The following is a 144,179-nucleotide window of genomic DNA, read 5'->3' on the forward strand; positions in this document are numbered from 1 at the left end:
CCCTTCCCTTTTTGGCTGTCACCAACATCTACAGGAATGAGAATCAAGTCGCAATGGACAAAATGCTATCACCACTTATCAAATTGGCTTAGTTGGGAGGACAAAATAAATTTTTATTTAGCTTTTTGCTAAAGTGAGCAGTCTCACTTATGCCATGTCTCCTTGTAGAAATTCATCTTAATTTATGTGAACTAAACTAGGAAGGAGACAAGGATCCTTCTAGGTGGTAAATGTAAAGAATGACCCTTCTGACTTCAGTAAAATAAAGAACAATTATTTTCCAAGGACAAGTACATGAACAGTGTGTAGTATATAATTAACAACTCTCACCCTGATGATTTCTATAGACTTCCTACATGTAGGAAGTCAAATTAGTTCTAAATTCCCCACTCTTCATTGATGCCTTCCTAGCGCCGTAAGGATTTCTCCACTACAACTTTATTGGTATTTGGGGCTTCACTGTTGGCAGCTGTCCTGGGCATTGAAATCATTAGCAGCGGGTCTGGTCTCCACCCACTTGAGGTCAGTTGTGCCTTCTGTCCACTCAACTCCATTTCTATTTTGGAAAATAAAAATGTCTCCAGATACTGCCTGTGTTGTCTAGAGAGCAGAACCTTCTTAGTTGAGAATCAGCAGCCTAAGCAGTGACTAGTAATTAATGTAATTTGAAATAACAAAAAAATATCTTGGGGGGAGGGCACGAAATTACCTTGTAATTCATGGTTGTACTTCCTATTACTGACTTGGTAAAGAAAAATGCTTCCATTAACAGGACATGAGGTAATTTTCTCAGGTTAATTTTGTATTGTATTAACCATTAATATAGCAGAGGTGGAACTTTAATTCCAATCACCAATATTTTTGAGTCAGAATTAAGATAAAACTTTAAAAATACTAGAATTTTCCAGAGACACCCTAATATTCTGTTGGCCACTTTCCTAAGTGATTTTATAGAACCCACTCTAGTTAAATCATGGATAATGACTAAAAGAATGATAAAAATCTTAATAGAAATCCAATACTTACATAATATTATATACATATCAAAAGTGAGGATTTAATCACTGACTATTAGGTACAGAGAGGCTTAGAAAGATGACAAAGTTTAATCTCTTGTCACAGATGATTCAACTATGTAGAAAGCAAGATATATTACATAAAATGATAAAGATACATAAAGTTCAGTTTTTATTTTTATAAGATTAAACAATATGCTTCGTACCCAGGGAGGAACAGAGAAAGGAGGTGAAGAAGAAAAAGGACTCCTTATAGAACTGCTGAATTATATATCACTCTTATTATTTCTACAACCAAAGTAAATTTGGTATTTATTTACAACACATAAATATTACCTTACATTATTACAAAACATCAAAAAGGGTTTTGACCAGGAGCTTGTGCTTGTTGTTTTAAAGAATCTCTAGATTCTTTAAAAGTACAATAACAGATTCTGAAATGAAAAGTATCATCACATAAAATCTGAAACTAGTTCAATTCTCTAAAGACACATGCCAGAGAGTCAACCAGCTAACTGTGTTATGCCTATACAACACTAAGAACACATCATTGACTTATATGAGCAAATAATATATTTAGGAGGAAAGATAAAGTAGATAAAGTTCAAGGTGAGCTACCTAGGTGTCCTAGAAACCGAGTCCAATTAGAAGGGTATATTTGTTATCATTTCTAGAGTCTCAGAGATAGTATAAATTTAGGAAAAGTGGCTTTTATCTGAAATTTTATTGAAAGAAATCAGCATCCTAGATTGATGACTTAGCAGAGATACAAATGAAAAAATCATGTTTTTCCACAGTTAGACACCAAATACACAAAAATGGGAAGAGACTTTTTGGGATAATGCATACTAATCCCATGTTTAAAGAGAGAGTACTTTTGAATTGCTCATTTTTAATTAATCAAGTGAATTCTTGTGGTTGAACTTACCTAGACTGGATCTTAGAGTACAATATGCGTGCACCCATGAACATGCACGTGTGCGCATACACACACACACACATACACACAGAGGCTACATGTTCTTTTTGCCCCTAGGAGATTGAAATTTGATTTCCAAGTTAGTGGACAGTTTGGCAATTGAAATCAAACTGCTCTGCTTCTCAAAACACTAGGCATGAGGGTCGTTTCTTCTGATTGGTTATCCCTGGAGAGAAGTAAAGAGCAGAGGGAGAAAACACTGTGGCCAAATGCACCTGAGCTGGCTGCTGGATCAATGGTCAATGTCAGCAGGGCTCTATTTAATGAAGCTGATACAAGCGTCACCGCCTTGCAGACAACAGTGGGTAGCGCTGGTGCCAAGGCAGACCAAGCAGAATCTATTGGAAGACAAAATAATTGCTTCATTTTGTGGTACAAAGATATAAATCTGATTTTTGTGTACATAAGAGCTAGCTTTAAATCCTTAACTGGAAGAGAGCCTCACACAGAACATGATAAAAAGTAAAACATGATAGAAAGAGAAAGTGCGGGGCAGTCTGGTTCACAGAACTCCAGGAGAACTGCTAAGAGGGCTTTATAGTCAAGCCACTCTCGGGCTCTGCAGGCAAACACCCACCCAAAAGCATGCTGTCTCTGACACAGAAAAAATAGTTGTTTTCATTTGTGCTTTTCCATGATAAAGTGTTTTGACAAATCAATAGAAGCAGGGAAAAAACCTACTGATGTGATTTACACCTAATTTATCTCATTATTGCCTCATGATTATGGGGGAGCCTCAGCAGGGCACCCTTCCCAAATGCTATATCTGGTATACACCTGAGAGTTAAAAGGAAAATGGAAGTGACAGAACTAATTCAGAATATCTATGAGATGTTTACATTTTTTTTAATTTCCTTGAACTGCCTTTGTGCTGGCAAGTAGAATTATGAGGCAGTGATGTCCTTTAAAAACCTATTTTTAAATGTTACTAAGATTAAAATTCAGCCATAAGTTCTCTGAAGTATTAGCACAATGCAGCCTAAAATTAAAGAATTTAGATGATAGCTATAGCATTCATGCACATTTTCAGAATTCTCCAGCAGAATCCACCTTAGAGTTGATAAAAATATATTATGCTTGTTTTTAATAAATAGGATAAATTGATCCCTCACTAGATCATTGACATATCAATAAAACAGACCTGAGTAGCTTCGAAGCAACCCTGCTGCAGTAAGTAGAATAGTGGAGACTCCCACTTGTTTCATAATCTAGTGAAATGGATTGTGAATTCAAGTTGAAGGTCATCCAAACTGTAGTCATAACTTACTCCAGTATTTTAGAGGCACTCTCCTTTGAAATGAACCACTTTCCCTGTACTTTTACCAACATCTCAATATTCTTTCTAAAATAACCCCCCCTTTTTTTAAAAAAAAGATTTATTTATTTATTTATTTATACAAGCACTGGGTACAGTCAGAAGCACAGGAGGGTGAGAGAGTTCACCAGAGCCAGAGCAGGAAACAGAACAGGCAGACTGACGAAATACACTGCTGAGGGGAGAAGCGGACGCGGCAGGAGAGGTCTGTCGCGCCATGTGGGACCCTCGCTGTCAGCTAGGGATCGAACCAGTGTTGCAGAGGCTGCGGGCAGCTTTGCAGCCCAGCGCTCAACCGCTGTGCCACCAGGGGAGGCCCTAAAATCCCCCTTTTCCTAATACTTTTCCTCCACTGATTTTCCACACAAACATTTAAGTATTTAATGGACAGATCATTTCCTCTTGCCTCTTTGTGGCTGTGTGATCTAAGGCAAGTCAGTATTTTGATTGCAATTTGCCTAATTTTGTTAAAAATGAGGAAAATATTAATGACTACTTGATGAAGTATTCACAAAAATGCATATAAGGAATGTATCTTAAGTAACATGCTTGGCACCCAAATTAAATGTAAGTACACTGCCTTCTTCTATCTCTTTGATCACTATTAACAGAAATCTTTCCAGGATGCTAACAAGCGCCTTATCTATCAGACTCCCTTCTCCATCCCTGCTGTCTGGCTTGTAGTTCAAGCCACCACTTCTCCAAGTCATTCATTAATCAAATTCGGTACCTAACATACCTGTTGGGCAGGCGTTTCTCACCTTTGTTTTTATTGAGCAAACCAGTGAGAAAGGGACAATAAAGAGTAAAACAAATGTCTTAACTCATCTTATTCTACTTCTTTTTTTTTTTTTTAAAGATTTATTTATTTATGCATACAAGAGCTGGGGTACAGGCCAGAGATGCAGGGGTGGGGTGGGGAGGTGAGAGGATTCACCAGAGATAGTGGGGAACAGAACAGGCAGACTGACTGAAACACACTGCTGAGGGGAGCAGCGGGAGAGACAGGAGAGGTATGCTGTGCCATGTGAGTTGCTCTCTGGCCCTCCAGCCTGCAGAGGCTGTGGATTGCTTCATAGCATGGTGCTTAACCCCTTGCGCCACCAGGGTGGCCCTATATTCTACTTCTTTAATCCAGCTCTAGTTTCTCTTAGTTGATTCCTCTGTTGTCAACATGCGTACAAGAGTTGGAGAGAATTTAAAATAAAATGTGACTTTCAATGAATTTGGGAAAACCCTTCATCCTGTCTGGCCCTCAGTTTTCTTAACTGCTAATTGGGAACACTTTTATTTATCTTGTTGGAATAATGAAATTTACATATGCGTGTGTATTCATATATTTATTAATCAGTTCATGTGTGCAGACTCTAAAATGAGTAAGTATCTCCAGATAACTCAATTTGCTCCATTTTCATTCAAAATGCATTGGGAAACAGTCAATAGCATCCAACACAGATCTTGGAATGCGACAAAGATTGTCCTTTTTCATGATAACGGAGCTATTCAAACATACATTTCAGATTGCTGACGATATATTAGTATAAGATAAAGAAATGTCAAAAAATGACATAGCCACTTGAACAATGTGGCATTAGGGACACCCACCCCCACACACCTGAAGATCCCTTGTACCCACGGGGTGGGTTTCAAGGCAACATGGATACCAAGACCCATGGATGCTCAAATCCCTTTATAAGTGGTCCAACATTTTCTTATGGCTAAAATATACTATCACTTTACAATCACATACACATATCTACACATGCACACACACAGACTAATGATTCTTTAATATTACAGGTTACAAAGTTAGCTATTTTCCACCACAATCTGGTATGATCCTAGTATGTAAGGTAGATCCATTACTCTTATCAACAGCCTGGCAGATTTACCCCATTAAATTTACTCAGCTGTAGAAGAGATGAACTCTTGCCCTAGGTGATATGGTTGGGACTTGAGGTAACTATGCCAAGTGAAATGAGCCAGAAAGACAAAGACAAATATCAGATGATTTTACTCACATGTAGAATATAAAGAAACAGAACAAGCAAATGAACAAAACAAAAACTGACAACAAAATGGTTGTTACCAGAGGGGAGGGGTAACAGATGGGGGAAAAAGGTAGATGATGTCAATTTGATAGCAGTGAATGATAGTGGCTGTAAAATGGTAGATCATTTATCAAGGTGTGAAGCTGTCTCAAGAAACTTACATGGTATTTTAAACAAATGATACGTTAGTATAAAAAATATATATTTTCAGGCACAGCAGCACTCCTTATTATGTGAAAAGAACATTCAAACTATCTGCATGAGAAGCATATTATAGTGATAGGAGTGGAATGTCAGCTAAATTTTAGACTCACGGTTCAAAGCAGGATGATGACTATTCCCTTATTTTTTTTTTACCTTTTAGGTTTTTTTTAATTCAAAGACAGAAATTTATGTACAAAGAGGAACATGTGAAAATGTTCTTTCTTTAATATATATTTTAAAAACTACTACTTAGTATCTGCCCAAGCTCTGTTATCATCCTCCACTGCTTAAATTCTCAGGCTTCTCCAAAATGAAATAGTTATAGAAATGAGTAAAAATTGTTACTGTAGGTTAAATGGTTAATGAAATGAACAATGATAGGTATTAGGAGAAAAAGATCACAGATACATAAAAATTTTATTGTATTCGTTTTTTAATTTTATGTTTTATTTATATTAGGATATTATACAATTTTCAAAGCTAGTAACAGAATCTTTTAGTATGTGTATTTGAAGCATAACAAAATAAAAGTATTTCACAAAAAAAGTCCATATTACAGTACTATTGAAATATAAGGCATGGGATAATTACGTAATTGTGGGTTATAAACATAATACATTAATTTTAAAGAAAAACATTTAATATGAATAACATTTTGGTTAAAATAAATATCATGTAAATGTTAACAGCAACACCTGAAGTATATGGATACAAGAAAGGTGTTTTGTGACAGATACTATGGAGAATGGCAAAGCATTCATGAAATATCTTTCTAAATTTACAATCATTGCACATTGTTGAGCACTTTATTTATATTGGGGTACCCTTCATTCACCATTCCTAAACCTCAGCATACAAAGTTACCCCTCAGTATCCCCTGGGTAACCTGTACCAATGGTTAAATAAGGTTTAGAATCAGATGTACCTTTCATTTTACTGATTCTCCATTCAATTAAAATGTTTTACTTAATCAACACAAAATTTATTTATAAACAGAAGTATAAAGAGAACATTTTGTAGGTGATTATAAAAATTAAAACTTTAATCATCTTCATAATTCTTTGAAATGATCCCATTCTAAATTAAAATTTTTTACACAGTGGTTTCAGGAAAAATATAAACAATTAGATAAAAAAGATACAATATCAGAAACAAAAAGCTTCTACATGTAGAAAATAATGAGTTTCCCTGATCATTCAATTCTTCCCAGCTATTTCCTTTAGCAGATATATTCACTAAAATAAAAGCTTAAATCTTTGCTTAAAAGTCATTGTTAGCAGGTAAGCTAATACAGTTTAGAGCTGTGTATTTTTAAATATTGCAAGAAAAAGACCGTTTCAATCACAGAACATTTCATCTCAATTACATTACATTAAAATGGACATGACACCAATGGTCAACTAAAAACAGTTTTACTACTAGAGATAATTCTCTGGGTGCTCAGTAAAAATGTTGTAAGTCATTAGCACCTGGGAAGAACAATTCATCCAGCCCTCACATATGATCAACCAGGTTTCATCTACCTATCCTAAGAGATAATCTTCCTTCAGATACCATAACTGATTGACAACATAACTGATTAAGTTCTGGGGAAAAAAATAGCTTGTATGTTTTTCCCTTTACATATTTTTTAAATGTATAAGTTATTTGAAAGTATTCAAATGATTGCAGGAAAAACACCTATATGAAAAAACAAAACCCAGCAGTTTTATCAGCTAAAGGTAGGTGTCCTCTGAACACGAGGTCTTCATGTCAGCAGGATTATGGATCCCGAGGTCATGTGGTAGCATGGCGCCCGCCACTCAGCCTTTTGGTTTCACAATGCTGTGAGGAATTAAGTGGTCACGACTAACAGGAAGTTGTTCAGGGAAAACACATCTCCACAACAGTATTTAGGAAACTCAGCCCATTTCCTTAAAGTAATTGAAGCATTATCATCTCTGTCATCTTCATTCATTAATACAGTACTTTGCTTAAAAGCTTCTCAATAGAAACATTAATCTCATAAAAATTCTGGCTGTGGAACAATGGATAGTTTTCATTTCTTTAAACATGTTCTACAATTACAACCTTGTCCAATGAATTGAAGCTGTATCAACATTCACAGATACGGGCGCAACATACATCCTTTCTTCCTCTCAAACAAGACAGAATACATCCATCCACACAGGGTAGGCCAATATTTTTAAGTTTAAAAAAATGTTTCAATCCAGGGAAAGTGTTGGTATACTAAAGATTTTTTAAAAGGTTTTATGCTCAGAAAACATTAATGAATAAAATGCACATACAATATAAATAAGTTGAAGAATATAAAAAAAATTCTGAAGGGGACCAATCAGAACTTCAATAAAATCTATGAATAAAACATATGCTTACACTACAGTGTACAATTATGAATATAGCATTTAAATTTATAAAGAAATTGAAGTATAGTACTGCAAGATTATTCAGAGAATATTTTTCAAATGTACAAACAATAGCAAAAACAAAAAAGCTTGGGCAATGTGCAAGTTTCAAAATTACTATCACACCAGCCAAACAAATCCTTAACCACTTTTTAAAGGGATTCATTTATACCATTTTAATGCAAAGAAACTATCAAAGATATTAAAATAAAATAAAGCAAAAAAACTCTTCAGTGTCTGACTCACATTTTGTCCCCAAATCTTTTCACATTTAAAAGTTGCATTTTGAATGTATAAGCAAAGAATTTTAAAATGTTTCTCAAATAGTATATGTCTACATTTATCTTAATTATATTTGAAAGCTACAATGCTAAGAACTAAAACACATACTTCAAACTGTTACAAATAAAGTCATCACAAAAGTTCACAATTGTGTTCATTTCAAATGTCCATAAATGACTAAAAAGCAAACAAGTCACATGTTCAGACACTTTCCCAGCTGGGGAGTCAGTCCTGCTGAGTGCCAGGCTGCACCTGCAATATTGGCACTGCAAGTCTATCTGAACACAAATTTATCAGCAGAAAACTCGTAGGCCTGAAAACCTATAGCCACTAAAAACCATTATGTTATACTTACTCTCCTAACATGTAATTTGATTATTCCAAAGTCATTTGGGGTTTTGCAAAAAGGTAACTTAAATTGGTACAAAATGAAGCTTATATGAAAACTGGTTAAGGATTCAAAGCACATTAGCTCTGAAATATTAATCTTAACACCCAGACAGAAACAGGGAGGTATGATTTGCACAAAAATACTTTAAGTTATTTTGGTTATATTCTTCATGATCTTCCACATGTTTAGCTGCTTGTGGTGCATGCATGCATCCTCTTCGCTACGTCATAAACATAGGTGATATCTGGTCGCTTCTCAGGGTCTGGGTTGATGCACATATTCACTAACTGTCGTAGCTGCAGAGAGAGAAAAATAACACGCTTAAGAAGACCATTTCAGTTCGTAATTAGGAGTGAAGAAATTCTAAATATCTACAAATTTACAAGAAAATGTACATTTACTGAGTAAATGTTCACTTGACTAGAAACAAACATGACTATTGCCAGTGATTTTATAGTTAGTTGAATGTTCTGAGAAGTATATTTATTGGTAAGTATTAATGTCAATCAAGAAGTATTTTCCACAATAAGAGGCTTTACATGGCCGTATTAATTTTCAGAGAAGATTAATCAGAAGACAGCTTTCTAAAAACAATAGTTTTTTTAAACTATAAAGCTCCAAATTAACTGTAGATATATACACACTTATTTGCTCTAAACTTACAATCTTGATTTAAATTCACAATCTTGATTTAAATTTCATAATTAGTTACATAATAAATTTATATGAGGCAATTAAGATAGAGGTTATCACATACATTCATCATTAGCCATTATATATAAATACATAAAAAGTTTTTAACTAGTTTATATTAGATTAGAATTGGGGTAGGGGAAGCAGTTCTGTAAACTAAAAATAAGGCAGCTAAGAGTACACAATGGAGAAAGAAAAGTCTCTTCAACAAATGGTACTGGGAAAAGTGGTCAGCCGTATGCAAAAGAATCAAACTAGATGACTATTTCACATAATGTACAAAATTAACTCAAAATGACTATAAAGACTTGGCTATAAGATCTGAAACCATAAAACAGGCAAAACACTCCACAACACTGGTTTCAGGGATGTCTCTGGGGACAAGGGAAAGGAAAGCAAACATAAACAACTGGGGCTACATCAAACTAAAAACAGCGAAAGAAGCTATCATTAAAAAAAGAAAGACAACTTACAGAATGGGAGGAAATATTTGTACATCAAACATTTGACAAGGGCCTGACATCCAAGATCTGCAAAGAACTCATATAACTCAACAAAGAAACAAATAATCCAATCAAAAGTGGCAGAAGAGCCCAGAAGTTCAAAGACATACAGATGACATCAGGCACATTAAAAAAAAAAAAAATGCTCAGCATCACTTATCAGGGAATTACAAATCAAAACCACAATGAGATACCACCTCACACCTGTGAGGATGGCCAACATAAAAGAGACCAGAAACAAAAAGTGGTGAGGTTGTGGAGAAAAAGAAATCCTTGTACACTGTTGGTAGGACTATGAACTGGTCCTACGACAAACAGTACGGAGGTTTCTCAAAATAGTAAAAATAGATCTACTATGTGATCTAGAATTCCATTCCTAGGTATTAGTGCAAAAACACTAATTCAAAGTGATACATGCACTTCTGTGTTCACTACAGCACTATTTACAAAAGCCAAGTTAAGGAAACAATGTAAATGTCAAACATGGATAAGTGGACTAAGATGATATGACATATATTCACAATGGAACACTACTCAGTTATAAAAAAGAAAAATGAACTTTTGACATTTGCAACAACAGTGATGGAACTGGAGGGTATTATGCTAAGAAAAATAAGTCAGAAGGAAAAAGACAAACACTGGATGATTTCACTCATATGTAGAATACAAAGAAACAAAACAAAGGAATTGACAAAGTGAAACCAGAACAAATCTTAGAACTGACTGTGGAACTGAGGCTACCAGAGCAGGAAGGGAGGGGAGCAAAAGGTAAAAAAGGAGGTTCAATGGAATCTGGTGGAGGATTATGGGTACCTTGATAGAGTGTGGGGTAGTAACATACATCTGAAGGAGTGTGGGTCTCTCTAACTCTCTACCTCTCAATGTTACCTCAATAAAAAATAATATAATAAAGAATAATAAATAGCAAGCAAGTTAAATTATAAGTAGTTTTTGAATCCTCAACTGTATGTTGCAATATTACTGTCTTCTTTGTACAGATGACAGAGTAGAGGTTACTTATTCACATTGCAGGGGGAAAGGTACATCCTAATGAGTTAAGAAAACAAACATCCTTCCATCTGATCCTAGAGCCATCCAGTAGAAGAATAGCCATTCGTAATTCTAACTGCCATAGGTCTGTGAAACTATGTGTAACACTATACATTATCTTTCACAGACCATAAGCCAAATCAAGAAGAAGAGTCAGCATTTTTTGCTTTGTAAGCATGTCATTAGGAATAATTCAGCTACTTTGAAAACTTGCATTAACTCCTTCTGGTCAGCATATTAACACTTATTTAAAAAAATTACTAGTATAATTTCATCAATTTCTATCATAAAAATAACCTTCATCTTGAGGAAATGAATGGTGATGAAATCTGTGGGCTGCATCTGTTAACTGTGCTATGGGGCAGGCTTATGTCACTGGGAAATGTCACGCTGAAGCAAGTGTGCAGGAGGCTCGCCAGACTAGGGAGGGTTGGGAGGAGACAGAACAGTTGAGCGCAGTGCAAACCTGGCTGGTGCACGGCACTTGGTCGAGATTAGTCAGTCACTGTCTCTGGAGATTTATTTCTCCATCTATTAAATAGGAAGGGTGGAACAGATGACCACTAAGGGCTCTTCTAACTCTAACTCCTAAAATTTTATGATTCAACCAGAGTGAAGTTTAATGATTCAACTTCACATTTGGAAATTCGACAATGTTGACAGTTGATGTTGCAGCTACTGAGGGTCTGAGCATTTTCATTCTTTGTAACAGAGCAGAGAAAAGCATTAAATATCCTTAAGGTGTACAGTAATACACAGGCATTTTAGAGTGGTGATCTAACAGAAATTTAAATAAGAAGTTGGCATTTTCTCCATTAAAATGAGGGGGAAAATACATCCAGTTATATATAATGCAGAAAATAACAGAAAAAGCATTTATAATAAAAGTCACATTTAAAAAGATAATGCATACTAAAAGGCAACTTCTTTAGAAATAGAAAAGGATAAAAGGAGCATAAAGGGGCTTCCTTGGTGGCCTATGGGTTAAGTCTCAGTGTTACCACCAGGACAATCCCTGAGTTTGATCCCTGGCCAGGGAGCTGACTCATATATAGCACAGCAGACCTCTCCTGTCTCACCCGTCGCATCCCTCAGCAGTGTATTTCATTAGATCCGCCTGTTCTGCTCTTCGTTCTGTCTCGGGTGAATCCCCTCACCCTTCTACCTCTGGCCTACACCCTAGTTCTTCTATGGAAAAATAAATAAAATCTTCAGGGAAAAAAAAAGGCAGCAGCAGAAAGGATGAAAGGAAAACTGTTGTCCAAAATGTCACAGTGCTTAACCAAAACACAAGCAGGTGCAAGAACAATTCTTTGAATAAAGCTGCCACATCCTTCAAGACAGCCTGAAATCTTTCTTTTCCTGCCTTCTAAGCACAGAATAGGGTGAGATTTGCAACTGAATATAGCAAATGGTGGGCCCTGGAGTTCTTCTAGGAGAAGAAACCAACCCAGATTAGAGATGAAATGATGCAGTTATCTAAAAAGGCAGTAGTTCTCTAGAGTGACAGATGAGAACCAGGAGTGATAAAAAAGGAGGAGATAAAAGAATAGGTAAGGAGTGAGGAGTGGGAGCAGCAGCGAGCACGAGAGCAAAACAGAAATTGCTCAGGAGACAGAGCCAGCACAATGCAGTTCCCTTTTCTCTCCTCATTCATGTCACTTAATCTCCATTAGAAATGTAGTTTATTTTGTCTTCAAGATTTTTCTTTTTGAGAGGAATTATTAATTTGTCACAATATAAAATGAGATATCAAATATGCAAACCTCACTGTATTTATGAATCAGGTTACGTTGATAACCAACTTATGTTGATACATTTTTTCTTAAGCTTTTTAAATAAACATTCAACCAAATAAGAAACCAAAACCCTATAAAATTAAAGTATGTTTCAGCATCAATTCAAGCATTTGCCATTCCAATATTTCCAGAGGATCTACTGTTTCTCAGAGAGAGTATGTTGGCATTTGGGGCACTAAGGATAAATTGAACCACCTGTCCACAAAGGAAGGCTTATTGTCTAGGATGAGAAGTGAAGGAAATGACTCATTTTCCTTCCTGACAACCTGACCCTTCTTCCCCTTCCTTGCCATTCATTCCTTCAATAGAACCTGATTATTTATTATGTACCAGCCACTTTATTAGGTGGAGGGATAAAGCAGTGAATGAAATATACAAGTCACCTGCCCTTACACAGCTTGCAATCTAGGGGGAAGACAGATTAACAAGGAAACAAATGTGAGACTAAGACACGCATATAAATAATTCAATTTATAAATGACAAAGTGATAGGTATCTCAAGAGATCTAGTGAGACAGAGGTAAAAAGACTCTGCCCAGAAGATGCAATGATTCTCCTCCTTTTCCTGCATTCATTTCACTCAGTTGTTCCTCCTCAATTATGGAGGTGACAATCCAAGGAATGCAGCTGTCACCTGGGTCACCGTGACATCCATGTGGATACTCTGTCCAATACAACATTTCTTGATTACCAGGCCTTAATACTTCCATACCATTTTAGTATCTGCTTCCCATAAGCATAGCCTATTCTTCAAAATGCTGCGCGTCACCTAAGAAAAGTCAGCATGAGCTGCTGTCCTGCCAGGTCTCTCACCCTTCCTCAGCCTATTTCCAGCCCCCTTCCTCCCAGTCAATCCTCTCCTTTTGAATGTGCCATTCACTTCCAATCTGTCTAGACCTCACAACACAGTTCTTTAGCCACTTTAACCACTTGGCAGCACCATTACTAATCAATCTTTTTTCTCTTCCCTAGACCTATCCTAAAAGTCAGGGACCGCTGGAGAAAATCCCAGACAACCCACAGTGTGGAGTCACCAGATTCAGGTTTCCAACTGCAGCTGGATCTCAGAGGCTGTTTTGCAACTCAAATGTTATGCCTGATGAGCCCCAGGCTGCACAATGGCTGCTGTGGGCACCCTCCTGCTAACTTCCTCCTATCCACACCCTAACCTCCAGCCTCACAGGAAAGCCAATCTGCTTATGCTTCCTCAGCCTCTTATCCCAACATTTTCAATCCCAGCTACATCTGATGCATCTTTGCTCTTCTATTGTCAAAGGAATTTTTTTCCTACTCTCAATTCTATCATTGGAATCTCTTCCAGAAAGTGAATACACATAATTGGATGTAAATGAATATTTAATGAGTGAATGAGTCTATCATTCCTCTTCTACATTTTCAATTCCTCTTCATTTGCTGATTCTTTGTCATCATCTATTAGTACAGTTAAGTATCTCTCAGATTAAAGAAAAAAAATGCATAGAACCACTGCTAACTACTTGTCCCCTCTAATTTATTTGCCTTACAGCCAAGTCTCTTGAAGTGAGAAAAACTATACTTAGACGATATCCAGTCCCTTGGCCTATTAAATTAAGTCCTCTAAAATCAATTTCTCATTTCTTCTACTCCCTACTAGTACTTCGAAGAAACTGCATTGGCAAAGGTCAGCAGTATATGCCAGCTGCTAAATCTAATAGCTCGACCCCACGCCTCTCACGTAGCTGGCGCTGTGTTTGCATTTTCTTTTTTTCTTTTTTTTAAGATTTATTTACACAAGAACTGGGGTACAGTCAAAAGCACAGGATGGTGAGAGGATTCACCTGAGGGTGAGGCAGGAGAGGTCGGCTTCGCCGTGTGGGTTGCTCCCTGGCTGCCTGGGGATTGAACCAGCACTGCAGAGGCTGCGGACAGCTTCACGCTGCCGCACTCAACCCACTGCACCACAGGGGAGGTCCTGTATTTGCTTTCTTGTTGAGAGTCTCCTCTGGCTCATGGCACCATTTTGGTTCTCCTCTAACTTGTCTGCCTTTTCTCTCCCAGTTTCCTTTGCAGGTTTATCTTTTGACAGCCCTCCTCATACTGGTATGCTCCCAAGTTCTTCCCTCTACTTCCCTCTTTACCTTTCCACTCTGCTTTCTAACCCTAAACAACTTCATTTATTTCCATGGCTTCAAAAGCTACCAACATGCTGAGCAACACAGGCACATGTCTTCAGCTCAGACCTCCCCATAGGCCCCAGTCACTTATTTCCAACTACCTTCTGAGCCTGTCTATCCACAAATACCTCATACCATAATGTTCAGAACTGAGGTCTTGCTAAATTTCCTCCCAAACAAGTTCTTACTATTTGGGGCAGAGCCTCCAATTTCTCAAGTCAAACTCTGCAATTTGTACACAATACCTTATCACAGTTTTACCTATGTGCCTAGCCATCACACCCAAGCTCCACTGTCTCCTGGCAGCTAATACATCTTCCATTTGTTTTTTTCTCACAGCAGTCTTCACTGTCACACTCCTGGAATAGTCTTGCCTACAGTTTTCTTCTGCTCTCCCTAGACCTGCATAAACAGCGAGCTGACCATACTTCAATATGAAGCATTTCAGTGGCCCCTCACTGTCCTCTGGAAAGTCAAATACACTTGGCATAGTGTCTCACAGGCTTCTAATATCCTGCTTCTATTTACTTTTCCAGTTTCATTTTTAGCCCCCAACCTCTCCTCCTTACAGCTACCCCATATTACAATCACAGCTCTTTGCTCACCAAACTGCCTCATGCCCCTTTTTGCTTATGTTGGTCCTCTACTTAAAATGCTTTCCCCCAAACCTCCAACTCTTTTGCCTAGCTGACGTCTACTCATTGTACCACACATTTTCTCTCTAAAGCTGTTTCTAATCACCCTATTGTCATGTGTTAAAATATTTTCATTTGGCTGCCATTGTACACTTCACTATTATTTATTAAGGCCCTATTAATACTTAACTATACTTTACCGAATGTCTGCGCTCTCTTAGAAAACTAAATTCATGTGAAGGATGGATAATGATGAATGGTCAGTGCTCACTGGCATGCAGAATGAATGAGAAAATCAATGCATAATTTTGGCTGAGGGATAAAGGGCAGGTTTTGTGGTTGTGGCCCCTGAGCTGAAGTCTGAAGCATGAACACAGCTCTAATATGGAAAGGGGTTGAGAGGATTCTAAGTAGAGGTAACATAAGGAACAAATATGCTTAGCTGAAGGAAGTGTGAGACCACAGCTAGTATTTCTGAATGAACAGGGATGAAATGATAAACTGAGGCCAAATTCAAAAGAAAGATATAAGGATTTACCTTTTATAGAGGCAACAGGAAATCCGTATTTAAGCAAGGAGTGACAGATCATTTGAACTGAGTTCAGTTTACAATTTCTTGACATAGTCAAAGATAGAGCATAAAGAGAGTGATACCAAAAGAATGCTCAATTAAGTTCCTCTAAGAACTCAGGTAAGGAACACTATTCTTCAGAAGTCCTTCCCAGGGTATATGAAAGGTGTTGCTGCCATTTAGCACCAGGAACAGAAGTAGGTGACACACAGGGAAGAGAGATGGTGAGAGGGCAAGAGGGGCAGTTTTGAAGGTATCATGTCAGAGAGGCTGACTAGAACCATGAGTTCCTGAATTTTAGGTTTAATATCTATACCTGAATTGTATATTAAAATGGATTCTGTGACTCTCCTCATATCTAGACTGTAAAGATAAAATGAGATCGCACAAATGAAAAGATATTAAGCTATACTGAATATAATTGTGAGCTATGTGTGAACTTAGGGCAGATACCAGTCTGGGTTTCAAAAATGCCATATTTACATGGGATTTGATATTTTACAAAATCTTTCATAGCCCTTTACATTTATTTTTAAAGCACTGCAATCCCCCACCAATTGGTGATTGGGTTTGAATTCCTCAGATGCCTCACATAGCTTAATGTGCAATGATTAGTCAGCATCACTACTGGTTTGAGGTTATCTGAGATGAGTTACTAGGGATTACAGGAAGTACTAGTTATAAGGTGGTCATCATAGTAGTGCAGACAGTAATATCTCAGGTACTTTTATTCTACTCAGAAGTTGGTCTGACTTCCATCCAGTGAACAAAATGAACAGCTTTGGTCAAGGGTGTCAACCTGATTTGCTATTTGTTTTCCCTTAAGCAAATGAGCAAAAGAGAATCCATTTCTTCAGGTCCTTGTCAAAGAGTATATTAATATTTGAATGAATATTAAAAAATTTGAATGTTCAACTGAATATTCCAAGATTTGAATGTTCAAAGAGTATTGAAAAGTATGTCACATAGCTTCTATAAAACGCTTTCTAAGAGAATTAAATTTAGGGAAGACCCTATAAGGGATAAAATTCATTTTTACAACTTTGGATAATTTAAGTTCTAACCTTTAATCAAATAAGATCCCCAGAAGGCTGTATCCTGGGAGCAAATTAATTTATCCCACTGCCAAAACACCTTTCCAAAGCCATGCTTTAATGTTATATATAATTTTTTTTAAACTTTTTTTTTTTTAAAGATTTATTTATTTATTTATTTATACAAGCACTGGGCACAGTCAGAAGCATGGGAGGGTGAGAGAATTCACCAGAGCCAGAGCGGGGAGCAGAGCAGGCAGAAGGACCGAAGTACACTGCTGAGGGGAGCAGCGGGCGGCAGGAGAGGTCTGCACGCCATATGGGACCCCCGCCCGGTGGCTGGGGAGCAGCCAGGGATTGAACTGGCGCTGCAGAGGCTACGGGCAGCTTCGCAACCCAGCCCTCAACCGCTGCACCACGGGGGAGGCCCTAGCCATGCTTTAGGTGTTTGCTATATAATTGCTGTGGAAGACACTATCTGGTACATTATTCACAGATACTTACATGGGATATTTCTACCACAATAGAAAACTCTGTCTTCTTTGTAGAACTAGGATATTTCCTCCTTAATAGCAGAAATAATTTGCTTACTGCTTCCCTTTTTGACCAAACAGAAAGGAAGCAATAACCAAATGACAAGCTCAACCACAGGCACTTGATTAGCCAACAGGATAGGCAGATTTACATTCCTTTCTATCCCCAGTTCTGAATTTGTACTTCTAGTTCTTTATTAATAACCTATAAGTCATATTTTTTATTGTAAATAATCTCAAATCCTTTCTGAAAAAATGAGGGGACTGTGAATACAAAAGGGGAGACTTTATAGGCCTGAATTCTTAATTTGATGTAGTCTTTCTTGATATACATGAGGTAATTACTGCTGTTTTAAATTTTAGTGACGAACTTATTGTAGTATACACATATTGATTTTCAGTGATGCATATCTTAAACATATGTTGTAATGTAATGTTACTTCAATTAAAAAAATACTTTGTGATGCCACAATAAAATAAAAAAGATAACCAAACAATTGAACTGTTAACCTAGTAAAGGAAAAAAGTATCAGTTTCAATAGTCTTTTGGCAAAATAAGGGGAAACACCACCACAACTAGTTTATTTTTATCTTACTGCTATATAAACAGTTTTATGCCTTTAACTTTAATAATTTGGTTTAAAAATCCAAATTTACATGCATCCAGTTGTCTCTTGTCACACCAGATAACAATTTACATTATATAAATAAGGCCACAGCTCATCCTTTCTTCTTCTTTTTTTTTTTAAAGATTTATTTATTTATTTATTTATCATTTATACAATTGTGCACTGGGTACAGTCAGAAGCGCAAGAGGGTGAGAGAATTCACCAGAGCCAGAGTGGGGAACAGAACAGGCAGAAGGACCGAAGTACACTGCTGAGGGGAGCAGCGGGCGGCAGGAGAGGTCTGCGTGCCATGTGGGACCCTCCTCCAGTGGCCGGGGAGCAGCCGGGGATCGAACCGGCGCTGCAGAGGCTGCGGGCAGCTTCGCAACCCAGCGCTCAACCGCTACGCCACCAGGGAGGCCCACATCCTTTCTTCTTTACATATAAAAGAACAGTATCATTTCACTTTTAAATGGAGTTATTTGTGTCTCTGTCATAATGAATGGGAGGGTAAAATAGTCACTTAGCTATCAGAAACTTGGACTTACATTAAGAGGCTGTAAAATGGGTTTAAAAGTCACTAATCAGAGGAAGAGAAAAACTGCCAGAGTCTCCAAATTTTCAGTTGTTAAATAACCACACATAATAGGCTGACTCACTTGTCACTGGAGAGGTGCGATTTTTGCAGGTAGTGAACAAATCAGAGGCTGTGTGTTACTTAGATTGAAATGCTCAAGGGAACTGATGTTTTTCAAAGTTTTCAGTGGACAATGAAATATGGGCCCTGAACAATTTTAGATCAAAAAATATCTCCTTGTTCTATGACACAACTGTGGGCTTCAACTAAGAGCTTCCAAGAGAAGAGCAAACCATTTCCTAAAGACTGATAGTCACTGAGTACCTACTATGAATCAGGCATCATGCTCTGCATTTTTACATGTTTTAACTTAATCTTCGTAACAACTCCAAGCAGTGGGGGTCACCATTCAAGACACATTTTACAGGGGAACAATATTCCTCAGAACAAAAGACAATAAATGCCACAGCCTGGATTTGACCCAAAGCATCTGTGCTTTGGAACCCAGGCTTCTAAACTTAGTTTGCTATACTGCCAAAGGAAAATTCTAACTTGGTCTGCAGGTTCCCTCACTGCCACCCTTGTACTGGTGGGTTGATCTTCCAGACAGTTTTCATGCTATCTGGTTTCTAAAATGAATGGCATCTGCCCTCCTATTTCATAGACCAACTCTAACCAAATCAAACAACCAACTGCAACCAATTCCAACAAATCAACCAACTCCAACAAATCAAAATCTCTTCTCTACGGCTCTGCAAAACTCACAATGGGGCTTAGTTTATTCATGAGACAGACATTTGAGTGATGACACAAAAATATTCAGCCTGGCATTATGACTACCGTGACTGTTCAATAGTATTTCCAATCTGACTCATTCATTAAAGTGACAGTCACTCCCTCCGAATAAATAAAGTGTACTCTTTTATTCTGTCCCACGAATTTTAATATGGGACAAATTCTTTATTCTTACATAGCAACTTGATGAATCATTAAAAAAACATCCCTCTAACTAATGGTGCTTTGGTGGTAGATGCAGAGTTGTAACACACGTTTTGAAAGGGTGTGCCCTACATCTCTTAATTACAGTGCTGTAAACCAATGCTACCTCATTTTAAAAAATGCCTCTAAGTTTTCTATCAGAAAGTCAAACATTAAATAATCAAAATGAAATAATTATCTTAGAGATATTCTTTAATACTAGTCTTACCATTTTTCAAAAGTTCCTGCAAATCTGTGAAAGAAAGAAGTTACTATGAAAATCCTTAACGTTTATCCAGTACTTTGCAATGAGTCTAACTACTATATTAACCAGCTGCTTGGAAAACACATGTTCAAGGAATAACTTTAAGAATTGTATATATGGATTTCTATATGTCTGGTTTCATTTTCTCAGAAATTTTTGTGAAAAATTACTTTCCATTTATTACTTTAAATTACAGAAATAAATTCAAAATCAGTCTATATTGCATTAATAAAAAGAAGTAAATAGCTCATGGTTTGTGCTATCGTAAAATTTTTGTATGCATGGCTTTAAGCATGCTTGTAAAAATATGTACTTTTTTCTAAAAATATTCTTTTATATAATAATTTAAAAATATAGCAAAAAATAAGATTTGAAAATGCAAATGCCCAAATCAGGTAAGAAAAGACAGTTAAATTCAGAAGCTTAAAGGAATTTTAAAAGCAATACTGAAACATTTAAATGAGAAAAAGCATATAAAGTAAAAATATGACATCTCTAAAGGATCATGAAACTTTAAGTTATATGAGTGAATATTTGTTTCCAACAAAAGGGAAAAAGTACTATTATATTTTGAGCTATCTATTTCTAAAGATATTTCAAAGCATATAGAATGGTTTCAGAAACATTAACAAGAAGACCGTGTTCACAGTCATTGTTGTGAGGGGATAACCCAATTATGTATCAAGTTCAGTCACGTACAGGTAATAACAATAGGGCTCTTTGTGCATTATAGCTTCAGGTCACTAACACAATTCTCAATAGAATAATAAAGACTGGTGCTATTGGTACTGTTTCTTTTTCACCCCCATCTTAATCCCTCTGAGACCAATTATGTTATATCAGCCTCCCAGATATACCCAATTTCCATCTATCCAAGGACACATTTTAGTACCCCAAAGTGGGCCTAATACATTAAAGTGCACTATATTTCGGAGCTTTAGATATTTATACAAAATGATTAGGCGTATCCAACTTGTACACCAAAGTGTCACTAGTGATTGACTTGGGGGTAGAGGAAAAGCAGGAGAGAAAGCAATTTGACACAGATATAAGCTAATGTAACGTCTATATTTCACAACTGAAGATCATTCAGTGTGTCTTTTGAAAACTGTGAAAGTCTTACAGAAAGTTACATGGTTTTATAGGATCCCACAGGATATGTGAAATATAGGGCACCGTTCTGGATTCATGTCTTCAAGGAGCAGGTCCCCAGTGTCACTTCAGAAGCATAAGTGAACAAAGGGCCTGCTTAAATATATTTTTAAACAAAAAGGGAGCATTCAAAGCTTAAAGATCTAATCTTATATGGCAACTTTAAGTAAGGTGGTCAATTGATATTATAAATGATGACAATATCTCCCTTACCAAAACCACTTTTAGGGAGGAAATTATAACAACAGTGTTTTGAGATAACAATCAATGTTGTCAATTTCAGTAAATAATGTCACAGTTATGTATTATATTTATTATAAATGTCTTTCTACATTTTAAAGTAAAATATTGTCATCCCACTTAGAATGCACTGGATTATGTAATTTATAAGAACTACAGCAATATTTGTGAAAACAGATTAAGCTCTAAACATTATTTGCACAATATATTTGTGCCATAATGTTGCTTATTTAAATATTCTTGGGAGGCTGTATTAGGTAGACTCTTCCTGTACCAATGTAACATTGGTTAATTTCCAGCAACAACTTGAGGGCATTTATATGGTTCTATTAAAGTTTGTGAATCTAGCAGTTATAAAATAAAACTACTTAGACTGATCAAAGAAAAAAGTTTTACAAACATAGCTTTACCTCAATAAATGCAAAAATAATCTGTATCTGACATTTTCATCTTTTTTGTTTCTTATTTACATAAAACAGTTCTTTTACCAGTGAAAACAAAGGTCATATTTTTTGTTATTGATTCAACTTGCTTAAAAAGCTTCCTTAAGCATATTCTGAACTTAAATACAGAAAAATTATTTATAAATGTGAGGTAAAAAAAAATCAGTTATAAAGTTTAAAGCTTTCATTTAGTATTTTCCTTTCCTTATGGGTTACCATTTAGAAAATATTAATAAAGTTATAACAAATTACATTTTTGTTATAGCACATTATGGATTAACCTTTAATACTGTATTTGAAGCACATGTAGTAGTTTTTACATACTGTAACAAGCAAAAATAATTTCCTGCCCTCTGCAAACAGTTTCCTCATCCTTTCCCTCCAATGTTAAAAGTCCTAAGTAATCACAAGGCAGAAGAGTGCGCAGAGCAAAAAATCATGCTTCTTCCCTGGAACATGGGGCCCCTCTAGGGAAGAGGAGTTTGGATAAAACATGGTGGTGAAGGGGTGCAAACAGGGAAGAGAAAAATGAAAAATCACTAACTCTAAAGGAGATTAGAAATGCTGACTCACACAGAACCTGAGAGTTTACTGCAGGTGGTGTGTTTTCGCAGTACAAGTGGAATGCTGCAAAGTTGGGATGGGGACCCTCCAGGATCTCCTATCCTAGAGTCCAGTATTTGCTTTGACACTCTCTGGGTTTCTATTTACTCAAATGTCAAATGGGATCATGCCATTGCCCTTATTGCATTAACAAGGAAATTGTTGTATGTTGATTTCAAAAATTCAAAATTTCGTTATTCCCATTTCATTTTAAGCCATGTAAATATATTTATATTGTACAATGACCTAGAAATATCTGAAATCACTTAGATCAATTCAAAATTTATTATTATTTTGTTTATTCTATAATCAAGCATAGAAAGAATATGCTTTTAAATTCTTATATTTTAAATACTTTTAAAAAACCAATATTTTTCTTGTCTCAAGAATAACAAAAATGATGCTGGAAATTCTTATGCATCTGATTGAACCAGCAGGGAAGAATGTCTAAGATGCACCAATAAACTACTGGAAGGGTACAAAAGAAGGATAAAACCCTCCCCATCCAGCTTCCCACCTCTCTAGGTCAAATAAGGAGGGGGCATTGCGGCAACTTCTTAACTAAGAAAGAAAGATAAAAGTAATGGAAGGGAGGTTAAAGTAAAAAAAGGTTTATTACCATTTATGAGGTGGAAGTTTATGAGATTTCATTCGTTCTTCATTAGTTCTTTGCTTGGAAGTGACCTTGTAGACTAACATTTTTAAAGATATTATACACTTGAAAAATGGCCCCATTAATTAATTTTTAATAAAAACATAACTTTTCTTATCAGTGGGTTGGAAGTATAAAGGCACAAAACAAATAGAAATTTAATGTAGACCAAGAGAGACATTAAATAATATGAAAACTGATTAATGATTTAGTAATTCCAATTCCAAAGTTTGCTTTGGTTTCTTCACCTATAGAAAGTAGTAATAAGACCTAGTGAGTTGGCAGGTTTTCAGAAATATTAATTAGAAGATAATCATAAACATGGTATCCTACCAAAAGTCTATCAACACAAAATTTTAAATTACTGATAAATACATAAACCTCCACCATAGAGGTCAGTTCAGATCAACATGAAGTTCTGAAATAATATAGTTACTTTATTAAACATGGCTTAACCATCTCACCAATGATTTACAGGTGCTTAAATTTCTTTTTTGCATAAAGTATTTTTTTCAAAATTTTAATAGCACTCTATTTTCTCCAACCATGATTACCCTTATTCCCCCTACTCATTTCATATGGAAACTTTTTCAGCTTTTCAGAACTTCCTTCCAAATCTCTCAAGCCTGTAAGAAAAATCTGTCAAATGCAACCACTGAGGCACAATTCTATTCAGTCTTTCTTGTGTCCTTTCTATTTAAACTAGGAATTTTTAATAGTAAACACTTTATATTTTCCAAATAATTGTCAACATACCTATTTTTTAACTTAAAGTCTCATGGAATAATTTAGGAACAACAGTGAAAATGTACTTTTGATGACCACTTTAGTATCTCTCAAAGAAATTAAATACTGAAATTGAGGGGGAAAAGCCTTTTGCCTTATTTCCCAGTAAATAGTTACTAAATATGCCAGAGATGATGCTGCTTGCTTATAAGGAAAAAAAAATTCATATAACAGGTAATAGCTATAAAAGACAACTATCAGATGTTCTGGGTTGTCTTTTGAGTCATTTTCTGCCTAACTAGGTAGAATTTTCTTTGCAAAAGTTTCTCACATTCACTCAATTGTCACTAATTGGTTCATTCATTCTCTTTTTCATTTATTCTTTTTATCTCACTCCTTTACTCCCTAGTTCCCCCGATCAATCAATAATGAACCATTAGACCTTTTAAAATGTGCCTAGAGCTACACAGGTAAAAAGCAGTCACTGATCTTCAGGTGCAGCAACTAGATAGGGAGTCAGGCATGCAAAGAAACAACTACAATGCAGTGTGATTGCCAAGGGAGTGGGGTACAGGGAGAAAAAATTAGGGGTAGGGAAGAGACAAAGAAAAACTGAGCAGGAAATGATGTACAAACTTTGTCTTAAGAAGAATGCATTCATGTGGTAAAGAACAGAGTAAGGGGTATTACAGGGAGAGGAAACAGCCTCCACAAAAACATGGAAATTCATGGGACTTCTAGTAGATTCTGCCCTGGTAGAGTTAAGGGAGAAGAGAGTATCCCATGATCCATCAGTCTTGACAAACTCAGATCAGTTAAGGAGGGGCCTTCTGAGTCATCATTCCTTGTACACAGTGAATGTTCAATAAATGCTTGCTTCATTGATGTTAATTTCATAATCACCAAAAACTCCAAGTTTAATTAAAACTAAGAGATAGCTAAGGGAAAATATCTTTTCAATCTAAGACTTTCATTGTTCAGTACAGTAATTCCCTGCTGATGCATGGATAATGAGATCAACACTGGATATGGAAAGAATATTAAACACCAAAAAAAAGACTGGTGCTCATTTAAATACAAAAATATTTTAGCAGCATAAAATGCACATTTCCTAATATCATCCGTGTGCAGCTGAGATTTTAATCATAATCCTAATCAGTCATACACTGTAATGTCAATATATTTAAAAAAGGAAAGATTTAACATACAGGTTTACTTTTCCAAAGGTCGCTACTTATCATTATTGCTTAAGTATATCTCTGTTTTATCAATAGAAAATGACATTTTTTAAAAATTTCAAGCTTTCAAACTCAGAGTTCTAAATGGAATGACAATTTCTGGAAATAGATCTTATATAGTTCTTAGGTTCCCTATCAATATGAGGCTGACTGGTAGGCATAGTTATTATTCTCATGAAATGTTCCATTCAAATCCTGTTTGGGCAGAAGTCTTAAATATTTAGCAGCAAATAAATCAATTTGGTAAACTTCCACATAGATATCTGATAGAAAATACCTTTGCTTAAATTGTTTTTTCCAATTACAAAGTCTGTTACCACATCAGTTATAACACTGCAAGAATCTCTCTTAATTAAAATCTCACTGTTTAAAAACTCTATACTTCACTTTTTTTTTCATTGTCTCCTATTTTGTGCTAGGCTGAAAATTAAAGGGAAATTTGCACTTTTAACAGATCTAATATATAAACAAATATTAATGCATGGCAGCATCAAATCTGTTTGGAATTTTTCTACCATAAAATCTGAATAATTATTTTACCAACAAATTGAGTTCCTTCTTAAGAAGAGACTGTATGTATCAGCATATCTGCATTTCAAAGCTCTTGTTCTGAGAACTTTCCTAAATAACTGAACAAATTAGAGTAACATTATTAGTCTGTATTTCTTATATTTCATTTCTTCAGTAAGAATTAGTTTCCATGTTTGCCAGGATACTGTAACTTCCTAGTTTACCATAGCTTAACAACAGAATCTACCAATATGAGGAATCACACTGTCTTTTTTGGAAAGTGCACCATATAACATATTTTGCTTTATATCTCTTTTCGAAACTGGTAACTATATAAAGTACAATAAAAAGTGGAATCTATTTTCCTTTCCCAACTCTAAGACCTTCTATCTGGGCCAGACTTTGATATTTGCCCCTTGGCTGAGAATCCGCATATCCAACTTCACACTTAGCTGCAGTGAAGTAGCCCTGCAGGCAGGCCGACTTCAACGAACCACTAGTGGTATCATCATTAAAATCCTGCTGAAGGTCACCATGGTAACCGCCTGCTGAGGCTTCACTGCTGCACTCGGCATCTCCTAATCAGCTACCATGTGAAATGCAAATTCAGACAGTCTGAAAATTAGTCAAGAAGAATAGGGGATGAGGATGCAGATATGTGAAATATTCATGCGCTTCATGGAAAAAAGAAGACAGCATGAATGACACAACAAAGAACGGCCCCTGACATTCTTGCTATCATTTTGCATTATTGTTCACACCCTACTGTATTTCCAGGCCTATAGTTCTTAAGTTGGTTTTGTGAAATGCTATATTTATATTCTATACCCAAAATAGTAATTAAAAATGGCTAACATAATAGCATTAACATCAAATAAAGATAATACTTTTAAATGATCACTACTGCTTAAAAGGTTTATTCTAATTACCCAAATACAAATGCTATGAAACAGAAAACCAGGCATCAGTAATTATCAGTATCAAAACTACTAGGAAAAAAGCTACTTCTAACATTCCAAGACCACAAATGCTTTACATATGGTAAAAATTCTTTAGATATTTATTATTCAAGTTATATTGATTCAATTTTCCATATATAAAACTAATACCCATTGCTAGTTATTACGAAATAGAGTGACAAGACTATCTAATGAGTGAACATTATAATTGTTTTATATTTTGCCTTTGCCCCTTTCTGTTTTCCTTGGGCAAAATCTGTTGCTCATGAGAAGGTGAGATGTCCTAGCTAAAGACAGTGTTTCCTTTGGGTAGACCTCCAATGAGCTTTCCGAAAAGAGTCACATGGACACATTTAGTAACCTGAAACAAAGCTCTTCTGCAAATATCCTCCTTAAAATATTGCTAAAATCATGATACATTAGCCTAAATGGGAAATATCTGCAACCCAGATGCTGGGGAGCACTCAAATAATTCCGTTTCAATGGGTCACCAAAGCAAGCACTAGCTAGACTCAGATCTTAGTAAGATAAAGCCTCCTCAACCTTTAAAACCATCCAATATACTTTCTAACATGTCGCAATGATAACCTCAAAACATTTCCCCATAGGAATGATTGCACCAGTGTGGTGGTGCTGGGGCAGGTATTGGCAGGGGAGGAAGGGTAAAGCTGCAAGAATAAGGTGAGAGGTATATAGCTAAGAGACGTTTCAATTTTTTGGAAAACATGGAAGGAAGGGATGTTCTGCCAACAAAGAAACTTAAAATTGTTAGTCCGAGACTGTGAGAATGAGGAGTTACCCTATTAAACAGGGCAACTAGACAAGGTGATTAACTAGAGCCTGGGTTTGAGAATTAATTCTGCCCTCAGCTGTGTTCAGTATGCTGTGAAGTCAGCTACTGTTCTTTGCACACCTAGAAGTGGCCAATTTTATACCACACGCCGTGTTGGTGTTCCGCTCCATATTATGAATTGCAGAGTCAACTATTTAACAGCAAGTGTCCAAGAGAATGAACACAAATGAAAAATACAATTTCCGCCACCTCTCCTCATCATTTGCATATCTGTATAAACGAAAATTTCTAGTAAGATACAGGCATAAGGAAAATGAACAAGAGATGAACGCATGGACTGAAAAATTACTCACTTCCTCTGAATAGTGATCTGAAGGAAGTGGTGGGTAGTCACACTGCTCGATCTTCTTACATAGAGAGTATAAATTCATTTTGTCACCATAGAATGGACTCTGTAATGCAGCCATCTGTAAAATGTCCCAAATAAACTGATATAAGTACATGGCAACTTTAAATGTGATTTCATCAAGCACATTATAATGGGATAGAAATACTTACAAATACTTTAAATAAAGTTTTAGGGCATTTTGATTTTTTACCAATATCTTCTTTCTGAGAGTTATTTAGTAAGTTCTAAAAATCTTACCTCAATTTTTGGTTATTTTTTTCAACATTTAATATTCCCCAAAAGGGAGAAAGTTAACATAAAATCATTTGCTTATACATACATAATTTAAAACAGTCTTAAGAACATAAAATAACTTAAAACTCATCGCAAATATAATGGCATAAAAACAACTAGTCTATCTTGTGATTAAATAGGTATCCACAGTATATATCAACCATGTAATTCCCAAAATATAACAAAAATGAAACTGCAGTTAAAACTGAGTTATAATCTAGCAACAATTAGGAAACAGAATATATATTATTTTTATCTAACATGATGTTTTTGGTAGGAAAAGCTATGTGGAGAGAAAAAAAAATCTTTTTAATCTGAATAATATAACTGATGCTCAAGTAGTTTAAAATGAATTAGAACTTCTTTTCTTTGGATAATGTCCCAAAAATACTAAATATGTTCAAAAGCTCTACAAGTCATAGTCACTACTTCAAAACATCCATACAAGTTTTTTACGCAGGGAAAAAAAAAATGACTCCAAGAATGAACAACTTTAAAAAAGACATTATTGAATTTAAATTTATTTTAAGACAAGGTTCTAACTTGACATTTAAAGTGCAAGCAACTGCTGTGGTAAGCAGGGTTACAAACTAAAAATTCAATTTAAAAATGTTCGCATCCTGTTGGAAACCTTCTAAAGCTTTGAACCGCAACAGCAAGAATACAACACGAGGGTGAGGCTGCCCCAAAGTCAGTCACCCTTTTCTACATGTGCTAATAAGTTTGATTTTGGAAGGACAATGTGTACATTCCCCAGACAGGCAGAGTGTGTGTGAAACACGCTAGTCCATGCTGTGCTACTCAGTGAGCGTCAGCGGGGACAGGACAAGCTGAAAATGGCTCTCATCTGTCTTCTGCTGCTCCAGACAGACTTTAACTCCTTCGGAGCCTGACTGTGGAGCAGACGGGACTGGAAATCAAACCCACAAAGCAGTTCGACATATTTTCACCTAGCCCACATTTTATATAAAACCTACATAAACCTGTACAAAACTTCCACATGAAGAAGACAAAGTAAAAAACAACTCAAAATACTCCTAAAAAAACTCTGAGAAGGAATTTCTAAAAGAACTCTAATAATCATCATGTCCTTTGTTTAAAATGCAAGAACATAATAACAGAGTATTAAAAATGCCACCTTAAAAACACACTGCACATATAAACTACAGTCTCTTCATGTTTGCAGAAACCCTAAGTAAATGTATATATTCATTATCATATGCTAGGATTCATTACAGTACTTTTGTCTCAATACTGCAGAGTGTTAAAAAAAAAATCTGAATGTCCCCTAAGGAGTTAAACAGGAATAGTATATTTTCATGCATCTCCTGCTTTGACAGATGAAAAATGTCAACTGTCCTGTTTTTATTTTCAAGCTTTTGCACTATTCATCTGGTTCATTAGTGCATCTCGATGCTGCCCCTGACAGCTGCTCGCCCTCTCCTCCCAGCAGCTGAATTTTTCAGGCTAATTTGATCCTCCACACTGAGACGATCGCTAGAATGATTGACTTGCTCCCTGACCTCCAGGGTCTGACTTTCCTGATTAGTATTCTGGGGGTGTCGGAGGGACGAAAGCCCACTGTCTGTCTTCAGGGCTGGTGGCAGCTCTCTTTTTTTTTGAACTGTAAGCCACCAACCTACAACCCTGTAAGGATGCAATTGCTGCGCTGAACAATAAAGGAAATGTGTAAAACCTACTTTTCCATGTAAAGGTCCGTGTAGCAAAAGCACAGCATCTTGATTTTAATTAGTAAAGTCTACTTTGTTGCATATCAATTAAAACTGTTCTGCTAGTTTTTTTTTTTTTCCTGAGGTTTCAAGAATATTTGAAAGTCTAATTTTCTGTGTTTAAAATACATTTTCAAAAAAGGCTTCCTATTCCTTCACTGTTAATAAATTCTTAGTGGGATACAACATCAAATATCTATGTAATGTGATGGCCAATTTTTTAAAACTAAATTACTGGGTATCTCTATTAACATTATACTGAAACATAACTAGGAGGAAATAAAACATGAAGGTAAATTAAATTTTGAGGAAAATTCTAGTTGTTCCAAAGTATTTGCAAGGTGGAAGTGAGAAAATGAACTGAGAGGGAAACTAAAGTTAACAAGATAAACACTTTAACTCAAAATCATCCACAACACATAAAACTCATAGGGGAAGGAATGTCCAAAGAAACAGTTTTCATTCGAGTGGTCATTTTAAGCACACATAAAATGAGAAACTGCCTTTCAAAGGCAAATTCAGAATGTGAAGAATTATTTTAGTTTTGACCTGAGAGTATGCAAAAGAAGTATGTAAACTACTCTCAAAATACGAATTACCTGGACTAAACTTTTTCTTTTTCATTGTTAAATTTAATTTTGTTGGAAACCAACTGTTTACTTTTAAGTGTTTAAAGAGAAAATGTTGCTTTGATAATATTAGACTATGGCTTGAAGGAATCTAAGGTTACTCAACCAGGTATAAAATATTTTTAAATGCACAAAGTAACTTTAAAACATTACAGCAGCTTAACACACTCAAAACAGTTTTTGTTAAGATTGTATCAAATTACTAACATATTATAATAGAGTGAGCATAAATCTTTAAATTTCATGTGCACATTTAAAACATGTTTTGTATTATATTTCTTCATAATCAAATCATCCTAAGGATGTTATTTAAGAACATTTAATTCTTTCTTTTAAAGCAGGCTCAGTAACTCCAGTAGGAGAAACAAAATAAATAATCTCAGGTACCTTACTTTAAGGAAATTTTAATGTGCAATCAGTAAATAATGACTAAAAATCACAAAATACATTTTAAAAATAAAACCTTCTCATGCTCCACTTCCAAGTAATGGTGGAACAATTAAAATAGATCACCTTGCCATGTATTTTTATTAAAGTCAGGAAGATAAATCACAAAATATAGGGTAATAAATACATTGGTTTATATCTACTCATTTCAAATTTCCTCTGTACACATTAAACTATGAAAATGATTCCATGTATTATTTTCCTTCATTTTATTTTATAAAAAGTTTTATAGCTAGAGACTAATTTTTAACTAATAGCTCGGACTCAAAGACTATTCCTAGGAAAATCACCATTCAATTAAACAAATAAAATTATAGAAGTCACTAGCTTGAGATACTCTTTGATACAATTACTCTAAATATGAATGTAAATGTGCTTATAACATATTTCCTTTTATCCATACAAATTACTGCATTGCATTTCCAGAGCATCTACTGTCATGATTCCAACTTTCTCTGATAAACTATCACCAGGGGAACAGGAGAGAATTTCACTGAGCTTTACTAATACAAATTATTCCTTATAGAAACTAAATTAAGTGATAACCTAGAATTATCTGCTTGCATGCTGTCCTTAAAGGTGAATTACTCTATATAAAACTGAAAAAAAAGTAGTTATAAAAATATTTACCAAGCTTTCATATTTTAAATTCATTCCATTATATCCCTCTCCTGCAATGCATGGGATAAGCAAATTTTTCTAGAAGTTTAAATGTGCTTTTTTATAAGATATACAAAACATATTAACATAAAGACATTTTTAAAATAATATTTTCATCAAAAGCAGACAAAAATATAGTAGAGAAAGTAAATATGTATGTATAGCTATTAAATTCCTTTATAAAAACCATTACTATAGCCAATTAATTTGTCATAAAAAAGTTAAAATAAGTGTATACTATATGGAATAGGAGAAATGTATTACAATAAGTAAAAATACATCAATATGGACTTTATCAACATTACCCACCTCATACAGTAGACAGCCAAGAGACCAGATGTCAGATTTGAAGTTGTATCCATTTTCATGTATTCTCTCTGGAGACATATAATAAGGTGTACCCACTGCAACAAACATACCAAATAAAACAAGGCTTATAAACATGAAGATAAAACTCTGGTAAGAAATTAAAGACAAAATTCTGCATTAAGAAATATCACCAAAATAATACATGAGCATCAGAATATTGTTTTTGAGAATACTCAAAACTTTTAAACTTCCTCTTTACTGTCTGGTCCTTAAATAGCACATTAACATCTAACCTAAACTTAAAAAGGATGTGGTGAGTTAAACTTTATTTGCTTTTGAGCAATCCAGGGGGACTCTAAGGAGTATAACTAAAGGGAAATAAAGGGAATTTTAACAAGAAAGTCTACTCAAATGATTTACTTTGGTCTCACCATCTTTTTGAATGTAGCTTGTATATCCCAAATATTTAAGTATGGTAATATTTTATTTAAAAATAAATACATACATAGTAATACATAGTAATTTAGTAAAGGGTATGTAGATAAATCATAATTATCTTTCTGTCTGAGAAACATCCCTTAGAACATAGTTGTGGCTCTTAAAACTACAAATGATGTGTAATCACTAATCTTCAGCACCTTACTCCTACTTTAGGAAGAACAGAACAGACTTATGTACATTAAAGGTTTAATAACAATGTATGTGAAAGGATACTGATATCTCTGAAAAATATCTGAGCCATTACTACTACTGAAACCTTTTTAGGGATTTAATACTCTAGATAATTTTTGGTCTTGCTCTGATATGCTAATGTTTTTCTCGTATTACTTTTAGAAAGTGCAAACAATATAAATACTACTATAATAAACATTTATTAAGCATTTTAAAATGAATAAAAGCATATACTTTGAAGGGCAAAGACACTTCAGTGACTTTCAAAGTGAGTAACTTCAATTTCAAACTTCGATGGCTATTATTTCACCATCATTAGCCTACAGCTTTTTGCCAAATAGCAAATCAAAAGTTTACATACAATATGGAGGAATTTTACATGCTTGAGGCAACAGATACCAAAACTCCACTGCTAGTCACAAAGCACATTCTCCTTTTTCTAATAATGTTCAAAGACTTCCCAGGACTTTACGGTAAACGTTAATGTAACACATAGTATACAGGGGCACTTAGTCAGAGGCAACAGAAAGAGTCACGCCAACAATCATAGTATTATCTCAAAGGCCGTTTTCCACAGGAATAAAGTTATAACCTAACAGCTGTATATACAAACTGTACAGAGCTATGCAAAATGTGAAGACATTGTAAACCGATTATTCACAAAAATCCTATCTAGACTGGAATCCATTTTTACTAATAATGGTTAGCCCTTGTCAGAATGGATTAAAGACAAGTATTATGAAAGCCAAAAAGAAAAGTGAAAAATGAGTATATGTGAAGAGAAGGAAACATTTAAAATTATTCAAATATGAAATTAATAAAATTGAAATAAATTATCTAATTACAGCATTTATTTTGATACAAACTAGTAAATTTTCCAATTTCTATCAGGAAATGGGCAGAAAATCCCAGAAACTTTTAGAAATAGCTGCATTTAAAGCATTTATACTGTTATTGGGTAAAGGAAACAAAAGCTCTCTAGCTTTGGGAGTTCCAACCACTTTCACCGGTAGTTTGCATAAGCGACACCGATTACTGGAAATATTTACACACTTTCTCCATTCCAGGAATGATGGTAGATATAGCAGGAATAATAAGCGGGCTGTGCACAGGCCCCTGATTTCAGGACATAAAGCAAATGACTGGCAGTGAGGAATGTGCAGAGAGGCTTCACGGAATCCACAGGGGGCAAGTGAAAACACTGAGGCTGGAAGGTTCAGAGTTTACCAAAAGCAAAGGTAATTTTAACCAGGAGCTCTGGGAAACCTGCTGATCCATTAGGGGTTTGATATGAGTGTGAAAGATTGATGATAGGGAAAAAGAAGAACAAATGCTAGCATTTTACAGAGATTAGACCCAGCATAACACCTTAACTGCAAACACACACTGACGACCTGCACGTGAAGAAAGCAGAGAAGAAGAATGATCCGGAATTCTACTAAACTTAAAATATAAAAAAATTTCATCTACCTGAAAGCCATTTTTAGTGAGCTGCTGGAGATCATTATAAGGAGTTACATCCTGGGTAAACACTGCTACTTTCAACTCAGACTGATTCTTCCTCATAGTATAAACAACAATCTTCATTATATATAACTAAATATACAGGGTTTATTTTAACATTGAAATTATACATATCTTGAATATATATTGAAACGGAAATCTAAGTATGCTACTTACCTCTTTGATCACATTTCCAAAATCGGTCATGATGTAAGAAGAAAGTTTGAATTCTCCACTACAATTATTAATTGGATAAATTCATGATAAACTGCTGAACACAGGTCTAAGATGGGGGTTCCACTACCTCCCTCTTACATGTTCCCCCAAGTATATCTCTGCTCTGGACAAGGGCTCACCTGCTGACTGACAGTGAAAGAGAGCTTGAGCCCCATCACCTCAACTGATTCATCCTTGCCTCCCTCTACCTAGCAGAGATACCAAAAAGTTTATAAATGCTCAGGAAAATCTGGAATACATTTAAATGCTGTGACATGTTTCCTACATTTCAAGATTAATGAATATGTAATTATCTCCTAAAAACCTTTATTAAAAAATCCACACCAGCTGTGTCTATTATTACTGTAGCCTCAAGAATGTTGTGACTTCTTTCAACAGCTGTAGGAGGGAAGGGAGAGCTGTGGAGTGATCTGATTAGACATTAAAACCATCATGCAAATTACTAGGTAGTGAGGAGCTTGAAGACTGCAGGATGCATAATTTCACTTATCTTTTGAGAATTTATGGTTGTAGAATGGGGAGATAGTTTACCATAGCAGATACTTATGTATCTTAACCTACTGACATGAATAAAAGTAAGCAATGGGTAACATTATCAAAAACAGAGAAAGGGTGACATTAGGGGAAAATTGCTAACAACTGAAAATGCTCTCTGAGTTTTTTCTATATTAAGTGTATTAAGACAGTTGTTCAAATATAAGAAATGTTATCATTGCATTACTTCAGTTATTCTAGCTATTTGAGAAAAGTTGCACATGGTATCTACTCTATTAACAATAAAATCCATCCTAAACAAAATGAAGATCCATTTTCAAAAGTTAAACAATGTGTTTAACAGAAAATTTCTAACATGCTGTTATTATGGGAAATGTGGCTAAATTAATGTAATATCACATTTTATCACAACAGGTTATATACACATTGTCTTAATGATTTAGCTAAAAGTTCAGCACTATAATTTCTTCAAAGACTTGAATGAGAAAAAAAAAACACTGAAACATCTTTTTATATAGTTAGATTCAGGTTGGTAGTTTTTGTTTTTTAAATAAGGGAGGAAAAGTAAACCAGTTAAAGGTCAGGAAATCCGCTTCACATCTTACCTTTGCAACTAACTAGCTAAAACTGCTCCGCTTCTTTTTTTATTCATTTTCCTCAGATGTAAGGAAAGTGATGCAGCAATGAGGAAAACGAAATGGTTTCTGACATTTCTTTTGCTCTAAAATTCAACTGCACTTATAAAAACCCTACTAAATCCATACGGAAAATGAAAGGTAAAAAAATAATACATTCCTTTTTAAAACTATTATGGAGTACAGTTGAGCAAAGTGTTTAAAGTGACACAGTGAAAATAAGCCAATTCACTTTAGAAATGCTGCCTCTTAGGATCTGAGCAAACTGCAGAAAAGAAAGTTTCAAACATTCCTTGTTGGGAAAATTAAAAGGATACAAGTCATCTTATACCTCAACTTGATTGTGAAATACACACAGATACCCACAACTTTAGGGAACAGGAATTAATTTTCATTCTTTTATGTCAACCCAGAAATTATGCTGGCAGACTTGGTGAAGAAAGGCCAAATTTATTCCATTTTAAGAAATATGATCTTAGGTCAATATAGAATAGCTGAATGGTGGATTAATACTTTGGCTATAAAAGTCATTTATGAAATAAAATGTCATCTTTTAAGTGTGATTACATTTAAAAGCTTTAATAATGCTAAGAGGAGAAAAACCCAGAAAACTTATTGTAATTATTACTCTGCTCCAGGCACTGTGTTAAATGCATTACATGTGTTATCTTGATAAGGCTTTAACAAATGTTAATCGCCTACTTTCAGGCATGTGTTGTTCCAGGTGCCAGGGAGACAGAAGTAAACAGGGTAAGGACTTGACCTCAGGGGGCTCATGGACTAGTAAACCAGGCCTTTGTCATGGGTAGCTTCATGATATGTTTATAACTTTTGTCTTATTAGAGGGGAGGCACAGGGAGACCAGGGAACTTTGCAAATATCACAAAACTAGTAAGGTATGGACCTGAAATTCAAACCACATAGCCCATCCCTGGCATTTAAGCTGACAGTTATTTCTTTAACACTAACTACTGTGAAATATGACTGGGGGGGGGGGAACAAACAAACCTCTATCTTTCCAAATTAAGAAGCAGGAAATCATCTAAAATTCTCAGCATGCACATATGAAAACCTAGGAATAAGGGTTCAGGTTCAACGGGCTACACGTGAAAATTATGCTGCTCTGCAGCTTCTCTAATTGTTTTAAATAAATACTTGCTATAGTGGCTGAGAGGTTAAATGGGCACAGTTTAAAATTAGATAATAACTTCTTCCCAGAGTAATTGCTTAAATCAAGAAAGGAGTGAAAATTAAAAATAAATCCGTGAAAGTAGCCTATAGTATTGACTGAACATATGCTGCCTTACGGCTCCAAACCATCTTGAACTATGAAGGGGTAGAAGCCAAAGACAGATCCACAGAGAGGTGCTGGAGAAGGTGTGGGAAAAACAAGTGTGTGACCACAGGTGGCACTTGGCACAAACAATGAAACTGTTTTAATGCCCGGTTCAAGAACACTAATTTTCCCAGTTGAAATCAGAGGGATCTATCACACTTGGAAATAGTGTGGGGAACATGAATTATACACTCAAGAGACTCCAGTGTGAAAATTCTGCTATCTGGTTTGAATGATGGCCATGCAGCCACTCTGCTGGCAATATCACAAAATTAGAAAACCATTTGTCTCATTGTAAATGGTAAAGAGGAGTTCAAACAATTCTGTAACGAAAACAACAACGTAGTTTCCCCCCAAGGGGTTTCAAATATTTATCTTGCACAAGGATCAGTACCAGAGAGTTCTAGTTAGCTTTTTATTAAATGTATATATGTCTATTCCATTTCACAATGTACAACACACACATAAACAACTAGATTCACACATGTACATCTAAAAAGAAAATTACCTTTCCACTTCTGGGACATAAGAAAAGCATGTAAGATGCCATATTGCAGCATTATTAGTCTAATTGTCCTCATTTGTTCTCCTGCTCTCACTAGAGCAAGCAGTCAGACAGCGGACACTTCACTCTATATGATAAATGCAACTCTGGTGCAAACAGATTTCCTGGAATAGCAGGTGACTACCTCCAATTACTTACATTCACCTTTGAAGTATGTAAGTGGTTAGGTTTTATAGTATATTAATTTCTCTAATTGTCTTGTTAAAACTGCATTTTCACTCCCTCTATAATCCAGTCCATGATGGAATAAGACACTCAGAAGCAGGACTGGTGCTAAGGAGAGAAGCCCTTTGAAGAGTAAATAAACTTTTGTCAATAATTTAAAAACTGACAATAAATGCACTATATGGAGAGAAAAGAACTTGTCTGCAAAATTTATATTATGCCAAGTGGGATATTTCCTCCCCTGAAAAACAAATAAATGCAATAAATCACAATGCAATAAAATACCTAAGAAGGTCTATAATAAAAACTGAAATTTTAATGTCCAAAACATCTATCCAAAAGAAAATGTACTTAATTTCAGTGTGTAAATGTCCATTAAAACCTCTGATATTTAGGGCCTCCCCTGGTGGTACAGCGGTTGAGAGCTGGCCGCCAGCGAGGGTCCCACATGGCGCGCAGACCTCTCCTACTGTGCCCACTGCTCCCCTCAGCGGTGTATTTTGTCAGTCTGCCTGTTCTGTTCCCCGCTCTGGCTCTGGTGAATTCTCTCACCCTCCCATGCTTCTGACTGTACCCAGTGCTTGTATGAATGAATAAATAAATCTTTAAAAACAAAACAAAACAAAACAAAAAACCTCTGATATTTAAACAATTTCACCATAGCAGTCTTTAGTGGAACCTCACTCTCTGTCACATCTACTAAAATGGGGTGGTGGGACTGTACTTTCCAGAGCCCTGCCCCTTTGTGATACATCTGTATGATGTCACATGGCCAAAAACGAGACTGCAAATGTAAGGCTACAGACCTTAATCAAAGGCAATTACCATGGACTAACAGTGAGAGAAAACATGCAGAGACAGGAGATAATCAAAGTGTGGCAGAGACTCTGCCCACCACTGCTGATTTGGACCACAATGGAGGCAGGAATTAGGGCAGCTCAGGAAGGTAGATGACCTCAGCTGACATAAGGGAAGCAAACAGGACCCTTGGTCCCACAACATCTAATATCTTGATTCTGCCAATAACCTAAATAAGTAGGAACAGATTCTCCCCTAGAGGCTCCAGAAAGGCACGCAGTTCTGCAAACACCTGGATTTTAGCCTGTGACTCATACTGAGTTACTGACCTACAGTACTGCAAAATAATAAATTTCTGTTGTGTGAAGTCACTGCATTTGTGATTTGTTGGGATAGCAAGGGAAAAACTAATGTAAATATGCTAATGATTCGGGCATTGCAATGGGAGAGTGGCGCGTCCAATTCAAAGTGCTGAAAACCAATTACATACCAAGAACTTCACCAGGCCCTGAAGGGGTGTAAAGGACAAGAATATTTTTTAAAAGGTGTCTGACCTCTAGGAGCTCACTGGATCCTTTGGGTAGGGGATGAGGGATGTTTAATTGAGGGGTTTTATATTTTGGGGTAGCGGGGAGGAATGGAAGAAGTCAATACATTTACCATAAGAAGAATAAAGTTATATTCTTTTGTAAGTTAAATGAGCTGTGGCTTGTTCTAGGATAAGACTCTAAGCTAGGAATCACAACTACCTAAAAGACTTGGTGAGAGAGATGAATAATAAAAAACAGCACATGTGCTACATGGCACTTAGTCCACAGTCGGTATTTAAAGTATGATAAGAATAATTTTTTATTATAAATGTTTTTTTCCCTTTAATTGTGTCTTTTTTGTAACTGAGGCAACATTGGCTTATTACATTTAATATGATTTAGGGGAACCGGTTCTCACCTCCCCAAGTATATGACACACACCACACCTACCACAAAGTACCCATAGTGCTTTACAAGAGATCATATGGTGGCTGAGAGGTTAAATGTGAAGTTTAAAATCAGATAATAACTTCTTCCCAGAGTAATTATTTATGTCAAGAAAGGAGTGAAAATTAAAAATAAATCTGTGAAAGTAGCCTATGGTATTGACTGAACATACGCTGTCTTACAGCTCCAAACTACCTTGAACTATGAAGGGGTAGGGATCACTACAAATGATATCTACTGGGGATCACTACAAATTTATTGATTGAGAAAAAAGTTACCAGGGATCAATAACTTAGTGAATCTCGTCAATAATTCTGGATTTAAAAATAATCTCTCTACTCAGAAATTCCTAATTTTGAATGATGGAAACTTCCTTAGACCCCTTCTTCATTTACCACTACCAGAAATTCTCTTTAAGAGAGTTGATTACCCTTCAGCTGCAATAACCACAAATATGTCACAAAAACAAGTAGAAAAAGGGTACACATGACATAAAAGTATTTTTCTAAGTTATTCTTTATCTTATGGCATGGATAACACTCAAATCATTATTTCTGGTTCTCCTTTTCCTGGAAATGTGGAAGAATAAAAAAGTACTAAGCATAATAAATTACATAGCACTCTGGAACATACACCTTAAGGGAAAAAGGAAAATTAAAAGAGGGTAAAGATCAGCAATTCTGATTTTTACCTGTGGGTTGGGGGTATCAAGTTCCATGTTAAATAGAGGTTCTCAGTTTCCTAGTCTATAATATCACTCTACCCACTACACAATATTAAGGACCAAAGGGGGAAATATGCTTTAAAATTCCTTAGAAATTACAAAATTCTATACACATTCATTTGTTACTGTTGCTGCTGCTATTTAGTACCAATAGAGGACTCCTCAGGGTATTTATAAGAAATGAAGTCCGTTTCAGGCAATTTGACTAAAAATCACATATTTAGAATATATAAAAATTATTCTTTGGCTTCTGCTGTATTTTTTAATATACAAAAATGAAGATAGTTGATCCCTTAGCAAGTTGCCTCTGGGTCAGAATATTTACATTTGCCCAAAGGAGACTAGAGTAGTAAGAAATAGAAAGGCACCAAACCTGGGATTGTCATATTTCTGTTCCACAAATTTTGGTGTAGTTTTATAGTCTTCAGTTTAGAAGATCCCCTTCTCTAGAAATACCAAAGAAATTTTCTGGTTATGAAGAAAAACTCTGATATGATAGGGGCTTACTTTCTGCTTATTTCTAAATCTTGAAGCAATAAGAGCTGTTTAGTCCAAGAGAGAGTAAATTATGTTTTCATATGTGAATTCCTAAGCCAAATACAAAGCAAAAAAAGGTAATTCCAAATGGAAAGTAAATAACAAATCAAATAACAGCAAGAGAGTAAGAAAAATGCCACTAGATATTGATAGAGTGAAAAATAAAATGTTGTATGGGAGAGTGAAACAGACTAGGAAGCCACAGACCTCCTCATCAGCTCCCACCTGCATAGCCTATTTATTTCTCCGTGCTTTAGTTTCCTCAAATCTAGAATGCAATCAACTTACACATGTAGGAAATTACATATACGGGATTTAGGGAGGTGAATCATTGTGCAAATTATTGAACTATTATGCAGGTTATCACTAATCCCCATCCGCAGTACAGAGAGCACCATAAAATGACTAATTTCTGTTTGAAATGACCAGATAGCAAGTCAGAAAAACAAATTTTCTAACATCTGCTACATTTATAAGGTTGACAATATATGAAAGGGTAAAATTCATAGGGATTTCTATGACCCTACAACCAGAGTCCCTAGCCATACCTCCTGTCCAAATACAAAAACACTAAATTGAAAATCTGACTCACAATAAATTCATGTATAAAATGAAAGGAGGAAGGGGACAAAAACAAAAAAAAACTGTCGAGATCACAAATCACAGGCAGTAGTACACTTTTTGATGAACCCAGAGGTGGTGTACTCTGCTTAGTTCTTGGTAGAGCATACTAAGAGTTACTCTGAGAGAGAGAAAAAAAAAGGCAACTTTCAGGACAAAGAAGAACCTGAAATAGTAGATAGTTCTGGGGCTATTATCCTGAAGAAAAAGGAAGTTCATAGTGCTGCCTTCAGCAGAGCTCAAATTGTTCTCCTCATCACCACCTTGAAAAAATGGGTAGGCCACTGCACTTGGAATAAATTGTAAACTTTTCCCACATCTGGCCACGGCGCTTCCTTTATCCCACTCTAGGAACAACTGCAGGCAGAACTCTCCTGTCTCTGCCCTTTTATACAAACTGCTTTTCAGTCAACTTGAGATATTACTCCCCCAGGGCCTTTCCCAGCTGGCTCTTTCGAAGCCTTCTAATATCAGTTCAAACATCACCTCCTCACAGAGGCCATGTCTGACCATGTCTTTTCTAAAATACTTTCTGTACTCATCACTCATGTTAACTGCATGGTTAACAAATCACCTTTTTTTTTTTTTTCTTATCCATTTCCTCCTACCATGGTCCCTATAATGGCACCTGAATAAAAAAGGTTCTGTGATGATTTTTTTTTTCTTTTAAAGATTTATTTATACAAGCACTGGGTACAGTCAGAAGCACAGGAGAGTGAGAGAATTCACCAGAGCCAGAGCGGGGAGCAGAACAGGCAGACTGACGAAGTACACTGCTGAGGGGAGCAGCGGGTGCGGCCGGAGAGGTCTGCGCGCCATGTGGGACCCTCACCGGTGGCCGGGGATCGACCTGCAAAGCAGAGGCTGCGGCAGCTTCACAGCCCAGTGCTCAACAGCTGCGCCACTGGGGAGGCCCTTTTTTTTTTTAAAGATTTATTTATTTATTTATACAAGAACCAGGGTATAGGCCAGATGTGCAGGAGGGTGAGAGATTCACCAGAGACAGAGTGGCGAACAGAACAGGCAGACTGACGAAGCACACTGCTGAAGGGAGCAGCTGGCGAGACAGGAGAGGTCCATCCTGCCATATGGGACCCTCCCTGGCCGGCCAGGATCAAACCGGTGCTGCAGAGGCTGCAAACAGCTTCACAGCACTGACCTCAACCGCCTGCGCCACCTGGGGAGGCCCTGTAATGATTTTCTTGTATCAACTGCTCTTCCCTTTGCTTCAGCATCTTTACCATCACCATCTAACATAAGCAACATCAAATTGTTTAGAAAACACATTTACATCCATTGTGTTACTAGGTTAGGGACTGGTTAGAGGTAAGGAGACAACACAGGATGGATTTACTTTTCTGTTTTTATAAATCTGTAGACTGAGTCTTAGAAAAGTTACTGAATGGCCTGAATAAGGTTCTGCAGATGAGTAGGCATATAAATCCAGGAACCCTCCATTCTCTTCAAAATATTATGCTAGGTGTCAAGCAAGAGATGCAGCATGCAGAGACAACTGAAAACTTCCAAGACTTGCCAACGCCTTAAGCACTGCTAAACAGCAAGTAACTGGAAGTATGAGTTCCTCATAACAAATCAAAATAAATGAAGATTAATTTTATTTGATTTTTGAAAAAAAAAGCATTTCTGGAAAAATACAAGTAAGAAGACATTTCTAAAGTCCTATACATTTTTGTCTTTTTTGAATTAAATTCCTGAAAACATCTTTACAAAGTTCAATGAAATTTGGCTCTAGGACAGACTTTCATTTAAAGTAAACTTACATAGTTTCTTCTCTATGAACTATATGTAGACCTGATTTATTTGTAATTTCACTAAAATTTAGACTAGTTGTATGCATCAATCATGCCCTGCAGACTTTATCCTCTGTAAAATTAGACAAGTAATCAACGGACAATAAAAGGTATAGCTGTATAATACTTCCCACAAGCAAAACATGGTCACGTTTCCAATTGCTTTTTGGCACTGAAGCTAAGAAACAATCTTTGACATTTGTTTTTAAAAATAAAAACATGTAATAACAACATAGGAAAGTAATAGTTCTTTAAAGATAAAAATTAGGATCAGCTTATCAACAAATAGAAGTCTATGTCAAAGTTTCTATCCCTGTTGTTTTATGCACATTATTTGTTAGCAGAAAATATTTCCTGATCCTTTCAAATAACATTCTTATTGTTTCCAAAGAGTTATGGAAGTGCTGGATCAGTGTTCAGGCTTTAATTTTTATTGTTGAATTTGTTTCAAGCTTTAAAAATTTCTACTTTGCAAAGAAGACAAGGAAGAACAAAATTTTCAGATTTTTTTTCCTAAATAAAATATCTTTAAAACAAAAAATACTCATGAAACAAATTATTTTCCAATTAATCCACCTACTATTTCTTCACTGGTTGTACTTTAGTGTGTCTTAGAATGTTCTAGAATTATATGCAACCCTCTGTATTACAAGTGGACTAATTAGAACAAAGCTGATATTGGAGACATGTAATGAATTACCACATGTGCTAAAATTTTACTCTCTAAATTTGGTCTAACACATTACCTCAAATCAGAGGTACAAATATGTTTATAAACCCTATTGAGAACTTTGAAAGAGAGCTGGCAAGCTAAAGAAGTCCATTGCCAAAACTGTGAAAGAGAAGCCTCCCTGGCAATCTATGGGTTAAAGTCTCAGCACTGCCATTGCTTTGAGTTAGATCCCCCCCTTATATGCCCTGAATCCCCAGCCAGGGAGCTAATCCACAAGGTGCAGCAGACCTCTCCTATCTGGCCCACTGCTCCCCTCAGCAGTGTATTTCATTCAATCCGCCTGTTCTGTTCCCATTCTGTCTCTGGTGAATTCTCTTACCCCCCAACACCCCCCAATGGGCCTACAGCCCGTTCTTCTACGCAAAAATAAAATAAATAAAAATCTTACAATAAAGGAATAATTCTTAAAAAAAAAAAACTGTTGAAGACCTGATTTTCATATAGTATGCTGGATCCTGAAGGTCAGGGTCTACAACATGCTCAGCTTGACAGTTTGCCAAGCAGCAAGGAAGCTAACACATGTGTGCGTGTGCATGGGGCATGAGTACATGCAGTGGTGTGCGTGGTTATGGGTGTGCAATGGTAACTTATCATTTCTACTTAAACTAATGACAGAATGCCATTAAGACATTCAATTCCAGTGAGTAACAAAGACAATGTGTAAATATGTTATCTGTCCTAGTGATAAGGCGCTGGCTCAGAAGTATAAAACTTTCTTTCTAGAAATTATTATTTGTATTGTAAGAGTTATAACTTCCAAGTAAAACTTCATTAAAGTGTTATGCAAATTTATGCACTTCTCATGATATTTAATATCAAATCTTTTATCTAGAAAAAAGTTGTAATGCTCTGAAAAAAATAAATGTAAAGTAAAAGAAAAAAACAGTATTACTCCACATCTGTTGAAATTTTGTTTTCTTAAAGTACTTGAAAAAATTGAGTAAAGTATTATCTTACCACTACTTTTTAAACAAGGACCCAATGTTCTATCATTTAGTAAGTACTGATTGGGTATCCACTAATGTGCCAGATATAGAAAAGTTGAGACGCAGAAAAATTAAATAACAGATTTAAGAGCACAGAGCCCTAATGATAAAGCTAAAAAAAATCTTTAAAAATGCCTAGTCAACTAACTGAGATACTCACTTCACTAACTTTGTTATTTAACATAACTCATCAGTCATTTAAAATCTTTTCTTTTAAAAGAATGTTTTCATCAAAAATATTTTATCAAAAAATGATTTTTGAAGAAATTATGACACCAAAAATGGTGTACGATTTAATTAAGGCCAACGTATTTTTCACTTATTTTATTCAGGCTATCACCATTTGTCTAATTCTTACATTTAAACAGAGAAAATAGGATCTGAAGAATTTTAAGTCAAGATGTATCATTCCTTTTAATTTATTCAATTAAAAATGGTTTCTTCCTGGTTTTTCAGCTCCAAAACCAAAAATGGTTCGTTCCTGGTAATTTCTGTTGTTTCTTACCAGAAAACTTTCCTTCCACTGTTAATAAAATGTTGTAATAGCAACACTCAGTTCTACTTTAGGCATAAAGAACATGCTATATTATTAATTCTAGACTAAAAAAACAACATATATCTTCCACTTCATAATTTAAGGGAATATTTTCCATAGATTATCCTTAGTTTCTCCCCTTGCAATAATCACAACTGTATGTGTTATTTTAGTAAATAACATTTTATAGTATTTCTAAATGGTCACATCTCTTCAAATATACCGTTTATTCACTGCATTATCTTAATATTACTAAATGTAGAATAAAAGGAATGCTATGTGGCAATAGTAAAAGCCAGGTTTGTTCATTAGCATTTTCTTTTACCTCTCGGTCCAAATGAATGGACACACTGTACAGTGGACTTAATGGAGAGCTGCAAGTATCTGCTTGGGAGGTGATGATTTTTGAAATCGATTTAGAATATGGAAACTGCATATAATTGGCACATCTTTATGGTTTTAAACACACACACACACACATGCACATGCACACAAAGATAACTGACTGACATCTATTGTGTCTCTTACCTAAAGAATGTGCAGCTGTGGTTTTGGAGCTGAAAAACCGGCCAAGCCCAAGATCTCCAAGTTTGACCACTCCTGTGGCTGTAATGAACACATTTGCGGGTTTTATATCTGTGAATAAATGAAGGCATCAGTGAAAGACAATGTCAATTTAGGCATTTTCAAGGGATTACAAATCACTTACACAGCAGAACTTTACACATATCTTAAAAATGAAAGTTACTTTGATTTTGAACTCAATTATTTTGATTGGTTTTGCTATATTCTAATATTTAGGTTCAGTCCTTTGATTGACAGAGAATCAAAAGACCATGATGAAGAGCACTACTTATTTTTATTTAAAATGCATTTCGTTTTACATTTGAAAATAAACTTTGTGAAATGCAAACACAAAATAAGTTAGGTCCTTTTTATACCCATTTCAAATAAAATATATTACTAAATATCAATTTATTGATATTATCTACAGAAAATATAAACTAATTCAATTGCACATATAATTAGAGAGCCTTTAAAAACATAACTGCTTAAATAAATAATATTGAAAGTTTTTACATACACAGTGGATCAAATCCATAGAGATTCTTCACACACACTGTCTGATCATTGGTAATCAAGAATATATTAAGAGCTAATGCTGAAAATTAAAAACCTAAGTGGTCATATTTTACACTGTTCATTCTGGGGGATGGGGCAGGGATCACTCCTTTCCAATGCATATTCTACTACTTTCCTGCATCTGTTTTTGTTTCTGTTACCAATATAATCAGCAAGGTTCTCAGAAGAGAGAAGCAGAAAAACAACTAATTTTCATTCTTACCTAAAACCAAATCGAGTTTTATTTAGATGTTTATATTCTAGTATAATTATATTCTGGAAATAAATTATTTGAGAAAGCTTGGTATTAGCCAATGATTGGAAGGCATTTATACAAAAACTGCCTGGTAACTTGCATCATAAAATAACATTAAAAATTATTCACAATTTAATCTTACCTCTATGCATGACTCGTCGAGAATGCATATGTTCCAATGCACTGCAGAGTTGAACAAAGTACTTCCAAACAGTTCTTTCAGGAATTAACCTCTTTTGTTTCTTAAAATGCTTTAAAAAATTAAAAATAAGAATTATAAGGAATAAAATATCTTAAGACTAGATCCTTATAAAAAGCAATAAATCAGAAAAACAACTACTTTTATCTATTAATTTTAAGTGTGTGACTTTCCAAAGTGCAATGATTCCAGTAATTTTAACTGACATAAAAGCTCAATTTTTCCCTATTATATCCAAAGTTAGCACAGGTCATATCAGGCTACATCTTTGTGATGTCTAACTATTTCAAAAATTAACATCTATATAAGATAATTCTTTTCCTAAAAGGAGTATGTCAAATTTTATTTTTAAAAAGTCAGAATAAGGTAGTCTAGAAACCTGAAGGTAATTATGTTCATTAAAAGACAATTTTCCCGACAGAAGGATTCACTATAGAATTTCTTTTAAATATTGAACCATTTTGATGATTTGAAACATCACTTACTTTATTACAAATGAAATCAATAAAGGGATTTATGTAAAAAGTTTTCATGGCTATTTTTAGTGCACATGACAAGTTAACATTGCACTTTGCTTTTAATGAACGAAACTAAACTTTATGAACAACAAACATTAGAGGAAGAAAGAGCAAAAAGTTGAGCACCTACAAGCTAATCAGGAAAGAGTGGTCATCACACATGAGGGAACAATCACTTAACTAACTACAAAACCAGAGGAACATATTTAAGCCCACTTTTCTACATTAGCTTTGCTAGAAGAATATGCTATAATAAATGCAGAAACAAAGTTCTTAGCATCATAAGATTCACAAAGTTTTACTGTATAAAAAATATTTCTAAAAAAGCAATAACACAATTGGTTTCCTATTTACAAATGACCAACATGAAAAAGTACATTTAAACAAGTTCTTATACAATTTTCTGACAATTATCTTTTCAAAAATATATATTTATTAACATATCAACAATTAAATATGTATTTGGATACATTTAATCTGGAAACAACATTTTTGGAAGCTCAACTAATGAGATTTTTTGCTACTGTATCTAGACAGAGAAACAGACTTTGGTCTCCAAAACTACCTCACAGATCAATTTCTATTCCTGTGACCAGTTGAGGGCAGGCTTAAGGAAAAAACATTTCAAGATCTGATAATATACCTACCTAATGGTAAGCAAAAGATTACATTTACTATCTCATATGCACTCAACATATTAAAGGATCAATCTTTAAGGTTAATTTTTATTAAGACACAAAGATTGGAAATGAACTTATTAGCAATTTCAATGGCTATTACATAAGTAGCAAAGAACAAATAGCAATTAGATGACCAGACAATTAAGAAGCAAATCAGGGTATTATTAAAATGTTGAAAACCTTCTGTAGCATGTTTCAATATTAAGTCTTTTTAATTGTAGACTGTGTCAACATCCGTTTTCATTCTAAGGAGGCAATGCTGCAAAATCAGTTCTAGACACATAATTTTCTTTGAGACTTGGAATGGGTCCAAATGAAGCCTGTGGATGTGCTCTCCCTGATGCTGGATTAGCATATCAGAAGAGTGTTTGATGTCAACAGGAAGATGGAGACCAGGTTTCTTTTCATTCAAAAACAAATATACCATATCATGTAAGTATCAGACCATGAAAGAATAACTTTATGCTTTAATATAGATTCTGAAATTATAATTAACTTGGCAGTTTAAAGTCCCATTACTTAAAAATAAGTCACATATGAAGGAAAATGCAGAATGAAAAAAATGTGCTCAAAATTAATATTAGGGAAGAAAGTCTGGTTATTCTCTTGTTTTTATAGCCTTCTTTAAGACTATCTCATCAATAAATTAAAGACAATAACAATAACATTCAATATTAAAGCTACCTGGACAGAATGACCTGACAAAATGTAAGTAACCAAATTAGAAACAAGTTATTGAAGAATAATTTTATGAATTTGATTTGCTCATAAAATAAATCAAAGGTAGTTTTATCATATCATTGGTATCTTCCAGTATTTTGTATTTGTCTTTTTAACTTAAGCAGTTTTTTAACCGTTCCGTAAGTATAGGGATTTGGGGGAAAAAAAAAAAAAAAACAATACTGATGATGAGAAAAGCCTGTCTGTTCTGATGGTGGCACTGTTGGCTATCTCTTAAAAAGGAGATGAACAGAAAAAAAAAAAAAAAAAAGCAATGAAAATGTGAAGTCTTCTGACTACTGGTAATGTTTATATTAACATTACAAAGCAGGAAGTTGTATAATACCAAAGTATTAAAAAAGAAGACCTTTTCTTAAAAATTATTCCAATATCTACATGTCATTTAAATTAATTCTCCAATCACAGTGCTAGTATTCAAAAATTTTAATTTTCTCTGAAAAAAAGTCTTACATAAATATTATGGACTAGAATAGAAAAAAACAATCTAATGTCAACATATATAAAGAAAAATGTACATGTATATGTACCAAATACAACTGGATATTTTAAAAGTTAGCATAAATAAAGTGTGGAAAAGATTATGTGACTATGGTGCTTGGACTATATTTTTTTTATAAAATAGAAATGCACTGTTTTAATGTCTGAAACTATCTAAAAAATTTACGAAGGCAGAAATTAGCACTCAGCACTCAGGCAACCAAATCTCTTTGACATATTTTCATTTAGAGTTTTTATTTCTTTAAGTAGTCTACTCTTTTCTATGAAAAGCTGCAAATACAGTTTATTTTTAAAGCACATTTTCTATATCGGCATTATTCAAATAAATGTTAAATATATCATTCAAAGTAAAAAAATTATGCAACAAAAGGTAGTCAATGTACATATAAACGTATATACAAACATTCTCACTTACATGTAAAAAACAATTATGAGAATTTCAATTGGTGATACTCAGCATATCTTAAAACACACTGGCACTGCCACGGAAGGGGTGTGCATTAAAAGGAAAGAGGCTAGCTGATACAAGCTCTTCCTTTCAGAGATTTTTAGAAAATAGTCACATCTTTTTTCCTTTTAATTCTCAAACATCCTCCTACAAATTCCATGTCCAAGACCAAATCTAATTCTGAAGTGGATAGTAAATATCTATGTACCATTTGAGTTCTCACCTGGGTCCACTGGTCACTTCATTCCTGAATTCTAGACACTACAACTCCAAGTGGAACACACACCACTTTTTTCCAAATTTTTTAATTCTAGCATTCTTTCTCAAGAAATCTTGGGAAAAGTTTCAATATTACCCAGCATAAACTCATCAACAGCGCACGAGCAGAAAATGATCTTGTTTTATTTAAAAAAATAATAATAATAATGCCTGTGGTATGTCAAAATATTTAAGTCCACAGTTTGGTATGTTAATCTTTAAAGAAAACATCTAGAAGCACTAAGGGCAGCTTCAGGGTGTATAACCTGTACAGTCACGCAGGGCCCTGCTCTGAGTTTAAGATTCTGTTGTTGTCAACTTAAAATTCTTAACCGCTTTTCAATAAGGGGATCCACACTTATGTAGCTGGCTGTGGGAACCATATGTCAAACATTCTATGGAAATATACTGCTGTAATTTAAACAAAACAAAACAAAAAAAGCAAAAATGTGATTTTGGTGTGTAAGGCATTCTTGATAATTAGGAGAAATTATAATTAAATAATGAGAAATAATGAAGTTTTAAGAGACTTAGGATTGCAGGCACCAGCTGTTTTCCATCTCTTCCAATTATCTCACAAGCAGAGGAAGTAAGTAATTTATGTTAAATATAAGGAAGTATTTCCTGCTTGGGAGTTGTCAAGTGTTTAATGTGGTTCTAACATAATCCATATTCACCTTTTAATAATAGATCTGATCATGAGGCTTGACAGTAAATGGCTGTGCGACCTTAACCAAGTCACTTCATTTCACTAGGCTTCAGTTTACTCAACAGAGTTTGGAGATGATCTAAGGTAGTCCATTCCACCTCTAAAATATAATCTATAATTCTACAATTTAGCTACAGATAAAACATAGATAATTAATGACTACATGACACATGTTCACATTTTATAACACTTTACAGGTATGTTCTGTCCTTCAAAAATTCAGTTAATAAAAAGCAAAACAACTCAGAGATCCCCACAGGTCCAGTTAATACTGTAAATGGTCTTCCCCCAAGATGAGCTGGTATTTGGAGTTCCATGTTATAAACTTGCAGTTAGGTCAAACACTTACCACGAGAAGGGATGTTATGTTCCCAGAAAAACATGTATCCCTACTTATAAACCCACTGTGCAGTGCAGAGGTTTTTTTTTTTTAAAGCACAAAGAATGGGTGATGGTAAAGACAGGATGATTCTGAAAGTATAACTAACAGTTCAAAGTGTATTTTTATTATATATTGCTTTTTTTTTTTTTTAAATAAATTTTATTGTTATATTCCCCATACAATTGCAGCCCCCCCATTCTGACCCCAATCCCTCCCCTCCCGCCCCCCTAAAAGTGTCTCTGGTTCATAGTTTTTTGTTGATTTTGATTTTCACTATCTTATAGTTATTCATTTTCCTGGTCCCTTATTTAAGTTTTCTAGATTCCTGCTATGAGTGAGACCATCCGGTATTTTTCTTTTTCTTTTTGGCTTATTTCGCTGAGCATGATCCCTTCCAGCGCCATCCATGTTGCTGCAAATTGCATGTGTTTATCTTTTTTGAATGCTGAGTAATATTCCATGGTATATATGTACCACATCTTCTTGATCCAGTCATCTATTTTTGGGCATTTGGGTTGTTTCCAAAGCTTAGCTATTGTAAACAGTGCTGCTATAAACATAGGGGTGCAGGTGTTCTTTGGAATTGATGTTTCTGTGTCCTTTGGGTAAATACCTAGGAGTGGAATTGCTGGATCATATGGAAGCTCTATGTTTAGTAGGTCCAGAAATCTCCACACAGCTTTCCACAGTGGTTGGACCAGTTTGCACTCCCACCAACAGTGCAGAAGAGTTCCTTTTTCTCCACACCCTCGCCAACATTTGTTGTTGCTAGTTTTTTTAATATGTGCCATTCTCACTGGTGTAAGATGGTATCTCATGGTAGTTTTGATTTGCATTTCCCTGATGACAAGTGATGTTGAACATTTTTTCATATGCCTGTTGGCCATTTGCATTTCCTCTTCAGAGAAGTTTCTTTTAAGCTCTTCTGCCCATTTTTTGACTGGATTATTTTCTTTGTTGTTGTTGAGTCTCATCAGCTCTTTGCAGATTTTTGTGATCAGTCCTTTATCATTAGTGTTGGGTGCAAAAATGTTCTCCCAGTTGGTGGGGTTTCTCTTTGTTTTTGTTATTGTCTCTTTTGCTGTGCAAAAGCTCTTTAATTTGATGTAGTCCCAGCTGTTTATCTTTGCCTTCACTATCACTGCTTTGGGTGATGTGTCTGTAAAGATGTCTTTGATGTGCAAATCACGTAGTGTTTCGCCTATATTTCCTTCTATATATTTTATGGTTTCAGGTCTTATGTCTAGTTCTTTAATCCATTTTGAGTTGATTTTTGTGTATGGTGTGAGGTGGTGGTCAAGCTTCATTCTTTTGCATGTAGCGACCCAGTTTTCCCAGCACCATTTATTGAACAAACTTTCTTTGCTCCAATGCATATTCTTTGCTCCTTTGTCAAAGATTAGTTGACCATAAATCTGTGGGTTTATTTCTGGATTTTCTATTCGATTCCATTGGTCTGTATGTCTGTTCTTGTTCCAATACCATGCAGTTTTGATGATTATGGCTTTGTAGTATAGTTTGAAGTCTGGGAGTCTGATGCCTCCATTCCCTTCTTTTTTTTTCAGGAGAGCTTTGGCTATTCGGGGTTTTTTGTGATTCCATATGAATTTCATCAATAATTGTTCTATTTCTTTGAAGAATGACATTGAAATTTTGATTGGAATAGCATTGAATCTGTATATTGCTTTTGGAAGGATGGCCATTTTAATAATGTTTATTCTTCCAATCCATGAGCAGGGGATGTCTCTCCATTTCTTTGTGTCTTCTTCTATTTCTTTTAACAGTGTTTTATAGTTTTCTTTGTATAAGTCCTTTACCTCTTTTGTTAGATTTATTCCCAAATATTTGATTTTTTTTGTTTCAATAACAAAAGGGATGGTCTTTTTGATTTCTTCTTCTTCAGATTTATTGTTTGTGTATAGGAAGGCTACTGACTTTTGCGTGTTGATTTTGTATCCTGCCACTTTACTGAACTGATTGATGAGTTGAATTAGCTTTTCTGTGGAGTTTTTGGGGTTCTCTATATATAATATCATATCGTCTGCAAATAGTGATAGTTTGACTTCTTCTTTTCCTATTTGGATTCCTTGGATGTCTTTCTCTTGTCTTATTGCCCTGGCTAGGACTTCCAGTATTATATTGAAAAGCAATGGTGAGAGTGGACATCCTTGTCTTGTTCCAGATCTTAATGGAATTGCTTTCAGCTTTTCACCATTGAGAATGATACTGGCTGTTGGCTTGTCATAGATGGCCTTTATGATGTTGAGGTATGTTCCTTGTATCCCAAGAATTTCAAGGGCTTTTATCATGAATGGGTGTTGCACTTTGTCGAAAGCTTTCTCAGCATCTATTGATATTATCATATGGTTTTTATATTTCTTTTTGTTGATGTGTTGGATAACGTTGATTGATTTTCGGATGTTAAACCATCCTTGTGCCCCTGGAATGAATCCAACTTGGTCGTGGTGAATTATCTTATGGATACATTGTTGGATTCTGATAGCTAAAATTTTATTGAGGATTTTTGCATCAGTGTTCATTAGGGAGATTGGCCTGTAGTTTTCCTTTTTTGTGTTGTCCTTGTTCGGTTTTGGTATTAGTGTAATGTTGGCTTCATAGAACGTGTTTGGTATTGTCCCTTCCTTCTCAATTTTTTGGAAGAGTTTGTGAAGGATAGGCACTAATTCGTCTCTGAATGTTTGGTAGAATTCATTTGTAAATCCATCAGGTCCTGGGCTTTTGTTTTTGGGGAGGTTTTTTATTACCATTTCAATTTCGCTAATTGTAATTGGTCTGTTTAGGTGTTCTATTTCTTCTTTATCTAGCTTTGGGTGATTGTAGAGTTGTAGGAATTTGTCCATCTCCTCTAGATTGTTGAACTTGTTTCCATATAACTGTTCATAGTAGTTACTGATTATTCTTTTGATTTCTGCTGTGTCCGTTGTGATTTCTCCTCTTTCATTGATGATCCTGTTTATTTGTGCTTTCTCCCTTTTTTCCTTTGTGAGCCTGGCTAGGGGTTTGTCTATTTTATTGATTTTTTCAAAGAACCAGCTCTTGGTTTCATTGATCTTTTGGATTGTTTTTTTAGTTTCAATTTCATTTATTTCTGCTTTGGTTTTTATTATTTCTTTTCTTCTACTGGCTTTGGGGTTTTTTTGTTGTTCTTTTTCTAGATCTTTGAGCTTCGAGATTAGGTTGTTTCTTTGAGTTCTTTCTTGTTTCTTGATGTGAGCTTCTATTGCTATATATTTTCCTCTTATTACTGCTTTTGCTGCATCCCATACATTTAGGATATTGGTGTCCTCCTTGTCGTTCAATTCAAAAAATTTTTTAATTTCTTCTTTGATCTCCTCATTAGTCCAATGGTCTTCCAGTAGTGTGGTTTTTAATCTCCATGAGGTAGGAAAGTTCCTTGCCTTCTTTTTATGGTTTATTTCTAGTTTGATGCCTTCATGGTCAGAAAAGATGGTTGATATGATTTCAATCTTGGTGTATCTGTTGATGTTTGTCTTGTGCCCCAGTATGTGATCGATCCTGGAGAATGATCCGTGTGCGCTTGAGAAAAATGTGTACTCCGTTTTTTTGGGGTTTAGTGTTCTATAGATGTCTGTTAAGCCCAATTGCTCTAGGTCCTTATTTAGAGCTTTAGTTTCTTTACTTATTTTTTGTCTTGTTGATCTATCCATTGTTGATAGTGGTGTGTTGAAGTCTCCCACTACGTATGTGTTTTCTCTGATGTCTGTTTTCAGAGAGGACAACAGTTGTCTGATATATTTTGGTGCTCCTTCGTTTGGTGAGTATATGTTAATGAGTGTTATTTCTTCTTGAAGTATTGTCCCCTTGATCATAATGTAGTGACCATTGGGGTCTCTTTTTATCTTTTTGAGTTTGAAATCTGTTTTATCTGATATAAGTATAGCTGTTCCTGCTTTCTTTTTTGGTCCATTTGCTTGTAGGATTGTTTTCCATCCTTTAACTTTGAGCCTATTTTTATCTTTTGTAGCTAAATGTGTTTCCTGGAGACAGCAAAAGGTTGGGTTTTGTTTCTTAATCCAGGCTGCAACTCTGTGTCTTTTTATTGAAGAGTTTAGTCCATTTACATTCAGAGTTATTATTGATATGTTAACATCTGTATTTGCCATTGTGTTTGTCTTTCCTTTGATTTTATTTATTTATTCTTTTAATAACTTTTTTTTTTGGCCTTCTTTCATTGTTATTCGTCCCTCTGAGGTTCTGGCTTTAGGACTCCTTGTAGTATTTTTTGGAGTGGGGGTTTAGTTGCAATGAAATTCCGGAGTTTCTGTTTGTCTGGAAAGGTCCATATTCTTTCTTCAAAGAGGAAGGAGAGCTTTGCGGGATAGAGTATTCTTGGTTGGCATCTGTTTTCTTGGAGTCTGTTGACTATGTCCCTCCACTCTCTCCTTGCCCGTAGTGTTTCTTCGGAGAAGTCTGATGTCAGCCTGATTGGTTTTCCTTTGAATGTTATCTGTTTCTTCCCTCTTGCCAGCTTCATTATTTTTTCCTTGTCCTGGATTCTTGGGAGCTTTACTATTATGTGTCTTGCTGTATTTTTCCTTTCGTCGTGGAAGTTTGGTGTTCTTCTTGCTTCTTGTATATCAATTTTCAGCTCCTTCTTCACATTTGGGAAGTTCTCTTCAATTATCTCTTTGAATATTTTCTCTGTTCCTACATCTCTCTCCTCTCCTTCTGGTATTCCTATAACTCTTATATTTCCTTTCCTCATGGAGTCAGATAGTTCCCGAAGTCTTTCTTCGTTCTTTTTCCTTCGTACTTCTCTTTCCTTTTCTGTTTTGGTTCTTTTTATTTCTATGTCTTCAAGATTACTTATTCGTTCTTCCATTTCATCTATTCTGCTTTCATTGCTTTTCCCAGAATTCTTTAGTTCTTCCATTAATTCTTTGATCTCCTGCATTTCTTTTACTTCCCTCTTTAGGGACTCAATTTCTTTCTTCTGACCATTGTTTTCCCTCTCTAGGGACTCAATTGCATTCTTCTGATCGTTGATTATTTTTCCCTTATCATTGTTTTCCTTTATGACTTCTGTTAGTTTTTTAATCACGGCAATTTTAAATTCTCTTTCTGGAAGGCTCAGAAATTCTTCCAAGTTATTGTCTTTGCAATCTGGGGGCTGGCTTTCTTTTTGTGGTGTGCTTTTTCTCTGGAGAGTTGCTAGGTTGCGTGTGGTTCTTCTCTTCCCTACTGTCTGTTTTCTAATTTGCCGTATGCGTTGGGACACTGTGTAGTTGGGACTGGCCGGCATCTTGGGTGGGCTTCTCTGTTCCCCTCTGGTTCTTCCAGGAGTCATCTGTCAGTTTCAAGCAGTCTTTACTGGAGAAAGGTCCCTGTTCTAAAATGCCGATGTAGGGACACACTCCCCTGTGCGCCTGGTCTGCCCCGGCGGTGGGTTCCTGCTCCCCGCTGGGCTTGGACTGCAGGCCAGAGGGGGTCTGGCGTGGGCGAACTTCCCCCGCTCACCTCTGGCTCCTGAGGAAGCCTTCTGCAGGTAGTCTTTACTGAAGAAATGTCCCTGTTCTAAAATGGTGATGTGGGACACACTCCCTGCGTGTCTGGTCTCAGGCACACTCTTCTGCGCACCTGGTCTGCCCCGGCTGTGGGTGCTCGCTCTCCCTGTGGGCTCAGACTACTTGTTCGGAAGGGGCCCGGTGTGGGCAAACTCCCCAGCTGGCCACTAGCTCCTTCAGGAGCCTCTGCTGGCTTCAAGTCGCTAGGTGGTGCCAGAGATCTCTCCTAGAGCCCTTGGGGAGCTGATTTTCCACCCCGTGGGACAGGGAGCAGAGCGGGGATGGTAGGGTACACCTCAACGGCTTTGGGGTGCTGTGTCTGCCTTGTGCCCCACCGTCGTGGGGAACCCACGCCCCTAATTTCGTGCCCCGGGTCTCTGTTCCAAAGCCCTCAGTTCCAGGACGCGGGCTGTAGCCCAGATCAGTGGGGCGGGAATGGCGCCTTTTGAATCCTGCTCCCCTGCCTGGGCGCCTTGTTCCTGCTCACTCAGGATGGGCCTCCGCCGTCTCCCCCTAATTTCGTGCCCAGGTCTCAGTTCCAAATCCCTCAGTTCCAGGATGGGGGCTGTAGCCCAGATCAGTGGCGCGGGAATGGCGCCTTTTGAGTCCAGCTCCCTTGCCTGGGCGCCTTGTTCCTGCTCACTCAGGGAGGGCCTCCGCAGTCTTCCCCTAATTTCGTGCCCTGGGTCTCAGTTCCAAAGCCCTCAGTTCCAGGACGCGGGCTGTAGCCCAGATCAGTGGCGCGGGAATGGCGCCTTTTGAGTCCAGCTCCCTTGCCTGGGCGCCTTGTTCCTGCTCACTCAGGGAGGGCCTCCGCAGTCTTCCCCTAATTTCGTGCCCCGGGTCTCAGTTCCAAAGCCCTCAGTTCCAGGACGCGGGCTGTAGCCCAGATCAGTGGCGCGGGAATGGCGCCTTTTGAATCCCGCTCCCCTGCCTGGGCGCCTTGTTCCTGCTCACTCAGGGAGGGCCTCCGCCGTCTCCCCGCAAGCCTAGGTCGCAGGCGCGGGGACCTGGGCAGCTGCGATCCGGTCCGGATCCGCGCCGCTTTCCGCACGCAACCTTACCGGGCGGCCGGGGCTGTGTGCTGGTGCTGGTCTCCTCCTGGGGGGCGTGGCTCTCTTTAATGGCGCCTGGAGCTCACCTCCGCGGCGGATCCTGCAGGGTTCGCCTCTCCCGTTCACAGGGTGTGGTGGCTGCAATAGTTCCTTTCCACTCACAGTCCCACTTGCTGCGTCCGTTTTTCTTGTTGGCCGTTTTGGTTTGTTGTTTCCCTCCTTTCTGCCGGTCGGAGAGTGCCGACTTTGTGGGCGGGGGAGGGGAGCAGGGTTCTGCGCTTCCCTCCCTTCTCGTCCTCTTTTATGGCCACTTTCTTCTTCGGGCAGTTTGCTGGAGTAGTCCGTTTATCTTCCGTGTCCCAGTTCTCACTGGGACCTGCCGCTTTTCCTCCCTATTAACTTTTTTTAATGGGAGATCTTACTCGCAGCGTCTCCTCGCCGCCATGTTGCTCCGCCCCCCTATATATTGCTCTTTATGAAAACAATTTTCTTCTGAAGGCATAAAGAGGTCTCAGCACAAGTATTTGCTACACACAACTTCGGGTGTTACACAAATATATAAAAGAGTTATGTCTCGTAATTTTGATGTGTAAAACTAATTTGCTGCATGTGCATATTCTCACACTTGGCACTTGCAATAAAGTTCAGATACCTTAAACTGCTTCAGAAGCTACAAAGTGGAATAGGCCTGATAGCCAAGAAGAGATCACTGGCTTCTCAGTTAATGTACTTCGATAAAATACTTACTTCCAAGCTATATTATATTAGTCTTTTGTTTGATATAATGTTGGAGAATCTATTAAGAGTATTCAATTGTTGGGCCTCCCCTGGTGGCACAGTGGTTGAGCGCTGGGCTGCAAAGCTGCCCGCAGCCTCTGCAGCGCAGGTTCGATCCCCAGCTGCTCCCGAGCCACCAGAGGAGGGTCCCACATGGCGTGCAGACCTCTCCTGCCGCCCACTGCTCCCCTCAGCAGTGTATTTCGTCAGTCTGCCTGTTCTGTTCCCCACTCTGGCTCTGGTGAATTCTCTCACCCTCCCACGTTTCTGACTGTACCCAGTGCTTGTATAAATAAATAAATAAATCTTAAAAAAAAAAAAAGAGAGAGAGAGAGGATTCAATTGTTGGGCCTCCCCTGGTTTTGTAGCGGTTGAGTGCTGGGCTGCGAAGCTGTCCGCAGCCTCTGCAGCACCAGTTTGATTCCAGGCCACTGGCGAGAGTCCCACATGGAGCGCAGACCTCTCCTGCCGCGTCCGCTGCTCCCCTCAGCAGTGTATTCCATCAGTCTGCCTGTTCTGCTCCCCGCTCTGGCTCTGGTGAATTCTCACCCTCCCGCACTTCTGACTGTACCCAGTGCTTGTATAAATAAATAAACAAATAAATAAATAAATCTTAAAAAAAAAAAAAGAGCATTCAATTGTTCCCAGATTAGAATTAAATAGAATTTCAACGTAACCTATCCAGGCCACAAACTTAAAATTATATAGGATGTTAACAGATGTCAAAAATATATTTCAATATAGGGTAGAAAATGTAAAACAAGTAAAGATTTTTATCTGAGCAATTCGGCCTTAAAAAAAGAAACAAAAAGAACCACCCAGGGTCTCCTTGGTGGCACAGGGGTTAAAGTCTCAGCGCTCTCAAGCTATCACCAGCCACTGCAGCATAAATTCCATCCCTGGCCAGGGAGCTATCCTACATGGCCCAGCAGACCTCTCTGTCTCACCCGCTGCTCCCCTTAGCAGTGTATTTCAGTAGATCTACCTGTTCTGCTCCCCACTCTTGTCTCTGGTAAATACTATCACCCCTTGGTCCCCCGTACCTCTGGCCTACACTCTAGTTCTACTATGCATAAATAAATTAAATAAATAAATAAATCTATTTAAAAAAAAAAAAACCACAAAACTTTATTTACCAAACAAGAAAAATAAGCTCTTAGTCACACTGTTCTTCTCCTAAAAAATTTTATTTTTTGAACAATGACACCAGAAGGAAACTTAATCAAGGTATTAAAAAAGAAAACAATAGGGCCTCCCCGGTGGCGCAGCGGTTGAGCTCTGGGTTGCGAAGCTGCCCGCAGCCTCTACCGCGCTGGTTCGATCCCCGGCTGCTCCCCGGCCACCGGAGGAGGGTCCCACATGGTGTGCAGACCTCTCCTGCTGCCCGCTGCTCCCCACAGCAGTGTACTTCTTCAGTCTGCCTGTTCTGCTCCCTGCTCTGGCTCTGGTGAATTCTCTCACCCTCCCACACTTCTGACTGTACCCAGTGCTTGTATAAACAAACAAATAAACAAATAAATAAATAAAAAATAAATAAAAATACATGCCCTCTAAAAAAAAAAAAAAAGAAAACAATAAAAGATCAATAAGAATATATGAATGCATCAGAATTAATACAAGGACTGGTTCATGCACGTTGTCATGTAGATAATTCTTAAGTTTCCATGTTACTTGCACTGATAAAGAAATTATTTGGCAATATGATGTTTTTATAGTCATCAAAGTACTAGAGATACAGTGAGACAAAAAAGCAGAAAGCCAATCTTTAGGAAGATTTAGTCGCAAAGATCAAGAGAAACCTCTGCCTTTTTAATGATTTCTGATTATATTACACCAAACAACAGTAAGATGGTTGAAAAGGTAGTATTCTAGTGGACAAAAGAAATACAGCAGAACAATAATGTGACCATAAATGTCCCTCAGCAGAGAGTGAGGTTTAAAATAAAATGGGACAGGAGTCTGTATCTCTTCCCCTTACTGAATTGCCTGCAGTACAACTACATGGTTGTTATAAGGTAACTTTTGTTCAACATGGCCCTCAAATATAAGGAGCAAAATGTTCCTTGAAAATGATCTTCTAATTCTTCCCAAGTAAACACAATTCAAAACATATAATCACCTTTTAGTTACACCTATAAAATGACATACTGGTCATTAAGGAATATAACTTTCAATTTACTTAACTCACCAAGTTCTACACTAACTCATTATCACACTATTTCAGAAAAGCCAACTAATCTTTGATCAGTGGCATTATTTCTATAAAGAATAAGTCTTATATAACACATCTACAGATACATACCATATACATAAATATATTTGGATACACACAGTGTACATGCATTATAGGTCAGTACATATGTATATAGTTCTGTATATAATAACAATTCTGTAAAATCTTTTTCAGATAGTGCCACTAATTTGTAACCTTAAGACTGCCAAATAATTCTAAGGTGCTATATAATATAAGCAGACAACAGTCTTGTGGAAAATACACTGGATTTAGGAGGCAGTTTTCATAATTTTCATGTTTGGGCTATATGTTTATGCCAGATGCTGAAACAGGAAGTGCAGGTATCTTAGTAAACTATAAATCTGAGTTATGAAAGATAGATGGTACTGCTGAGGGAGCTTTTATTGCTTTAAGGATCCAAAGGTCAAGAGCATAAAAGACATTTCAGTGATTTTATTTCCAGTATAGTCTTTAAATTTGGGTAAGTACAAATAAAAATGTGTCTGCAGATAGGAAAAAAAAAAAAAAAACTACACCAAGAAGGTGAATGAGATTTAGAAGTTACACAATATTTGAAGATAATAATTATCTCCATAACATTGGTATTCTAGATAATTTATCACAGTCTGTGGTATGCAGAATTCCAAGATGCAATTTACCTCCCCAAATACCCAAGTCCTGGTGTATATTCCCTTCCCTTAAATGTGAGTTGGGCATATGAATATGATGAAATATCAATTCCATATAACTTTATCTTATGGGACAAATATTCTACAGATATAACTAAGGCTCCTAATCAGCTGCTTATGAGTTCCTCAAAAGGGAGATTATCCTGGATGAGCCTAACATTATCAGATGAGCCCTTCAAATAAATCAGAGATTCAAAGCCAGAAAGACTCCTCAACTGGCCTTAAGGGACCAAATAGCCAGAAGGAGAGGTCCAAACAGCCAAGCAGAACATGAGGATGACCCCCAGCTGACAACCAAAAATATAGCAAAGATTTTGGTCATATAGTTACAACAAAATGAATTATCCCAACAACCAATGAACAAAGAAAGAAGACCCTGAACTTCAGATGTGATCACAGCCCCAGCTGACACCCTGACTTCAGTCTTCTAAGACTTTCATTAGTGATTCTGCTAAAGAGTATGTGAACTCCTGACTTACACAAATTGTGAGATAATCAATTTGTGCTGTTTTAAGCTAAGTTTGTTATGTAGCAGTAAAAAAGCAGATACAAAATCCATTTATAAACACAGCAAAAATCTATACATATATGATATATAAAAAATTAACTATGCCTCCATAATTATTTCAAATTGTGCCAAAGTCTTGGCAGAAAGTGTCATTTAAATTATTTGTATTGCATATTCTTAAAAAAAAATGTAATGAGAAGAATATACACTTCCTTCTTAGCCAGTATAGTGGGGTATAACAATCTTTTCGCATATAAATGATAAACAATTAGAAATACAGGAACTTGTGAACAGTTAAATGAATAAACTATATTTTGACAAAGTAAGCTACGAAAACCTTAAAAATGTTTTATCAATATTTTTGTAGACAAGTTGAAACAAAGCTCTTGCTTATTATTTTTTTTTTAAAGATTATTTATTTATACAAGCACTGGGTACAGTCAGAAGCCGGGAGGGTGAGAGAATTCACCAGAGCCAGAGCGGGGAGCAGAACAGGCAGAAGGACCAAAGTACACTGCTGAGGGGAGCAGCAGGCAGCAGGAGAGGTCTGCACGCCATGCGGGACCCTCCTCCGGTGGCCGGGGAGCAGCCGGGGATCAAACCGTTGCCGCAGAAGCTGCGGGCAGCTTCGCAACCCAGAGCTCAACCGCTGCACCACTGGGGAGGCCCTTGATTATGTTTTTATATTAGTGTCTCATCTCTACACTAAGTCTCCGTCAGCTAGTATGTTTCTTGACATTAGAAGATTGAAACAATAATGTATTTTACAAAATGTAGCATGCACTGACCAAATTTAGGGGAAAATAAAATGTACAGCATATGTCATGACTCAATAAGCTGAAAATGATTTTATGAGGTTTTTTTTTTTTAATTCTGATTACTGATAATAAAGAAACACATGATGAAAAATTCTGGATTTCCTTTTATCCTAAAATTCATCTGGGAAGTATTTCATCTGACCACAGCCTCAGGTATTCCTTTGTCACTAATTAGAGAAATACTGGATATTTCAACTATAAATTGCTTAATTATATCTGTCAGTCTGCTCTAAAACAATTAATTATTTACTTGTAAAAAAATCTTTGATGCCATGCTATCCAGAGGTTCATTTCTGGAATACAGACCAGGAGCTATATTTCCTCTTTACCCCAATTAAGCTGAACATGTGAGAGAGTGGAATATATTGTTGTGATACTCGGTGATTTACAATATTACTCACTGGAAAGAAACGAATCATGTTACTTACATTTCAAGTATCTATCCTTTATAAAGCATTAACTCACTATCATATTCCTTCATGATAGACCTTCCTATGATTTTTTTCCCCTAATGTAGCCTTTTATGAAGAACAGCTTATAGCATAGACATTCAGAAAAAAAATTTAGAATTTTTTTGGGTTAAAAAAAACCTTCCTGCATTAGAACACTATCTTCCCCCATGCCGGCATAAATAACTCACTTTCTTATCAACTCCCCATGAGAACAGAGTGTGAAATAGAAGGAAAATGCTGTGATTATTCTATACCTATGTGTGCCACCTACTGGCTCCTGAAACAGAAGTATAAAGAGGTAAAAGAACCTGTGTGTGTTTGTGTGTGTGTTCACCACACATTTACTGAGTTATTATTATCATCCATGGAAACTGAAGGTAGTCAGGCAAGCAAAGCAGACATGACCCCTGTGCTCAACAGAGCTTTGAGTAAAATGGGAAACACAGACATCAGCGAAATAATCACAGGAATAACTATATGGTCTTATTATTAAGTATTATGAAAGAATATTCCAAGAGTACTAATAGCAGACTATGAGTACTATTTTAGTACAGCAGTACTAAAACAAACTATGAGTCAAGGGCCTCCCCGGTGGCGCAGCGGTTGAGCGCTGGGTTGCGAAACTGCGCGCGGCCTCTGCGGCGCCGGTTCGATCCCCGGCTGCTCCCCGGCCACCGGAGGAGGGTCCCACATGGCGCGCAGACCTCTCCTGCCGCCCGCTGCTCCCCTCAGCAGTGTACTTCGGTCCTTCTGCCTGCTCTGCTCCCCGCTCTGGCTCTGGTGAATTCTCTCACCCTCCCGCACTTCTGACTGTACCCAGTGCATGTATAAACAAAAACAAACAAACAAAACCAGCAAACAAATAAATAAAGCATGCCTCTATAAAAAAAAAAAAAAAAAAAAAAAAGAAAACCTCCATGAGAAAGTAACATATAAGTGGTAAATTGAAGGATAAACAAACATAAACTCAGTTCAAGAAGGGAGAAAGGACAGAATTGCGTGCATGCCCCAAGAATGGAAAACATGGGGAAGTCAAGGGATTTGAAAGGGTGCACAGGAGAGGGAAGCAGGTGCCAGATGGCAAAGCAACATCTGTTAAGCACCTTCTCTGTGCAGGGCACCATCCTCAGCACAGGGATAGGAGGCAAAGATGGCTCCCTGCAATGCTTACATTCTAGATCACACAAGACTTGGTAAACCTTGTCAAAAACTTTCCTCTTTGTGTTCATGAAGGATTTGAAAGAAAAGTATTAGTTTTTCTTGTCTTGCCCCCTCCCTTACCTCTTTTAAATACTGATGGAGAAAGATTTGAGGAATGGGTGCTAGATACTGAGAGAAAAGTTAAAAAGAAGATAGCAGTACTTCCCACCTAGGGAGAAAAAGGAAATGGGGCTGGTGGAAATACTGAAAAGACATTTAGAAGAAAAATGAACAAAATTTGGTGACAGACTGAGATGGGAGAATCCAGACTCCATTGTGGAAGGTCAGGAAGAAGAGAATGTATGGCATTGTTATCAACAGATACAAGGCTGTGTATTTGAGCTTCTCTGTAAGACCCTCCCCAGTGGCTCAGCAGGTTGAGCACAGCGCTGTGAAGCTGTCTGCAGCCTCTGCAGCACAGCCAGGGAGCAACCCACATGGCAAGCCGACCTCTCCCATCTTACCTGCTGCTCCCCTCAGCAGTGCTTTCTGTCAGTCTGCCTGTTCTGCTCCCTACTCTGTCTCTGGTGAATTCTCTCACCCTCCCAAGCCTCTGGCCTGTACCCAGCTATTGTATAAATAAAATAAATCTTTTCAAAAAAAAAAAAAGTAAACACAATGGAAACAGAAACAATCTAATTACCGATCAATGTAATGTAATGAAATACACTGTGATATATCTGAGGAAAAAAATACACATTACAATATATATTTATATGTGTGTATGTGTTTGTGCATGTGAAGTACAAAAGAAAGATGATCTTTCTTTTGCAACCACATCAGTGGTTATCTCTGAGAAACGGAACATAGCAAAGAAAGGTAACAATTCTCACCTATTGAGAAAACTAATATAAAACAGGATATTTCATTTTATATTAAAATAAACATGAGTTTATCAAATCAAATGGCGAGAAAAGTCATAATTATGTATACTAAGTGGGTCAGCTCATAATACAATTAATTCTATTTGAGGAAAGATGAGGGGAGAGCCTCCCAAGTTGTTAAATTACTCACTTTCCATAAAATCAGGTATTTGATCAGGTCCGAAATATCATACTACAAAAGACATTCATAAATATAACTGGGGTGTGCGTGGTCAAACTTTCTGTTACGTCATTATTTTAAATTCCATAGGTTTGAAATATGATTTTCAACCTTCAGAAGAGTTCCAAGAAGATCTGAGAAATCTGACCCAGAGTGTCTTATATTTGAGCAAGGCAAACAAACTAACGGGATTATAATAAAGGAGAAGATCACTAGAGGCTTACAAACAATGCTTACTACAGAGAAGGAATAATAGATAACTAGTCCTTTAAGGAAGAGCCACTTTAATACCCTACCAAAATATACTAAGTTGTTATATAAATTTATTATAATGTATTAAGTATCAGTTAATATTTTTAAATTAAAAATGTTTCCTAAATACTTTTACATGACAGATGCCTTCAAGTTTTTGTTAGAAGTTTCCCAGTATTTTAAGAGTACAGTTACCAATTTTTTGAGAATAAGTTACTACTAATTACCAAGTATAGAGTTCTACTGTTATGTCTCTACCTTACTATTGGCTCAGCTGATAAAATAAAAATCCCCTGATAATGTCAACTACTAATAGAGAGATCTGTCTAAATACAGAAGCCGAATTCACTTCCACAATAATATAAGCTCATTCTGACAATTATTTCTTTCCTCATTGACCTAATAAATCTGGCTCTACTAAAGACAGAGTTACAGGGCTTCCATAAATCCCCCCAGTCTTGCATTTGTTTTCTCAGGTGGTAAAAGGAAAGGAGTATATGTTATATTCTCTCTCTCTCTCTCTCTCTCTTCTCTTTCTTTCTCTCTCTCTCTCTGAACACACGCATACACACAAACCCCCCCCCACCCCAATATGCTCTGACATGCCCAGGCAATTGACCAGGCACTGCAACATTTTTGCGTGGAGTAGGAGTAGCATAGCAGGAAGATAACTGGATTGGACAAAAAGTAAATGAATGCCACAAGAAAAACAAAACCAAAATCACCAATCTCTCAATCAGGATAAGATGTTACAATTGAAACTGCTTCTTTTATCTGTCTTTGGCAGGCATTCATCCAATATGAATTTGCCCTCTTTTTTTGCCATTCTAAGTAATTAAATAACCTTTGTACCTAAAGGTTAAAGCAAAGAATTTTTTATTAGTTGTTCTCTCTTGTGAGGACTATTTATTTTTATATCTCATCTTGATAGCTGCTTTGTAATTTTAGCATATTTGTATATTTGCATTTCTTTTTAAAATTAAGATTATAATTTTATTGTTCATTAACTTGCAAAAGCATATTTTATAGACAGTTAGCTGTTTGTGCTACAGATGGGAAGTCCCTGAACAGAAAATCAGATAACCAATTAGGTGAGTCACTCAGAGCATGGGACTTTAAACAACTTGATAGCATTCTGTGATAATACTATATTATCTTCCTTTTATGTAATGTTTTTACAGTTTAGAAAACACTCTCATAAACTGTCTCTATCTTCCAGATGAGGAAACTAAGCCTCAGAGAACTTAAATGACCTGGGAGTTTATGTGGCTACTAATGAACACGCATTAGAGAGCAGGGTTCTTAATGGAGGAATGATGCCACACTGTGATATCAATCTGTGAACACTTTGATCACAAAATCTGTGAATGCTTTGTAATGGAATGCAAGGTGTATATGCATCATCATTTTTCTGTGGAGAAGGTCAATGGTTTTCAATCTGATTTTTCAAAGGAGTTTTGTGAGTCAACAACCTTTCAGGACCACCAATTGAAAACTCAGATTTTTACATCAGACAAACCTAATTTAAAATACTAGTTCTTCTGTTTACTAGTACTGAGCATTATCACAAAATTATGTCTCAGAATCCTTGTGAAGGGTAAATATAATGTACATAAAACGCCTACTACTGTTTTTAATAACTTCTTATAATTACTCCATGTAGCAGAGTTTATTGATTGTGCCTCAGTATCCATTGAGAATCTGAATTTACAAAAGGACAATAACCAGATCATTATAAAAATAGAACACTGAGTTACTGGACCAGGAAACCAACGTTTTTATCTATAAAAAGAACACCCAAGAAACCAGCCTGCTATACTAGAGACTTGCAGGAAGTCAGATTACTATCTCTGACAATAATCCAGAAAACTACACAATAACTTCTGTAACAATCAGTCCAAAATGTCCAGGACTCAATAACTGACAACTTCCCTAATTTTTGTCCCAGCTCCCAACTTAGGACACACCAGAGAAAAATAAATATGCATTCCTAATCAAACCCATAAGGTACCCCACTTCTAGTGAGCTCACACATAGCTTCCCCCTGCCAAGAGTCTCTAATCAGGATTAACTGTAGCTGTCCCATTGTCCTCCACTGAAAAGCTTTCCCACTCCTCTGCCTGACTGTGAATCTCTGCCAAAATGTCAGTGACAGTGGTTGACTTCTTTGCTATAGCAAGCGCAGAATAAACAGTCTTCCCTTGTCTCACTGGGTTGTCTTGATTGATTTTCATATTATTCATCTTCCAAAGTAACAGAAGTTTAGTTTTGGTCAGCAAAGACAAGCTACACATACGCCAGCTTCTCTTACAGTCAAACATGTTCGTAAGACTAAATATGACAATGGAATGAAGCTGACAACACAATGTAGCAGGCATCCAGTAGTAGGCCTTAAGATACAGCCAGCAAGAGCCTTTTGTCCCTTTATGCCTTGGAATGCTAACTTGTTATAAACAGATTTGGTCTCTGAAAAATCTGATAGATCAGAGCTGCCATATTAGTTCCAGAATTCTGTGTTAAAATTCTATGTGTATATATCATATATAACAACAGCAGTGCCTACCATTTACGTAGTCTTACTATGGTGTGACACACCACTGTAAGTTTTTAATAAATACTGATTAATCATTAACCTAATTCTATGAAATAGGTTCTATTATTATTTTGTTTTTGAAAATATGTGGGACAAAGAAGTTAAATAACATACTCAAGGACAAGCAGGTTTTAAGCTACTACTATTTGTGGGTTTTTAGAACTTGCAGCTGAACTTATACCAAATCGATGTCCTTAGAAAAGAAAGCTAAATAACTTTTAAAATAACTTTTCAGTTGTCAAACCAAGATATGATATGCAAAATCTGAAAGCAAGTCCACTTTCTATTCCCAGGAATAGGTCAGGTTGCTCAAGAACCTCCTTCTGCCCTCCTGTCCAGAGACAAAGGTTCAAAGGTGATCTTCTCAGAGAAATTAAGCTTAAAAATCTTAACTTTAGCTTACAGAAGAAAAACCTCTCAGTCTATTCCCAAATGGTTCTGGAGCATTTATATACCTTCATAGACCAGTACAAGTTTCACCAGATTATCATCATCACCATAGTCTACTACACAATACTTCTGTAACAATCAGTCCAAAATGTCCAGGACTCAATAACGGACAACTTCCCTAATGATAGTATTTATTACACATCTACCATATGCCAATGATTGCACTGATATCTTTGTTTTATAATATCAGATATGCCTGGATATTTAACATACAACTCTATTAGAAAACAGTAACATTTTAAGTGTAAAAATTTCCTCTTACCTTTATCATTCTGGATAGATCACCAGCATCTGCTAATTCCAAAACTATGTTCAGCTCATTATCTTCAATGAATGATGCATAATATTTAATTACATTTGGATGGTTGAGTTGCTGAGGAAAAAAACAGTTATCAAAAATTATTTTTGCAAATTCCCAAGAGTTATAATTTCATAACTTAGGATAACTTAATGAACTTAAAAACCATACTTTCTTTTTGTAACAGAAATCTTAACATGAGCAGTTATCTTTGATATAACGCACTTCGAAAAAAATACTACAATTATTGAAAGTGAAACTAGCTATCAATCAATTTTAGCATTCTTTATTGGAAATAATAAAGCAAGTTATAGACACCACATTTTTTAAAGTATTGCTATATCCAATAAACATATAAGCATATGCAAATACATGAATGTCAGATTAAATCACCAGAGAACTAATATTTGAATTTATATAATTTCACTAGAAGTCAGTGTAGCAAAAATTGAGTCTTAAAAAAATCATTTTGTTTATAAATGTGATATTTTAATACATCACTTTTATGAACATATTCACTTACATTCGAAATAGCCAATAGTTCATTTGTTATTTACCTTAAGGAGATCTATTTCTTTGATGCAATCAGCACGTGCTTTGGCATCCATTAAATCAAATATCTAAAAAATAGAATCCAGAAAATTTTGTAAAGTAATATGGTTCAAACTCCAACTATAAGTACATCCACTGTAATACTCTACATATAATTACACAGACATTAAGAAATCTTTGTAATTATCTCACATAATCACTGCAGCTTGTGTGTTTTCTTCCAAAAGCAATCAATATTAAAACAATGAGAAAAGAATACAGCTAGATATTTCAGGTCTCAAATTCAAATGGAACAGAATAAAAGTTTTGATCATTAAGATAGAAAATTAATAGTTAATATACATTGAACAAGACATGCTAAATGTATTACATAAACCACATCAATTGTCATTTAATCCTGATGATGGTGATAGTATTTGCACAGCATTTTACAGATGAAGAAAAGGAAGTTTAAAAAGCTTATGAGACTGACAAAAATTCACAAAGATAATGGAGCAGCCAGAATTCATTCTCAGTTATCCAGCTAGAACCTGAGCTCTAAACCATTAATCTATATTATCAAAGCATGGCTATGCGGTCTGATATATGAATTTTTAGTAGGGATGACAGCAATTCTTACACAAACAGACATATCAATGGAATTAAAATTTGGGAGGAATAATTAGGAAAAAAAAGTCTATAAAAGCTTCCAGGGGAGAGGGGGTGATAATGAAGGAAAAGCTGGGAAGTACTGTCCAGTGTTGCAAGTATAAAAATAAATAATACAATCAAAGGAATGTTCTCTGAAAACAATGTCTCCAGATTCTAAATGTGTGAGAAAAAAAATCAATAATTAAAACATAACATGACAAATATTACAGACAACATCTGAATAAGGCACTACTATAAACTGATTAAAGCCTTAGCCACATAAGTAAAAATAAAATTTAATATAATTTATAGTCATCAACTTGACAAGTTTTCCTAATTCAGATTTGCCAATTGGTTCCAGGAAAAGTAGGTGTGTAAAATGAAAGTAGTAGTACATTCCAAGTCTTTTAAATTCAGAAAGGAATTATTGAACACCTTCCAAATTATGTGGTCTCTTTACATATACTACTTTCATCTTCGCCACAATCTTATATGATGAAGGTTCCAATTTAGAACTGAGGACTGAAGCTCAAAGAGTGTTAAGTCACATGTTTATGGCCATAAAACCAGTAAGTGATAAACCAGGACTTGAATCTAGATCGTTCCAGCTCCAGAGACTGGTTTCTCCACTAGTACAGGCTGCTGTGTAGTCTAATACATACACAACTAACTAATAATTACTGAAATACATATTTGTGCAAAGTGTAGTATCAGAAACCTATGGTAGGAATCTCCATGTGGGGAGGGGGTAACATTAACGCAGAACCTTGACAGAATTATAGACTTCTGTCAGACAGAAATAACAGCTATCTAAGCCATAAAAGTAAATAAAGAACATGAATATAAAATTAGTTTGTAGGAGACAACTCTTGCTTGGTATCACCCTTAATATCTAACATGCACATGGTTCTAATTCTTCCTCAATGAAATCAATATGGGAAATGCAAATCAAATTTTAAAACTAAAAATTCAAGTTAGCTTATGGATTTTATTTTTGTTTTCAAATTCGATTTATATTTCCTATATTGAGGGGATGGGGATAGTTGTCTGGGCTTCCAAAACCTGATTCAAACATGCAAAAGAGAGTAATTCACTTCAAAAAGATTTCTGTATGAATACACAAAATCAAACACTTATTATTTAAAGGAGTAAGCTTTACATTCCACAAAGAAAAATCACTCACTTCCCAAATGGCCAAATGATATCAGAAAATGATGCTACTATATAAAATGTCAAACTCTAATAATAAATACTGACATAAACAGAAAATTTTGACCTTGATGCAGCTACAGATATGATACATATACAGAGATTGTTTATTCTTAGGAATCAAATAGCAAAAAGAAAATAAGTGGAAAAGATAAATTAGCAGCAGATCATGAGGAAAAAACTGCAAGTAGGATATATAAAAAGTAAGGGACATTTATAACATTGTTGTAGCTTACTCCATCCAACGCCTTTCTTTATCACTGACATTTTTGAGCAGGAGTTGTTGATACTTTGGTAAAACATTGCCATATATTATTGTGTATTTATGACATTTCCATATACCATTGTGTATTTGTGACTAAGTATGACTTTTTTTCAATTATCTGTTACGAACTGTTACATAGTTACTGTGCTCTGTTGCAAAATATTTTCATCTGTCTGCTTTCCCATTAATGAAATTTTATCACCTACTACTGTGCTGAAAAAAAAAAAAAAAGAACCAAATGGCAAGATAAATAATTGATTCTTGCCAAATCATGAATGCTGATGCCATTCTCAGGAACTGCTAATCACAAAAAGATGAGTGATAACTCAAAGAACTGCTGGGAAGCACAAAATTTTAAATGTCTTAAGACAGTGAAAGAATTACTGAAAACTTTCAAAGAAACAGAGAAGGAAAATTCTGGTACTAATAATTAAAATGAAGAAAATCATGAACTTGGTCACATAACAAGCTACCTTTTAAGTAATCAATGTCTCTCTGATGGGAAAAAATATTTTAAAAAGGAAAAAAGACAGATAATAAGATGAGAATTAGATGTGTATGAGAGCTTCAGGAAACCCTAATGAGACTATCCACAAACAAATAAAACAGAAACATGCTACACAGAAATCATGACTCTTCAATTCAAATTTTATTTAAACTAATTTTGAATTACAAATTAACTTGTTTTTTTTAACTGAATTTTCAATAATGTCAAAAGTTACTCCTTAGACACTGGAAAAAAATAAAAATAGCTGGCACATTTTGAAGCAAAACTAAATTCTGAACCAAATACATATATTTGGAAATTCTTTTTCTCTTAGCTGGCAAGTCAAGACAAAAATAAATGCTGAATCTTTAGATTAAATCATTTCCAGACGTGGAATTCAAAACTGTCTGATTTCATGGGAAAAGGTAATAGTATGGGGAAAAAGTCTGAAATTCATAAAAATATTTTTCATAAAATATTCATAAGCTTCACTTCAGAAGGTATCTTTTTCAGCTCTCCAAAAATTTCTTGGTGTTTTTATCCTTATTTTATACTTGGTATGAGCAGTTTTTAGCAATGTTTAGGCAAGTACTCGCTGATAAATGCACGGAATCATTTTAAAACTTTTTCTAATCTTCACAAACCTGGTTTACCTTTACTCATTTATTTACTTAGTTGTACAGATATGTTTATTGAGGTTTTAAAGTTGGTTTACATCGCTGTCTCTACTTTGGAGGCTACAGATTAAAACTTCTACAAATGTGTGTGTTTACACCAGTGCCGCAATACTCCACCTTGTTGCATCGGGCCTCCTCCCTCCTCCATGCCCACCTCATCACCCTCCCCTCCAGTTTTGCATTCAGACATCAAGGGCTTATTATTGGTTTGGTTTTGACTGAATCTTTGCTTTGTTTCCCTATATCCACATATAAGTGAGATCACCAAGTATTTAAATAAACCTTACATATATGGAAATCTTAACCACCCTTGCACCCCACCATACCCCCCCGTTTTAGACAGCCTGAATAAATGAACTGACCAGTGTGGCCTTACAATAACTAGCCCTGTGTCCGATATGGTGTCAGTCCTTCTCCTTCTGATCTCACCCCTGAATTATGCCTCTGTTTACCCCAACTTTTTCACCTCCCGCTTACTCTGCAGCCATATGATGCTTCCAACCCTCTATTCCAACTGCTCAGTGACTGTGCAGAACATCTCGCTAGCAATGTCAGGGGTGCAGAGAGGAAGCCTTAACTCTCTCCTCCATTACAAGGAATATTTTTACTATCATTTTTTAAATTTTTGGTTCTCTTACTTGCTGACTGGTAGGCAAGGACCTTTCCCTACAGACCTCATCTCTTTTATTCAAAGGGAAAGAAGATGGATGAGAGAGGTAGAAAAGCACAGTAGAGGGACTCTGATCTCTCTAGATATAAGTTACAATCAATGAACAAGATAATCTCCAATTAAGTTTCTACTACCAGCCCTTCCCTGGCTAAATATACAAGCACTCTAAAACATCAGAAAGGGGGGAGGTGGACAGATCTTAGTCAAGGTAAGTCCAGAAACCTGCTCCCTCCAACACCAGGGTCTGACATGTGGTTTCTCTCAGTCTATTGCACTCATCTTGATGCATCAACATGTCCAAACTGAAAATTAAAAGTCAGGCTTCAATTTCCTTCTTGTGGATTCCTTAAGGTGCAGGTATGGATGGCATGGAACTAGATACCTGTTTGTATTACTTATCATTCTATCATTACAAGACCTTTCCTTCTAAGGCAATGTCTTTTAACTCAACCAGTTAGCATAGAATGGTCTAACTTCCAGTCCATTAGTAAAACCTGTTCAGTAGGTTTTCTTCAAATTAATAACCCTTCAAAATCATCATAGTAATTCATCTTTCAGATTTTACACCAGCTTAAAGCTCCACAAAGTTTAGTTGGGGCTTCTATAGATTAAGTAGTCACCCTAAAAAGGTACATGGAAGACATGAGTGAAAAAAGTAGGTGCAGGAGAAGCAAAAATCCAAAATCAAACTGAGAAAAATATTCCAAAAGGAATGGGGAAAAGAGAAGTCACCAAAGGGAACAAAAAGGGATATGAGGAGAGGTAGGCTAGCCAAGGCAGTGTAAGCATAGGAAATATGATGGATGGGTTTTAAGAAGTCACTGGTGTTGAAGCAACAGATTCTGTAGAGATACTTGTAAGAAAGTCAATGGATGACGGCTACAGGCAGAGAAGGTTGGGAGGAAGGGGGATAAAACCCAAAATGGGCAGAAGAAAAGTATTAATCCAGAGCACAGGTAGAGTTAAGAGAAGATGGGTCAGAATAGCTATAACAATCATGAAAGCACATCCAAGAGCAGAGATTACCTCTGTTAAACAGGAGATGACATTTTCTGCTGAGCATGAATTCATAAGGGCTGTGGCTGTGACTTGAGAAAAGCAGCTTTTAAATTTCACTGCAGGCAATATTATAACTATCTATTGATTTGGGGTTCTTAAGCTGTGGTTAAAATACATGAAGTAGAAAGAACCAGAGAGTGCATCTTAGAAGAAATGCAAGCAAAACCCCAAGAAAAGGCTTGAGTCCTAAGTTATAAGACCCAGCACTATGATTACATGTGAACAGAGAAATGAAGAATACATCCTAGAGACAAACTATGACTGGGGGCTAGCAAAATGGAGATTTGAAAAAGCTCAATTTGCTCAATTAGCTGAAGAGGGTCTGGGATAGTGAAGAAAACAAATGAAACTAGACCTTACATAACAAATAATAGATCTGGAGAACATGGAATAGTGCCTGGCAGACAGGATGAGGTACAGAGAAGTCTGGTTGGAAAGAGGGGAGAGAGAGAGAGATGGGCGTTGTAGTTAGAGGAACTTTGAGAACTTGAGACAGAATAAGTGAGCACAGAGTAGAACATGATGGTAGACTGACTGGGCACCATGCGGTCAGGTGTGTGGAGACACCAGCTGCTGGTGTCAGATTCAACAAAGTGGCAGGGGAAGGACAGGGGAAGTGAGAGCAAAGGGCTCAAGACCAATTTTAAAAGATAAGCCCCCAGGGAAAGCAGTGTGGAGGTGTCCCACAAAACTAAAAATGGATCTGCCATTTAACCCAGTCATTCTACTCTTAGGTGTCTACCTCCAAAATACAAAAACACTAATTTGAAAGGAAATCTGTACCCATATATTCATAGCAGCACTATATACAATAGCAAGGATATGGAAACATCTTAAGTTCCCAAAAACAGAGGAGTGGATCGAGAAGATGTGGTACACAATGAATTACTAGTCAGTGATCAAAGCAGACAGACTCAGGCCATTTATGGCAACTTGGATTGAGCTGGAAAGAATAACGCTAACTGAAATAAGTCAGAAGGTGAAAGATAAGTACTAGCTGGTGTCGCTAATATGCAGAATATAGAGAAATCAAACTAAGAATGAGAGAAAGACAAACTTAAAAATTAACCCTTCAGGATGACTATAGAATTGAGCATCTAGAGGGGAGGGGGTAAGGGATGAGGGAAGGAAGCACAATGAACTATAGTGGTAAGTTGGTGGCAGGTACCCTATGGTGGCAATATCTGATGGGGAGGATTCTAATGTTATCTCAATTAAAAGACTGGCTGTTAAACTCTCCCTGCCACATGAAAGCCACACCATCACTTTATTTGCATTTATACATTCTTCTGGCTCTAGATGACAAAAACTTGCACATCTAATACTTTAAAATCTCATAAATTTATCCATATTGACAATATTATTTATTAAATAGCTGACTATCTTTTCATAAATAATGTTTGGCATTATTATTACTATATAGTGCAGAGGATGAGTATGAATTCATTTTTCTATACAGCAGTTTGCAATTTTTAAAAAACACAACAGATTTTATAACTCATCTGCTTAAACTCCTTGGAAAGCTATTTATGACTCTTACAACAACACAGGACATATAGGTAATATATACATTGCAGGCAGACAGAATCGGGTTACTGCCAAGTTCTGAGCCCTATGTTACTTCTCTTCTCACTTGGTTTACTGAGGTCACAATGATCTGTTCATAGTTCAGTCTATTGTTCAGGGCCTTTATGCTGCTGTTCTCCCTACTAGAACCTCTTCTTCTAGCTGTTAGTTGACTGACTCCTTAACCTCCACATCAGCTTAACTTCTATATCCTTAGAAATCCTTAAGTAAATACTTCATCTAAAAGACCTTCTTCTCCCATCTCATTTGCCTCATATATTATACCATGGCCATTTTCTTCATTGCATGTGATTATTTGATTTACTGTCTGTCTCCCCAGCAAAAATGCTGAACTCAATTACTGTCTCCCTAGTGTCAACTGCAGTGTCTGTCACACAGATGGCCAATAAATAGTAAAAGAACATCACAGATTTTTTCAACCACATAAATAATAAGTTATTTTAATTAGTCAATGGGTTCAGCCACTAGAAGAGTTTATAATTCAAAATTTTTAAGATAAGCTCATATGATCAAAACTTGCATTATCGTAATAATAATGCCTAAGGTACTACAAGCTGCTAATGAAAAAAAAAATTGCCAAGCACCAAAATCCCTTGAACATTTAACATGCCTAAATATTACCTCTTATACGTGTAGAAACGTCCAGTACAAATGAAATTAAGAAACTTTAATTTTTAAGATAAAAGTATGCCTCACTGACAAGTAAACTAATAATTACTAAATTCTCCAATTTTTAAAAATTCAACATATGGATCATTCTTACAAATATTTCCTAATTTCCATTTGCTCATATAAACAACTGTAAGTTTACAATAAAGTCCATAGGGATTAAATAAAGAAATTGATAAAAGCTACAGTATGAATTCAATAATCAGAGTGAACACTGGAAAAGAGACTAATATGTATATGACCACGGAGGTTATGAATACACTGGATCACTATATGCATTATGGAAAAAGTTATCATTGTCCACTATTTCTAACTGCATGTAATTCTAACTTCTAATTAGATACAGACATGCAGAATCTAGAATCTAAAATTAACACGCCGAAAAGCAAGTCTTATTCCATATACTTTCAAAGATTATTTTCAGGAAGGTTTTGTGGGATTGCTTGGATCAAAAAGGTACCTTAATCACTTTATTTTTGTTTTGAAGTATACAAAAGTACTTCCCAGTCTCTCATAAGTATCACTGGCTGACAATGGATGTTCCATGATCAAACAGTGTTATTTGGACATACAAATTCAGAGAAAACAAAGAAAAAATAAAAATTAAGCAGTAATGAACTAAGGATCAAACTACCTCATTACTATACCATACCATGTAACAATCATATAGCTTTAACCCATTAGCTAAATAACAAAATGGAGATTGCATGTAACAGATGAAAACAAATCTTGGATAATCTTTTCACAAGAGAACTGACATTCTGACACCCAATTCACAAACCCTGTCAACATCCCCAACATCCCCACATCACACTACTCAATGCCACTCCCACAATAGCATCCATCTCAAGATTACAGAGGTGTCTTTGTTGGAAGCCAAGTATCTCCAAAGCCATACACATTGACCACTGAACAGCAGGTGATCAAAACACTGGTGGAATGAACTGTATGAGCAATGGAAAGGAGGCAGGGTGAGTGGGAAGCTAAGTTGGTACATGGAATTTCAAACTGTTGCATCAGTTAAGGCACCATCTTAATTTTGCAAATGAAACATGATGGGATGTGAATAAATTTTCAACAAAATGGCAAATAATGTCACACCTCTATGTTCCCACACTGCTTCATGATTTCAAGGCAGCGTGCATTCAGTACACACACACTCCTGTTTTCACATACAGGCAACAGGCATCACCAGAGCTTATTAGCACACTGCTCTCTTAAAGGTCCTAGAAGAGTAAAATGTATAGTCAAAGGCAAAGTAAATTGTCTTGAAATCTAAGCTTAGGAACCTGGCTGGTAGCACTAAAGTGTTTTGATAAAGAATTATAATCAGAAAAATAAATTATAAAATTATATGAACTCAGAAACAAGTGAGTACCATAGAGCTGTGAAAAGGATAAACTACAGCCACATGCACCAGCATTGCTGATTGTTCAATCATGATGCTGTGTGAAAAATACAAGTTGAAATATATAAATATTATATACTTCATTTATATAAAATTTTAAGGTGCAAAAGCAAACAGATTTATATAGAAACATATACAGATGTGGGGAAAACTATAAAGAAAAGAAATGATTAACATAAAATTCAGGCCACGATTACCTCTTAGAGAAGGGAATAGTAGACATGGGTCAAAAATATTTTTAATGTTTTATTTCTTAAGCTGGATAGTGGCTAGAAGGATGTCTCTGTTATACTTTATAGCTAACATGCATACCCTATAAAATTCTTCTATTTCATTAATAATATATGAAAACTGGTCATCTCTGCAATGGCTGTGGCAAGTATACTAATCCTTTTATAACGAAAAAAAAAAAAAGTGAGGAAACTGTTTTCACAGATGTCTACAGAAAAAAGATAGGAGGCCTCCATACAAAATGCAGGGATTATGGGAAAGGGTGGACAATGATGACCTTGTCTGAAAAAGGGAAGTAAAACTATGATGTCCAAAACACTGAGTTAGAAAGACAAGTACTTATGGACCAGAGAGCAAGTGAAATTAGACTGTCTAGGCTAGAGAGAGCAACTAAAACTTCCAGGGTTCCCCAAGTAAGCCCTGCAGGGAGGTTCCCTGGAACTAGTACACTGAAGCAAGGGCAGGATTTGCTAAGTGGAACTGGAGCAAAAGAAATGAAACTGAGGAAAGCAGGAACGGGTCGAGACAGGAGAGGAAAGCTAATTCTAGAATGATATAAATACAACATGGAGATTTTAAATCAGACCTCAATTTTCTTTTTTTTTTTCCCAGACCTCAATTTTCAAATTTTATCTATTTCATTTTTTTAAGTAAAGATCACTTGATTTTCCTTTCATTTATTGCTGGTGTAGTTCTCTACATTAATTTAATACGTCACCTTAATCTTTTATTAACTTTAGGCAACAAAGTTTATGAGTCTAGTTTCCCACCATGAGACTCACAGTGGCAGAATTTCTGCTGGGGAGATGACAGTTACATGTCCGATTGGAAGCAGTGTTGATAACTCAAATCTGTCTCTTAAAACTATAGTTGCAAAAGTTTTTCCAGAGTCATTTCTGTCACTGCCCAATATGGGTAAACAAAACCAGATACATGTTTAAAGTTTAGAAATAATATTAAAACAAAAAATTCATTCCCATTGCATACTATACCCAATTCATATTTTTAAAGTACAATTTTTATTCTTTTTCAATGTTCTCAACTTAAAACTGTCATTTCCCAGTCATTCAAGACACACTTTCTTCTATCTATTATCACAGTTAATTTTACACAATTTATATAATTAAAATCATCTTACCTGTACTTTTTTTAAAGCTACTGGTACTCCATCCAAGAGACAGGCTGCTCTATAAACTTCACTAAATTGCCCACGGCCAATTTTCTTTTCTATTCGAAAGTTGGCTAATGTATTATAGCCCATATCTGGTCGTAAGGCCTTCTGTAATTAAAAAAGTAGGAAAAGTTTTCAATCACACAATATACACATAATCATTGATTGTTTTCACATAAGTAGGTAATATTTATGGTAAGCTTGCAAACATCCAATCATTCAACATTTACTGAACTTTTATTCAAGCCATATATGTATAACATATATATATACCATGCCATATATAATCCATTTCATACATGTGATTATATACATATATAAACATATACATATGTGTGTATATGTATGTGTGTGTGCTCACTTAGTCCAACCTGCCAACCAATGCATGAAAAACTTCTGAACTTTCTGACAGTTATTTAACTTCTACAAAGAATATTTCTAGTGGCTTCACAGCAAAACTGAGAGGAATAAATAGAGATTTCCCAAATGTCCCTTATCCCCCATAAATGCCATTTCCCCATCATAAACATCTTCTACAAAACATCCCCTACTTTTGTTATAATTCACCAACGTACACTGACACCTCATTATCATCCAAATTCTTTGGTTTCCATTGGGGTTCATTACATGAGTTTGAACCAAAGTGGAATGACAAGTATCCATGATCCATTTTGATTGTTAATGGATGCGTTCATCCAAAGGGTCACAGAGTAAATGATTAATTGAACATTCACTACACTCACACACCTCTTACTGCTAAAATTACAATATTCACACAAGACAGAATGCCTTGTGCACCTCATGACACTCATAGTCTATTTTCAGCATCTCTATCTACATAAAATATAAATAATCTAACTACCACATGCACCTGTATCTTCTCTGTTTTGGTTGAATGTGCACAGGCCTTTTCAAGAGTCAGGACCACTGGTAAGTTAACTCTCCCAAACCTTTTGCGCCACCCCACTCACATCCTTCTGGGCCTTCTCTATTTTCTGAGTTAGCTTGGAATAAACATGACATTTTTGTGGGGTCTGAATAGTGCACCCTTGAAGGAAATTGAACATTAAACACCTACTAATACAATCGAAGAAGGCATTGCTTCTTAAACACACCACATTTAACATGAAATCTTAGCCTTTCAAATAAACCTCGGTTAAGGCTGATGGCTCCATGACTTATGCAGAAGACTGTTTTGATATATGAGCAGTACTTGGTATCAACCCTAACACAATTTATCTTGCTAATTTCAATACCTCACCCATACTAGCAAACACTGTAAAATTCTGCTAAAGTTTCACTGGGGCTTTATATGCTGTATAATTCAGTCTCATGACAATTCTATAATGCAGATGTTATCACCCACAGCTAATTGATCCCCAAGTCCTGATTCCCAAGGACAGCCTATAGCTGTGGGTGCTAACAAAGTCATCTACAATATGACCTAGCATTATGGCACCCTATATGAGAATCCACAGATGTTTTCAATTTCAAGTCTTTTGAGGAAGAAGAACTAGGGAGAAAAACTCATGTTAGAAATAAAAAGGAAAATATAGGCCATAATAAAAAAATAAAATAATACAGGGAAACACCTTGGCAAGCTATTCATTTGTAAGATTTCTCTTTACAGTTATTGAAATTAATTTATAATTCTCACTGTGACTTAATGCCACCATTTAGTGTACTTTGTAAGGAGACTTACAAAGTACACTTCTTAGATAAACTCAATGGATATTATCAACTTCTTAAAAGTTTTTTTTGACTATTAAATATAAGATTCATCTTAAGAAGAGATTTTTAAAATTGCCTTTGGTTTTCTAAGAAATCTTTTTTAAAAATTTGACCATTAGGATAATCTGTAACATCTAAGAAATAATTTCCTTCCTTCCCCATATATGTAGAGACCTTTCTCCTGATAAGAACTTGTCAGTCTCAACAGTAACATATACAGCTTCATCATTAGGAACACTATCACACAATCCAAATTCTTTAAATTTGAGTGGGGATTCCATCTTCTGTCTGCACAATAACTGACAAATATTAGCGTGAACTGCTAAGGCACTGTGACAACCGCATGCTGAGAGCAAAGTCTCACTAATGTGTTTTGGCATGCAGGTTTGTAATCACACATTTACATATGCAATGACCTACATTTGCATGTCAGATCACACACTGTCTTGGTTTATTAAGACTGGCCACCTCCCTGTGCTTGGCGGCCAGAGTGGCGAGAGAGGGCCAGAGGGTGGTGTTTTTTGGCAGTTGAGGGATGAACTGCCACCAAGGATTAGGTTGATATGGCCTGAGCATTAGACACTTCATTAGACGTAATCTGTTTAACAGTGGGCAGAGTATGTAAACTTCACAGCCCATTTGCGGCACCTTTTTCCCCCCATGGCCTTTCTTCAAAGGGCAGTGTGGTTGAGTGACAGCTTGTCTCATCTGCTCCCATGTCCTGTCATCCAGTGTAGACTTGGAGAGCTGACATGAGAAGGAGCATAGCTGCACATCTCCCACTACCCTTGGGTCTTTGCCACACTGCAATTTGTGTAAAAACAAGCTTGTATAGGATGAGGTCTCCTTTAAGAGTCCATCAGATTGGTAGTAAACATAGTTCAGCAATATTCTGCTACATTGTATTCAACGCCATACCTCATTTTGATGAGGTAGCACAGGTAGCACTACATTAAGTGCTTTAAAGAAAGACAGCATCATCAAATGAGTGGCCACTCAAGTGAGAACTCTTTTTTTAAGATAAGGCATGTTCTCTTTTTTGAGTGATATCCATTTCCCCATATATTTCTGAGTCAGCATTTGAATTACCAGCAATAAAATAATTCAGCAAAATGATGAAATTCAATCAGTAGGAAATACAAAGCACATAAAACCACTTTAATTACATGATTTGTGTTCTCCATTTGGTCTATAAACTGGGTCTTGATCTCTTGCAGACCCTTGACCTTCATGACTCAACTGCATAAAATGGCTTTTGTATTGTACATGAGTCACTTAAAAAACCTTAAACTTGTATGCAAGTAAAACCTATCCTGTTTCTTCCACTAAAAGATGAGGGTAATGCTTCTATACCTATGACAGAGGGCTCTTAAATCACTTCACACCTAGCCGTGGGCCTCACCCACCAGCCACGCCATTGGTTCGCCAAGTACACCACAGCTTTGGCCCCTCCACGCAAGGCATTTGCTTGTCTTCATATCTTCTAAATAATTTCACTTTGCACACCCAACAAACCTAAACTCATCCTTGAGTTTCAACTATCAGCCCTTCCCAGTAATCATCTTCAGCTCACTCAGGCAGCTTTATTGGTTACTACCCTGTGCCTCCATAGGAGTTCACAGCAGTCATTCAACTCTATAAACACGTGTACAAACTCAGGCACTAAGCTAGGGTCTCACAATGGATTTTAATTATTTGTTTATTTGTATATATAAATATATATGAGTATATATATTTTCTCCCTCCAAAGTAGAGACCAAGTATCTTTGTGTACAGATGCCACAAAGGTGGTCTGACATGTGGTAAACAAAAAATATTTACAAAATAAGTGGATGCAGGCCTCCCTGGTGGCGCAAGGGGTTAAGCAGTGCACTATAAAGCAATCTGCAGTCTCTGCAGCACAAGTTCAATCCTCAGCTGGCCAGGGAGCAACCCACATGGCGCAGCAGACCTCTCCTGTCTCACCGGCTGCTCCCCTCAGCAGTGTACTTCGGTCAATCTGCCTGTTCTGCTCCCTACTCTGTCTCTGGTGAATCCTCTCACCCCCCCCCCAGCATCTCTGGCCTGTACCCCAGCTCTTGTATGCATAAATAAATAAATCTTAAAAAAAAAAAATAAGTGGATTGGTCTCCTCAGTGGTGCAGCAGTTGAGTGCTGGGTTGCGAAGCAGCCCGCAGCCTCTGCAGCAACAGTTCGATCCCTGGCCACCTGGTGAGGGTCCCACATGGTGCGCAGACCTCTCCTGCCACCCACTGCTCCCCTCAGCAGTGTATTTCGTCAGTCTGTCTGTTCTGCTCCCTGCTCTGGCTCTGGTGAATTCTCTCACCCTCCCGCGCTTCTGACTGTACCCAGTGCTTATATAAATAAATAAATGTCTTAAAAGAATAAATAAATAAATAAATAAGTGGATGTAACTGAAGATCTGAATGAATTTAAAAGGCTTTAAAACACATAGTGCATGATAGTGACTATGACGGCTCTACATAGATCTGTGACAAGCAGTATAGTGCAATGTAAAGGCTTCAGACCTGCAAAACTTCCTCTAACAGCTCCCAACAGGAGAAATGGAGAATTCCCTTTAATCCCCATAATTAGATGATTTAAGCAGTAATCCACTCACTGTCCCTGTAAGAACAATATGGGCAGCAATGAACAGTGTTTCAAATCAGTCTTGCTCCAAAGCCTGACCTAGATAAGGAATTATAGGAAGAATCTACTGAGTTCCCATACAGCCCAGTAGAATAAAGCACAGGTCCTAGAGTTAGAGAACAAGCCCACATCTAAATCCTAGTTCTGATAGTATCTTTTGGAGCTGGGCAAGACATCCAAATATTGCTTCCTACTTTTGTAAAATGGGGGTAATTCTACCCAAGGAATTGTGAGTTTGATGACAAATAAAAATGACAGAGCCATGCACACAGCAGGTGCTCACTAAAATTTAAGACTCCCTTACCCAACTGTGCTAGTGGTAATATCCCTTCACCAAACTACTTTTGTAGAGGGCTCTTATGTCTATGGAGCCTACTTTATGTCCTTTATTTTTCAAGAATAAAATTCTTTTTTATTATAAACAAACATAAATCCTGAGATTTGAAACTTACATTGCCCAATATTAAATAGTGATTGTATCTATTTTAGTTTGACCCATCTTATGTTAGAACATAGGTTTGAAATTTTTTTTTTTAATTGAGATAACACTGGTTTGCAACACTGTGATTCAGAGGGACAGGATCACACCTCCTCAGATGAATGTCACAACACCACATCCACCACCCACTAAGACACCCGAGTCCTCTACCATAGTCCACTGTGCACCCCCTTCCCAATTTTCTCACAATTAAGAGTTTACCTTTATCTGTTGTTAGGTTTACCATATGACAATGGCATACTCAGTAGGAGTTCTAAGTATCAACCAACCCTGAGTTCTCACTTCCAACTGGGATACCAATTTATCACATGGTTTGTCTTTTTGATTCATGAATGAAAATAGCTTAATCCACTCTACCCAGAGTCTTTTTTAATAATTATTGGGAGAGGGAGACCATATACATAAAACTATATTCAGTGGTAATTAGGCTATCTGGTAGGAGCACCCTTAAAATAAAGTTAAAAACTACATGTAAGGTGGTAAGTGAAAACTAAACTTTTGGTGGTGATCAGAAGGTAGTATATATAGTTGTCAAAGTATAGTGCTGTGTTCCTGAAACATTCTTAACAAACCAATGTTACTTTAGTAAAATACTTTTTAAGTTAGAAATTGCAGGCAAACTGAAGAGAATAACTAAAGTCCATAAACCCTATGAATTTGAAACCGCATGCTCCTTGCGACAAAAGAACCTGAGGAAGGGTATGGCTAACTAGTACACAGTATCTTCTGAAATTACTATTTATCACATAAGTATTTTCAAACATTCATTTTTGAAAGAAGTCTTAAAATGCACCTAGTGAACATGGATAACATAAGTTTACATAAGGTTTTTTTTTTTATAGAACATTATTTCTTTATTGCTATCCATGAGATGCAACACTCACTTAAAGGCATAATGAAAAATAACCTTAGAAACATATTACATTTTCATGAAATAATGTTTCGCTTTTTGAACTGTCTAAATCTACACAGTGAAAGGCTATACTATAAAAGCAATCTGAAATCTAAGAAAAATACTCAAAATAACATATGATAACTAAGAAATCAAATCCTACAGTGAACAAGCTTTATGCAACCCTTGAATATTCTGGGTTATGAATGAATCTCTTGTCTAGATCACATAACACCAGATCTTGCTAGTTGGGATTCACTTTTCCGTACAATCTACTTACTGCTTCCTTCATATGGATACTTTTCATTTTAAAATAAAATTCATCCGCTGTGCTACTGGCTCTTATTCTCACAGGTGCTGAGTGACTCTTTAAACAATTAATAAATTCCTAGAACCAACTTAATATCTTTAACTTGTTTTAAATTTGAAGGCAAGGACATTTAATGAGCAATAAGATAATTCAGGATAATATAATGATCGTAATTCTCTCTGGGGAAATTAGAACAGTCACAGCATGGACTCAATAGAATCCCCAGGGAGAAAATCATGTGCTGATAATTCCTAGAGGTATTGTTATCAATGATCTATTATATAAACCAGTATTAATTACAATAATTAACATTACTAATAAGGTTTTCATCGTTATTGTAACTTCATCTTTTACTGGTCGTTTTCATATCACTGATTACATAAATTAATAAATTTCTTTATATTTATATTAATATTACTTAATTCCTCCAAAATTTAAAAGTTACAAAACTTCAAAATGTCCTTCAATTTTATTTAGCAATAAAGCTAATACTATGATCTTGAAAAATATGTTGCTCATAGCCAAGCTACATAGATGAGAATATTCTTTCAGTAATATCTAACACAACACAATATTATTTTCTATAAACTGCACTAGAAATGAAACACAAAACAACTACAAATACACCGCATGATTTCTTGATTTCAAAAATAACCTATTTCTAAGTATCTGGGATAAATATCAGTTCAAATAATATGCCATTAATTATTATAACCTGACTACTTATCAAACAATGGAAGAAATTCACTATAGAAAAGTGAGTGGATGGATATAACCAATTATCTAGTTAAACATTTATAAGACCCTGGTATTTGTAGTGTTTAATCACTGTTAGTTATATTACACAGCATAATAATCACTACATCCAAATTATGACAAAGACACTCCCATCTTCCTATTCCCCCATGACCGCCACCAGTTCTACCTGGCAAAATTAAATACAGAGAGAAAAAGCCTGTTACTGGGAGAATCAGCGATAGATATACAGACAGAGATAGTGGGAAGAGGTTTTTATAAATTTATTGTACAAATATTAAAAGGTGAAAGTGGCTAAATGAATACATAATACAAAAACAATAAAAAGAGAATGGACAAAATAAATAGAATCTAATATTTACTCTGAATATATTTAAGTACTATGCAGAGAAAGAGTGATATACTGAAGAATAAGTAGATAATTATTTTAGATTAAGAAATTTGGGAATGACTTCCTGAGGAGGTGACATTTATACCAAGATTAAAACATCAGAAGGAAAGGAAATAGCAGTCATAGCAGAAAAGAACAATTGGAAAAAATGTCTTAAGGAGCTTGGTGTGCTTAAGGAACAGCAAAGAGGACACTGCTACTGGAGTACAGAGTAGTGGAGACAGCAGTAGAGAAAAAGGTTCAAGAAGTAAGCCTTGACAAAAATCAGAGTGCTTTGACAGCAAAAGTAACGCATTCGAGTTTGAAGCGGAGGGGCACTATATTACGTGACCTAATGAATATATTTTACGAAGATAATCATGAAGCTTGGTGGAGAAGAAATTGGGGAGGACCATGGGTAAATCAAGAGTGGAGGCAGCGAGTCCAGACAAAACGTCCGAGACTTACAGTTAGAGAAGGACAGCAGAGGGAATCAGAACATCATCTTGAGCTAGAGTCAAAGGAACTGCTGAATAAAAAAAAAATCTAAGCAAGGAGCAGTGAGAAATTACTAACGTGGGGCTAGAACATTTGTAGAATAGCCATTTATTGGGGTGGACATGGCTAAAGCAGCAGCCGTTTGTGAGGAAAGCTGGTAATAAAAATGTAATGAATGATATGTGATAGAAAACCAAGCAATGGGATGAGAAATCTGGGGGTCAGGACAATGACTGGCAGAATGTTGTCATCACTATCCACAATGAAAGCTCCGTATCAACTCTAAAGGTAGAGTATTATTCTTTTCATTTATGGGCAAGAAAAGTATGGCTTACAGATAGTTAAATAATTTGCCCACCATCACATAGCTACCAAGTGGAGGTTTCAAGAACTTGTCCAACTTAATTTAACTTCAGAGATGAAAGCATTAACCCCCACACGAAACAGCCAGGGTTTCTGCTTCCTTCCAGCAAATCTACTTATTTCTCCCCATAAATGGTGGTGCTGCAACAGGCTACCATCCTCAACTTCTCTTCTCACTCATTATTCAGCCTCCCCTATGGAGTGGTTCTGGAAGTGTTGAAAATGATTCTGAGCACTCCCATGTCAGCCATCAGAACTTTATTGTAACTCTTCTAGAAACTCCTCTTTCTTCATCCCTTTGTTCTCCCACACTGAATGAGATCAGTCAAGGAAAAACAAAATAAAAAGGGTGCATCATTAAATTTATTCTATGCAAATGTAGCTGGAGACAGAAATATCAAAATGTCTCAATTTGGGAAATGTGTCTTATGATTATTTAGTAAAAAAAGTGTATGAAACATTATCAGTCATATGAAAAAGCCCTAAGATTCACAAAATAATGATATAAGAGAAGGCAACATATAAAGGTACCCTAAATGTTAAATAATACAACTTTGATCTAACAAACACATTAGAATGCATATATATTCAATGTTGCTCTTCAAAACAGTTAACAAGGAAAGGTATCTGAGAGGTCTCTTCCAATACTGAAAATATATCTGAAATTCCTCCTTTAGAATTATAACCAGATCTAGTTTATTGAGATCTATGATCTATGATTGAGACCACATGAAAATGACTAGCCTCTTTAAGAAGATACCCTCATTTTGGTCAAAAGAATACCAAGACTATTTAGTTAATTCAGCAAATAGATACTTGACTCCAAAGGATTCTAGTATCCAATTCAACCTCAAAAATAAAACCATGTTTATTACTGTAATTGTAACAGGGTGGTCCCCAGGAAAGGGGGAGGTTCCCTGCCCCGTCCCAAGGGACGGTGGAGCTGAGCGGATGGCTCTGTCCTAAATCACGTTGGACGCCAAATCTGTTATAGGACAGGGAGAGGGGCAGCCCAAACCCCGCAAACCTGCCTATTCTAAATGGGTTCTGCCATCCGCCGCATCAACACAAAACATAGGAGACTTTAATGGGAAGGAACTTTAATACAACTAGGAAACAATACAGGTAAGGCAAAGAGTCTAGTTTCTAAGTGAAGCACCCAAAGTTACCCGTCCCCTCGTGGGTAAAAGTCCATCCAAATGGGATCGGCCCAGAACAAGGCCCCAAAGCCTGCCACGAGTCTAAAGCACCTTCCAGTGGGGTCCCACAGCAAAGGGTCAGAAACAATCAGACAAGCCCAAAAGGAAAAGAGCAAAATCAACATCAAGATAAAAGCTGCCATGGTCACCTCTCCACGGCTGTGTCTCACCCACATCTGTGTCACCCAGTCCACGACCAAAAGACAAGCGCAGTTTCTTCACATGTCTCTAGGCTCCATGCGCCTCCTCCAGGTCTCCTGGCTCCATCCTGCTTTCTTTCCTCAGTCTCTTCTGCAGCTTCTCCTCTTCCTGCTCAGCTCCACCCTCCCTTGGGAGGGGCAGGGAACCTCCCCCTTTCCTGGGGACCACCCTGTTACATAATTATTAAACTTACATTTCATGCTCTAAACTAGTTCCAAAAAAAGTTAGAAAATTATTTTGATTTTTGGTTTTATCTTTGCCCACATTACTGTGAACAGATCAAGTAGAAATTTCCAACAGCAGTTGAGAGTCCTTATTGTATTCCCATGCTACATCTATATTTTTAAGGTATTTGCTTTATAATTTGAAGAAAACATGTTCCTAATATGCAAATATGAATGCCAGAAATTCAAAACTCAACCAAACTTTAAATATTTTGAAATCACTTCTCATTGGGCAGCTTTCTTAATCCTCTATATTGTAAGTCTTTTCCTAAAAACGATTCTTACTAAAATTATGTAATATTTACATAATACTATTAGAATTAAAATATTTAGTTGGTAAAAAGGAAAAAAATTAATTTAACTTTCAGTTAGAGATGGTGGTTTCAATTTAAAATACCACACTGGTAGAATGGGGGGGGGGTTGCAATTTGAAATACCACACTGGCAGAATGGGGGGGTTGCAATTGTATGGGGAATATAAAAATAAACTTTATTATTTAAAAAAATAAAAAAATAAATTCTTAATTTTTTTTAATATCCTGATGTGTTAAAATAAATAAATAAATAAATAAATAAATAAATAAATAAATAAATAAATAAATAAATGAAAATACCACACTGGGAACTGAAAAACATGATCAGATTCAAGCTTCCACCAGTGTCCTTCAAGGTTTCCAGACCATTCAAGAACTGTAAACAAACTAATGGGGTTCCTATGGGTACCCTGAAGGGGATGTAAATGGAGGTTTCAAAGGGCCTCAGTGCAGGAGTCTCACAAAAGAAGTGGTCTGAAAGAAGCACTGTGCATGAAAAAGGCTCCTGCTTCTACCTCCTGGTCCTAATAGCATATGGATATAGAAAACAGTAGCTTCCACTAGGGAAAAAGACCTTGAAAGCAGTGTCCTTAGGGAAAGAGTCCTGCTGAGTTCCAAGTAAAGCAGGTGGTAACCAAAAAAAAACAAACAAACAAAAAAAAAAAAACAATAAGAGATGGAAAATGTAGATGAAAAAGTAGTATATATGAATTATATAATGAAAAAGAAGTATATAATGAAAATGTAGATGAATAAGTGAATGTAGATTTAAAAAAGTATGTATGAAGTATATAATGAAAAATAAGTTTCATATATATTTACATATTTTGAGACTCATTTAAGAGGTGGTACTTGAAAAGAGAGAATGAGTTGGTATGAAATCAAGTTTGTAGTTATTCAACAAATATTTCTTGATTGCCTACTATGTACTGGGAACTAGGGATAAAACTTATACACTAGGAGGAGAAGACAGACACAATGAACAAAATGAAAAATGATAAGGTGACAAATTGTGCAGTGAAAAATATATCATTGAAGGCATACTGGGTGGGTATGAGGTTTCAATTTCCTTAAACAAAGAAGGTGATATTTAAGTATATACTTGAAGATAAAAAAGTGAGCTGATGAAAACCTATTGGAAGGTTTTAAACAGACATGATTTGACTAAAATTTTCTATTTAAATGTTATGTAATTTTGTATTGATTTTTGCATGGCGAATAGAATGAAAGCAGGCAAATGTGCAAGAAAAGAGATAAACTGGAAAACTACTGCAATAAGGTATGTGAAAAATTAAAATAACTTTCACCAGAATGGTAGCAGTGGAGGAGGTAAGAAATATTCCAAATTTAAACATATCTAAACACATTTTAAAGGCAGAATCTGCAAACAGATTAGGTAAGAGATGAGGGAGTCTGGAAGAAGTCAGGGGTAGCTCTAGGGGTTTTCGTCTGAGCACCTGAAAGAATGGACTTGCCACTACTGAGATAAAGAATGACAAAATGGTTTCAAGGGAATATTTACAGTTCAGTTTCAGTCACATCAGGTTTGAGACATGGAAACTGGATGGCAAGTAGGCAACTGGATACATGAATTTGGAATTCAGGACAGAGGTCCAGGTCAAATACATATTTGAGAGTTACCAGCATAAAGATGATAAGGGAAAATAAGCAATGTGAGGACCAATAAGACAAGTGAAAAACAGGTTCTGGAAAGCCAAGGGAAGAATAGGTTTCAAAAAAGAGAGCAGGATCAACTGTCACATACAGCTGTTAAGACAAGTAAGAGGAGGGCTGAGGACTGAACACTGGACTGAGCAACATAAAGTCACTGGAAACCTTGACAAGAAGTGCTAAGGCAGTATGATGGAGAAGAGAAGCATAGTTAGGGTACATGCAAGAGTGTGAAAGGAGAATGGAAGGCAGAACAACAGATAAATCTTTCTAGGAGTTTTGCAATAAAAGGGAGTAGAAAACAGGTTTTACAGTTGGAGGGAAGAAACGTTTCAAAAGCTCTTGGGGGGGGTTGTTTTATTTTATTGTTTAAATAGAAGAAATAACAGCATAATAGTATGCTCATGGGAAGGACGGGGTAGAGGGAATGAATGTGGGATCTGGTGACCAAGGCGTATGCCCGTTGAGAATAGGGAGGGCTAGTTAATCTGATGACAGAAAAGGCAGTTCCCTTATGATTGGTTTAGTTTTTTTCAATGAAATAGGAAGCAAGGGCATGAGCTGAGAGTGAGGACAGGAGCCAATGCACTGGGAATTTGAGGAGAGAAAAGATACGAGCAGTCAGTGAGGATAGTGGGGGTGGATGGACTAAGAATCTGACCACTGAGTAGAATGAGGGTTGACCTGAGGTTTTTGGTCACGAATGTAAAAAACTATGGCAAAAGCTTCTTCCCTCAAAATAGCTGCTGCTTATCATCCTATGCATATATCAATGAAGTTATTCTTTATCCAATGAACTGTTAAAAGGAGAACTTTACACCTCAATTTCTATACAGACTTCCAAACAGAAGCTCTACTCAAGGCTATATGACAAATAACTTGACAAAAATAAACATCCAAAGAAACAATTCAAATGATGGCCCTTGTTCATTGTGGGCTTACTTCCTTGGTACCTAAAATATACCCTGATAATTATGCTACACATGCTACAAAGTGTACATAATCTCATTTCTCCGCTTTCACTGACAGAGATGTCAAAAACACAAATGGACTGTAGTTTGGGCTGCCATGAAGCATAAATGGAATGGTTGTTCTTGGGTTGGAACACTCCCCAGACAAGATTCTCATACCTTCCAAGTTATTAAAATAAGAAATGTTTATTTTCCTACCTGGAATGCTGATCTTGGATGTCTTGCCCCTTTCACTGATAGCCAAAACACTAGATAACTTCAAATTTACTAATAAAAAACTAAGTCCTAATAATTATTACAGTTAATCTTCCCTCTAATCACTCTCCCAAATTCTTAGACTTATACTTATTATAACCATTTCATATTTAACTTTATGATATAAAAGAATGTTCCAGTCTTCTTCATTAAATGACCATAAATCAAATTATTCAGAAAATGTTGTAAATTTCTGTTGTTTAAAATTAGTCTCATAGGGCATCCCTGGTGCTGCAAGGGGTTAAGAGGCAACCTATGAAGCTGTCCGCAACTGCAGTACGAGTTCGATCCCCAGCCAGGGAGGAACCCACATGGCAAGGAGACCTCTCCTGTCTCGCCCGCTGCTCCCCTCAGCAGTGTATTTCAGTCAATCTGCCTGCACTGTAAACTGCTCTATCTCTGGTGAATCCTCTCACCCACTGCAACTCTGGCCTGTACCCCAGTTCTTGTATGCATAAATGAATCTTAAAAAAAAAATTTAAAAATTAAAAAAATTAGTCTCATAGTAAAAGAAAAATATTTTACTATTTCTGTAGCCATCTTTTACTCAATCTATATATTTTTTAAAGATTTTTATTTATTTATGCATACATGAACTGGGGCACAGGCCAGAGGTGGGGGGGGGGCACAGTGAGAAGGTTCACTAGAGACAGAGTGGGGAACAGGACAGGCAGACTGACTGAAATACACTGCTGAAGGGGAGCAGCGGGCCAGAAAGGAGAGGTCTGCTGTGCCATGAGGGTAGCTCCCTGGCCGAGGATAGAACTCAGGCTGCAGAGGCTGCAGACAGCTTCACAGTGCTGTGCTTAATCCCGTGCGCCACCAGGGAGGCCTAATCTATATTTTTTTAATTAAGCTAAATTCATCGTTTCATAACAGTCAAAAACCCATGACAATATATAGGATAAGAATCTACTTAAAATGTCCTTTCAGTATCTTTTAGTCCTTAGTGGAAGGTATCATAAAAAGGAAGGAAAAGATAAAAGAGGGAAAGGGAGGGAGGAGAGGAAACAAAAGAAAGTTGATAGAAAAAAATTCCCCTCGATGCAAGAGAATGAGAGGAATGCAAAATGAAAATTAATAAAGATGACAAAATTTACCATTCTAAAACTTAATAATAAGGAACACATACTGTACTAAAACTGAGACCACACATTATATATTATGGGGTGAGAGTATCTCAAAATAAGAAAAGGCTAGACCAGAATACATATCACTCATCATTCTAACAGGGACTTGGTATTTGACACTTAGAAAGCAGACTTCCTCGGGCTTCTGTTTATGTCCAGACTTCCATTAGCATTACAAAAGTGAAAGAAGTCGCTTGGCTAACCATATGTTGCCACATCACCCCCATTATTCAGGCCAATGGTGTGGAACCAAACAAAAGAAGGTTGTCAACCTGAACAGAGGCTGTCCTTTCCCAGCCTTTTAAAATAATGCTACTGAGAACAGTAACATTTTTCAAAGACTTAATAAGCAATAACACCTATAAGCTCTTGTCAGGTAATCTTTCTTTCACTGTCTCACACCATCAGTCTGAATAAGGAGGGGAAAACAAATCCTCCCTCCCCCTCTTGCCACAGGCAGCTAAACCTGATGACACTTGCCTGTTTCCAACAGGGAGGGAGGTCCACCCACACAGGAGCAGCGGCAGGGGGCACGAGGGAAAGGAACAGTGTGAAAAGAGATGCAAAATCATGTATATAATCTTGAAATTTATGCTATGTGGCAGCCTAGGGTCTCCTAGGAAAACAATTACTCTCATTTTTACCTCCTACTGCCATGCCGACCTTTCCTGGTTGGTGAATCAGTAGGAGGCAAAAATGCAAGTGCTTTTTTTTTTCCTTTGAAACTTAAGAGCTGCTCAAAACTGTGCATTTCAAAATCATAATGCAAACTATTTTTAAGGCACTTCTTTTATTGTCTTTGCTAAAAACAACAGTGTTTTTTGTGTGCCTGTAAAATTGGTACTAAGATATGTCCACATCTAATGGACAGAAGTAGCTTATTATACTGTTGATAATTTATGACCATACACAAAATACAGTGGCTAGTTTTTTTTTTTAATCATCTCGAAATTAAAATATTGGTGTTACCCTAAGCTAAAGGGTCTCTTTTCTGGCTATAGATAACACCACTATGCAAAATTCAATTACATATAAGGCTGATTAAATGTGCATTTGAGTCTCCGGTTGGTTTTAATTAGCTGCTCTTAGTGAATGTCTGCTCCATGTCAGAACTGCCTTTCCACAGAACACCCAGGTAAGGCAGACACAGTCCTGTTTTACAAGGAAAGTTGATCCCAATAGGAGAGAGAAAGAAAATGCCCATATGAAATGACACAAGGGTGTCAGAAATACCAGAAGACATATATAAAGAATATATCTTGATGTTTCCAAGAAAAGATAATACATCCAGAAAATCTAAAAAAGCTTCATGGTAAGGATGGCATTTTAGATGGTCCTTGAAGGATGGTCAGGATTTCCAAAATTAGAGAAGATGGAGGGTGTAAAAGGAACAAAATCACAGATCATTTATTTATGGGCAACATTTTCTGACCTACATGCTTTACAAATGCTGAGTCTTAAAGAAATCAATAGATGTGAGGGGTGGAAGGGGAGGATCTCCAAGTAAAATAAGCTTGGAAATCACTACACCTTCCCCCGCTCTTGGAAATTCATAAGGAAAGGCTGTGAGGAAGCACTGTCATAAAGTAACTGTTTAACCCAAGTCTCCCAAATCTACCTGACTCCAGAACTCATTTCAAAGAACATTCACCAGTCCTTCAAATGACTTCAGAACTGCTATGTAAGCAGAATTGCGGCAAGGCTAGCAGAGTAAATTGAAGACAAACTGTACAATGCCTCAAACACCAGACCAAGAAACATAGTCTATATGAAAAACAAAAATGAGGTGCTGACCCTATGTTGGGCCATTTTTTTAATGAGGTATTACTGGCATAATAGTATGTTAACTTGATTGTGAAAATCAGTTTTGAGGAGCTCTTACATATCAAAGGGTAAAAAATAAGCGCTTGCAAATAGTTATTATGTTGACATATTAAAGTACATCATAAAAATTTGATATTTGTATAAACTACAAAATGATCACCACAATAAGGATGGTTAATATCCTCCACCATACGTAGTCACAGAAAACTGGGAGGAAAGGAGTGTTAGTTATTTCAAACATGTCATTATATATAGAGCTTTATGGCAGCATCCATTATGAATGTAGGAGGCTAAACAATGAATTTCAAATAATGTGTGCACATTGTTTACTAAGACATACATTTTATGGAACAAAACTGTAAGCAACTACTTAACAGGAGTAACACCCCCAGAGTGGATAAAGGTAACAAGGGAAAATGCAGTTGGGACAATGCAGGATTAGCTGGCTAAGGCAAGGGAGGTAGAAAATACAGACACTCCACACCGCAACGCATTCTCATTTATTTTTTGCCTCCCTAAGCCCAATCTTAACCCTCAAAGCCTAACTATGGGTCATTCAATTATAGATATAAGGTAAAACTATCCTTGTTTCATATTTGTATATAAGAACTAAGTATTATAAGACACTATTTTAAAATATAAACAATTGTGACAAAAACTCTGAAATTCGTAATTAGCAAGTTTTGGCTACTTTATTTCCTAAAGCATCTATAAAAGTACTCCTTCCTTCCTCTCATATTTAGTATAGCTATAAATACTGATGCTAGCTTATATTAGAATAAATTACCTGTGGCTGGAACTGAGGAACAGGTGGCCCTTGCATTCCTTGTGATTGTTCATCCATTGTCCAAAGCAACAGGAACTTTAAAAATCTGCAAAAATGTAAAGTCAAAATTTAATCAATGTTATCATTACCAATTTGTGTTGCTGTTCATAAGCCTGATACATACATTAAAAAATTAGAAATTTACCTAACCCTTGCAAACTAGGGATAGGATATCATTAAGATATCCCATACTCTCATCTCTGCCATTTGCTAAATCCAAGCTCTGTTGCACTAACATAAATATTCAGTCTCAACTACTTCCATTTTCAAAAGAAGTATTATATACTTAGCAAATCCCAGTTCTCCAGATTGAATTCTGTCTTCTCCATTTTGCCTTACTAAACAAGGGGGTTTAATCTTCACCTTCCCCAATGCCAATGAAGGCAATTACCATGGCCACTTCCTACAATCATGCTCCAATGTCTTACAGCCCTAAAATGTACTGTCTTCATTTTCTAAAAATGTTAATGCTTTTGTTCTGAATGTCCAAAGCAATAATGCTTACTGTGATTTCTAGGTTTAAACTTAAAAAGGTCAGTTCTCATGAGAGTTTTCACTTTTTTATGCATTCTTTCCTTATAATTATATAACATTCACTCACTAATTCAGTAAACATTAGCTGAAGACCAATTATATGACAAGTACTACACAAAACTCAAGAACTGAACTAAAAATGACAAAAGCACTGCAGCTACTTTTGCCCTGATTCCTCATAATGCCAAGTGTTTCTAAGTTCTTTGAAAATGCAATTTTATAACTAAAATCCCACGGGCTAAAAAACTAGGGCTCGTTTAAATGGGATTAACTAAATGGAGAAAGTAAACACATCATTTCATGACACTCTTTAAAAAAACAATAAAATATTTTAGACATAAGTTGTCTGTAATGCAAATATTTCTATATCATGATTTGTCCTTTAAAAATACCCCTAATGACATCTTTCAATTAACTAATAAACAGAAATTTATACTCTTAATATGGTCTAATGAGTCAATATTTTCCTTTATGATTATTGCCTTTGGGAACTATTTAAGTATAAAAAATAAAATACAAAGTTCAAAGCAACTTTAGAAGTGATTTCATCTAGTAATCTGCACAAAAGAGAAATCATAATATCCCAGACACAGCTAGCTGCACAAAAGAGAAATCACCATATCCCAGACACAGGTCACAGAGTTTCTGCCTGGAAAATAAACATCTATATGAAAATCTTATATAACATGTAAGCTTAACACATACAATGAATTAAAATCAGTAATATGTTCTATGCATCTCTAACATGGTTCCATGTGTCACTGGAATCTTAATGCTATTATAAAATAAGAATATGTTGATGCTGATATATTTATATATTGATTGAATGACATTTAATACCGTTTATGTTTTAAAAGACAAAGATATTTATATTTTATCTCTTTCCACTAATCTCATAAATAAAATAAAAAATGCATTTTAATATTTGAAATGTTAATATGTATTCAGTCTTCAGGTACAAATTTCCTGTTACAGAGACTGTCTGTACCATCTGTAGCTATATCTTCCATGCTCAGATCAACATTTGGCACAAAATAAGTCTCTGTCATAAAAACATCAAATAATTACCGCTAAAGTTTATTTAACGGGGCTCCCTGGTGGCGCAGGCGGTTGAGCACCGCGCTGTGAGGCTGTCCGCAGCCACTTCAGTGCAGGTTCGATCCCGGCCAGCCGGGTAGGGTCCCACAAGGTGCTGCAGACCTCTCCTGCAGTGCCTGCTGCTCCCCTCAGCAGTGTATTTCATCATTCTGCCTGTTCTGTTCCCCGCTCTGGCGAATTCTCTCACCCTCCCGCAATTCTGATTGTACCTAGTGCTTGTATAAATAAATAAATCTTTAAAAAAAAAAAAAAGTAAATCTGCTTTGACTAACAATGATACAAGATTCTAACTACTGAAAAATATTTTCTGTTCCTAAACTGGTATTTTGTTAATTCTAACACAGATTTTGTTTCTCTACAATCCTTGAAATCTTAAAATATTAAACTAGCTACATATCAATCTGAAGAGAGAGTTCACATAAAACGGTTTTAGAAATTTTTCTTAATTTTTTTATTCTAAAGATTTAAACTATACTAGCCTAAACTTATTTGACAGTTTTATATTCTGAAAATAGTTTTTCTTCAAACATCAAGAATATTCATAAAATCTCCAGGGTCTTTTCTAGTTATACATGACATTTAAATATTCTATGAGAGAATAGCAATAAGCTATATTTCACTAACCAAAACAGCTATAGCTTATGAAATAATACTAAAGAAGATCAACTGTATTAAAACAGCAACACTAGATCCATCCAAAAGAAAGTTACTGGCTGAACTACATGAATATGTGACACCTGAAAAAATGAAAGGAGCCATGGAAATTTAAGGGTGACTGATACTTGGTAGAAGATAAACACTTAAATTCATAACTAAATATTTTTCTTGGCCCCAAAGTCACCATTCAACAGGAATATTCCTGACCTCACCCTCCTGCCCCCATTTAATTGAGTGAGTCATCCAGCTTTTCCCACAATCTAGCCAGTGACTGTTGTGTAACAACAAAAAGAAAATTAAGTAGAAGTAATCAGCATCAATTGTTCATGTGTACTTCACTGTGTTATCACAGTGCCTACGAGCTACTAAGATGGCTATCAGATCTTTGAAGAGAATAATGATGCCTTTAGAACATCAGGATCTCAGCATTAACAGTTCTAAACATTTAACTAACCAAACCCCAACCTTGGTTTCTAAAAGCCATTCTCCACTCAGCAAAGTGAGACTTTTTTTAGAGAAATGCTGACTTCCAGGGATGACTCTGGAACAAGTATAAGCCGAGAATGAAATGTCTTGTGCCAGAAAATATGGAAGTGCTCAAAGGAGAGTACAGACATGTCAAAAGGACAGTGAAACTATTCTGAACAGGGTGCCACTGACTTCATCTGGAGCAATTTGAGAGTAACATAACCCAATGAATACATTAAGAATCCATGAGTCCATAAATATAAAAATTAATAGTGAACAGGGGGAAGCAATGCCTCACAAGATGTCACCTAATAAAGAAAAAATGACGGAACTGAAAATTCCAGTCACCAGGGAAATCACTGATTCACGCAAGAATCATCAACAAATGCTAAACTAGTAGAAAAAGTTATTTACATTGTCTTAAAGTATCTCCCATCATTCACAAAAAAAATTTGTAATTACAAAGGGAAAAGAGTAATTTTATGTTAGAGATCTTAGCAGACATTACCTAAGCCAAGGATCAATGTTCACCTCACCAGTAATGGAACATACAGACATCACCAAATATGGTGCACTTAGAAGAAAATATCACTCTGTAATACCCCTGTCAAAAATGCAAATCCTGAAGTTAAACATGAGGAAATACCAAGTAAGCCTAAATTAGGGACATCTATAAAATAATAGATCCATACTCTTCAAAACTGTCAATATCTTAAAATAAATACTGAATTATAACCTCCTAAGTTTTAGGTGTGCATTACTGAGAATTAACGTGTATATGCTACATTAAGTCTACCACTAAATCCTTTTTCTTATTTTATCACAAAGATGATAAAATATAGCAAAATCTTAACATTGGGGGAATCTGAATGAAGATTACATGGAAATTCTTCATTCTTGTATTTTTTTCTGTAAACCCAAAATTATAGCAAAATTGAAAGTTTAAAAAAATAAAGCTACAATATAAAAAAGAACAGCAAATTATGCTGTAATCAGCATCAACAAAGAACCAAAATGTAATCCCTTATGACAAAACCTTGAATTTCTCAACTAAATCTATTACTATCAAAAAATGTTATTTTAAAATTCTTCAGTCACTACAATTTAATAACCAATTATTTTTCATTTTTGGAAACTCATATTTTATATAATCTTGTGCTAAATATTGTCTCCTAAAATATTATTTATACTAGTTTGGGTTCAAAAAATTCCTTTAAATACTAAACACCTTAAAAATAATGAAAAATAAATGCATGTATGTACACATACACATCAGTATGGTCCATTTTTTATAACAGCTGACAATCTCATTATGTAATCTGTAAAGAGTAAACCTAGGAAAAGCTATTTTACATACTTCATTCTTTCGTAACAATGATCAATTGCATCACTCCTTATCTAAAATATAACATTGTTTTATTAAAGACTCTGGAATTTCCTGCTCATTGCACAAAAAAAAAAATTCACTATTCTCAAAGAAAGAAACAAGTTAAAAAGGTAAACAAAATACAAAACAAAATCAAGCACTGAAAAAGAAACAGAGGATCTAAATCTATTTTAAATCTAGTTCTAGTTTCCTTCATAGAGCAGAGTGTTCTATGTCAATTTTGTTAATAGTTTAATTAGCAGAAGGAAATGTATTATCAGAAATAATTTTAAAATGCTGAATATCACTAATACAATTTTAAGCAACAACAAAATATTACACAATTGATAACCTAACAAAATGACACATTTGAAAATTATATATAATGTTTACATGAGTTTAACAGCCTTTTCAGAAAAAGTATTATAAGAAAAAAATCAAGAATCTCCCATTCAGTTTTACTTGTACTCTTAATTAACCACACAACTTTATCCTAAATAAATAAATAAGTGACTCAATTTTGGACTATATACAAGAATATGTGTTAGAAAGCATTTATCATAAATCAAAACTGGCAATAATATAAAGTTCTAAAAATATGAAAATGACTAAGTAAATTACAGTAAATATATGAAATAGAACACTATAGTGACAAAATTTTATTAAAATTTATTTTTAAATTTTTATTAAAACAAATTAAAATTTATTTTAACATTTAAAGATGTACCTACTAAAATGTGAAATGAAAATACAAGACTGAGATAAATGTCCATGTTATATAAATATATATACACACACATATATATACTTAAAGTATTCTTATCACTATCAATTAGTTAATCATGTAGTTATTTCTTTAACTTTGCCAAAGTGTAAATCAAATAAGGGTAGGAAATTATCTAGTTAATGCATTATGGTATCCTCACAGGGTCGGGCATCGAATGAAACAAATAGCAAATACATATTTGCCAAGTGATTCTAATATGAATTCACAATATATCAAAATCAGCAACATGTATAATACACAAAATTATCTTAACACGATTTTTAAGAAGCACACATTTGTTTATATGTATGGATGTGATAAGTGTATAGGCAACTTTTACTTATAAGGCAAAATGATAATTCAGACCAACCCTCTCTCTGGGACAATTAGTTGCAGAAATGTATTTTTGGATTTGATTTAATGAATCATAGAGTTATTACCAAATAGCAAAGGATTAAAGGACCAGGATCTGAGGGATGGAGGAAAGCAGGAGAAGCCCAACATCTGAGCACTTTACCCCAAGCATTGTACTGACTCGTGGAGGACAGTTATGATGCAAAGAGATTGTACAGTCAGCATTTCTCTAACCTCTTGGGAAAGAAACCACCCAGAAGGGGCAATGGTGAACATCTCCACAAGATAGGCTGGGACCTTGAAAGCCTTAACCTTAACCCTGGGACACAAAACTTTTCTGCGTTAAGTCACCTGAAATCCTGAAATTGGATTGAAGTAACATCTGATAGTTACTGCTGCAGGCACATGGTAGAAACAAATGAAAATACTCTCAGGAGGAAGATAATCTCTCAGGCTTCAGATTGCTTCTACAAACAACTTTGTACATATAATATCCAACACATAACCAAAAACAACATTCAAGCAAATAAGACCACAAAAACAAAAATCAGCAGAGAGAAGAGGCAGAATGAAAATTATCTCAGATGCAAGCTGGAATAATAAATAAAGAGCATGGCAAAGAGGGCAAAATTAAATAAACATTAGCTGCATAAAATAACAGATAAAAGTGATCACAGAGTTTAAAATGACGCTAGAATTGAAATACATGAAAATTGACACAAAAATCACAGGAACAAATGAAGCTAAAATGTCCTAAGGCTTCCACTAGAATGTATGGGAGAAGTACAACTAGGTATTGTCATTATTTCATTTTTCTAACCTATGTGTCATTTTAAGATTTTATTTTAGCACCTTAATAAAGATCAAATTTACATACAGTAAAACTGACAATTTAATGTACAATTTTTTAAGGCTTTTGAAAATGTGGCCTTGTAACTACCATCAGAATCAAAATATAAAACAGTTCCATTAGCCCATACACACATTTCTGTGTGCCCCTTGATAGTCAAATTCTCATCCAATTGATGATAACTATTGACTGTATTCTGTCCCTTAGAGCTTTGTCTTTTCTCTGATATCTATTCTAATAGAATCACACAGAATACAGTCTTTTGAGTGTGGCTTCTTTTATTTGCATGGTGTATTTGAGATTCACCTATATTACTGCATGTACTCTGTTCATGTTTATTGCTGAGTTACAGTCGCCTACTAGACAGATATATCACAGTTTATCATCCAATGGAGGTACACTTGCATTGTCTGTTACTCACTTTGGACAATTACGAATAAAGTCAACATACACATGTGCCTACAGGTTCACAATATTTTACTTGGTAAATGTGTAAGAATGGGACTGATGGCTAATGGATTTTAGTAAGTTAAAGAGGCATGTAAAATAGAGGTCTTTACTTAGTATGACAAGAAATTAGAAAAGGAAAGTATCTCAGATCATTCTGCACCCTGCACACCTTCCTTGTGGTCTCAGTAATGTTCCCCTTATTCATTCCCTTATTGTTTACTATTCTAATACAGCCAGCACACAAGATGATATACTTGTCTATTTGATTTGTACTTCTGTCAAGTCATCAAGAGAGGAGGAAGGAAATAAGAAATAGTATTTCTAATTAAAAATATGGCAAATTGAGAAATGTAATCACTCTTTCAATTTTGTGGAAAAGTGGCATTGTCTTCCCCTGATGAGAATAAGTCTAAATTAGACTGAATTAGACTAAGTTAGAATAAGTCTAAAATAAAGTAGCTCATTTGTATGCTGAAATACTGTAAATGCCATATCCTCAATGAAAAATGAAGGCCATTATCAGGACAGTTGTTTATGAATTCCTATTCCTATAGAAAGATTATGGTTATTAGCTAGCCAATAGGAATGGAATACTGAAAAAAGTAGAACACATAACCAGAGAAGTATTTAAACTGAGACACATTAAGTTTTCTGATATGGATAATTTGTATGGAAATTTTCTTCAAGACACTGAATTTAAGAAAAGTTCACAGTGCTTGTTTGGTAAACATCTTCTTTGAACTAGATCTTTTTTAGAGCCATTGTTATACTTCAGACACGTTCTCCAAAATATTTAATCATTTCCTGTTAGGGTAACATCCTAAGAAAGGATTCTACATTAGAATACCAATCAATAGTTTACTGAAAATATCTTTTTAAAAATGTTTTACATTGAAGTATTACTGAAAAGTAACAAAACAAAGGTTGAGATAATCAGAACTAGTGTTTTTATTATGGTTCTTGCTGACACCTGCTGGTTCAACTTTATCTTCCTCTTTAATATACATTGGTATGTTAAGAATTTTAGATACAAACACTTGTAGAACATGAAACAGAATCTTTGTATTAATCAAGAGACCACCAACCCCAAAATCAAATGAGCACACATCAGTCAGCCAATCACTTCCCTTCACTAACGTACTGAAAGTATTATGGCTTTACTGTAACTCACCTCCTAAACAATTTATTTAATCCAAACTCTGTACACCTAGTATTTTGATATCCCTTTGTTATTTGAGACTTAGGATTCTGAGACTAACATAACACTTTTTAATTTAGTTGAAACAGCAAAAGCCTGTAGGTCATGTAAGAACTCAAAAAATAGCAAGTAAAATAACTTTAAAAATATTATACAGGGTTTTTTTTTTTTGGTTTGTTTTTAGTAAATCCAAACTCTTATAGTTGTAAAATTAGGTTATATATGGCCCTTTCTAAGTTCTCAAAATTTTACTCTCATCCCTTCCTCCTCCTTTCCCCCCTCAGTTCATTATAAAGTGGTAGAGAAGAGGCACTTTCCTCTTCCTAGAAACTTCAATGTTTTATGTTCCTAGTTTCAATCCAAGACTGCACCTAAGACTATAGAACAGAAAACCAACAAAAAACCAACATTTACAATGTATGTTACTATCTCCTTAATTATACATTAATACATATCTCCCACAGCAAATACAATTATTTAAACCTGAGCAGGAGTTATTTATAATGTATTGTTTTGAACAAAATTAATCCTTAGCACACACCATGAATCAGTAGTTATCAACCCTGGTTGGCCATCAGGCTTACTTATGGAATTTGATTTGCTGTATTATATGCTGCTTGGGTCACCCACATTCCTATTCCAATTTTGACTGGGCAGGTCTGGTATGGACCTACATTTCTCTACTAAAACACAAATAAAAAGGTACACAGATCACTATAATGGCCAGCTAAGTCTGAAAATCAGAATCTTTGAATTTAATAGGTAGGGGGTTCAGTCTATTTTCAATTTAGCAATTTGTGTCCAGAAATGTCACTACAGCTGAAAATGATGAGAATCTGGCAGGGGCTGTTAAGAGTCCCTTGTATTTTGGTGTACTAATAAAACTGGTTTAGACGTAAGCAAAGAATAAGAAAGAAGCAGCTCATGCTCAACACCTGTATAAGTCTAAATGGGATCCAAGTTGAAATAAGCAACAGAGGTTTTTATTCCATGACACTGGCTGGTGACAGTGGAAAGCGGGAGTGGGGAGGAAAAGGCCAGAGGCAACAGCAGTAGGTACTCCTGACTATTTCTGTGTGGCTGTGAATACTGTTATTATACTGTTATTTAAAAAAAGGAGGGGAAGAGGGAGAAAAATTGAGAAGGAACACAAACATCTCTCTGGCACACATAGAAGTCTTTCCTTCCTTTTATAAACTGATCAAAAGTTATCTATTCATTTCAAATCCATAGTAATCTGATTTGCTCCCCAACTGGCAACATTTGGAATAGCTATACCAGACAATGTCTACAAATTAAAGAGCCTAATCTTTAAAATAATAAATATATAAGGTCTAAGCTATAGAACTTTCTAAAAAATGGAATATCTAATATTTGCCAGTCTAGGACATATGAGGCAAGTAATATTACAGCAGAACAAAACAGAAGTGTACTCCAGTCTTTAGTGTTTTCCACTGACCCCTACACTCCTGAAAAGGAGCTATTAAAAACAATTGTTATAAAAGAAAACAGCAAACAATGGGATGGAGGGAAGGAAAACAATCTAAGTCAGTTCAATGAATTCAACCACTCTATGCCACAGGGTTATCTAATGCTGCTTCTTCTGAGCTCTCATCATTAGCTGTCCCTGCTTTGCCTATGGAGGTCAAGATCATTTTTCTATTATTTTGGCCACTACTACTCCTGACACAGTGCTTTTTCATATGCTTGATCCTCATATACTTTTTACTTATTCCTCACAATCCCCAGGCTATGGACAGGGGGTTTATTTATATTCCAAAAGTTAGTAAGACTGCCTTGAGTTAACAACAGAATCCTCTTCCCTTCTTTGGTAGAGAGAGCCACAGATAGAAATTCATGCTTCTCCTAATACTAAAGTAATAGAGTTCTTAAATGCTTGTGTAATGCACTCCTTCCCAAACTTCCCCAAGAACAGAAGATAAAGCCTACTCTAGGAACCTGGGGGTGAAGTTAGAAGTGAGTTCACTCAAGTGAGAAATTCATTCAACATAAACTTTTTTAAAAAGATGAGAAGTTTATATTCTCCATTTCATTACCAAAACATTTTTCCACAAGAACCTTCAAATATAACTTATACTCCAGGCAGATGGTTTGAGCACCAGGCTTGAGAGATGCAGTCCTAAGTGAAGATGACTCTAAGAATTTGACACTTCAGAGTGACTCGCAGCATTTCAGAAACTGAAAAGATGTGATGTATGATCTATTTAACCCCCTTCAATTTGCTATATTCTAATCACAAAGATCAATAGACATTAGAAATTATTGGCAATAGGGAGAAGTAGTTAAAAATGCCAAGTGGGAATTCATGGAAGCTTTATAGCAAATATTTTATTTTACTCTAATAGCACTCATAATTCAAATACATACATTCTGATCTTTCTTTGTGTGTGTGTGTTTTTGTGAAAATGTTTCTTGAAGTCTCTATTGCAAATGATTTCTGCCCCACAACTATCCTCAAGTTGCTGTTTCAACTTTTGTTAAAATTATCTCTGGATTGTGGGCAAAGTTCATAGGCTGGAGTTCTTGCTGCAGTGTTAACAGAGACTTTTTTCCCCCTTAATTTCTTTTTTTTTTGTTTAATATATTTTATTTTATATAATTCTTAGATCATTTTTCATTTTTGCACATTGTATGCATTTTCATTTTGGTTATATTCCCCATACACCCTTATTTTGACCCTATAGCAGCATTATTTACAATAGCTAAGCTATGGAAACAACCCAAACGCCCAAAAATAGATGACTGGATCAAGAAGATGTAGTACATATACACAATGGACTATTACTCAGCAATCAAAAAAGATAAACTCATGCAATTTGCAGCAACATGGATGGAGCTGGAAGAGATCATGATTAGCGAAATAAGCCAGAAAGAAAAAGAAATACCGGATGGTCTCACTCATAGCAGGAATTTAGAAAACCTAAATAAGGGACCAGGAAAAAGACTAATTGTAATAAAGAAAGGAGGTGATCTTTCTTTTTTTTTTAAAGAAATAGCAGGAAGACATTTTCCCAACAACTTTTTGTTTCTGTTTTTTCTTGAATTTTCCCATTCCTAACCTGAGTTATTGTGGGTAGGGAAGGTTCAGGAAGGCACAGGACCAGTTCAGCCATTGTGATGACTTCTGGTCAGACTACGCAGTGGAAAAGGAAGGAAGGCACCTGGAAGCCAAACGCTGCCTGCCCGTGAAGCTGTGCACACAGCATTACAGAGGTGCTACTGTCATCTGCTTCCAACCCAAAAATAACACCTACCAAAGAAATGAGTTTCCACACTATGGATTCCAGAGAGTTACTCACTGATTGACAGGAGATTATAAAGTGATGAGAACACCAAAGCGGCCTTCTCCAGTCTCCTGGCAAACAAAGACTGGGTCACAATTTTTTCATATTTCTGACAACACCTACAACAGCACTAAAACTTTAATATGATGATTGATGCCTGTGAACGTTTAAATCCTAAGCCAGTATAAGTAATGTGGAACTCTAGTGCTGTTGAGGCCACGTCTGAGTTATTTCTGGTTTGGAAACAGACATGGCTGAAGTACCTCTGACTTTTTTGGTACAGCCAAAAAGAGTCAGCAGACTGAATGCCCTGAGATGAATTATTGTAATAAACTGTCCTCCGACAGGAAATTTTAGCCTGGTGCTAAACCCAAACATAGTGGTCTTTGTGGTTGTCACAAGGTCCATCAAAAGCCTTCGCTGAACACTTTCGCATGGTTTTCCACCAGAGTTTGTGTCTCAAACAATGTTCTCAATACACGTTATATTTTGAAATAAAGCTTCAAAGTGACCTTCAACTCTTTTTTATGGTCACTGTGTACAGACACACCTCCCACTCCTTACTGCTTCTTTATCACTTACATACCTGCTACAGAAACCCCAAAAGGCTCTCAATATCACCTGTATTTTCCCAGCAGACTACCAACAGGGTGAGGCTCTAGAGAAGAAGAAAATGACAGTGGAAAAAAAACTGTAAAGTGTAAGAAGGACAACAGAGAGAAGATACATTTTGAGAGCAATTGCCAATTCCCTAGAATATTACTGAAAAGTTGAGCTAGAAGACTGGTCACCCCCTGCCCTTGCATTGGGAGTGCCTCTGGCTCCCTGGTACTCAGACAGTCAGACTTGTACTAGAAATTAAACTACCAGTTCTCTTGGTTCTCAGATATTTGGACTCACACTGAAATGACTGCACCAGCTTTCTGGGGTCACCAGCTTGCAAAGACAGATCTCCTTAGCCTCATATGAGCCAGCTGTGTGTGAGTGTGTGAGTATGTTTGTGTGTGTGTATTCTATTGGTTTTGTATCTCTGAAAAATATTTGACTAATAAAGTGTTGTATTCTTAAACTGAAATATTTGCCAATATAGTAATACAGATCAAATAATTAAGCATAAAATAGTGATCACCCCTTTTTTAATCATCGAAACCGAAGGTTAAATTTAACTTTAAAATCAGTTAGTAAACAAATTCTTTATTCAAAGCTAACAACTTAAAATTCATTAAATGCTGTTTAACTCAGTAGTTACATTTTATCATGTTTACAAGTGTATCAGTGTAGCTATTTTGAGTATATTTAAAACAACAACAATGCATCCCACAAAGAATAAGATAATCTTAAGAGTTGGCCCCAAAAGAACAAATATTTTGAAGACATATTTTGAAATGTAAAATTTCCCTTCTTGTTAAGAGCCCTTAACATTAATCTGAATGTTTAAAAGTCCTGCAAATGGGTCATGAAATATTTGTTCCCAGGCTGAAAATCTGTATACAAATTGGAAAAAATTTTCAACCAAAAGTTATAAATACCAAGGAAGGATTAATAATGGAAAGTCTGACTGAACACCAGCCTGGCCTCTGTGATGTTGTACTAAGCAGTGTCCTTTGCTCATTCAGCTCAGAGTTAGGATGAATCCTCAGCTCTAACTTAAAAGATGCAAATACCTACCTTTTCTCCCACTTGTGCTTTAAAAATAACTAATCAAATTTTAAGATGTTAGCTCATCCAAGAGGGAACTTACTACATCATACTCAACCAAAAATAAAATTTTTAAGTCTCTTTCAAATGATCTCTTTTTTCCTATTCTCTTTTCTTAGTGATACTAAAACCAGAGAAATTTTATATCCAAAATATGTATAAGCCACATATGAACTGAAGTAAATATTAACACTAATTCACTAAGCAAATTATTAACTTAGAATTTTGAAAGAAGCCTCAAGAGAGTAATAATTTTGTTGAAATATCCATTGGCATACAGTGTAGGTTATGAATAACCTAGAAATCATTACTTTCTACTTTCTCAAGCATACTTGGCTCACAATAATATTCAGCTGGGAGTCAGCAAAAATGGGTCCAAGATTTGGTTCCACCACTTACACATATAACCTTAGCCTCTCTCTGAACATAAGTCTTCTTTTTCTCAAAATGGAGATGATGAGACTTTCCTGACCTGCTTCACACAAGTAGTCAGCGTGACTCGGTGAGATAAATGACTACAATACTGCACGAACTCTCAAAGAACTCAGATGCAATATATTACTAGTACATACGTACTATATGAAAAATACCTTTCTAATAACATTTTAGGCATTTTATAGTCATAATGGCAGGAAAGTCAGTCTAGCATGGGCAAAAAGTGTCCCAAGTGTCACCAGCTGTGCCAAATCACCAGGTCTGATTTATAATTGTCTGTTTTTGCTTTGTTGTGTTTTGTACTGTTATAATTTTTTTACACTGATGTCTTATTTGGTTTCCCTATATTCCTGCTATAAGAGACATACTGCAGGGGAGGAAGAGGGAGGGGGATCAGAGGGAGGGATGGAGGAGCACTAGGGCCTGTGGTGATGGTGCACGGGTGCGTTTGTGAAGGAAATTCTATGGGGACTACACCTGAAGGGGTCGGGAGAAGCAAATATTGTTTAAAAATGAACAATCATGTAAAATATTAAAAAAAAAAATTAAAAATCACCAGGTCTGACCCTGCTCTCAACCTTTCTATAGCCAGCAGGCTAGGAATCCACAGTGAAACTTCAGTGCAACTGAGAACCCCTCGGTGACAATTTACAGAAGTTGTTGAGCCCTCGGCCTGGAGTTCCACAGTCGCAACCCCACTCAGGAAGAGTATGCCACAGTGTAGGCCCATCATGTCTCACCACCGCAGCTGTGGGCAAGAGAACCAGCACTTCCAAGCCACTGACCCCGTTCGCTATTCTTTAAACACTGATTTGCTCAGATCACTAAATGCCATTGTCTACTTTTGTCACTTCTGCAGTTGTGGCAAGACAATCCACTTAGTCACTTCCCTTGGAATCATGTTATTCCAAGAATTTTCCATAAGGTTCAGGATTTTTCTCTAAAATACTGGCACAGCGAGCAGAGCATCAAGACAGACAAAAACCTTTTAGAACTCCTCCAAAAGGGTTCTAATGGAAAACAATGTGACTATGGCTATTAAAAAAACAGGAGATTCCTAAGTGGAGACAGATGGGGTCAGAAGCAAAGATTTTCAGGTCAGAAAGTGAGCTATGGGAGCTCCAAATCAAGGAATTCTGGGTGACACCAAAACTTTCCCTATAAGACCAGATTCCTTCACAGAAATCAATCCGCCACTACTGAAGGTACTACAAAATCCACTGGCAACCTTAGAATAAATTACTCCTTCAGTACCTCCACTAACCCTGCACTTTTGCACCAGATTTGCCAGCCTTTAAAGAGGAAGAGGACAGGTATTGGGGCCAAGGTCGCCATCCCCAGGGAGAACTGTAGAAAGAACAAGAAGCATGGAGATACAAGTTTTTATGGCTTCTTTGGATAGTGATGCTCACCCCGTGGCTATCCTGTCAGCTTCTCCTGAAGGACAAAGAACATACATTCAACTAACCGAGTTTGGAAATAGAATAAAAGTAATAGAAATTACTGGAGCCATCCAGGCAGGGTCTTCTGACTCCAGGTATATACCTATTGCTGCTCCCACTTCTGAATGCACACTTGCTATCAATGTTTGACATATTTGTTCAGTGAATGTTTGTTAAGTTAGTTATTTTATCAATTGAAATATCTGCTTATAGGCGATGTAACTGCTTATAGGAGTGCGTAACACACCACCTGGCTAGGCAGTTTCCTCTCACACCATACAACAAAAACAATGCAAATTCAGGAGAAGAAAAAGAAATTGCAATCTTAAGGACCTTTAAGTCCTCAATCAATCTCTCAATAAACTCACCATGCATGGCCTATGAAAAAGACTAGCAGGAGTTGGGGGTCTACGTGGTCTCATCAGTGGAGTTCAGCGCTTGCCCCTCGTGCTCTAGCTGAGTCCAACATTATAACTGTGGCTGCACAAACTGATAACACCTGGTATTCCTTCCTGGCCTTCACTACTGCTTCTTTCTCAGTCCCTTTGGTACCAGAAGATCAAGATGAGATTACCTTCACCTGACCACAGATGCTAAGGCAGATTTAACTGGGCAGCCACAGGGGCACTTGCATTTTCTTGCTGCTTGTGCCAATGCAATGTGGAACTAGCCATTCCACCTTCAGGATTGCCTCAGTTTCACTTTTTCAATGATATCATGCCAAATTGATATGGTCAAATACAAAACAGGGTGTAACGCCTTTGGACCAGATGCTTATTCACAAGAGACCAGGGATGGCTCATTAGTCCTAACGAGCCAAAAAATTCTTGGGAGCAATGTGGGTTACCCTGAGACAATAAAGAAAAAATTACTCACCCTCCAATCTGCAGCTACCAAAGAGGAGGGTTGGCACTTTTCTGAGTACTGGAGACAACATGTGCCTCACCCTGTCCAGGCAATACACAGACTTAAGATTTTAAATAGCAATACAAGTACTCCCTGGCAGTGGAGTTCATGCCCTAGAGGCAAATGGTCAGGAACTATCCTTCCATTACCATAGTCCAGGAGGCGATTCAAGCTCTACAAGATTAGTGGATCAGTTTAATAACCTTGCACAAGTTGTAATGAATAACATCCTAGCCCTAAACCACATGCTGCCTAATTAGGGTATTATATGAATTAATGGCACTGGAAGTTGAATATATACTCCCCGCAAGAAGGGAAGCTCTCTGTGATTACCTGAAATATGTCCTACTCGATTCAACTGGCTGAGTATAGAATCCTGGGTACAGGGCTGAGAGGAATAATCCAGGTTGGCCTCATCCCGCTAATCATCGTTTTCAATAATTTATGAGATAAACTGAGTGGATCTGGTCTCGGCACTTGACAGCACATCTAATCCAAGCTGCTAGAATGGTGGCATGTTCAGTGAAAATTTGAGTTCAGTCACGAATGTATATGGGCAAAAGGTGGACTTTTAGGAGAGATTATCATGGGCCCCAGGTGTCCCTGTACATCCTTCCAAATGAGACCCACAGCAAGTGTGCTGACCATCCTCTGGCCTTGAGCCATTACTATAGCTGGTCTTGTCAGACAAGGCAACTGCAGCATGGCTGCTATGGGCCTACCTGGTCCGAGGTGGGAGGGACAGACTCGCCTCCTGCTTGCTTCAAAAGGCATTGGGCCCTCAGTCCTGGGTTCCAGCTATAAAACAACTCACTGCAAACATAGCCACCATCTAACCTATCTTCTTCTAAAGGGCAGGAATGGACACAGCGCAGGTTTTCTGCTCCAGCAGACCTGGTTAAGGAGGAGTCCTGGAGCACTCAGTGGTTTTTGCAGGCTTTTTTATTGGGATTACCAGGTACATGGCAGGCAGGGGTGCTGGGGGGCCGGAAGGCTAACAGGCCTCCTCCCAGCCCCCAGCAAGTCTTCACTCTATCTGAGCTCTCCGGCGTTCTCTGCTTCTCTCTCGGCTTCTGCTACTTCTTTCTCGGCTTCTCTTTCGGCTTCTGCTGGTGTCCCCGTGACGCCGCCCTTAAAAGCCCAGTCTTAGCCCAGGTGAATCCCATCTACCTATGGCCACACCCTACTCCAGGTGCCTGCCATCAGGCATGCATTCAGGACCGCAAGGATCCATCACCTATCCTGATGGCGGGAGGGCAGGAAAGCCTGACATTTTTCCTTACCCTACACTTCTCTCTCTGGACCTTGTGGGCAGGAGAACCAGCACTTCTCTGTTGATGCTCCTATTTGCTGTACTGTAATAAACTGTCTTGCTCTGGTCACTAGCTACCCTCAGCACTTATGGAAGCTGTGACAAGACACCTGTTTGGTCATCTACTTAGAACTCCTTGCCAGCTTGCATGATAGCTGGCAAATTACATTTTTTTTTTAAGCCACTTGTTCTAATGCACAATATCCTGGCATTCCAAACCTTTAACAGAAATTCTAAAGGTAAAAGGAACTTAAACAAATCAGAATATATACTTTGATGGTTTAATATTCTATTTCCCCAAATACCACAATTGCTATGTCTTAACATCACCTGAATTCATTACTGAGCAAAAATTAAGCAGAAAGATAGTATTTCAGTAATGATGAAAATAATTTCAAATGCATCCTTTCATAAGTAAAAAAAATTCCCATTAATCATTTTACTGTTCTAAACACAGTTACCATAAGTTCAAACAAAATGACCATCAGAAAGATGATCTGGTAACATAAATCTTCTAGCTAGTTAAGGGACTGTATCATAAATTATCTGTTTCCTGCATTACACAGCACTGCTGAGATAAGGTCATCTTGCAGGGCCAAGATTCTGCATACATATTTTAACAAAGAAAATAATTTACAGACTTTCATTTCCACCCTCACTACTTCAGTATCCCACCCATGGGTACAGCCTCAGGAAACTGAAAAAGAAGTGACAACTTATCTGGAAGATAACTACTAATCACCAAATTGAACACGTCCTTTCTTTGAATAAAACCCAGTTTTATATAGTTACAAATAATTGTTTTATGAAAACTTTACTGAAATAAATAACAAGACCACCTTTCTCCTCCCTCTGGTCCCTTTCATGCCCTGTTACTCCCTCCCATTTTGTAGTTAATTTAGAAGCATCTCTCACACAGTGTACAAAGAAAAGAATTATAGTTCAGGCTATATAAAGTATATGTTTCCTTATCAAATTCAAGAATTTATGATTTTCGAAGGCTGTTTCCCTGGGGGATACTTCACAGTTGGTATGAATGTGTTGGTGTCAGTTCTTAAAAATATAAGAAAAAACATGCACATGAACTAACTCACAAGTCAGTGTGTATTGTTGACAGGTACGCTCAGTACTAAGCACAAAGCTTCCACTAGTATGAGAAAATTTTCAGAATAATATTCCTTAATGTTTAAATCAGGTTGGAAATAATTAAGAAAAAGCACATTTTAAAAACAAAGAGGGGCCTCCCCTGGTGGCGCAGTGGTTGAGCGCTGAGTTGAGAGGCTGCCCGCAGCCTCTGCAGCACCGGTTCGATCCCCAGCCACCGGCGAGGGTCCCACAAAAAAAAAAAAAAAAAAAAAAAACACCACCCCACAAAGAAATCAATCTCTGAGATATGGTCCTGTTAACCTATAGATTCCAACCTATAACTTCCAACCCAAAGTCCCACAGTTTGATAAATACTAGATATAAAGCAGCAAACAATAACAAATACTGTTTCATCAGACCCTGAAAGGAGGGAGAGATCAATGTTTTCCAAAAAGGGAAACACAAAAATCAGCCACAATGTTTGAGGATAACCTGATCAGCAAGGCAAAACAAATCACACACTAAAAACCCACGACTAGTGTGAGAAAGACAGTTTAGCTGTCATCTCAACATATTTAAGGCATAGAGAAATACAAAGGTAGGCTACATAAGAATATCACAGTAACAGCCAATTTGGGTGAAGTTTCTAGTAAACTTATTTTCTGGTTAGTTTAAATCCACACTGGAAATCAAGTCTGTGTGGTTATAGAGCAACTTTTTTGACTTCATACATAATTTTCTATTTCTGGCAATTCACATGTCATACCACCTTTTTCCTCTACTAACATGAGATTGACTTAATTTGCACTTCATCCAATTTCATTGATATCGATCTCTTCTTTGACACAGATTAAATTAAAAAACTTTAATTCACTTGACTATTTTTATGTTTACATCCTTAGTAACTTAACATTATTTACTAAGGTCTTTACATAGCTATGCACTATATTAGGCACTGATATACTGCAAGTTGCAAGTCGCCTCTGCCCACCCATGAAATGTGCTCTTTCTGTACATAATGAGTATGAAGAACAGATAATATATCCCATCCTTGGGCAGTGCCACCTGGGAAGCTTTCTCTACCCCATCTCCCCTACCCTTACTACCCTCTTCCAAATAAACTCCCACTTATCCTTCAGGTTTAAGCTGGAAATCAGCTCCTCAGTGGAAAGGCTTCCTTGGCATCTCCCTGTCCCACTTCCTGCAAGCTCTGTTCTAGGCTCCTTTATATACACTCTTTTAATGCACAAAACAGACACACACAGCTGGCATGAACTCTGCCCTCATGGAGCTTGCAATCTAGTAAGTGACTGACTGATAGGCAGTAACAAGTGAGACAGGTTTGACAAGTGAAAAACATAAGGTGACAAAAGAAGGCATTCCAGGCAGCACTGCCACATGGGAGGTATTCTGTCTGTCTCTCACAATCATAAACAAAAGAGTACATTTCATGGATGGTCAGAGGCAACTTCTAATATGTCTAAACATGGTCTTTCGTAAACTTCTAATGTTCTTATATTAAATCACTATAATTTAAGGAAGGAGATTCTTAGTTCTACAAGTTAGAACAAAGCTTCATAACAGATCTGTCAAGAAAGCTTTACTGAAGAATTTTTGAGCTGGGAGAATTCATCCGCTCCCTCCCAGAGGTAAGTAAAGTTAAAAAAAAAAAAAAGAAAAAAGTATATCTTATGTAGTTTCACAAGCCTGGACCATGTACAAAAGAAGGCACCAATCAATGACAATACTTCTTTAAAACAAAAATATCTGCCACAAAACCTGGCTTACCTCACTGACGGACACAATCCCCATTCATGATAGAGTAAAATTCAAATACAGAATCACTAAGAAGAAGATCTCTCTTTTGAAAAAAGCAAAACTACAGACTTGGAGTACTAAGTAAAAGCAGCACCTGATTGTGCAGGTGTGCTCAGTGTCTAATCAGCATGCTTGTTTGTATTTTGGAAACACAACAGTGAAGACACTGTTTTACATACAAATTTTCCTAGTATCTTTCAAAAGTCTCCTGTCACCAAATTTTCCCAGAACCGCCAGGAATGATCAGTTTTGGCTTTAAAGTATTTTGTCATTTCATTACTGGACACAAAGATAATTTGTTGTGATTACTGCCAACTTTGTGTGTTTCTACGTTAGTGAAGCTGCTTTACGGATCGGGGAAAAAATAATAACAATACAAAACAAAACAAAAACGGGCAATTATGAACCAAAGATATCCTGCACAGGAGGAGGAGGGAGAGGGATCGGAGGGAGGGTCACAGGAACTGTGATGATGGTGCACGGGGGAATTGGTGAAGGAAATTCTATGGTGACTACACGGTGGGGGCAGGGGGGGGGGGTTGAAGCAAAAAAAAAAAAGCAAACTGTTTAAAAATGAACAATAATGTAAAATATATATAAATTAAAAATTATTTAAAACAATAAGCACAAACCAGATCTCAACTAAGAATCCTTACATCAACTATTAGTTACAAGTCTAAATTGTTTAATGATCTAGAAAATAAACAGTTCTATGAATACATAAGCAGTTTCAACTATTTAAAGTAGAAAATATATTGTGAATTTTCCAACAATAGCTATGTAAAAATTATCTCAGTCAAATTCAGACAGGAAGTCAAGCTATCAATTAAAGAAAGTTATTTTAGAACTGTATAGTACCTTATCATCTACTCCTTTAAAAAAAAATTTAATCATCATCATAAACTATTTTAAAGAATTCTGATGCCCAAGTAAGTGAAGTACTATGCACACGTATTTACAACGTGTTTTCTATTTGTGAACAGGACCAATTTATGAAGTTACTAAACATTGCCAGAGTGCCTAGTATGCATCAGTAAATACTAAATGGCAGTAACATTAATGCATTTCTTAAAAACTAAAATCTGGCACACAAATATCTTATTATAAAATCATGATGTCATCAAAAACCATTAAACGGACCAGGTACCATTAGAATAAACAATGTTCAAGGGAGGTAAAGGCAAGGCCCCTATACTTCCTGATTTCCACTGGCCAAGTCTTTCATTAAAAAAAATGGGCTAGAGGAAAAGAAAAAAAGTTGTTGACATTTTTTTCACATTATTTGTGAACCACTTCAGAGTTCTCAATGACATTACACCATTAAAAAAAGCTTCCTGGAGTTATATACTATATTTCCTATCACTATGTCCTTAGACTATTATAGACACATTGTAAGCATTCAAATATTTGCTGAATAAATGAAAAAATATAGCCTACCTAAACCTATTTTGTCTTTGTGAACTTAACATTGGTAATTGTAAATACCACTTTAGAGTTAAAAAAAAAAAGCACTGATTTTAACCTTTGTTCAATGAAATGATTACACATGTGTTAGAACATCATTAATAAGCTTAAGTGTTTATTATTTACTGTAAGAAGTATTTCAGAGTATAATGTTTAGATGTCTAGCATCAATAACAATCAATTCACTGCAATTAAATTAATCACTCTAGACTATTTTCCATTGTATTTTTCACCATGTATCCTTATATTCAAAAACTTCTAATTGCTCTCCATCATATTTAGAATAAAGTTCAAATATTTAGAATAAAGTTCAAATATTTAGAATAAAGTTCAAATATTTGGAATAAAGTTCCTTACCCTGGATTCGCAGGTCTCTACTTATTCAACGGAAATGTACTGAGTTCCTTCTTTGAAACAGGAAGGTACTAAGGGTAAAAAGATGGGCAGCAAGTGGGCCCTTCAGTTGGAGAGCTCAAGATCTAACGAAGAAGTGTTCAGAAGCATCTGCCAGAAACACTGCCAAAGGAAAATCAAAAAAGTCTCAAGTTTCAGGTTTCCCAATGCAACCGGTGAAGAGTGGTTCTCAGATGGGGACTTATGGTGCTGGTTTTTCATTTTACAAATACCACCTTGGCAGCCATAAAGAGAATGAATCAGAGTCTCATGTCCCACTATTTTTGCCAAACTGGCCCATTTCTGAGCTTTAGAAATCCTAATTTCACCTACCGCACTGGATTCCCCTCAAAGCTGGGCACAAATCCCTGTGCCCACAGGACCTCCATGGAAGGCATTCAAACCAGAGAGGCCAGCCCTTCTTCCTTTGATGTCCCTCAGTAGCCTGCACTGGCTTATACTCCTTATACTGTTAATGACACTATCAGTCAGGATTCTAAAGTCCTCAACACTAAAGGCTGGAGGAAATTCCTTCAAAGCTTCCATTATATCTTGCACAGTTCTTTATTCCACAATGTGTCCTCAAAAGGTACAATAAGTAACTTGATTACCAGATGGGTTATATTTTATTGAATCATTAAAGTGTATGAAAGTCTATAAGTAGATCGCTAGCATGGAGCAAAGAACAAAGAGTTGAAGAGAATAACTTCTAAAATCTTTAAAACAGAAGTAATATTTCCAAAAAATTACTCTGAAATCCCTGCAATTATTTATCTAAGTCAATTACTTATAATATATATAGAAATAAAATCCACAGGTCTAGCAGCAAGAAGGCCAAGCAAAATCAACATCAAATCTTAATTTATGATCATAATATTGGGCTGTAAGAGGAAAGCAGACATATGCAAATCAATCTCTCTCTCTCTCTCTCTCTCTCTCTCTCTCTCACGCACACACACACACGAATTCTCTCTCCAGTTTAAAGCCTAAGAGAGTAGAACAGTCTTGTCCATTTAGAACTAGAGATCAAGTATACTTACTAAGTAATATATGATTTAAACAAAAAGAAAAATTGAGAGTGGAAAACCACTATTACTGTATATCCAAGAACACCTTCCTAACAGAAAGCTCACATCAGATCTTCTAGGGTTGCAGGTCATTATAGTCAACTATTTAGAATTTGATTAATGTGATACCCAATTATTGATTCTCCCTATTGTCTATCTCTTAATTACTTCATTATTTCCATGAATTCAGGAGAAAACTAAAGCACAGCTACCCACATTCTGTTTGTTAATGTGTCAAACATAAAAGGACATTTCAAAATTACACATTTAATTAATTTTTTCCACTAAAAATAATCTGAGGCCTTTCATTAATTGACAAGTTTAATGTGGTCTCTATTTCAACTCACCCTTTCATGTGAACCTTTTAAGGAACTATTTATTTTACCCTGTTAAATATTAACAAAATACTTTTTAAAATGCAATTTGTAGACTAGTCCACCATCCTGGTAAAAATTTTCACCTAATCATTTCTTTTGTTAAGGTACTGAATAAATTCTCAGAGTCATACAATTCTACAATATTTGAACTTCATTTTTGTTGTTTACTTTTGAGGAAATTCTCACAAACAAATAAAAAGGGGGGAAGCATTGGAACACGACATAGAAGACACAAGTCTTAACCTACTTTAACAAGAACTGCCCTTGTAATGTCTAACTAATCCGCCGAAGCCTTGGTAACTTCAACTATCAAGTAACAAATGGAGGTTTTGGATTTCATGATCTCCAAAGCCCCTTCCAGTCTCAAAAGTCCACTCAATTCTAATTACTTCTGAAATAAATAAATGCATAAATAAGTCATGTTGTATAAGCTCAGAGTTTACTGACATTTAGGATAAAGTGAAGCAGTTCCAAACAAGGAACTTTTTTATAGATTATTTCATTCCAAAGCCAGTAGTAATGTATAAATAATTCTTAAGAAATCCCTTAATGAAAGTCATCATGGAAGACATTATTGAAAAACAGTGACCAAACAATTAACTTGAAATCTAAACTACCAAGAAGGTTTTTATTTGCTTAGAATGACATATCGAGCATGTGCATGACCTCAAAAAAAAATAGGTTAATGCTTCTGGGTTTATTGTTGTTTTCTTAACTATTGAAAGATGAACTGGATGCTCTAAGATTACATTTTATAATTATTTCTCTCATCAAAGTAGTACAGGAATAATCATGTCTTGAAAATTAATGGGAAAACTACATAAATAGGCTACATTCTCAGTTTTATATTTTTTCTCCTTTTAACCTTTCCCATAAAGGAATTTCCCTTAAATTAAAAAAGAAGTCAATCATTTTATGAATGCATATTTAGGGCACCATTTATTGAAGTATTTTACACACAGTTTTTCCTATTATAAATCAATATTGAGAAACGTGTGAGCTATAAGCCCATTACTTATTCACACTTTCACTTTTAGTAAATGACTATATGAACGTAATTTAATAAGCCTGTGAATTTATTTTCTCAAAGAAAAAATTATGTGTCCTCTTATTGAAAATGCTCCATTCACTTCTCATTGTGATTCTTCTATTCAATAAGCAAAGGTGATATGTCTATTTGACTATCTTCCAAAAAGAGCATGATAATTATTAAAAAATATTAGGTCATAATAAACATGAATGCCCAAAGGGGAAGATGAGTTAACAACAAAAATTATGAATTCTAGTCCTACCTCTATTACCACACAGAAAATGCAAGTTTATGAAATTTATTTGCTTTTTCAATGTCCTTCTTATACCATCTGTCAAGTGAGAAAAAGTTCAACTACACCTCAAGTAAACTGTTACAAAGAAAGAAACCTGTTCAAAGCTCTTTTGTAATATTTTAATTTGTTATATAGTTAAAACATCAAGTTTCAGTATACTTCTTGCATAAATTACTTTAGAATAAACTTCAAAATGTTAGGAACACATATGATACTACTTCATTATTGGTTAATTTCCTCTCTGTAATGCAAAGGTGTTGTAAATATCCAGTTAAAACTGCATGCCTAATTTTTAATGAAAAACCCAAAAGGATATAAAAAGATCTTCATGTGTCCATACTGCCAAAATTTTTCAGGTTTCCAAATTAATATGGACTCTTCCAGCAAAATGAGGACCCATATGCTTTTGACATCTTATACTTGTAGTTTTTTTTTACTCGTGAAAGTTTCCACAGATACTCTCTCAAAACACCTCAATGGCATGAAAGGGAAATAAGTTAATGATATAGATGAGAAAAGTTGTATGACAAATCAAAGATTATACAAGGAGAAAATAAAAAACTCAGATTTCCTGACTCCCATAAATCAGTATTAAGTTCAGCTTACACACACACATAAGCTCTCTCTCTCACACACTCACACACACAAGCTCACACACATATACATACACACACACACACGCGCGCGCACATAAAAACATTGAATCCTGTGTAACTGCAGCTTTTTCCTGGAAATTGAAAGATTACAGAAACCTACATATGAACATTTTCTCCAGCTCTGTAAAGCCACAGTTCAAGGCTAGGGTTTCAGTGGCTGTAAGGCAGTACTCAATACCACAGAAAAAATTCATATTTAGCTTAAAACCTAACCACATTCTGGAGAGTTCTGAGTCTGTCTTCAGTCCCAAATGCCCTTGATTTTCCTCCATGAACACTTTTCCCATTTCTGAAGTTCTCCTTATGCATCATGTTCTCCTCCTGGCCAGGATAATCCTTTATATATAGTATAATAACCCTTTGTTGTTGAAAAACCTTTGTAAGTTTCCTGTCACTTAACTCTTAGGTCAAATTTAAATTCATCTTAAGAATTCATGTTTTGCTGGAAAAATGAATGGAAAAAAAGGTTCATTCTTAAAAGCATCTCTTTCAGCTTTGAAAATTTATTTGTTTTACATTTAAAAAATAATTTACATAAAGGAAAAGCATGTTTTCTAAAATCCATTTTAATCTAACAACTACATAAGGTTATATGTCCAAATAATGTTTTCATTAAACAAATAGCTATAGAATCCTAAAATGCAAGGTCCTATATTAAATGAGTTACAAAAAAATGTAGAACTTATTTCCAACTCTCAAAAACCTTAAAATATTCAGATATGAAGTAATAAGGGCATTGCTCTATGGAAGAGCAATCCATTATAATATTGGCTCTGTGCCATATCAAATTATATTTCCAATTTTATGAAAGGATTTTTTTAAATTTAAACTATCACGTGCTCTTTTACTCTCTTAAGCTTATGGATAATACAATTTTTCCTACTGAACCATATCTTTCATATAACTAGAACTTTTCCACTAAACCTTCTATGTATGGATAAATCTTCCTTGACCATGATCAATTCTCTATTGATTAGCCTTACTTTTATTAGAGATTTGTACACCAATGTTCATAAGTATTTTCCAAACTCTGTTCTTTAAAATAGCAGAATCCCTTCAGTTGTTAATGCAATGACTAAGAGAGAGAATGAGTGTAAGAGGGGTCCAAGGTTGAATGAATCTGCAAAATGCCTAACCAAGTATTAAAAAAGGTCAAGTCAGTTCTTTCCATAAAATTTCTCAGGGATCCTAATATGCTGCAATGCAGGGTAACTCTTCAAAGCAGTGCCCTCTGCAGATTTTTCCCAACTTGCTTAGCCACAAAATTCTTCCACATAACTTCTGTCTTGGAGAACTCTGGTAATCTGCTGAACATAGCATTGTCAATATTTGATTTAACTATTCTTTAGTCTAATTTTGGTATTAAGAATCACTATGGAAAGTTGTGTGGAGGTCCCTAAGAACACTAAAAATGAATCTACCATATGATCCAGTGATTCCATTCCTGGGAATTTACCCAAAGGACACTAAAACACTAATTCCAAAAGAAACCTGCACTCCTATGTTTACTGCAGCACTATTTACAATAGCCAAGATATGGACACAAGCCAAATGCCCCAAAATAGATGAATGGATCAAAAAGTTGTAGTATATTTATACAATGGAGTATTATTCAGCGATCAAAAAAGACAAACTCATGCCATTTGTGGCAACGTGGATGGAGCGGGAAGGGATTATGCTAGCTGAAATTAGTCAGAAGGAAAAAGATAAATACTGGATGGTTTCACTTCTACGTGGAATGTAGAGAAACCAAACGAAAGGTCAAGAAAAAGTCAAAGCTAGCAAGCTGACCATAGAACTAAAGCATAAAGCAATGGAAGGAGTGGGTGTGGGGGCTAAACAGGGGAGGAATGAACACAGGGAATATGGCGATGGTCATGAGAGATACAGTGGAGGGAGAACTATGGGGACTACAATGATGTAAGAAAAAAATTTAATTAATAAAAAAATTAATAATAAAAAAAATACTGGCTCAAGAGCACAAATTGGAAGATACCCATTCATTTAATTATAAAAAGTAAAAAATTTAAAAACCCAGGCCTAGAAGTCAGTTGTGACCACAACTGATACAACTTTAATTCTTCCACAGTTACTGCCGTATTATTACATCATGAGACAATTTTAAAAATTGTTCATTTGGAATTCCTATTGTTATACTTCAGTCTTTCCCTTTGTATTTTAATTATATATCTTGCAGAACATTATTTTTAACATTTCTAGCCTTATTTCTTCTTTTAAAAGCAGCACAAATAATTATTTTTTAGCCTGAGTTAATTGTTAAAGGGAAAATTTAACTTATTGTATGTAAATAGTTTATTGACACTTATCCTTCATAACTTATTACGTTTTGTTAACTTTCTCTGCTGTGTATTTTTTTCATCTCTTACCATATGGGTCATGTTTGCCCTATTCTTGTTCAGCTACTTTAGAAAACAAATGTACATCCTCTCCTATTTTGAATGGTGACTCTGACTCTTGAAGTCCTCCTTTAACCAGTTTTGGGTTGATTATCAAAAGAAAAGTGAAATCTTCTCATGACACACAGTCCAATGCAGTTAGCCAAGGATGGGCCATGCCACTACTCTTGCCTTCCCCTGGGTATTCCAGCCCCAAGATCTTAGATAATAGGCTTTTTATAACCACTGCCTATCTTTCTAAGTTATTTCTGGCAATTTATACTATTTTCAATCATATCTGTAACTGTTTAGTCTTGCTTGTACATTTAATTCGTTTCATCACTTATTACCAGTGCTTTGTACAAAAATGTCCTTTTCTCAATCTTAATATTGACTTTTTGCCTATAATACATCTTCTTCAAGTAATTTCCTTAAAGGGCACACATGCAACATATTCTCTGTAATCCTTGAAAATGTAAAAATACCATTCCATTTTCACCACACATGAACCCTAATTTGATTGTGTACACATTTTTTTTTTAGCCATAACCATCTGTTCTTTGCAAAACTCTGAAGTAATGGTCCCATTACTTCTGGCATTCTGTGATACTAAAGAGAACATTTTGATCCCTTCCAATTTCTCGGATGATGTTAGGTCCAGTAACTTCTTTTCATCAATTATTGGTCGTGAGTAATTATACGTATTATCTGCTACTACTTAATCTATACCAACTTGAAATAAATCAAGCTAGCAATGTGAATCACCACCATAAAGGACATGATGAAAATATTATTTTATCTGCTTTTCTCATTTTCACACAAAATACATCTTTTGCTTTCTGATCAATAACCAATATGCTGATTCTCTTGCTAGGTTTCCTAGCAATCAAGATAAATTTCTTGATTATTTAAATCAATAATTAGCTGCACAAAACTAGCCCCCTACATACAGATGATTTATAAACCAGTCACTCCAGAAACTCATTTCCAACACTACTGGATCTCTCTGCCTGGTATCCAAATGTGGCATGCTCTTTCTTAGTAAATGGCATTGCCACCCAATCATTCTACATAGTTCTTAGGTGATACCAGATCCTTTCACTCCCTCGTTTCCATAGATGTCCCCACTTCCAATTAATTTTAACTTCCAACATCTCTCTGCTTATTCTAGACTCTCATAATTCTTGCAACAGTTATAACCAATTAACTATTTTTCCCAACTTGGGTAATACAATCCCTAGACTCTATACAACACACACCATCATAGTGATCTATCTAAAATGAAAATATAATGAGACATACTCCTGCTTAAAACCCTTTAATGACTGAATACACTTTTCTTAGCCTTGCTCCAATCCTCCCAGCACATTCTCCCTTATGAATTCTATACACTAGCCTTAATGAAACATTTACACTTCCTCCAAATGGCAGGCCAGTTCAAGCCTATGTGTCTCTGACAAAGGTTGGGTCTTCTTATTGAAACACCTTTCCGATCTAGTCTGCATGGTTAACCATGCTTCACAGGTGGGAGCTCTTTGTAAAATAGCTCTTTTAAGTATTTGTTTTCATGCATTTTAATGAATGCATTCTCTCTCCAACTGAGGTCCCCACCATTATACTAAAAATTACTACTTGAGGACAGATTCTGTTTCCTCCTCATATTTTTAACCTCTAGTACATATTAATACATAAAAATACTTGCTGAATAACCAAATTTAGAAAACAAGAGTTATAAAAGATACAGATCTAACAATCAGGGTTTAATTAGCTCAAATTCACATAACCATCTACTCTTGAATGATTAAAGACAAGTTATCCTCTCTGTGTCTCAGCTCAGTCCCTGCTAAACAATAGTTCATAATGAGAACAATACATGGGATGGCAGTGCAAGGTGTCAAATCCTTATCCCAGAATAACAACTACAGGAAATTTTCTACTGTAAACAAATACCTAGAAGAATAAAGTATTAACATTATATTATAAATATATATATTGGGCCTCCCCAGTGGCACAGCAGGTTGAGAGCTGCGCTGTGAAGCTGTCTACAGGCTCCACAGCACGGGTTCAATTCCCCGTCAGCCAGGGAGAAACCCACATAGCGTGGCAGACCTCTCCTGCCTCGCCCACTGCTTCCCTCAGCCGTGTCTTCAGTCCATCGGCCTGTTCTGCTCCCCGCTCTCTCTGGGGGATTCTCTCACCCTCCCGCACCTCTGACCTGCACCCCAGTTCTTGTATAAATATTTAATAAATAAATAATTATATTGATATTATATATAATAAAGTATTAAAGTGTTAAGTGGACACAAACACAAGACAGTATTATTTCTTCTGCATATCTTTACAGAGGAATTCCCTATGAGGATGTAAAAGACAAGAGATCCCTTACTCAGCGCCCTTCAAAGAAGTTTGTCCAAAAAGCTTTTGAGAGCCTTTCTACTAGTTTAGGTTACGTGGGGCTAGAATGCTGCTGCAAACAACAAATTCCCCTTATATTTCTGCCATGTCTTCAGTTACTCTCACAGCAACAAGTAAGGCCTGGTAATGTCTGGTAAAGCAGATTACTACGCCAATCAGTCAGTTATAACACTAGAAAAATCATGGCAACCAAACTATAATCATTCAGAGCAAAAGACTGACAAACATAAAGAGCTAAGACAAGTGGCTTGGAACCATCTTTCCAAGCCTAATTATAAAATCATTCACTGAGTTCCTTGTACTAAATAATTCAAAGCAATGAATTCTATCAACAAAGCTTATAAGGCACTACTGAATGCAGGCAAGTACTCAGAAATACTTCCATTAGTGTGAATTATTTATTGCAAGGTCACTTGGTTTTAAGAGCCTTTAGTCTGAAACGAGTACTCACTAGCTGAAAAATATCACATACAAATAAAAAACACTTCTCATTTAAATAAATTAATAACTTTTTCAGAATTAACACAATTGTACATTTTTCTTTATATACAAATTATTAACTGCTCATGTTTATTCACTTGTCCGCAATCCTTATCTTACATTACAGACACTGTTGTTTGTGCTGTTTATCCTGAGCTTTCAAAGTCCTCTTTACATAATATAGTTTACAGCAATACATAAGGCAATTTTAAAAGGTTTCCTATCAAGTTATTTCTTTTCCTAAAGAAACTGGACAAGAAGACTGAGGCCTAGAGTTGGGTGGGTAAGAAATGACTCCAGCTCAGGTCTTCTGATGTTCTCCAGGGAACTCTCATCCAGGCTCTCACCACATTCATGGGGTCTGGGTTAGTCATAACCACAGAGCCTACTGAACAGTTAATTAGGTTAGTAGGACACAATCAATGTGTAACAAAACAAATCTAGTCTGTTACTTTACTTCTACAGAAATTCACACTTTCTACCACTTCCCTACAAAGAAAAAAGAAAGAGGAGTAATAACTGCATCTTTGGATTTGTTCGATTTCATTTTTGGAACATAGCACAAAGGTGAAGCATTGACTTCCAACACAAATTAAAATGAAAAGAAAATAAAGGAGATGCTACAGCATTTTAGAAAGAAATCTGGATTTACCTTTAAAAAAGTAGATGTGGAAATGTATAACACACCAATCCCACTTCGGTGCAGCTCTCCAAAGAACATGGAAGCATCAACCTCCAAAATCGTAAGCTTCATGTTTACTGCAGCACTGTTTACAAAAGCTAGGACATGGAAATAACCAAAATGCCCACTGATAGAGGACTGGAGTAAGATGTGGTATATCCACATAATGCAATAGTATTTAGCCTTAAGGAAAGATAAGACACAGCCATTTACAGCAAAATGAATGGCGTTCAAGGTAATTATGTATAGTAAAGCAAGTCGGAATGACAAATATTGGACATTTACATAGCAGAGAAATCAACAAAGCAAAATATAAAAACTAGCTAGGAAGGAGAAGTAAGAAGGAAAAGGAGGAAAAACAGCAAGTATATGAAAACCAGTGACTTATACAAAACTACCCTAGGTTCTAATAAAAGTACTATTCAGTATACTTACTTATAAGGAAAGTCATGGATATATTTTACCTTTGAAATTTTACATTCTGAGTCAATTCAATTGCTATTAAATTCTTCTTTGTATCATAAAAAACGAGTTAGTCTTTGAACGGATTATGCAAAGTTAACCAAGGCAGCTGCTAAATAAACTTTCTCACCAAACTCTGCCAAATTACTTCAGTCCTGACCTGTACCATCTTGCTATCCATCTCATGTTCTCCTGAGCACAGTCCATAAAATCATGCCAATCTGTGCATGTGTATCTTTTAACATACACAGTTATACACTGGAAACAAATGTACTTTCTCTGGCACACTTATGTGAAACTATGATTTTATGGAGATACCATCCAAAGATTAAGGACTACTATTTTAAATTAACAGTAGGAATAACAAACATGCTATGCTAATGAAGTTAACTAGTAGGTTATATGAAAGATTTCAAAATAAACGTTGCATGATAAAACCGAAAAAGAAGGATACTTCTTTTTAGTGTTTATAGACTTAAACTCAGAAAGAGCATTTAAAAGAACACATTTATTAACAATGGAAATGGCATTATTTGTGACTTCACGAGAAAATATCTTTCATGTTACACACAGAGCTAAAACCAGGCAGCCATCATGAATCAACTTTTAGTCTCTCCCAGGATTTGTTCAGCATTCATTTACCTTTTAATAAAACAGCCCTTCTAAGTTAGAAGATTGAACAGGACCCTGACTCTTCCCCAGACTCATCTGCGGCAAAGCAGAATCCATCATCCTCCAAGTATCGACGAGAACACAACTGTACCCTAGAACACAGTTCCCTGCTGAGCTCAAGCTTGACATACATATATATATATATATATATATATATATATATATATATATATATAACCAACTGTTAACAGATTCAGTCACCCGTATATCCCACAAATACCCCAAACTCAACACCACACCAAGAAGCCATTATTTGTTCTTAATGTGGTTAGTTTTGATGAAAGTATATTTAATGAGAATGAAGAGGTTATTCTATACTCTCTGGTTAACCAGTAGCACTCTGAAGTCTAAACTAATCTGGCTAATATCTTCTTGTCCTTTGTTCATCAGAATTAAGCACTATGATAACTGTATCTGCTACTAAGGCAAATCCTGTTCCCTTATATTATGGAGTATTTCAACTCCCACATCTTCTAGCCATCAAGCAGGGATTCATACCACTTTGCTAGTCATTTGATGTGTAGGTACTGACTGTGCATGGGAGGACCTATACAACTATCTTAGCACCAAAAGGTCAGCCACAGCGCATTTTGTATTAAAATATGAGAAGATGTCTAAAACCAGATTGGGTCAGTTTGTTCTTCTTAACTCTCATGATCATACTCCAACTGCTTACGAAAGACTACAGAGTGGAAACTGTGAAAGAATTAAAAGATAATCAAATAAAAAAAAACAGGATTATACTTCTTCTTAGAGAAGGACACCTAAACCCCTGTCCTCAATGAGGCAGCAAATACAATAACATAAAGAAAATGTCCTAAGAATCTGCAGGAAATTTAAGACTCCAATTTCTTCATTTCTTCCTGTTTCAATAAAGACTCTCAAGGTGGGAAGAAAAGGTAGGGAGGAAAGTGTACCAGAACTGGAAATAAATGATACTAAGATTTACTCAGACCATCTGCCATAACTGTGGGCTATCTTAGACATCTCTCTCTTATCTTCTCCAACTCATCCATTAAGTCATATTTTGAGCACAACTGATGTCTCTACCACAGCTGCTGGGAATACAAAAAGGGCTAAGGAATTTCAATCCCTCGAGCTATTCACAAGGGAGACCTAAAGAACAAACTTTGGCAATATAAGGAAGCCAGTATTCTGACAGATGCCATCACGTGGAACTGCAACCAAGAGTTGACAAGAAAGATGCCTAGCAGGCCATCAGGTCAGGCAAGGCCAGGAATTTTAAAGAACGTGTGGGAGTTAAACAGGTACAAGAGAGGAAGGACATTCCTGAATAAAGCATGAAATAACAGAGAACTACAAGAAAGTAGTAGAGAAGGGAGCTCAGGATACAGCAGAAATAAGAATCGGGACCCAACTCGTCATTTCAAGAGAAAAGAAGAGAGATTCAAAGTTATTTTTGAGACAATAACTGAAGGATTTTAAGCAAGGAACAAACTCTACCCAGATGTTGAAGGTGCTAGGGGTGTTTAAAAAAAAAAGTATGACTAGATAAACTATAATTTAAATGAGGGGAAAAAAGAAGATACTAAAGGGAGCTCTGTTTATGAAACAAAAATCAAAAAAACCTCTTTCCTTGGTAATTTTAAATTTACAAACTCAAATCAATTTATAAACTGAACTTAGATTTATTTTTAATGAATCTACCCAAGGTCCCCTCTATAATAATCTTGATACTGTTTCAAGCTAGTTCCTGAGCTGTCATTAACTAAAGACCAAAAAAAGAACTATAAAAGCACTATCGCTGTTATTGCTGTTAAAATAAAAATTTGAAAACAAAAGGTGCAATTAACCTTTATAATTGTAGCGCTGGAGAGAAGGGGATTCGTTTTTTTTTTAAAACCTGAAAGTTCAGAAATTTTTTTTTAATTTTTTTAATTTTTATATTCCCCATACAATTGGACCCCCCTTATTTTGACCCCAATTCCTCCTTTCCCCACTCCCCCATAGTGTGTCTCTGGTTCACAGTTGTCTGTTGATTTTGATTTTTTCTTTCTTATAGTCATTCTTTTTCCTGGTCCCTTATGTAAGTTTTCTAGATTCCTGCTATGAGTGAGACCATCCGGTATTTTTCTTTTTCTTTCTGGCTTATTTCGCTGGGCATGATCGAAGGGGGTTCCTCTTAACAAAAAAATTCACGGCCTTTCATAAAGCAATGTCCTGGTACCTTCCCAGGTCAATTTTCCATGTGCTTTTTCATGAGTTTATGAAGATACAATCTATCTTTGGTCCATTTAGCATAGAACTTTTATAAGTACTTTAAGTGTTTTCTTAAATAACTACTGACATTTTGATGGTTCTTTTAAATTTCTAGCAATGAAAATTATTAAAAGATACTAAATAAAATTTATGTTTTGAAGTAGAGCACCCTTTCTCTCTGTCAGAATCTGAGCCCCACAAATCAAAGGATAATCTTCCATTGATTCACATTAGCAATTATTCTTAAAAGACGGGAATAATTTCAAAAATTAAGTCAGTTATTTCCTTCTTTATAACTCAGTTCAACAATTTCTTCACAAGGGGGTTGTTACAATGTCAAAATGGAATTAATTTGGCAAATGTATAGTAAGCACCTTTTATAGGCAGGCAGAGGTTGCTAGCAGCCCTTTATAGAAAGCCAGACCACTTAACCTGAACCAGGAATGGGCTAGCCTCTAAGGAAAAACAACAGAAGGATACTGAGGGAATGAGTTCTATGTCAGCTTTAACTCAAAATTAATCTGACTGTTGGTCCTGTTTGAACATTATGTCCTAATTCCAGGAACTCAGTTCTTACACTGTTTCTTGCTATTCATGCCTCTAATTAAAACCTGACCACCAAACTGGTCTCCTCTTGACTCCATCACCCTCACCATTTTGACCAACTTTATGTCTGGCATACCCTTTTCTCGTAACCTATTTTGAGATCTTCCAAAACTTAAAATTCAAAACTTGGAATCAAGCTCAACTCTCAGACCAGATCTGTAAGTATGTAGAGATAGGTCAGCTGCAGACCAGACTTTCTATCACAAAGTAAGACTTCCCTTATCCCATTCCTTTGGGCCTTGTGGGGAAGTGCATGGCATTCATCCAGGGCTTCCCTGAAACCAATTGCTCAATTGTGCTGGACATTCTGTCATTGCTAGGATCTGCCCAGAACCTCTGCCCCACAGAGTTGCTAGGATGCAGGCATCTGTCATCCCTGAATGGCCAGTTCTGACAAGAATGGTCCCAGGCCCTGCAGGAAACACAAATATGTACAGAACATGATTCACACCTTCCAGGATTATATTCCAGGAAGGAGGCTAAGACAGGTACAACAATGGTAACAGTCAGTAAGTGCTAATGAAGCAGAAGATTTCTTTTTTTTTTTTTTTTTTTTTTGTGAAATACCTGAGAAGAGTCTTCAAGGATGAAGATGATTTTAATACACTCAGATTGAACAGTTGGAGTGTAGAAAACAGGCATTAAGAAGCAGTAAGAAAGGTGCATGAAGATAGAGCAGAGAAGTCAAAAAAGGTATAAAGCTTATCAAAAAATGGTAGGTTGTCAAATATCACTAAACTATAGGGCTATAACATAAAGAAATGAATCTAGAAAGGTAGGTCAGGATCAAGTTGAAAACAGAGGTTCCAATGTACAATCACTAAAACTGCTGCCAAATTTTGCAATTAACAAAAACCAAAAAAAAAATTAAAGCATAAAGCTAAATCTGTGCATTGAAATGACAATTACAATCCTCCACATACAAAGGATAATCTAATTATCTGACAGTTTTGATTTAAGATTCTTTCTAATTGTGAACAGTTGGCAAATAAACTTGCATCTCCAAGAAAAATAGGCACAACTTTTGACTGCCTCATGATTAAATCTAACTTCCTAACATGGCCACCCAGTAGATGGAAGGGGTTCCTAAGCAGTCATTATATCTAGAATTAGCAATTATTCAAACATTAGAAATAATGTAGATTTTGAAAGTCTCATGCATAAAACTGAGTGGTATGGACATACCACCTTACTCTTCAACTGCACAATTATTAACCCACAACCCAACCAACCCACCTATGGCCAATCTTATAAACAGAGAAAATTAGGAACAATCTTTCCAAACAAGGGAAGGTTACAAAAAGTGAACTCCACCACTTGAGGTCCATATTTTCTGCATTTCTCCTTTTTATTTTTAAAGATTACTTCTTCCCACTCTTTCTCAACCATCACGTCTCTCTATCACTGAAAACGCCACTGCAGTTTACGTTTTTCTTTTTCAATATCTCTGTAGCTCCTTCCTGTACTATAATCATTTCCACTACCTACCAACTCCCAAATTTATCTTTTGAAGTGGGACCCAAACTGGAAAATGAGAACAATAAAGAAACAAGTAAAAAAAAAAAAAAAAAAAAAGGTAAACTTAATGTCACAGAATCATTCTTCTTACACTGCTGGAGATCTCCAGAGAGCCTAAAGGTCTGTACCCTATCGTTTCATGCAAATGTGCCTTCCAAATGCAGTGAAAGGTCATCTCAACTTGAAACTAAAAGTCTAACATCAAATGCTGTGCAATTAACTAGATCATCTTCTGAACAACCTCAAAATGTACATGCAAATACTGTCCTCCCCACACATAATTGTTCAAAAAGAATAAAAGGGGACATTCGTGTCTCACTATGGAAATACTGCCATTCAGATGATAACCACCCACCTAGAAACTGCAGTACTACCCTGTCAGGGACCATACAGGGGAGACAAGGGTCCCCAACATTTCCCAACTCAGTACATCACTCGACCCAGGCTTCTTTTTATTATATGAGCTACCTCACGCTATCAGTGTTCTCTCTTAGACCAGACACTCAACTCTTAAAGCCATTTCTTTGGACATTAATTTAGCTCACACTAATAGTCAAGCCCTATGCTTGGCATTTGGAAAGACATAAAAATGAACCTGAACTTAATCCAGGACTTCAAAACCTTTACGCCAGGCTGCTTCTCATTACAGCCCAAATTAATTAATAAATTAAAGATGGAGTAGGGGGAATAGGAATGGTCATAAACAAAAGGGCCTGGAATGATTAATAAAATTCAAATTAATGAAAAGGGTGAAAAAAAAATCACTGATAGAAAGCAGTGTTAAAATGACCAAGTAAGCTTTCTTGAACACAGAACATAACTTGCATGCCAGGGCCTGTCTCTACTGACAAGGAGTAAGTTAGGAAGGACTCAAGTTCCAGCCACTTGTTATCAGTGGAAATAAGACAGTCATGGAAAAAGGAACAGGTTACTCATCACGATGTTCCTGAACACTCTCCAGCAAGGCCAGATATAAGCTAGACAGAGGGCTTGATGCAGTCAACCCAGGAAGTCATAGAGAACAACAGGTAGAATTCGGGCAGAGGTAACTATAGGCAAGCCTGTACACCCGAGGCAAAGGGCTTTTGCACTTAAGCAAAATGCAAACCATCTCAGGGCCAAGGGAAGTGGTAAACTTTCACACCCAGCTGAGAGAAACACTGTAGAAATGCCAAAAAAGGTAAGATCAGCACACAGTATAAGCAGTACACTAACAAGGGACCATTTCCTTGGGCTACAACTCAAACAATCAGACTTACTATTGTTTGAAGTGGAATTTTCTTTTGTTATTACTCAATTGTTACTTATAAAATATCTATACTTCCTTACCTAATGTATTCTCATTGATTTATAACAGTGATTTCAATACCATCTATCCACCATTTGAGCTGAGACAATGGTTAGATATGCTGGAAGTCCATCATTAGACATAACTATGCCAAAGGGCTGCACGTCCAAGGCCAGAGGATGATGCCTAGAGATGGACTCTCACTATAGATAGATAGATATTTTTTAAAATTGTTTTCTTAAAGACCATGTGGTATTTCTTAGTGTGCCCTAAGGAATACCTACATTAGAATCACCTACACTGCTGATTCTACATGCAGGTTCCTATCACAGCCCAGAAGTTTCCTGAATCTGTACAGACATCAGTGGGGTCCTTGCTTTAAAACATCAGCAGTCATACTTGTCAAAACTGAAACAGAGATCACAACTGGGTGGGGGCACAGTTTGAGAAACATAGTTACAGGACAAAGAACTTTGAAATACAACTTAACTTGGTGATGGCAAAATGTCACCCATATATTTTTTAACAATTATGCAACCTTTGTAAAAATCATTTTCAATGTACAAGAGACAAAACTACATGAAGGAATCAAAAAATAAATTGATTTGACTACTCTCTATTCTGCTTTGTAAGGTAGGATTTTCACTGGAATGGGGAAAACATATTATTTATGAACAAATAAGAACCAACTTCTAAGAGCTCAGCACAGCTAGGAAGATGACGGAAATAGAACCAACTATGATCTCTGAATCAGAGTGAGAAGGGAAGAAGCTACACGGAGAAACTGGGCAGTGGGGCTACCAAGCATTTCAGGTATACAGACAAGAAATAATTGGGGTATGTAAGTTTTTTGCAATATGATAAGTGACTAACAAATAACAAGGGAAGCTGGTTCTTATGAATCAAGGTGTTTAGTGCAATAAAATATGTATTTATGAAATATTGCCCAATAACCCAGTTTACTACCCCATCTGCAGCTCTAAGGGCTCCTTCCTAAGACCAGCCTCCAAAATGATAATTGTTTTCTCCTTCTTTGGTCTTATTTCATAGGATATAGCAACATACCCCAATATTCCCCATTTTAGAAGCAAAAGAGCTATGCCACCACTGCAGTCAGGTACTCAAATATTCGCTGACTTGAGTCTGTGTCATCACTCTATCAGTAGGACCTCACTGAGCATGGCCCACAAACAGAGCAAGAATCTGCTAATTCACGAGAAATGAAACAAACAACAATAACAAACAACAACCAAAAAAAACACAGCATGCTTCCTGTCAAGAACATTACAAAGGTAACAAAAAGCACCATTGGCTGTAATAAAATCCAGGGGAGGGCCTCCCCATGGCATAGCAGGTTGAGCACAGCGCTGTGAAGCTGTCTGCAGCCTCTGAAGCGCGGGTTCGATTCCTGCCTGGCCGGCCAGGGAGATTCCCACATGGCACAGCAGACCTCTCCTGTCTTGCCCGCTGCTCCCCTCAGCAGTGTTTTCGGTCTGTCTGGCTGTTCTGCTCCCAGCTCTGCCTCTGGTGAATCCTCTCACCCTCCCGCACCTCTGACCTGTACCCCAGCTATTGTATAAATAAAAAATAAATCTTTAAAAAAATAAAAAATAAGTAAAATCCAGGGGAACATGGATTAGCAAATTTACATCCTTGGGTTCAGTTATGCCACATTAAATGAAAAAGCTAATTTAGACAATTCACTAGTATTCTTCCTTTTCTGAAAGTATTAGATTTAGTGAACCTTGCACTTACATTCTCCTACCGGAAACTACAAAATTGTAATTGTAAATGGAAAACTTGATTTTGGACTGGATTTTTAAGATAACAATAGACTACCAACAGCACATAAAGTAGCTACAGGACAACCTGCCTTTATCTCTCACATTCAATCTCTTAACAACCTTAAAATATTCGGTTCAGGAAAAAAAAAAATCATAGCTCTAAAAATCTTTTGTGTGATAAAGAATCTGAGAAGTATATAGATTTAAACTTTAAATGTAAGGTGACTGGAGATAAAGATGAGGCCATGAGATGACCCTAATCCAGTATGACCGGTATCCTTATGAGAAAGAAGACACACAAAGAATGTGACAGAGGCAGAGAATGGAGTAATATGTCTATAGGCCAAGAAGCATCAAGGAGTGCCACAAACACCAGAGGCTAAGAACAAAGCACAGGACATACTCCTAGAGTTTTCACAGAGAGCATTGCCCTGTGGACACCTTGTCTTCTGACCATCAGAATGGTTAGAGAGTAAATTTCTGTTGTTTTAAGCCCTCCAGTGTATGGCAATTTGTTTGGGCAGATCTAGGAAACAAATATAGGTGTTCAGAGTCAGGGCCCAGAGCATATCTCCTGGGCCACAGCAGAGGTACAGTTCTGGGCCCCCAAACAGCACAATCTCCCTTGTGGGTGGGTTGTACATGGGTTGTGTCATCCCAGACTGGTGGCTCACTGCTGGATTTCTGATCACAGAAGAGACTGAAACTCCCTTGGTGGCCTGGTATTCAGAAACTTGTCTAAAAGCTCAGATTCTCTCAGAACCATCAAATATTATTAAATACAACGTAACACATTCCTTACTTCTTAAAAAAAAGGGGAGAGAATGACTAGAGGACTCATGAAAGAAATGCCTAATTTGAAAAGAAAAAAGCCATTTAAAGAACACAAGTCATAAAATAAAGTGAAATTGAAAATATGCCATTCCACGATGAAAATATTTATCAAATGTGGAAACTTTATTAAAACTTTATTCTAGGTGTATAATAAAAATGCTAGAAATTCTAGTTTATACTATCAGTTCTCACCGACTCTCACCTACTGCATTATTCTAAATGTGTTTTAACACCAATGACTGTGAAGAAAACAAAGGAAGTGAAACAGTAGCTTTCCGCCATATAAAAATAAAGCATCTATTTCTTTCCATAAAACCACTCTGTCAGTAAGCATTCTTGTTGAATAAGAAACCAAGCCTAGAAACAAACAATGTGGAATAAAGACAGGCTATTTGCCTAAAATAAGTTACCTATTGTCCACTCTGGGTGTTCTTCTGACAGCAGTATGCAAACACATCACACTATTTTACTACAAGTTTCCTCAACTAGACAAAAGTGGCAACAAGGACTTGTAATCGCTTACATTTTGGAAGCATAACCCATTTTCATAATTACTTCTGTTCTATTATCCTGATCACAACATAACAGAGGATATGTTATGTCATGTCAGTAATTAGAGAACATGACATTATTTTAACAATCAAAAAAAAAAACAGCTGTCTAAAAAGAAAAAAGAATAATTTTAATTCTGCCATTTTTGAATCAATATTTAAGGATCTTTTTATGAGTCTTATTTTTTGTTGTCCAAAATATAACATCCCAAGTTTCTTGAGGTTTTTTTACTTAAAGAACCTTACTGCCTACCTGTCCCAGCCCCCACCAAAAAATCATAAAAATACTAATTCAAAAGTGGGAAGCATGAAATTATGAATACGGAAATCACAGGGCAAAAAGCAAGGGCTGAATTCAAGGAGAGAATGTAAAAAGGCAGTAAAGCTAACAAGAGCCTGTTCAAACTGGGACAAAGCAGAGTGGGCAACAGCCTATCATGAGGAGAAACTGAGGACGAGAGAAGTGCCTCCCACCCCTGAAAGTCCCATGAATCAAGATATAGGTGAAATGAAACTAACACTTACTGAGCCCACTAGCAGATTTTTACAGATGTTTTCACTGACTCCTCAAAGCAACTTCACCTAAACTGAGAAAACTATAGTCTGAACAAATCAATTAATGTAACCAGGTCATAAAGTCAGGGGCCAGCCTGGGGCTTTGTGCCTCTCTTCTTCACAACATGTAAACACAGAAAAGGATAGTATTTGTACCTCAGGGTCAGATAATGAGAAGAGGGGAGTGGTAGCTGGTGTTAATTAGCCTGAATGTTGAATGCCCCAGGAACCCCACTTGACTACTCCAAGGTATCAGTATTCCAACACACCTAGAACCCACTCCCTGCCGGGGCTGGGAAATTCTACCCTGTCACTTCTAAACTGTTCTATTTTCCATTCCATTCTACTGCTTCTCTGTAGCTGCACCCAGATGTCAGCCTACAGTTCATACTTTTCTTAAAGCAAAGGAAGAAGGTAAGCTTTACAAAGCCCAGGTCGCAAAAGCTCTGACTATTGTCCCACCCCACAAATAGAGATCATTTCCAGTGTTTTGTTTTTATTGGAAAAAAAATATTTTTATTGGGAAAGTCTCTTATAAAAGACTTTAAGTCAATTTTTCTCAAAAAATATTTGCCCTCTTGCTCATGCCAGAAGTTCCCTCTAAAGGCAACAAAGCCAGTCATTCCAGTATGCTTAATATGAAAGCTAGTAGTTAAACCAAAACACACTCCTATCAAAGTCTCATCAATCACTGGAGCAAAGATAAATGTATGACATCAGATTACATTTTGGTTTAGTAAGAAGGAGGAAGGTATAGGGAGGCACACATCCATCCTCTGTCACAGGACTGGAGCAGGATCCCGAGAGGCAAACAGAGAGGAAACCCTGAAAAGGTGGATAAGTGTAAAATAGTTCATAGTTCATATGTTCAAGAAGTCTAAGAAATGAAATACAAAATTTGGGAATGAAAAACTGGGATGTATTGGGAGGCGACTGGAAAAGATCAAGAGACTGTCACAATGATCAAAGGACCAAAAACGGTTTTAAAGATTTTATACATATATATATATACACACATACATACATATATATACACATCCACACAAGAACTGAAGTGTAGGCCAGAAGTGCAGGGGAGATGGGAGGAGTATGATAAGAGTCACCAAAGACAGAGTAGGGAACAGGCAGACCTATTGAAGTACACTGCTGAGGGGAGCAGCAGGCAAGAGGCCAGACAGGAGTGGTCTGCTAAGCCGGTGGACTAGCTACCCCCTCTCCCAATCGAACTTCTGAGGCAGTAGCTGGCTACAGCTTGATAGCACTGAGACTTTAATCCCTGCACAACCAGGGAGGCCCCCAAAATGGTCTCATATACATATATACATGTAAATAAAACACAACACTGCTATGGAAAAGCCAAATCAACCCAAACATCAATGGCCTAGAATCACATTTAAACCTTAGATATTTATCTTCTACTGCAAGGGTGAGCCGCCTACTTGTCTGTATAATAAAGTTTTATTGGCGCACACTCACGGCCCGCCTTTCCAGTTATTGATGAGGAAGGTAAAGGCAGTGAGTGGCTAGACAGAGCTCACAAAACCAGAAGTGCGTACTATGTGGCCTCTGAAAGAAAAACCCTGCCAGCCTGTTTTATACAAAAGCAACCCAGAATGAAAAGGCTGCACTTAACTACATCCTTACACTGACCATGAACAAAAAAACTAATGGCAAGATTTGCAGAAAGAGCTATTTCCATTACATAACAGAAAACATTTATTTCTAAATTCTTATAGAACAATTAAATAAGTTCCATTTATGCAGTTATTAACATTTTGGATAGCTGGTCCATCCAAAATAGCTCTTTGTATTAGCTCATCATATAAATAGTTAGATGGAGCTGTAATTTTAACAAAGGTTAAAAAAGAAGGTATCCTGCTCAAAAAAATTAAGAAATGTTTCCAGACCATCTGTCCTTCTCATTCCCAGTGTTCACTGAAAAAAAAAAAAAAAAAAGAAAAGAAATACATCCTCTAAGTATTTTCTTTAAAGTGAAATATTATCTTGTGAAAATAGTATCACAGGATTAATAACCAAGAGGAATCAGCAGTTCAGAAGTTCTGTTTACTCTAACTGTGAATAGTTCTACATTAGTTTTATGTGTAATTTTTAAAATTCTCAACTGCCATTATATCCTGCAAATAAATAATTTCATTACAATTGTATAATCAAATGTTATGCATCTGTATTCCCTATAAAAGTAAGGGGAGGCAGAATTAAAGCATTCAAGTCTGAAAAACATGCTATCCTGCTATATATTTGTAGAAATGTTAATATAAAGTAATTGCTGATAAAGCAGTTGAGAGAAAACAGTAATCATAGTCATTCCCAAGACACCCGGGGAAATTTTATTATTTACTCTATAATATTACACTGTTTGTTTCCATGTTTACATGTAATATACTAAAATATCTATACACAAACTCTTAAGCTAAGGTAAATATTTGAAGGGACTGAATGAAACCCCAAACGCAGTGAGAGCTGCTTTGCGCAACTGCAGCTACACTGCACATTTTTTAAATACCAGAGCCTATTAAAAAAAAAAAAATCAGAGGAAATAAAACTGGAAGGGAATTTTGGAACTTATCTAATTAAGCAATTTTTTTCCAAAATTACATTAAATAATCACCATTCTCTCCTACCCAGATGTTCTGAATGGTAGCTACCTAAGGAATACTATAGAATATATTTGAAAACATCATATAGTTTCTAGGAAAATAGTGTTTGATTCTAAACACTATTGACACTAGTGGCATCTGGGACCATATATTTAAGCGTGGGGGAGGGGCTACATTTCGGTAAATGTACAATTTGAGAAGAAAGAATACTTAGAAGTTTCCAATACATTAGAGCCAGAAATTGTCCACTGCAACCACCAGGAAGATGAAGGGGAGGGGAGTATGAGGTTAAATCTTTATTTACACAAACCATAACTACATTTTGGGGCATTTAGAATTGTAATACTGCCTTTTATTATACGGGAAAGTTAATTATACAATCCTCAAATCTTCCCTCCTCCACTAGCATTCTGCCATCATACCAGACATGCTTTCCTCATTCTTGGAGTACGTGCTGTTTTACTGGGCTGGAAAAGAGTTCTTGAAACTGTCCAGCCAGGAAAACGTGTAAGTAGGGAAAGAAACTGAAGATGCTAGAGAGGATCTAAATAAACAAAACAGAATAGCAGTTCGGGTGATAAAATATCTGCATTCAAGTTAGCCCCACGTATTTGTGAAAACGCTTAATTTAGATTCTGACATTTCTTGATTTTCATTTTCTGATCATTTCATTTTCTGATCAACCCCATCAGTCACACTGACAATACAGTTTGCTGACCAGCTTCGTCCCTTATCAATCAGAAAACTTTTGTCGAAGTGGGAAGTCCAAGGTGCAGCTGAATTAAGAAACGAGAGCGATACGAGGGCCAAGAGGACACCGAAGCCTCCTCACCCTGATTTTTACACCTTTGTTTCACGAGACCCAGCCTCCCGCCGGGCGTCCCACCGCCAGCGCACAGCCCAGGGAAACTTCGGCTCCCCAACCCCGCCGCAGCCGGGGTAGGAAGTACCCGCCCACCGTGAGGGAACCGCGGTGTCCCCGCCGCCCATTGGCTGAGGAGGCCGTCAGTTCGGAGGGGGCGGAGCCTGCGCCGAGTGCGGAATCTCAGGCTCTCAAACCTGGGAGGGTCCCGCGTCTTCCCCAGCCCGCCTTTACACTTCTCCTGCCTTCCTCTCACCACCACCCACACAGTTTCTGCCCCGTTGACTCCTCCGAGAGGCAAAAGTTTTTCCAGCCTCTGCATCTCTCCCCCACCCCACAAGCTCCCAGTTCAGGACCAAATAGAGGATGCTGTGGTTTTGGGAGCGAAGCAATCGGCGGGCGGGCTTTCCCCGCGGGTTACAGAGGATCCCGAACTCTGCAATGGAACAGCTGCTTAAGTTTTCTATTAACCGTTTCAAATGCATTGATTTTAACCAAGCAGGAAAGCCAAGAACACTCGGCGTCAATTCGGCACGAGTTACCACAAACCTTTACGGGATTAACTCTAGCTCTTATTTAACTACCCAGCGTTTTTCAATATTTATCCGGTAGTCCCAAAAGTACCACAAGCGTCTTGGGTGAAGAATACTACGCCATTTTTGGACCACACCCGCAGCAGCTCAAGGTCCTATACAGAATAGGTTCAGCACACACACATGCTGTACTTTATTTTCTAATGCAAGTGACAAGACACACTGTGTGAGTTGCCTGCAGGGAGTGCACATGCCTCTTGAAACTTCAAATTCCTTGGGGGAGGAATTAGAAACAGTGGTTCTAATTACGACAGCTACACTATGACCCACGAACTATGGGCATTTGATGTTTTCAACTGCATCCTCACGATTAGTGATCTCAAAAAAGGAGGAGAATTATTTCATTTCTGTGTCAGAGCCCTAGTGTAGTTTTGTTAGCAGGACTGATCAATGATGGCAACAAAACTTACTGTAAATGAAGTTTTTTTTTGTTTTTTTGTGGTTTTTTTTTTTGTTTGTTTGTTTGTTTTTACTATTTATCCCGAACAAGGACTACAGCGCTAGAGGAATACGGTTCATCTGTCTGATACATCATCCCCCAAGGCCTACAGTAGATAGAGCAGCCAACAGGCGTTCAGTGTATCTCACTGCAGCATCCTCTAGGGTTGCGCTGTTTCCTGACACCGTCTGTGGCAAAGTGATCTCCACATTTTTTTTCCCCCGTTTCCCTGACTTTGGCTTCAAGTTTCAATTTACTCTTCCTTTACCATTGCCACCATCACCAGTAATGTTCGTTACTGCCTTGCAATTCCTCTCGCCGACATTTCCTAACACTGAGGTTGACCAATACCCAATACTGACAAAGTCCCCCCTCAAGCTCATTCTCCAGAGGTGGGTCACCGCCCCAGGACTGCTCAAGTCTCCAGATTCTCTCCCCTTCGCTCGGCTCCCACCACCCGCTCCTGCCGGGGAACTCAACAATTTCTCTCTCAGTCAGGCTGCCGGCGAATCCTGACAGCTGGCCCCAACCAATCCGCGAGGGATAAATAACCGGCTCTGCCAATGAGCACTCGCCGGGAAGCGGGAGGCGGGACTTCGCCCAAGTTCCTGCGGTCCTGAAACCGAAGACCTGTTGCCGCCGCCGCCGTGGCCGCGGAGTTTCTTAGTTACCGCGGCGCCCACAGCGGCCTCGGGCCGCCACAGCCGCGACCGGGCACCGAGCTCTTCCCGCCGCCGCCGCCGCCCCACCGCGCTGAGCCCCCCACCCCGACAGCCCGTGGCGCGCCCCGCCCCGCCGACCCCGGGCGGGGGGATCCCGGAGGCCGCCCCGCGCGGTCCCGACCTCCCGCTCCCGCCGGCTCCCGCAGGCCCCTCCACCCGCCGCGGGGGCCCGAAGCCCCGGGAGCCACTCACTCGGAAGTTGGGAGGTTTCCGCTCTCCGGCCCGCGAGGGAGCCGGGCGGGCGGGCGGCTCGACCAGGTGGCGCAACGCGAAGGCCCGCTGGGCCGGGAACTGTGGCTGCGAGGCCCGGAGCCGATCGCCGCCTCCCGCCGCGCCGCCCCCGCGGACGCTGCAGGCGCGGGCACCCACCCTGCGCTCGGCGAGGCGCGTCCCGAGAGCGAGCCTAGCGGCGGCCCATCCTCCCGCAGCTCCCGCTCCTCCTCCGCGGCCGCCGCTGTCAGGAGTGTAAACATCCCGGCATCCCCGAGGAGAGGGGCGGGGCGGGCGCCGGCCCCTCCCCGAGCCCCGGCGACCCGCGCCGCCGAGGCCCGCCGGCCGCGCGCTGCGGCTGCCCTCGGACCTCCGCGCCGGGCCGGGAGCGCGGCCGCCCCGCCGCCTCGCCCCGCGGCCCCCGCGCGCCCGGGGAGCCCCTCCCGGAGGCGCGCCCCGGGGCCGGGCCCGGCGGGAACGGGGCGCGCCGCGCTGCCCCTTCAGCCCTGCTCGCCGCCTTCGGGCCAACTTCCCTCCTGGCTGGGGGTCGGCTGCGGTGGGAGAACTCGCGTTTGCTGTCCCCACGATTAAATGCCTCTTCCCCCTCCCCCGGCCCGCCTCACGCGGGTTTGCCAGCTGTGAGGCCAATTGGTGGCGTCCCGTGTCTTCTGGGTCCCAACATTTTGAGTCCATCTTTTAAACTTCCTCTGCACTAAGCAGAGCTTGCATTAAAGTGTCCCAGCATGGAATGCGATGACTTTTAGGACATTTGCAAAAAGTGAACTACCTGGTTTGGCACCAGGGATCTTTGGGGGAGGAGGAGCATTTGTATCTACAGGGAGATAAATTTGGAAAGAGGGGAGGGAGGGTCGGAGGGCGAGAGATTCCAGGACCCTGGCACACGGAATGCAAAAGGAATGCTCGGTCCGGAGTCCTCACCCCTTCGAGGGCCGGACCCGCATTACTGGAGGAGACTGCTAGGAGGCAGTAGGCAGTCGCCACACCTTGATTGTAATCTCAGCCCGGTGATTATTCGCTGCGTGACCGGGCTGCAAGTTATTTCACCTCTCTCAAGTCT

The 144,179-nt window shown here is 36.7% G+C and overlaps 1 protein-coding gene across 1 annotated transcript; it reads right to left on the minus strand.

Annotated features, from left to right (window-relative positions):
• Positions 1-8,828: 8,828 nt before the first annotated feature.
• On the minus strand, positions 8,829-96,202 carry NEK7 (NIMA related kinase 7; the record flags this gene model as incomplete). Its single annotated transcript, XM_084245224.1, has 9 exons — positions 96,131-96,202; positions 79,454-79,594; positions 69,429-69,491; positions 68,836-68,946; positions 46,666-46,774; positions 45,674-45,781; positions 31,816-31,910; positions 27,712-27,825; positions 8,829-8,939 (listed from the first exon to the last, which is right to left on the minus strand). Exons 1-9 carry the CDS (start codon positions 96,185-96,187, stop codon positions 8,829-8,831), a joined length of 909 nt encoding a protein of 302 aa, XP_084101350.1. The 5' UTR covers positions 96,188-96,202.
• Between the last annotated feature and the right edge of the window lie 47,977 nt (positions 96,203-144,179).

Source organism: Talpa europaea (genome assembly GCF_964194135.1).
Source record: "Talpa europaea genome assembly, chromosome: 10".
NCBI classification, from domain to species: domain Eukaryota; kingdom Metazoa; phylum Chordata; class Mammalia; order Eulipotyphla; family Talpidae; genus Talpa; species Talpa europaea.